The 137,764-nt window shown below is 41.1% G+C and overlaps 1 protein-coding gene across 2 annotated transcripts; it reads left to right on the forward strand.

The window, feature by feature from the left end:
* The first annotated feature begins 21,680 nt into the window (after window positions 1-21,680).
* Srpx (sushi repeat containing protein X-linked) lies at window positions 21,681-118,494 on the forward strand. 2 transcript variants are annotated; one of them, XM_005323960.3, is made up of 10 exons: window positions 21,681-21,901; window positions 86,757-86,816; window positions 91,281-91,472; window positions 92,867-93,043; window positions 101,231-101,357; window positions 105,188-105,309; window positions 106,030-106,209; window positions 109,695-109,828; window positions 112,736-112,857; window positions 117,948-118,494. In XM_005323960.3, the coding sequence occupies exons 1-10, from the start codon at window positions 21,808-21,810 to the stop codon at window positions 118,129-118,131; spliced, it is 1,392 nt and encodes a 463-aa protein (XP_005324017.1). In that variant the 5' UTR covers window positions 21,681-21,807; the 3' UTR covers window positions 118,132-118,494. The 2 variants fall into 2 exon arrangements, with proteins under 2 accessions (XP_005324017.1, XP_005324018.1); XM_005323961.3 differs by lacking the exon at window positions 86,757-86,816.
* Window positions 118,495-137,764: the final 19,270 nt, after the last annotated feature.

A 137,764-nucleotide genomic window follows, 5' to 3' on the forward strand; every position in this document is an offset into this window, starting at 1 on the left:
ACATAGTTTAGTGGTTAAGCAGACCTGGGTTTCAATCTATAGTGTTAGGTCGGTGGCAGCGACTTGGTGTCGACTTAGTGGCAACTTAGAACAAAGCAGCCGGCGCTGCTTTGAACATCAATCAGATGCCAGCGGAAACTCCTGTCAATCAGCCAGATCTCCTGACTAACGCCTGTCAATCAGCAGGACCCTCTGGCCAATCCTGGAGTTCAGCCAACTTCCCTGACCAACTCCAAGGGGGCAAGGGACCCTAGAGACACCTTTTCCTGTCCCAAGCCCTTCCCTTCCTGCTGTAAGCCCCATAAAAGTCCAGTCCGGTGGAGCTTCCACTCGGTTTCTCCTCAGACCCTTCCCCTGTTTCCTCTGTGGGTCTGATCAAGTTCCGCCCGGGAGTGATATCTCAATAAAGCCTGTTCAGCGGTCCTTTTAAATCTGCCAACTTTGGTTGCTGCCTGCCCAGCCTGATCTGACATCTAGTACCAAGAAAAAAAAGGGAGAGAGAAACACACACACACACACACACACACACACACACACACAGTGAGAGAGAGAGAGAGAAAGATACCATTTAACAGGTGGAAAAGAAAATTCTAATGAGATGTAGATACTAGAGTCAAGATTGTTCATATACCAACTAAGCAGCTACACCTTTAAGATTCAAATAAGTAGGCTGGAGCTGGGGCTCAGTGGTAGAGCACTTGCCTGGCATGTGTGAGGCACTGGGTTCGATTCTCAGCACCACATATAAATAAATAAATAAAATAAAGGTCCATCCACAACTAAAAAGTAAATAAATAAATAACCTTTAAAAAAATTCAAATAAGTGCTTCATTAATTTTTCACCAAAAATTAAACTTAGTTATCTTAGTCTATCCAGGCTGCTATTAAATTAACTAATGTATAAACAACAGAAATTTACCTCTCACAATTCTGGAGCCTGGAAAGTCCAGGATTAAGGTGCCCACAGATCTGGTGTCTAGTGAAGGCTTGCTTCATGGTTCCTAAGTGGGGCCTACTCACTGCATCCTCCCGTGGTCAAAGGGGTAACCAAGCTCCCTTGGGCCTCTTTTATAAGGCCACTCATCTCATTCTTGAAAGCTCTACTGTGATTATGTAAATTATCTCCCCAAGGCCTCATTTCTTAATATCAGTTTGTGAGGGGCTAGGATTCAACATATGAATAGTGGAGGAATACAAACATTCAGACCATAGCAACAGGGAATGTGGAATCCTTAAATGCCAATGTCTCTGGAAGTATTCTACATGTGAGCAACCAGCGCGCAGAAACACTGTGGTGTAATTTTTGATATTCCCAAAGTGCCTTTGTATATGGTCAACAAACATTTAATGAACTAATGTTAAATCATCATTTATTATTATTATTATTATTATTATTATTATTATTTGGTACCAGGGATTGAACTGAAGAGTGCTTAATCACTGAGCCATAGCCTCAACCCTTTTTATGTTTTATTATTGAGGCAGGGTCTTGCTAAGTTGCTTAGGACCTAGCTAAGTTGCTAAGGCTCACTTTGAACCTTATGGTTTCTTGCCTCAGCCTCCTTAGCTGCTGGGATTACAGGTATGTACTACCACACTCAGTATCATTTATTATTTTTTACTGTGAAATATCACCTCAAATAAGCATTAAGAGATTATACAATTATATAGTTTAAAGTGTTCATTCAAGCTTTCATGTGAAAAAGTTGGTTTCCTGTTTTTTTCTTTCCCTTTTTCTTTCTTTTCTTTTTTTCCCCCCTGTGTTGGGGATAGAACCCAGGGTCTCTCTCACACATGCTGGGCAAGTACTCTGCCACTGAGCCACATCTCCAACCCTGACATGAAAAAGGTTTTAAGACTTGCACAGACAATGGAATTCATTCATTTATTTTTTAATGCTCACAACTTCTTTTTTTCTTTATTTTTAATATTTATTTTTAGGTATAGATGGACACAATGCCTTTATTTTTTATGTGGTGCTGAGGATCGAACCCAGGTCCCACCCATGATAGGCGAGTGCTCTACTACTGAGCCACAATCCCAGTCCATCATTCATTTACTAATTTACTCCAAAAGTGTTTTGTGAGTAACTACCATGTGCTCATTGCTAATGCTACAATACAATAATGAGCAAGCAAATAGGACAGTGTCCCTACTTGCATCAAGGAGATTTTGGTCTATTAAGAAGTGCAGATATTATCCAAAAGCTTTATATAAATAAATAAATACTGTGATGAATCCAAACAGTTTAGACAAATAGAATCATGCTATTACTTAGCTATCTTTTGCTGCATAATGAATAAACTCAAAATTTATTGGCTTAAAAACCATACCTATCATTTATTATTATCTTTCACATCTCTGGGGGTTAATTTGGCTTAGCTGAGCAATTCTCACTCAGGGTTTCTCGTGCTGCTGCAGCTTACAGTGATGGGGTTAGAATAATCTTGAAGATTTTCCTAATCCCATGTCTCACAGTTGATTCTAGCTCTTAACTGGGATCTCAGTGACCCCTTTATTCCACTTCTTTATAACATGGTTCCTGGCTTCCAAGAATGAGTATCTTAAAAAGAGGTGGGGGAGCCTGCATGGTGGCGCACACCTGTAATCTCAGGGGCTCCAGAGGCTGAGGCAGGAGGATTGCAAGTTTCAAAGCCAGACTAGCAATGTAGTAAGGCCCTGAGTAACTTAGTGAGACCTTGTTTCTATATCAATATTTAAAAATGGGGGGCTGGGGATGCGGCTCAAGCAGTAGCGCGATCTCCTGGCATGGTTGCGGCCCGGGTTCGATCCTCAGCACCACATACAAAGATGTTGTGTCCGCCGAGAACTAAAATGTAAATAAAATATTTTTTAAAAAAAAGATTACAGATCAGGGCTGAGAATATAGCTTAGTCAGTAGAGTGCTTGTTAAGAAATAAATAAATAAATAATAAAAATGGGCTGGAGGATGTGACTTAGTGGTTCAATCCCAAGTACCAAAAAAAAAAAAAAAAAAAAAGGAAAGAAAAAAGATCAGTCAAAAGCGGTATTGTTATGCTCGAATTCGGGACCCCAAAAGACCACCAGGGACCCAAGATCCATGCAAGCAGCAAAGAGGTGTTTATTGCAAGCTAGCTCGGTCCTCCGCACGCACACACAGCAACTGGTGACGCTGAGAGGCCCCGAGCCCAGGGTTTGCAGCATTTTTATACATTCTTTGGAGAGGGCAGGGACTTCACATACATCATAGCAAATCATCACACACCGCGGGAAAATCAAATAACAACTCTAAAACATGATTAGCACATTCATTGGCGGGAACAAGTTGGGTAGGGGTGATTGGTCAGTACAAAAGGGGGATTCATTTGAACTGATTGGTTTAAGCCAAGAGGGGTATACGTGCTGAACTACATGGTTATCAACCACCATAAACCACTGGGGGGGGGAATTATCTGGCATCCCAGATATTTCCCTGTCTCATGCTGATTGGTGGCTGCTAGGGGGCTACTATGGATCCCCACCTAGCCTGACTGAGTCAGGGACACCTGGCACAGCAGATCTCTCCTGTTATTTGTAGATAAACAACTCAGCAGGGTGGGAATGTGCTTAGGTGTGCTCTGTGGGTTTTTCCAAGGACTAAGGTCATGTCCCTTCCTTGGACAGGCTTTGCTTTGAGGTAGAGGCTGGTTTTTCAGTATCACCTTTTGTGAGCTAGCCTTGGAAATCATATAGAATAAGTTCTGGCATAGTCACAAAATCACCTTGATTCAAGAGGAGCAAATATATTAGAGACTCTATGGCAGGAGTGACAATGTCATGTTGTAAGCAGAGCATAAGGACTGGGAAGTATTGTTACAGCCATCTTGGAAAATATGCAGTTCATAAGACAGGTAGGCAAAATCACCTATAACAGAATCAGGGAAAGCTACCCTGAAGAAGTGTCATTTAAGATAAGATCTGAAAATAAGATGTTGGGCTGGGAATGTAGCTCAGTGTTAGAGTAGTTACCTGGCATGTAGGAGGCCTTGGGTTCTGTCCCCATCACACACACATACACACACATACGGTTATCTAGAATAAAGACTAAGAAAAGCAAGCAGTCAGAAGAGTATTTGCAAATTATCAAGAATACAAGTAACAATAAATTTTGACAAAAACGTGAGGGAAAAGGTACACTCATACACTGCTGATGGGACTGCAAATTGGTGCAACCACTCTGGAAAGCAGTATGGAGATTCCTCAGAAAACCTGGAACCACCATTTGACCCAGTTATCCCACTCCTTGGTTTATACCCAAAGGACTTAAAATCAGCATACTACAGTGTGCAGACCCATGATCTAAATCATGGCCTATCTGACTCTTGTGGCTGCATTTGCACTAAGAGCTGCCTGTGCAAAGGTACAGATCAAGATGCCCCAGTTGCTGTGGTAATGCTGGCATGCGTATCAGTTGAGGTGACTACATGCGTATCAGTTGAGGCCTTGAGTTCAACCCCTTCTCCCAGGGATGGTGAATTTGGAGCAAAACAAGATGACCCTAATGTCTCACCAGTCCTGTGTCCTTCAAATTCCCTACTTTGTTGAAACTTTCCCACAATTAAGCTTTCAGTGGTGAAACCTATATAATAAACTTGTTGAGCTAGCTCCAAGTCAGTCAAGCCTCACCAGGGCTTGGCTATCCACCTGGCCCCAGCTTTCTCTCTACATGTGCCTGTTTGTTTTTTCTTTATCCCCCATCACCCATGCATGGCTGATATCTCCCTTAATTATTGGCCACAGCTCCAAGAAATGAAAGGGTCACAGCAAATGGTGCCCAAACAGAGACAGGAAAAGGCCATGGCACTACAGTGATGCAGCCACATCAATATTTATAGCAACTCAGTTCACAATAGTCAAGCTATGGAACCAACCTAGGTGCCCTTCAACAGATGAATGGATAAAAAAAATGTGGTCTATGTACACAATGGAATATTTCTCAGCCATAAGTGGCTCAGTGGCAGAGCGCTTGCCTAGCATGCATGAGGCACTGGGTTTGGTCCTCAGCACCACATAAAAATAAAATACAGATATTTTGTCCATCTAAAACTAAAAAATAAATATTTTTAAAAAGAGAGAAATGAAATTATGGCATTTGCTGGTAAATGGATGGAACTGGAGAATATCATGCTAAGTGAAATAAGTCAATCCCAAGAAAACAAAGGCCAAATGATCTTTCTAATATGCAGATGCTAATTCACAATGAGGGGTGGGATAGAAGCTCATTGGATTAGACAAAGGGGAATAAAAGGGAGGGAGGGGGATGGGAATAGGAAAGACAGTAGAATGAATCTGATATAACTTGCTATGTTCACATATGATTATATGACCAATGTAATTCTACATCCCATACAAACAGAAGAATGAGAATTTGTACTCCATATCTGTCTAATATGTCAAAATACATTCTACTGTCATGTTTAACACGAACAAATAAAAAATTAATACAATAAAAAAGAAAAGTATGTGCAAAGATCCTGAGACAGAAAGGAACAGAACACAGACTGAAGGAAGATCAGTGCAAATGAAGAACAGAGAGTGAAGGGGAAGGACAGCGCTGAAGAGGTAGACAGAGTCCAGATCAGATGGGCCTTTGCTGCCTATGTTCAGAGTCTTGTCCTTTATTCTACACATACCAGTAATACATCAAGGGGATTTGACCTGATGAGTGATAGTTTGCTCTGACTTTAGCAAGTGAAGACTATATTGAGGTTACAGTAGGGACCGGAGTAGATTTAGGGGACCACTTAGAAGGCCATTGATGGGAGCCCTGTTGAGAAATGATGGTATATAGCTTTGGCTAACTAGGTGGTAATGAATATTGAGAGATATGGCAGTCTTCAAGCACTATAGAGAGGAAAATCAACAGGACTTAGGGGTGGGTTAAATAAGGATGGGCTATAGTGGAAGGAAGGAATCAATGATTAATTGAGGTAACAGCCATAGAGACACAGAAGACAACTTGGTTTTCAGAGTAGAGGTCCTGAATTTATTTAGCATACATGGAGTTGGTGCATTCAAACAATCCATGAAAGAAAAATCAGTAGGACCAAGAACACAGATGAGAATGGGAAGATGCACATTTATAAAATCTCAGTGTTTAGCTAGTAATTAAAGCTGTAAGTCTGGATAAGATGACTGAAAGACAATATTCTCTTGGAATCCAAAATCTCATGTTTTCCCAGAGACTGATGGGTGGCCAGAGACTAAAAAGCATCCAGAGAGGTTACAGGTAGGATAATATGGCTTCCTGGAGGCTAAAGGGGGTCACTGTTACTGAGGTGGTGGAGGGGGAGGAGTTGGGGGACAGTCAGCATAGATAATGAATGATTGGGTCCATATCTCCCTTAATTAATGGCCACAGCTCCAAGAAATGAAAGGGTCACAGCAAATGGTGCCCAAAGGAGAAGAAATAAAATGCTAATGACCTCCAGAACAATTCCTCCTTCTCCAACCCGTTGCCAAGGTTACCTGCCTATAGGGAAGTGTTCCTCCCAAAAAGGAGTTGTTAATAAAGTACCTCCTGGTGGGGGGGCTCTCTTCTTGCCTGTACCCCTGGAAGGCTCCTTTCCCACCTTTTGCCCACTGGGGCAAGATAAGGGGAGGAGGGGGGCATGAGAACAAAGGAAATCTGAAATCTATAAAAGGAGCAGGACACCCTCACTCAGGCATGAATTTGAACCCCCTCCTCTGTGGAGAAGCCTCTGTCCCTCTCTATATATATTCTATACTTTAAATAAAATGTTTTGTGCTTCCCTTGGCATTTCTCAGGTTGAATCTCCAACACCAGGGGAACAGGACTCCAACCCAATTCTCAACACTGGTATCATTACTAGAAGTGATGTGCAGCTGTTAGTGGTGGGTACTCCTGCAAGGAATATAAAGAAGAAAATCACTACTGGGGTCAAAATCATGCAGGTTGTGAAAGCAAGAGCTATTTCATAGGAGTATGGTGATGAAAGCAGAGAGTTTAAACAATGTTTTGAAAGGGAAGAAGAGTTGGAGAAAAACTATTTAATATGATCATCATATAACAGAGCCCATTTTGAGAGTAAGATACCAAATATTGAATTTCACAGTACCATATCATATGCTGGAATAACACATTACTGTGTTTGTGCTCATTTTAAAAGAAGGGAGCATGTTGGGCATGGTGGCACATGCCTGTAATACCAGGGGCTTGGGAGGCTGAAGTAGGAGGACCACGAGTTCATAGCCAGCCTCAGCAAAAGCCAGGTGCTAAGCAACTCAGTGAGACCCTGTCTCTAAATAAAATACAAAATAAGGCTGGGGATGTGGCTCAGTGACTGAGTGTCCCTGAGCTCAATTCCTGGTACCAACAAAATAAATAAAAGAAGGGAGCATAATGCAAATGAGGAATCATGTGTTCTAGACAAACACAAATTGGACTCCACTAAGAGAGAGAGGGGGAGAGCAAGGAGGAGAGAGAGAGAGAGAGAGAGAGAGAGAGAGAGAGAGAGAGAGAGAGAGAGAGAGAGAGAGAGAGAGAGCCTAGCACAATGCAGGAAAACTTCAGGCAGAGCATTAAAAAATATTAATGTAGAATCCCGAGGCCAGGGCAAAAGACAGGTAGCTGATGATCAAAGAAAAGGAAATGGGTAAATAGCACTTCCCCATCAACCAGTTGCTAACAGCCTTCCAGGGGAGGAGAAGGATTGCACTTTCTTTCTATTTTTTTGGAGGGGGGGAGTACTGGAGATTCAACTCAGCAGCATTCAGCCACTGAGCCACATCCCTAGCCCTGTTTTGTATTTTATTTAGAGACAGAGTCTCCCTGAGTTGATCAGCACCTCACCGTTGCTGAGACTGGCTTTGAACTCTCAATACTCCTTGCCTCAGCCTCCCAAGCCCCTGGGATTACAGGTGTGTGCCAGTGTGCTCAGCTCAGGATCATACTTTCTAACATGAACAATCACCCTCTGGAAGGCTCTCTTCCTGCCTTCTGGTCATGTAGGCATGAGAAAAGAGGAAACCTAAAATCTATTGTAAGGGACCGGTGAATGACGGAGGAAGAGACCACCAAGAGACCGACTCATGCAACAGCAAAAGGGGGTTTATTGCAGATCCAACGCGCTGAGGCTCCGTGCTCACTCAAGAAGGGAGAGCGGCCCAGAGCCCCGAGCAGGGGTTAAGCAGTGCTTAAGTACACTTTTTGGGGAGGGCGGGGGCTTTGCATACAGCAGAGCAAATCATCATGAGGCACGGGAAAATCGAACAACAACTCTCAAACATGATTAGTACATTCATTGGCGGGAACATGTCGGGCGGGGGTGATAGGTCAGTCCTAAAGCGGGGTGTACATTCAAACTGATTGGTTTAGGCCCTGAGGTGCCTACATGTTGAGCTGCACTGGGTCCAAGTTGTTAAGCAACTAGGGGGGATTCCTACACATATCTAATGGGCAGTCCTGGGAACTGTCTTAACAGCTACAGGAATTTCAGGCTTTGAGTGTAGCTTAGAAACTTAACAATACCTGGTCCTTTACTTTTTAATTCTGGCTTTGCAGCTTAGAAACTTTACAATACCTGGTTCTTTACATTTTAACTTCAATTTCTTTTACCCTTTCACTATAAAGGGGCAAGCAAGACACCCCCACTCCCATGGGCATCAGTTCTGGGTCCCCATTCCTCTCAAGATCTCTCTCTCTTTCTCTCTCTCTCTCTCTCTCTCTCTCTCTCCTATCTCTTAAATAAAATGTACTTTCTGCTCTTGCCTCAGCATTTCTCAGGGGTTTAATCTTCAACGCTGGAAGAACAAGGACCTGATCCTAATTATTTTTTATAATTTATTTATTCTAATTAGGTATTTATGACAGCAGAATGCATTTTAATTCATTGCTGATTTTTCAAGACTGGTATCAACCCCAACATTGATAGCTCAGAATCTATTCAGCTTCAGTGTGTTCAACTCTTGTGGGTCTTTGTGCAACTCTTGTAACCTTTGCACACACATACTTTTCTTTAGCTAGTTTCTCACAAAGGTCAGAGAAACAGTGATCCTTGGAAAATCCTCGGAACAAAAAGTCCAACAGGATTTGACTAAATGAAGCATTTGATTACTTATCACTAACAGCATGATGCAAACCCAGGAAGTTCTATTAACTCATTGTTTCTGAACTTGGCCTGATTTTTGTACTTGGCTCCAGCTCTTAGAGCTCTGGCCAAATAGCAGGGTTTCTGCATGTCTTCTGGCCTCCCTGAGGACCTCCCAAAGAGCCAGAAATGCTCAACATCCAAGAGAGGTCTTTAGGAAAAAGAGGAGAGAGGCCATGGGCATAAGCACACGGAGAGGCAGCCTATGCTAAGTGCACCCATAGAGGAAGCAGGAAGGACAGAGAGAAACAGGAGATATGTGTTGGCTCCTCTTGCAGCTGGAAGCCCTACTGTAGCCTCCAGAGAAAATTTTCTAGTCTAAGTCATGGCAATGATAATGGCCTTTGGGTGGATTACAAATGAGTGTTTGAAAGCGTTCCCTCTCCTCCACACATTGTTCTTTGACTTGAAATATGTGACTAGGCTGATAACCTCCAGCAGATGCTATCTGGATGAGTCAGCACTCTAAAAGATCCAGCCCCAGATGTGCCAAAACATCAATACAATCAGCCAGGGGAGAGACAGTTGAATGGATGCAGGGGAGGGGAGACAGTTACACCATGTTCAAAGTTGGCAGCCCAAGACTCTTGTTGAGAATAAGGGGTGAAAGGATCAAAGCTACCTCAGTGGAACAGAGCGGATTCCACTGTGCCTAGGGCTGGGTTGCTTTTTTTGTTTGAGTTTTATATCCTAACACCTCTCCATTTTTTTCCCTTCCTTGGGGGATTGAACCAAGGGCCTGCAGCATGCTCAACAAGCTCTTTTCCTCTATGTTACATCCCCAGCCCCTAGTTCTCCCTGTGTTTCTTTTTCTCCAATATCCTCAAAGGTCCCATCCACTGCATTAACTTCTGCTTTTACGTCCAGGCAAGGATTTTAAATCTACACCCTCTCATGTCTTCTTCTAAATTTTAATTTGCATTTTTTTTTTGGTACTGGGGATTGAACTCAGAGGTACTTAACCACTGAGCCACATCCAGCCCTTTTACTTTTTGAGTCAAGGTCTCAGTAAAGTGCTCAGGGTCTCGCTAAGTTGCTGAGACTGGCCTTGAACTTAGGATCCTCCTGCCTCAGCCTCCTGAATCACTGAGATTACAGGTGTGCACCACTGCACCTGACTGCATTGCAATCTTGATATGTTCAAAACTAATCTGATTGCAATGCTCCTCAAATGTGTTAGTCCAAGATCAATCAGAGAAGCAGAATCAGGAGGGGATAGAGAGCATCAGACCAGCATGTATTTGTTACAGGCAATTGCCTGTATGTAACTGTGGGAGCTGGTTAAGCAGTCTGTATGTGGCTATTTTCTCAGAGTCTGTTGATTGAGTCTGAATCTCATAGGGCAGACAGTAAAGGAGGAAAGACAGATGCAAAGTGGGAAAGATTAAGAACAAACTGGAACCAACAAGCCTGAGCTAGAACTCCATACTATGAGGAAGGACTGGAACTCAGCATGTTATTTCTTCCTCTCTCTGACCCTGCAGAAGTCGGGCTTCTTGTCACAGAGCCAAATGCACACACCTGGCCTAGGACTCAGAGACACTCAAAGAAGATCAGTTGTAGGCGCTGTGGTTGCTTCACACCAACGAGGTGAGTCAGCAGAGCAGCAACATGTGTGAGTTCCAGAATGGCCAGTGTTTCCCTTCCAGCCTCCAAATCTCCCCCAAACCTCCCTGAAATTTCCCCTGTGGCTGATCCTAATTGGAAACAAACAAGAGTGAATTCTGGGAATGTAGCTCATCCTAAGCAAATTGATACATTACAAAGGCATCAAAACCCACCCCTGGTCAATTTGGCATCCATACACATCTCCTTAAAGTTGACTTACTCCTTGAATAATAATACCAAAGTCGTACTTCTGTTTAACTTTATGCAACTGAGAAAAACATCAACCCTTTCCCCAGAAAAGAATACAAAGCTTTCATTTTGTTTTTTGTTTCTTTGGTAGTGCAGATTAAATCCATTTGGCATTATACCACTGAACTACAGCCCTGGCTTTTTTATTTTTTTAATTTTGAGACAGGTTCTTGCTAAGTTGCTGAGGCTGAGTTTGAATTTGTGATTCTCCTTCCTCAGCCTCCTGAGGCACTGGAATTACAGATGTGCACTACCATGCCCAGCTACAAAGTTTCTTCTTTTTTTTTTTTTTTTTACCTAATATGTCAATGATTCTATTCCAAGCTGATTTACATACTTCCTTTAGAATCTCATAACTTCAATTTGCAAATACTGAGATACAAAGTAAACTCTTTTTAAGGCATCTTGTGTTAGATGATAAGATGATGAGAAAGGGAAGAAAATAAAAATATCTGGTTAGCATATATACAAACATGATTGTATTGAAATAAGGATGAAATACTCATAACTATTATAGTCCTCATTACTGCAATGGTCAATTTGTCATAGCTGATATAAACAACTACCTTCTTCACATATTCTACCCATTGCTCTTCATTTTGGTATCAGCAAGTACTTCACCTGGTCATATTTCTTTTCTTGGTGAAGTGACACAAAGCTTTATTCTTACAGACTATTGGCTATTAGCAGTCCTGCCTAAATTGGATTATTATAGTTTTCTATTGCTTTTAATCTAGGGCATAGGAGTATTAAGAGGCACATCTGAGGATTTCCTGTATTCAAATATGTTCCTTGTTAAACTCATTGTGCAATAGTTACAACACAATTTCTCTCTGATAGGACCAAACACCCTAGCCAGTTACCTCTCTTTCTGTCTGTTAAATGGAATCATTGTTGTGTTCCCTACTGGAAGGATATCTCCCCTTGGAACTAGGACCCACAGAGCCTATATCACAGGGAAGGAAGCAACATTTTGCTTCTAAATCACTAGAGTCAAGGTCATTGTACTGTCATGTATAATTAATTAAAACAAATAAGAAAAATTTAAAAAAATAATAAATGAATCACTAGAGTTAATAATCAATGGTGGTCCTCCCATTTTTTGCTCCTGGCCTCCTGGATCTAAGAATGCTGACTCTAGGAGAAATAATTCCACATGTTGGACTCTGACTTAAAGCATCTGGGAGGACATTGTCCAATCCCAAAAGGTGTTACTACCTAGCTGGTGCCATATCTGTCAGTGTCTTCAAAAGGCCACTCCATTTCTATCAATTCAGCTGCTTCTGGATGGTGAGGTTTTTAGTCAGCTTTTGACCAAAAGATCTGACAAGAACAATCTTAGAGGAGAAAAAGTATATTTGGTGCTCATGGGTTTCAGAGGACTAAGTCCATAGACAGATGATTCCATTGCTCTGGGCCTGAAATGAGGCATAACATCATGGCGGAAGGTGTGTGGAGGAGAAAAGCAGCTCAGCCCATGGCAATCAGGAAGCAGAGAGATCTCCACTCAACTGGGGCACAATATAAACCCCAAAGCCACACCCCAGTGGTCTGTCTTCTCCAGCTATACCATAACTGCCTAAAGTTACCACCCAGTTAATCCATTCCAGTGGCTTAATGTACTGATTAAATAACCCAATAATTTCACTTCTAAACTTCCTTACATTGCCTCATACATGAACTTTAGGGGGACATCTATCTCCTATCTAAACCATAACAATGAGGAATAGAGTAAAACTAGTAAATATCATGAACCTGGCTCTACTGCTGCACTTCATTTACTGTGAAATGAGTTCTTCATGTGGAGGTGATGCTCTGTGGAATACCATGATGGTATTCCAACTATCTATGGACCATGATAAAAGTCCATAGATAGTTGTTTTGGCAGGAGCATTGTGAACAGTGATGGCAAATCCATCTCCAATTTAAGTGTCCATTCAAGTAACCAGGTGGACAACTCGTGGTCCTGATCACTGTGAGGATTTCCACACACACTTGTCTTTCAAGGATGTCATAGAATAGAGCTGTAGATGCTGCTTGTGTCTGTCTTCCCTTAATTGCTGTGACACAATATACCTGAAAATAACAACCTGGACAGGAAAAGTTTATTCTAGGCTCATGGTTTCAAAAGTGCAGCCTATAGTAGAATGACACCATTGCTCTGTGCCCAAAGTCCATCATGGTGGAAGGGCATGGTAGAGGAAAACTGCTCAGCTCATGGCCACCAGGAAACAGAGAGAACAAGTAAGCCCCAGAGCCAGAGTCAAGATAGCCCCAAAGAAATGCTCCCGTGGACCTACATCCTCCAGCCACACCCCACCTGCTAACAGTTACCACCTGTATAGTACTCCTTTCAAATAATTCATCTATCAGATAGATTAATCCAGTGATTAGGTTAAGATCTCATAATCTAATCATTTCACCTCTGAATAGTGCTCCATTGCCTAATAGGAGCTGTTTGGGGAGCAACATCTCATATCCAAACCATACCACTGCTTTGCTATTTTCAGATGGGGAGTTTATGTCATGAAGAACCACCAGTTGGGCTGGGGATGTGGCTCAAGCAGTAACGCGCTCGCCTGGCATGTGCAGGGTGCTGGGTTCGATCCTCAGCACCACATAAAAAAATAAAATAACGATGTTATGTCCACCAAAAACTACAAAATAAATATTTTTAAAATTCTCTCTCTCTCTCTCTTAAAAAAAAAAAAAGAACTACCAGTAAAGAGTCCTTAGGTTTTCTTCCTCTGTGAGTTCATTATAGGGAACTGTCCATCAGGTCACTGGTGTGGCCTGGAAGAAGGCATTTGGGCTACCTTTTCATGCAATTTGCTTGTGTCTTCAGGGCCTGCTTGAGACTGATCACATATACACCTCTTCCATTTGATGATGGTGAGATTCTAGGCATACCCAATTCACAGATTGTCCAGTTGAGCTATGATGCTCAGATTACATGGTAACTTGGTGATTCATGGTGTAACACTCAGTGTCTCCTAAGGCCAAGAGACAAGTCAAAACTTGTTTTCGAAGAGTAGTTACCTGCAGAGGATGTCATTGTCCCACAAGGGCTTGCCATACACTTCAAAATGCACCTCTGTCTGTCCCTGGCACTTTAAACAGTATTGGATCTCCTGGGTTACATGGCCCAAGGAACAAAGCAGCTTACACAGTAGCCCAGATGAAAGCCTTCTCTTGTTCTGAGGCCCACGTGGAACTAGCATTTCCTTCATCACATTTATACAGTGTCTAACCAAAGAGGAAAGTAAGAGGGATTCTTTCAACCAGCTTCTGTTTTTAAAATTGCTCACCAGGACTTGCTTCTGACTAGCTTGACTGGGACTTGTGCTTACCCCTGTAATTACAGAGACCTGGGAGCAAAATTCTACTATTGATCCAGCCTAATTCATACAACCACACCTATGAGCAGGGTTGGCGGGCTCTTGTGATTGGAGGTGTTCCTCAAATGATGTTCAGTGCCTACTCCTGAGCTTTTGTGGGAAGGTGGGTACTGGAGATTGAACCCAAGGGTGCTCTACCACTGAGCTACATTCCCAGCCCTTTTTATTTCTTATTTTTAGACAGGGTCTCACTAAATTGCTCAGGCTGCTCTCCTATCTTTTGATCCTCCTATCTCAGCTTCCCTAGTCACCAGGATTACAGGCATTACAGGCATGCATTACCCCATCACCACGCCTGGGCTGGATTAAGTTGTTTTTTTGTTTGTTTGTTTGTTTTGTTTTTTAGTACCAGGAATTGAACCAAGAGGTGCTTAACCACTGAACCACATCCCCAGCCTTTCTTATTTCTTATTTTAAGACAGGTCTTGCTAAGTTTCTTAGAGCCTCGCTAAATTGAGGAGGCTGGCCTCAAACTTGTGATCCTCCTGCTTCAGCCTCCTGAGCCACTGGGGTTACAGGTGTATGCCATAGCACCTGGCTATCTGAGCATATTTCAAATGATGGATCTTCCTTTCCTCTTACAAGAGCAGGAAGGGACTTTCTTGGACCTTCATCATGAAAATTTGGGAGGATTTTTAAAGGTAAAGTGCACAGTAGTGTGTGGGTCCTGGCTATGCCTCTAGCCACCAGGAGTCTCTCATTCTCATATTATTCCACACTAAGCCTCCAGGAATTTTTCCAATTTGTCATTTAAGTTTATGGCTCCAGCATGTCTTCTGCTTCATATCCCAGCTATGACTCTCTTGGCTTGTCTTTCCAGATGGTGAAGGATGGCAATTTGCCCTGAAAACTCAGTTCTCTTTTGAGTTGGAGAAAAGTCATCAATTTTCAGTATGCCCAGCTTTTTCTTGTTGTAAGGACGAGAACAATGCTTCCAAGCTTGTGACAGCAGCAACTGAAAGTTGTTAATTTCATTTTTTAATCTTTGCACTCTTATAATTCTCCATCCACCTTATGACCACCTATTCCTAATTTATGAAAGTATTTTCCTTGAATCTTTACTGTAAACACCAAATATTTTCTGAAATTGCCTTTTTTTTGCAGTTTATTTTTTTATAATAGAGATCTGTTTTCCTTTTAATCTTTAGAGTAAAAATATTCCCTTTCCCTTGTGCTGCAGAATGTTTTTCAATCTGGAGATCTTGGGTTGTTTGATTCTGAATATTTATCCTAGAAATAAAAGAAATCTCTTTAAATCAGAGGATTGTAAACAGATACTATTGTTATTCAGTTCTTAGCTTCTTTGATCTTGACCTTGAGTGGTCTGATTTTAACTCAGAACTAGATTTTTAAAATATTTTTTAATTGTCAATGGAATATATATATATATATAATCTGAGAATTGAACCCAGTACCTCACACATGCTAGGCAAGCGTTCTACCACTGAGCCCCAGCCCCAGCCCGGTCAGAGATAGATTTTTTTAAAAACATTTTTAAGGCGGTATGGGGGATATTGGGGACTGAGCCCATGTCCTTGTGCATGCTAAATTAAACACAGGGGCTAGGGATGTGGCTCAGTGATAAAGTGCTTGCCTAGCATGTGTGAGGCTCTGGATTTAATCCCTAGCACACACAAACAAAAATGTTAAGCACAGCCTCTACCATTCACTAAGCTAGATTTTTACTAGACACCAGTAAGCACAAGTTCCAGCCCAACTCACATTACTCATCTGGCATTCATTTAGCATGGTTCCATTACATTTGCACCAAATCACCTTGTCCTTCTAGTCTTTAGTTCTTGGAAAGTCTGATATAGTCCTTGGTTTGTATGGGTACATTATGTGAAAGACTAAGCCCAGTGTGGTCCCAGGACTGATGTTGCTCTCTGAATTAATACTATCCACCTTAAGATAGGTACAGAAAAGTAGGGAAAGACTTTAGAAATTAAAATTTTTTTTTTTTTGTATCAGGGATTGAACCCAGGGGCGCTTAACCACTGAGCAATATCTGCAGCCCTTTTTGTATTTTCTTTAGAGACAGGGTCTCACTGAGTTGCTTAGGGCCTTACTAAATCGCTGAGACTGGCTTTGAACTTGCGATCTTCCTGCCTCAACCTCCCCAGCCACTGGGATTACAGGTATGCACCACTGTGCCTGGCAAGACTTTAGAAATTGTTACTGCAATTTGATAAAATAATTTGACATTTTCGGAATTGAATAATAAAATCTTGAGCTTTTATTTTGTATGTCATAGCACTGGGACAATTTATCTCTCCAATGTATTCACTTTTAAGAATTTTTCCCTGGATATTTATACTAAAACATCCTAAAACCAAAAGTCAAAATACCACATTAATTAACAGGAAACTGTTCTGATTATGGAATTAAAGGAAACATCATATTAGTTAACAGGAAATTATTTTGCTATATTCAGTGAAAGGGAATTGAAAGAACGATTTCCCAATCAATCGTGCCACATAAATTTGGCCAAATTCATGACAAACTTCTATATGGTATTGCACTTTGTTTTACATTTGCTTCAATAGGACCCACAGTTTTAGGTATGCATGTCAAGAGGTGACACAAAAGTTGGGATTATTGTGGTAAATCTGAGAATATCAGAAGGGCAGAAGCTGAATGTCATACAAAACTTATGAATTGGAGTAAATGGTAGATCGAGGTTGAATTATTTATTTCAAAAGAGACAGAAAATTTTGTGTAGCATGATCCTGATGAATAACCAATTACTGATTGAGGAGTAGTATCTACAAAAACAAAACCCTGTATTTCCCTTTCCGGAGCATGGCTTTGATATATTTGAATTTTGTGGCTAACATAGGACTCATCAATTTGTAAGTAATGAGCTGGCCCACCAAGTTGTACGAGATGTAGCTCAAAGTAATATTTTCGTATTTCATGACAAATGTTGTTCAATTGAAGAATCCCTGGAAGAATTTGACTCTTAGGGACAAATTGTTCAATTGATCATGTTTGAATTTTGATTTGTTTTGCATTGTATTTCTCTAGTAAGTCATATTTATTGATTTGACAAAAAGCAGGGATCCATGATGAATTGGAATTTGTGTGTGTGTGTTGAGGGTGTACCAGGGATTGAATCCAGGGGTGCATTACTACTGAGTCACATCCCCAGCCCTTTTAAATTTTTTTCTTTAAATTTTGAGACGGGTCCTCACTAAATTGCTGAGGCTGACCTTGAACTTAGACCCTCCTGCTTCAGCCTCTGGAGCCCCTGGGATTACAAGCATGTTCTAACTACACCCACCTTAGACTGGAAATTTTTAAAAATAGTTTTTCACTGCTGATGGTTTGAGAAGCACTGCCCTAAAATGCCTCACTCCTGAGTGTCTCCCTGGCTTTTACTGTACTGCAATCCATTTCCCAAGGCTGACCACCAAAATTCCCCTTAAACTTCCATCCCATTACTGTGAGAAAATATAGAAAGAAAAGAACTGAAGAACTGGTTTGATAGAGTGGGACAGTGGGGAATGTGGGAATAAGGGATGGCAGAGACAGGGGCTGTCCTTAGCTGGGTACAGTGGCTCATACCTATAATCCCAGCAACCCAAGAAACTGAGGCAGGAGGATGGAAAATTCAAGGCCAGCCTGGGCAATTTAGTGAGCCCTAAGCAATTTACAGAGGGCCTGTCTCATGTCCTGCTGTAAAGCTAATGTTCTCTTCCTCTGTATCTAAGTAGTTGTGTTTCTGTGTGCTTGTTTTGTCTTTTTTTTTTTTTTTTTTTTTTGAACTCTGGGCACTGTACCAATAAGCCACATCCCCAGCCCTTTTTATGTTATTTTATTTTTTACTTTGAGACAGAATCTTACTAAGTTGCTGAGGCTGGCCTCAAGCTTGTGATCCTCCTGCCTCAGCCGTCTGTGTTGCTGGAATAACAGGCGTGCGCCACAATGCCTGGATATAGTTCAGTGTTTTGAAAAGCTTTAATTTAATGATTTATTTATTTGTTTAACTTACAAAGGAAATATCATCACATGGTTAAGCATTTAAACAGCATGTAGGATTGTACAGTAATAAAAACCAATTCTTCCTCCTCTCCTTTCCCGATACTCTGGTATGGTATTCTGCTGTCCCCATACCACAAAGGTTAGCAAGATATATACATTATTTTGTTCCTTGTTATTTCATAAAAGTATATCTTGGAGTAAATTTTATACCAGTGCATATGATTTTGTTCATTCTTTTTAAAGGCTGCATGGTATTCCATCACACAGACACACATATTTAACAAAACAATTCCCCTATTAATGGATATTTATATTAAAGAAGCATCACCATCCTTTTGCTACTATGATACTCTTCAATGGAACCCTTCTATACATTTGTACTGATAAGCCTGATAGAGGGAGGAGACTACTAACCTAGGAATTCTTAGACTCTTTATGTGTGGTTGAGTTTTGAGATCTAACATATGGCATTATATTTTTTCCTTGCTGTTTTTGAGGTTTCAAGTCCATATATCATTCCTGCCTGTACAGGTATTTGGAACCTATTTCTTACCTTCCCATATTTATGTCTCAAGTCAAAAATGTTCTTTTTCTATTTCATTAATAGTAATATTAAGCAATCTAGGAATGAGGTCATGGCTAGTTGGCATTCATTTCTATCAACTCATTAACCCAATAGTTATTTGACAGATTATGAATCCATTTAACTATCCTATTGTTTACCAAAATATTTGGTAAACACCCTCCTTCTGTCCTCATCCCTTCTATCAGAGAAAGACCTGGGATGATGATGATGATTATCATCATCATCATCATCATCATCATCAGATTAGAATTTGCTTATTTGCTTGGGGTAGTAAAGATGACATTTAAGAGCTAGTTAAGAGTATTACTTTTTTTTTTTTTTTGTACCAGGGATTGAACCCAGGTGCACTTAACCACTGAGCCACATCCCCAGCCCTTTTTATTTTTTATTTAGAAACAGGGTCTCATTAAGTTGCTTAGGGCCTTGCTAAATTTCTGAGGCTGGCTTTGAAGTTGTGATCCTCCTGCCTCAGCCTTCCAAGTCACTCAGATTACAGGTGTGCCCCCCTGTACCTGACAGAGTACTGCTTCCTATAATTCAATCAGATTCAGGTGATAAGAGAGAGCCAGATGTTCTTTTTCAGCCCAATAGAATGTGTACTAGTATTTATGAGACCTTGCTTTAGGGATGACACAGGAAAGAAAGGCCATTGGACAGCTAACCTGGACCTGGAATTTGGGGTGCCCATTAACTCTTGTTCACAGACCTAGAAAAATAGTTCCCAACTGGAAGCAATAGTCCCCCTGGGGGATATGTGGCAATATCTGGAGACATTTTTTGGTTGCCACAACTAGGAAGTGAGGAGTTGCTACTGACATCCAGTGGGCATATGCTAGCAATGCTGCTAAACATCCCTCAATGCGCAGGGAAGCCCCTTCCCCAGCAAAGAATTCTATGGCCCCCAATGTCACTATTACCTAGGTGGAGAAACTCAAATTTATCCTCCTCAACACTGCACAATGTTTTACTACTGAACAAGGAGGAATAAAAATATGCATGTAGTCAAGGTCACATCCCTAAGGATTCTGATTTTATTGGTCTAGAGTAGAGTCCCAATATGGTATTTTCATAAAGGTCCCCTGGAGGCCTTTCCAGGATTGAAAACTACTCCCTAGAGAGTCTGGTCTGATAAAAGCCACAGAACAGCCTTGACCTCCCCCACTTTCGTGGGACTTAAAAAGGGCTGTTGGCTCCTTGAGGAGGTATCAGCAAGCAATAGAAAGAATTTCCCCCAGACACTAGTGTAAGATGAAAGTTCAAGCCCAGGGGCTTTTGTGAGAATTAGGAAAGGCATCCCTTCTGGATAAACACATTCAAAACCTTCTGAGTGAGTGCTTCCAAGGGCCTTGACCTAGCTAAGGACCCAGACAGCTGTTGCAAAGAGAAAGATGTATCTCTACAGTGGATGTGGTCCCTGTCAATGCACCCAAAGGCAGATGGATTTTGGCTCTCCTCTTGGAGCCTTTGGGCAGGGCCTGAACTGTATAACTTAATGTAGCAGCCCCCATTGGAATTTGCCTTATTTAAGGACTCTCTGGCTGGGAGTTGTGGTTTGACTGGGGGTGGGGGCTAAGGCAGGAGGATTGCAAATCCAAGGCCAGCCTCAGCAACTTACCTAGACCCTCAGCAACTTTGAGACTCTCTCAAAATATAAATAAATAAATAAATAAATAGAACTGGGGGTGTAGCTCAGTGGTAGAGTACCCCTGGGTTCAATCCCCAGTATGAAAAACAAACAAAAATCAAAACAAAAATTACTTCGCTGTGGCAGCAAAGAAGCACAGAACTGCCTTATGGGTTTACCAAAAGCATAACAAAAATCAAAACTGTGGAGAGGCTTTCTCAAATGCCTCAAAGAAACCAAATCCATCCTGGGGACAGCCTCGAAACCTTATCCTGACGCCAGGCCACAGGGTGGAGACTCTGGGCTGGTCCTGATGTCCTTGGGGTGGCTGAGAACAACCCAGGAAATATGGGGGATATGGCTTCGGGAAACTGCAGCTGGATCTCTGAGGATGAGACAGGGAACTTTCTGTGCTTTGTACTCTGTCCCATCAGCTGAGCCTGGAAGGAGAGCCTTAGATCCCATCCTAAACCTCAGCTCGGCGGGCGCAAACCTAGCCCCGCCTGAGTCATTCCTTTGCAAAAGAGAAGCAAAAAGCCCTGTAGCATCAACTTTGTCGCTGGCCTATCTGCACACCTGGGTTCTAATTCCCGCTCTGCCCATGACAGCAGGAACCTAAGCAAGTTTCTAAGCGGCATTTTCTTTTTGGTACGGTGGGCATAATGACAGCGAACTTGGGGCGTGGTCATTAGGGTTAATCAGCGACCTGGCTGTAGTATCCAGCCTCAGTGGGTCACTATGGACCTCTAGGTTGTTACTTCTCTCTGTGTGTGACTCAGGAAGATTTTTGCGCAGATGGCATCATTCTAGAGTCCCAGGATCTGCGAGGCTGTGGAGTCACCAGTATATATTGGGGGTAAGGGGGACGTGCGAGTGGAGTAAAGAAAGATACTCTTGGAATATTTTGTTGGTTTGCTGGGGGCACGTCCCTGGCGATCTCTGGCTCTGGGGGACAGCCTCCTTTCCAGAAGAATCGCTGACACAAAAGGAGCGGGTAGGTGGGTGGGTCGGAGCCCCAAACTGCGCTGTATTCCAGGGAGGCGGAGGAAGGAGGGCAGTCCCCAGGCAGGAGGGAGGGGAAAGAGGGAGGGAAAGAGGCGAGAGGAGGAGTTTTCCAGCCCGGCCTTGGCGGGCTAGCAGCGCAGCCCCCAGGTCTGCTCGGTCTCCTGCCGCCCCCTGGAAGCGCGCTGTGCTGCGCTGCTGAGCCCAGCGAAGTGCCCGCTGGCCATGGGGAGCCCGGGACTCCGGTCCGCGCTGCTGCTGCCGCCCGCGCTGCTCCTTCTGCTCCTGTTGCTTGTCCCGCCGAGCCGCTGCTTTCCAGGTAGGAGCCAGAGGTGGGGCTTTCTCCCCAGCTGGACACCACGGCCGCTGGAACCTTTTACTCCTGATCAGGGAGGTACGGGGGCCACCCTTTGTTTACTCCCAACTCGTCAGTCATAGCCCCAGGAACTGGGCGACGCGGAGCCGGGCTCGCGCCTGGGCACCTGGAAGGGAGAGCAGCCTCTCGCAACGCCAGACGCTGGGTGCCCTCGCAGCGCCCGGAGTCCGAGCCCGAGCTCCCTTTGCTTCCAGGGCTCCAAAGTTCAAATCACACCCGTGATCGCATACGAGGCTTCGAAGAGAAAGTTTGGCTGCAGGCTTGCTACTTTCTCATCACCCGGCATTTTGCCCCTCACACGGTTGCACACGGCCAGGGCTCCGGGCCTGGCTGCTTGCCTGGAAGAAGTCCCTACTCCCTCCCTCTGGAAGTCCCTGGTCTGGGCAGAGAAAGCGATTCCTGTGGACCTCACGGGCGGAGCCTCCCCCGCATCTCTTAACCCCCCCTGCTGGGGATTCCAAGAAAGTCTGCTCCTCTGAGGGAAAGGTGCCAGCTGAGAGTGGTGACATGTGGCATGCACTTGGTTAGCTCCAGGGAAAGAGGGAGAAGCGCGCAGCTCTACTGGGCAGGGGGTGCGGCTGCTTGTTGAGGGAGGGCGTGGCCTCCAGCATCTAAGGGAATCCTGGGGTTTACTGGGGGCTCTCGTGATGTAGGTAAAAATCTCTTTGGAAATGCCCTTTAAAAAGCTCCAGCTAACTTCTTCTACAGTGAGATTCAAGGGAACAGAGCAACATGCCATGTACCCCTGTGGCCTTGGAATGAAAAGGAAATCCATGCATGGGCTTTTAATTTAGTATTGATGGGAAAGTGGGTGACATGAACTATGAGGCATGTAAATATTTGGCTTTGCATTCATCAACACTATGAGGTCTGGATGGCACAGGCCTTAATCTCGGTAACTCAGGAGACTGAGGCAGAAGGATCACAAGTTTGGGACCAGCCTCAGCAATTTAGGGAGGCCCTAAGCAACTTAGCAAGACTGTCTCAAAAAATAAAATGAAAATGAGCTGGGGATGTAGCTCTGTGGTAAAGCACCTCTGAGTTCCCAGCACCAATAAATATTTTAAAAATAAAGTGGGGTCTGAGAAAGAACCTCTCAAATTCTGATAAAATGAGTAAGGGTTCCCAGGTAGATGCTTAGAAGATGTAGGGGATGGCTGCTGGAAATCCTCTGCGTATTCCAAATGAATGAATGTGTAAAACGAATGTGTAGATTAGTAAACAGGAACATTTGGGCTCTGAGCTGATGCTTCTAAGTTTTAAGCTTTTTTGTAGGAACTGACTCGACAAAGTAGAAAGGAGATCATCCTCAGTGCCAGGCAACTGCAATTCTCATGGTGTGTTGGTGTCCCCACTCCCACCTGCTTTGGCAGGAGTGAGGATAAAATGAACCTTTAGGGGAAGAGGAGGTCAGTAAGTGGACCAGGAGCAGCTTTGGGGGAGATGAGAAGGTGGAACCTTTCACACTGAATTGGGAGGTACCTGTGAGCCACCCTCAGAATCTCAGCTTCTGGCTGAGCCATTCTCAGGCAGGAGTCTCCTCTCCTTTTCAATCGGACCCTAACCCCCCTTGCTCTGCCCTCCCCATTCCTTTCTTTCAGCTTCTACCCTTATATAGTATAGCTTGCTGCCAAGACCCAGCACCCACAAGATCACACATTTGCCAGTTGGGACACTTACTATTCTTCATGTTTTGGGCCTTGCTCCTGGCTTCCCTGGTTCCCTCTGCCAGTCTGAAGGTCCCCTCCTCGAGGAGCCACTGTGTTCCTCTTTGTCACCACTTCCATTGATTCCTAACCTGCCCTCTGAGTCTACTCGGACAACAGATGAACTAAAGCCAGTTGGAGCAGCTTGAAATGCACTCCTCTGGGGTATGTTGGGAAATGAGCTCTGCTGGGGCTTTTGAATCCAAAGGAGCAGATTTCAGTTCAAGCCAGAGGTTTGGGAAGGCTGGGGAGGGAGAACTCTCCAGACCCATGGGTCCAGAGGTAGATCACATCCATTGAGTTTACCCTCAAGTGTGGGTGACAGATTTTAAAGATCACTTCAGAGTGTACATCATGTCTCTAGTAAGAGAGAAAGTAAGCAGTTTTGAATCTGGAACTTCTAAAAGAGAGAGGTAGTGATCCAGGGCCTCATCAGCACCCCAATTATGTAACCATCTGAGCTTTTATAGCAAATCTGTCAGAGTGAGAATAAATCATTCCCATTCCCACCCCTGGAAGGTCTCTGGAGTTCTTCCATCTTCGAATTTGATGCAGCTTTTCTGGCTCTCTGATTTTTTCTTTGCAGCCTAGCAAAGATGCAGTGTCCACCAAAAAAACACAGGAAGTCTACGGAGATTTACTAGTAAAATTGTGTGTGTTTGGGGGCTGGGGATGTGGCTCAAGGGGTAGCGTGCTTGCCTGGCAGGCGTGCAGCCCGGGTTCGATCATCAGCACCACATACAAACAAGAGTGTTGTGTCTGCCAATAACTAAAAATAAATATTAAAAAATTCTCTCTCAAAAAAAAATCTTAAAAAAAATTGTGTGTGTTTGATTGTGTTTGTATGCTTATGAGAGATGATGGAGGGTTGTTTTGTTTTGTTTTGTTTTTCTCATACTGGGGATTGAACCCAGGGTGCTCTATCACTGAGATACATCCTCAGCCCTTTTTATTTTTTATTTTTTAATTAATTAATTATTTTCACTTTTTGGTACCAAGGATTGAATCCAGGGAGTTGAACTTTGTCTTTCCCTCTCTTCCTCCCTTCCCCACTCCTCTTCCTCTACTCTACTGGTCTCCCTTCTAGTTGCACATGGCAGGCATCCCCCAGCCCCAGTCCCCTGCCACCTTTCTCTTCCTTTTTCCTCTCTAGCTCCCACATATGAGAGAAAACATGTGATCTTTGACTTTCTGGGTTTGACTTATGCCTTTAACATAATGGTCTCTAGTTCCATCCATTTTCTTGCAAATGACATAATTTAATTTTCCTTTATGGATGAGTAAAACTCCATTGTGTATATACACTACATTTCCTTTATCCACTCCTCTGTTGATGGACACCTAGGCTGGGTCCATAATTTGGCTCTTGTGAATATTGTTGCTATAAACATGGGTACGAATGTATCACTATAGTATGCTGACTTTTTAAATTCTTTAAGATAAATACCAAGGAGTGGTATAGCTGGGTCAATGGTGGTTCCGTTTGGAATCTCTTGGGGAACCTCCATCCTAATTTCCATAATGGTTGTACTAATTTACAATCCCACCAACAGTGTAAAAGTGTTCCTTTTACCCATATCGTAAGCATTTCTTATTGTGTGAATTATTATTTTTTATTTTAATTGGTACTAGGGATTGAACCCAGAGGCTCTTAACCACCGAGCCGTATCTCTAACCCTTTTTAAAATATTTTGAGACAGGGTCTCACTAAGTTGCTTAGGGCCTCACTAAGTTGCTGAAGCTGGCTTTGAATTCACAATTCTCCTGCCTTAGCCTCCCAAGCCACTGGGATTACAGGCATGTGCCACTGCATGTTGCTGAGATGGGAATTTTTTAGATTTTAATTTGTTATATATGACAGCAGAATGCATTATAATTCATATTACACAAAAAGAGCACAATTTTTCATATCTCTGGTTGTACACAAAGTAAAGTCACACCATCCATGTCTTCATATATGTACTTAGGAATGATGTCCATCTCATTCCACTGTCTTTCCTATCCCCATGCCTGCTCCCTTCCTCTCCCTCCCTATTGTCCTATCTAGAGTTCATCTAATCCTCCCATGCCCACCTCAACCACATATGAATCAGCATCCTTAAATCAAAGAAAACATTCAGCATTTGGTTTGAGGGGATTGGCTAACTTCATTTAGCACTGTATTCTTCAACTCCATCCATTTACCTGCAAATGGCATGATTTTATTCTCTTTTAATGTTGAATAATATTCTATTGTGTATATATACCACATTTTCTTTATCCATTCATCTACTGATGGGCATCTAGGTTGGTTCCACAGTTCATCTAATATGAATTGATCTGCTATAAACATTGATGTGGCTGTTTCCCTGTAGTATGCTGTTTTTAAGTCCTTTGGGTAAAGACTGAGGAGTGGGATAACTGGGTCAAAAGCTATCCCATGGTTCCATTCCCACTTTACCAAGGATTCTCCATACTGCTTTCCATATTGACTGCTTTCCATATTGGCTGCACCAATTTGCAGTTCCACCAGCAATGTATGAGTGTGCCTTTCCCCCATATCCTCACAAACACTTATTGTTGTTTGTGTTCTTTTTTAATATTTATTTTTTAGTTTTTAGGTGGACACAATATCTTTATTTTACATTTATGTGGTGCCGAGGATCAAACCCAGTGCCTCATGCATGCTAGGCGAGCACTCTACCACTGAGCCACAACACCAGCCCTGTTGTTTGTATTCTTAATAGCTGTCATTCTGACTGGAGTGAGATGAAATCTTAAGAGTAATTTTGATTTGCATTTCTCTAATTGCTAGAGATGTTGAACATTTTTTCATATATTTGTTGATTGATTGTGAGATGGGAATTTTGATTGATTCTATTCCTTACTTACATGTGAGATTTTGGAAATTCACTCCATCTCCATCTGCAGAGCCAAAGATAGGGAATGAGCACCGAAGTCACCTAAGAAAGGCTTTCAGAATATTCTTAGGTGGAGAAAACTGGTAAAGTAGCCTTGCTTCACCAGTGAGAAAAACTGAGCAAGATTTGCAAAACACCAAAGCAAATCGTATCAGCCAAGGCAGTCTTCTGAAATGTCACATTTCGAGATAAGTATTAGGAGCAAAACACCTGGCTCAAGCTATACAATTAAAGTCTCACCAGGAGCAGGCTAGAAATTTCTATTTGGGTTTAAACATGTAATCAGCTGACAAAATTACTCTGCAATAGAAAGGAGATGTGTTAGGGAGTGCAGGCCGTTTTTGTCTGACATTGTCTTCACTGATGACACTTTTGGTACAGTACATTGTTGTTACTACTTCTCATTTCACAGATTTGTGAGCTGAATAAGACTCTAGAAACCATCATTAAAGTGCCAACTTGAAACCTTCCCACCTCATCAGTCCTCACACCATAATCAAGGCACAGCCCTTCTCTTTTATATTATTGCTGTAATATTTTCCTTTTGAGTCTTTCACTTGAACTCATTTTTTTCTTCCTTTAGCCAGATACTGGTCTTTTAAGAACATTGACTTAGCGCCTTTTTTGTTATACATAATATTAAGGTTCATCTGGAAATAATTATACAAGCACGAAATATAATTTGCTCTGATTTAGTCCTCAGTACTTCTTACCCTTTCCTCCTCCCTCCCTCTGTTCCCCTTCATCTGAATCCATTAATCTTGTTAATGGGCACCTAGGTTGCTTATAAGCTTGACATTTGTGGATTGAGCTGCCTTGAACATTGATCCCTATAGTATGCTGATTTGGGAACTTTTGGATAAATACCAAGGAGTGGGATAGTCGGGTCATATGGTGGTTCCATTCCTACCTTTTGAGGAACCTCCATACTGCTGTCTAGAGTGGTTGCGCTAATTTTCAGTCACACCAACAATGTACAAGTGTACCTTGTCCCCCACATTCTTGCCAACACTTATTATTATTTGTATTCTTGATAATTGTAGCACTATTTGGAAACTCAGAGCAGCAGATCCCTGTCCTCTCTCTGTGTGGTTATCTTCAGGTACATAGTTTGCTTCCAGCCTAATTTTTGAGCCCCTCTCCCCTAATTTCCTATAACCCAGCAAAAATAGACTACCTGGTCCTTGCAGAACTTGAGTTACATCTCCTTCTTCTTGTCAACAGAGTCGTTTCCTATACCTGGAATGCTTCCCCCGACTTGCCACTTGTCTGCCCAAATTCTTCCCATTATCCAGCACCCCACCACACACACACACATTCTGATGGAACCTTTCCTCTTTCTGTGATTCTGGGGATCAAACCTTGATCTTGGTACATGCTAAGCATGTGCTATACAACTGAGTCACACCCCCCAGTCCCTTGAAACCTTTCTTTTTCTTTTTTTTTTTTTTTTTTTTTTGAGAGAGAGAGAGAGAGAGAGAGAGAGAGAGAGAGAGAGAGAGAGAGAGAGAGAGAATTTTATTATTTATTTTTTAGTTACACAACATCTTTGTTTGTATGTGGTGCTGAGGATCGAACCCAGGCCGCACGCATGCCAGGCTAGCGCGCTACTGCTTGAGCCACATCCCCAGCCCCTGAAACCTTTCTTTTTCTAAATATTTTTTATTAATTATTGATGTTCCTTTATTTATTTATTTGTTTATGTGTGGTGCTGAGAGTCTAACCCAGTGCCTCACACATGCTAAGCAAGCACTCTACCACTGAGCTACCATCCCAGCCCCCCAAACCTTTCTTTGATCCCTGAAATGAGAAACCTTCTGCTTTTCTTTAAACACCTACAGCTCTTCATGGCTCTCTGGTGGTATTTATCACATATGCCATGCATTATCATAATCTTTGCACTTCTCTTGCTTCTCATAGATTCTGAGCTCTTAAAAGCAGGGCTGTGGTATGTCTTGCCCTTATTTGTATTTCCCACGATGTCTAGAAGTGCTATATAGTGCCAAGTGGATATTTGTGCTTATTGAATTAACTATACCCTGCAACTCCAGTGTTGGGCTATTAGATGGGAACGAACCTGAAAGAAATGTGTGCAGGTAAACAGGGCCTTGTGCCACCATGAATCTACATAGACACTATGGCTTGCTGTCTACAGAGGTTCCTTTTAAATCCATGAACACTCTCTGTTTAAGCAATAACTTTCCCTGTTGGGGGCTGTAAGTTGAGAGACTGAGAGCAGCCACAAGCTGGAGTTTGCATTTATTATTTTTGTTGGACGCTTTGCTCTAGGCCTTTCCAAAGTAGTTGAATGGTTTCCTTAGTAAATGCAAATATGTGTGCTACATCAATTCCCCTTTCAGTGAACACAACTGAAATTGGCAATTGAAAGTGAAGAGAGAGTTTAAACAGAAGAAGGTTTACTTTTGCCAGGCTATAGCATCGGATGAAATTTGTAGCAGCCAAATGATGATTAATATTCAGGCTAAAGATTCACTTCCAAACTAGCAGCGTGAATAATCACCTCTCCCAAGTTCCAGTTTGTAGAGAGATTCTCAAGCTAGCCCCTTAATTCTCAACTGTGTGATTTCTTGACTGCTATTTTTTTTTCCTGGTACTGAGGATTGAACCCAGGGGTACTTTACCACTGACCTATATTCTCAAATCATTTTATTTTTATTTTGAGGCAGGGTTTTACTAAGTTGCGTAAGGGCCTCACTAAATTGCTGAAGCTGGCCTTGAACTTGTGATCAACCTATGCCAGCCTCCTGATTAGCTGATATTACAGGTGTGGATCACCACACCTGGCTTGACTGCTAATTTCTGTGGGCCATTTTTGGGGGGAGGAAAATGTGGTCTTTTAATCCTGCTCCTTCTCTGGGTAACAAGTTTTGAAATAGAATCAATTTCTGCCTTCTCTCATGAAACTTGGGCTCTAGTCAGAGATTAAAAGTGGACATAAATGATGAGATAGTTAATATGGTTGCGATTTGAGGATGAAGAAGGTATATAATTCCTTCTCTTTGATATTTACCTGTCTTATGGGAAAATAGACACAGAGTTATCTCAGTTGGCAAATGTTATAATACAAATGAGTCAGTTGGCCTTAGGGGTACAAAGAAGAGACACACAGGCATACTGGACCTGGATACTGAAGTTGATGCCAAGAGATGCTGATGCCCAGATGGCAATGCTTAAAGGTTCAAGGAAGGTTAAATCATCTGTGGGCTTCCCTAAGAACGCTTTCAAATTGAAATGAAAATCTGTATGGCTGTCCTTTTTCTAGAGAGAAGGATCTTCCCCAATTGAGAAGCACTTATCACTAGATCCTCTTCATGAATTCTATGAAAAAACATGTGCATTTCATGGACACAGAAGTCAACAAAGTTTCAGATGAAATTACCAGAGTAGGAAAATGTTCAATCAATGAGCAGGTGGCCCTTCCAGTTATAGCCAGCTGTACAGTTTCCAGTTCTCATTTAAAAAGCAGCACCAGCTGAGTAATCCCAGCAGCTCAGGAGGCTGAGTCAGGAGGATTTTGAGTTCAAAGCCAGCCTCAGCAATTGTGAGACCCTGTCTTTAAATAAAATACAAAATAGGGCTGGGGATGTGGCTCAGTGGTTGAGTGTTTCTGAGTTCAATCCCCAGTACCCCCAAATTAAAAAAAAAAAAGAAAGAAAGAAAGAAAAACCAGCACCAAATTGGGAGTGTAGCTCAATGATAGAGTGCATACTTAGCATGTATGAGGCCCTGAGTTCAATCACCAACACCTTAAAAAAAAAGGTAAAAAATAAACAAATAAATAGCAAAACCCAACAAGACAGATATAATTAGTGATTCTAATTGCTTTCAGGTGTGATCTGGCAACTTATTATACTTCCCACTCAGGACAATGTCTGGGAGCTGGGGAAAGATCTTGAATCAATATTTGTGGGTTGATTAATTGAAGTAATTGTGAATGGAACCATTCTATTTCAAATATCCCTGCAGAATTTAATGAGAATTTCCAAGATGATACTTTCCAAAGGAAAAGAAATACAAGATAGCAAAATGTCAGTGGAAATTAACAGTACCCTGAACCAAAGAATCCAACTGGACAGGCAACAAGGCAGGGCAGAGTCAATTGCTGAGACTCTTGGATATCATATCACCCAGGACATTATTCTAAGACATTTAGAAACACCAGGGAATTCTGGGGGTAGGCTTTCCAGACAAAAATTTCAGGGAAAAGCTTGCGCAAGACAAAAGTCATTGGTAGCACTGTTAAACGCCCAAGGTTTCCAGATGATAATTGATTGCACCTGGCTCTTACGGGGAGCATGGCGCACTCTGGCCTCAGAAACCTCTGGAGCACTCATTCCTCAGCTGAATGATTCACTCACCCGTAATCCTTAGCTCATATTGGATGCCTTGTTATGCATTGTTCTCCAGGGAGAAGATAAATGGGTTTGGATATAATGGTTTAGATTATCCCAGAGACTTGAGGTTGTAAATTGCGTATATTGGTTTTAAAAATTTTTTTTATGAGTAATAGACAGATCCAAACATAGAAATTGAGGGTAGACTTTCTGCCTTGGCTTTGAAATATCATTGCAATACTTTTTCTGTCCTGCTCTTTTACTGACCTGTAGTATCATCTTCACGAACCAGTGACTTGTTTTTCCAGCTGTCACTGACTATTTGCAACATCCATCCAGTTGTGCTTAATGAGCACTTTTTCCATGCTAGTTACTCCCCCAGATCCTCTAATGGTTAACCCTGGCCTGTCACTTATGGTGTGTGTGGCTGAGCTGAATGGATCTGCCATTCCAGACATCCAAGAATGTTCGAAACACCAATTAAATTAGGGCCACAGGATTATCATTATCATTGAACCAAGGGTTTGCAGGCATATTGTGGAATGGTGAGGAAGTGGTGGTGTGGCCATGTCCCCCACCTTCAGAAACTGTTCCCAGAGTGGCCATTCCTTATAGGGACTCTGACAGACATGTTGCCAATGACTCAGCATTTGTCAGGCCAAAGTTACATTTCCTTTCTCTGTCTTCCTTCCTTCCTTCCTTCCTTCCTTCCTTCCTTCCTTCCTTCCTTCCTTCCTTCCTTCCTCCCTCCCTCCCTCCCTCCCTCTCTCTCTTTCTTTCTTTCTTTCTTTCTTTCTGAACCCAGGGTGCTTTACCACTATGCTATACCCCCCAACCCTTTTTATTTTAATTCGAGATGGGATCTCACTAAGTTGCTCAGACTGTCCTCCAATTTACAGTCCTCCTGCCTCAGCCTCCTGAGTTGTTGGGATTACAGGCGTGCACCACTGGGCCCAGTTTCCAATGTTTTTGATAGCAAACATTGAAATTCTGTTTATACTTAGAGTTTAATTAATCTTTTCAAGGGGAAAAATTACAGTGTTTCAGTATCAACCACTCATAAATCTGATGCCATATGGGCAGGTTGTAAAGTCTTGTTCCTTTTTTTATTCTCATGACCTAACAGGGAACCTGGTTCCTGGGAGACTCTCCATGGGTATGGGTGGCTTCTGTTGGGGATCATGCCCCTGGCTAGTTCTGAGCCCCTGGGTGGGTGTGTCAGGTCCTGCGTAGATTCCTGTAAAAGTTTCTCTCATCCATACCCAGGCTCTGCTACATGGGTTCCCTAATTCATGGAACTGTGCAGTGTTAGATTAAGAGGATGTCCAAGACAGTAAGATCCTCTGGCCTCAGTGTTTTAGTGAGAAGCCTCTGGTCTCAGTCACTTGAAGGTTACTCAGAGAGTTAGAAGCAGACTGAGCTGTACAGATAGTAGGATCTTCTTGCAGTTCTAGGGGGAAGGCAAAAGGGCGCAATCTAGTACTTCCTGGAAAAGTATCTGTTGGAGCTAGATTTTACAAGAATAAATCACAGTGCAGCATTAACTGAGCCCCCTGACCAGGGGTCAGCCCAGCATTGTTATTTATGTGGACACTTGGCTGCACTCTCAGGTCTTATATCTGAGGCTGCTTGAATGTTTCTCAACAGTTCTGAGAAGTTGCTGCTCCAAAGCCAGATCTTGCTCCCTTTTGAGGACATCAGGGTCCACAAAGCTTTGTTTCTATACTACTTGTTTTGAGTTCCTCACCTGATTTGTGATGACATCTTAACAGCTTTATTGGGACATAATTCACATACTACACAATTCACTCATTTAAACTGTATGGTTCAGTGGTTTTAGTATATCCTTGAATTGTATATCCATTACCACAGTCGATTCTAGAACATTTTCATTACCTTGAAAACAAGCACTGTGTCTCTTAGCCTTCACTGCCTATCCCTCATCACCCCTATCTCTAGGCAACCAATAGTCTATTTTCTGTCTCTATAGATTTGTCTGATTTTGACATTCCAAGTAAGTGGAATCATTCAATGCTTGTCCTTTCTTTCACTTAGCATAATGTTTTCAAGGTTTATCCACATTGTAACATGCATCAATACTTGATTCCTTCTTATGGTCAAGTATTCCATTCTAAGCCAGGCATGGAGGTGCATATCTGAATTTTCAGCAGCTCAGGAGGCTAAGAAAGGAGGATTGCAAGCTTGAGGCCAGCCTCAGCAAGTTAGTGAGGGGCTTGTCTTTAAATAAATAAATAAATAAGGGTTGGGAATGTGACTCCATGATAAAGCACCCCTGAGTTAAAGCACCAGCACTGAGAGAGAGAGAGAGAGAGAGAGAGAGAGAGAGAGAGAGAGAGAGAGAGAGAGAACAAACTCCATTCTATGAATATACCACATTTGATTCATATGTTCAGTTAATGGGCATTTGGATTATTTCTACTTTAAGTCTAACAGGAATAACACTTCAATGAAAATTTGTGTACAGGTTTTTATGTGGATAGATGTTTTTGTTTTTCTTGGGTATGAACCTAAGAATGGAACTGCTGGGGTTTATGGTAGCTCTAGGTTGACCCGTTTGAGAAACTATTCGACTGTTTTCTAAGAAGTATTAGTCTGCACCCTTTTACCTTCCCCCTAGAACTGCAAGATGATCCTACTATCTATACATTCTCTCCAACCCTTATATTTTCTGTCTTTTTTAAAAATTAAATGAGATCATTTTATCCCAGCTCACTAATAGCTTCCACTCAAGGTTTGAAGATACTTGTATCTTCTCCACCAACCATGGTGGGATACTAGCAAGAGTCAGCCAGTGGCAATTGCCCCTTCTCACTGCTGAGTTCAGGGACCCTGCTAGCCTATAATGCACCTTTGAGTGAATTAGAAAAGGATTCCCAAGTAGTTCTATGGACACAGGGCTTGGTCAGGAGACAGATTTGGGGCTAGTTAGGAAAATTATGATAGAGGCAGGCCCGGAACTCAAGATTTGGAGAGTGGGAGGGCAAATTAGAGTTGAAACCCTGCTTGCTGTTTTGGCGGGTGTGACAGTGGCTTTTGTGGTGCAGGGACCTCCCTAGACAACCATATTTGCAGTCCTGAATGTCAGTGGTTTGGCCCCAGGCTTTTTGAAGCCTGTGACTATTTATTTATTTATTTGGTTTTGGTACTGGGGATTGAACCCAGGGCTCTTAACCCACTGAGCCACATCTCCAGCACTTTTTAGTTTTTTATTTTGAGATGGGGTCTCACTAAGCTGCTTAGGGGCTTGCTAAATTGCTGAGGCTGGCTTTGAACTCATGATCCTCTGGCCTCAGTCTCCTGAGCTGCTGGGATGATAGGCATGTGCCACCACACTCAGCCACCTTTTGACTATTTAAAAGAAAAAACAGAATGAAAAGGTGTGCTTGCATGTCAGCAGGATCCTTGTAGCCTTGGATCACCTGGTACCAAGTCAGAAATGCAGAAGCTCGGGCCCCACCCAAGACCTACTGAATCAGCATCTTCACTTTAACAAGATCCTGCTGATGATTCCTAGACACAGTGAAATGTAAGCAGTACTAGTCTGATGAAGTGAGTTCAACCCTTTGCCAAGACAGGGTGGCTGGCCTGTTTGTAACTGCCACACATTGTCTCACTTCCCTTTCTCTCCCTTTTCCTGTTGGCTTGCCTTCATCATTGAATCTGCTAGACTTCCTTTCCTAAGTTCCCCCACATTCCTGAGATAAGCACATACAGCCTTTAGGTTTCTTCTCCCTTCCCTAACTCAAAAACAAAAACAAACCCTTCAGGGGACCTTGACTTCATTCCTTCTAAGTCCTCATGCCAGAGTGCAGCCCTGCCTGGCCTACCCTTCAGCTGTCTCTGTAACAGGGCCCTTTGCAGGGATTTTCCCTGCAGCTAAGATGTTCCTTGTTAACCTCTGCCTATTAAGAAAACTAGGCGAGTGTGATCAGGGTTCCTCTGCCTTTCTAACTAGACCCTGTCCCAGAGCTGAGCATTGCTGGAACTGAACAACCGCCAGAGACAGAAGGACTACATATCTTCATATCAGAAGTCAATGCCAAGGGAGTTAAGGAGGAAGCAGGTCCTTGGAGAATGGGTGACAGTGAAACTAGTGGGGAGGTTGGGAGCACATCCAGCCCTTCACATTAAGCCCCCCAGACTCCACAAATTGGCAAATCAGAAAGAGTGAGCTGCTACCAACATTTAAAGGAGATCTGTTGCCTTTTGGGGGGTATGGGAAGAACTAGGGTCACCTGGGGAGTCTAACAAAATGAGGTTTCCAGGGCCCCACTTCTGGATTTTTTTTGATTTGATAGATCTGGGATAGGGAACAGTAATCTGGGGGGATAGTAATCTGGGGTGGGCGGGGAGTCTACAAATTATTCCAGGCAGACCAGATTTGTCCTCCATTTGTTTTTCAATTTTGTTGTTGTTTTTTTCTTTTTGGTGGAGAGGGTGGGTTCCAGGGACTGAAGCCAGGGGTACTTAACCACTGAACCACATATCCAACCCCACCCCCCACCTTTTTTTTTTTTAAATTTTGAGACAGGATCTCGCTAAATTGGCCTTGGTAAATTGATGAGGCTGGCCTCGATCATGCAATCCTCCTGCCTCACCCTCCCTACTCTCTGAGATACTGGCATGTGTCACCACACCCAGCTCCTCCTTCTGTTTTTATATGATCAGTTGAGCTAAGAATGGTTTTAAAAATTTTTAAGTGGTTGAAAAACTGGAGGGAAGAATACTAGTTTGTGGCACATGAAAATTATATAAAATTCAAATTTCCTTGTCATGGGAACACAGCTGTGTTTATTCATTTCAGTATTTGCCTATGGCTACTTGGTGATATAATAGAATTGAGTAGTTTTGACAGAGACCATATGGCCTATAAAGCTACAAAAAAAAAAAAAATCCCTCTTCTTTACAGAAAAATTCTGCCAACCCCTAACCTGAGGCCTTGTTACTGAAAGTGTGATCCCAGAACTGGCTTCACCTGAAAGCTTTAAAGAAATGTAGAATTTTGAACACCAACTCAGACCTATGAAATCAGAACCTACCTTTTAACAGAAGGCTTAAGTGTTTGGAATTGCTTCTTCCCCAACATGCAGCTCAGCTCAGGATTCACGTTGGAGGTTGAGGCCAGCATGTTGTAACTCACTTATATAATGTACTGTTAATTTATGGGGCACAGAGCTGGGTGTCTCATTCTTCAGGTTTGAGGCTTTTACCATCTGGAGATCTTAAACCCTCTAGAAACTAGGTCCTTGTTTTATTCTTGCCGATTGTTGGCCAAGACCCAGTGTCCTAATCCAAGCTGCAAAGGGACTGGCTTTTGCTGCCTGCTGACAGATTTCCTTAATGCTGCCTGGATTTCTGGAAACAGGCTCTGGTCCCTCCACATCTGCTTCCTCTGATACGTGGTATGACCCACAGCCCTCCACTGCCTTCTACCCACTTCCATGAAGCACTGCTTCTCAAAGACAATCATAGATATTCTATGGACAGCACGATGCATTATATAAAATTCAAATTTGGGGAGGTTGGGAAATGTTGGATGCTATCAGTATTGTCTCCTTCAAAACCCTTGTTGAATTTCTTTCTTCTTTTTTCTTTATCTTTCTTTCTTTTCCTTTTTCTTTCTCTTTCTTTTTTTTCTTTCTTTCTTTTACATTTTCTTTTTCTTTTTTTAAGTGGTACTGAGGATTGAACTCAGAGTCACTTGATCATTGAGCTACATCCCAGCCCCTCCTTTATTCTTTATTTTGAGAGAGGGTCTCACAAAGTTGCTGAGGCTGGCCTTTTGCCTGTGATCCTCCAGCCTCAGTCTCCTGAGTTGCTGGGATTACAGGCATGTGACACTACGCCCAGCTCATGTTGAAATTTGATTGCCTATGTGGTGATGTTGGGAGGTGAGACCTTCAAGAGGTGATTAGGTTATTAGGATGGTTTAGTGCCTTTCTCATGAGAGTGAGTTCTTGTTCTCACAAGATTGATTAGTCCCTGTTAATAATGGGTTATTATAAAGTGAGGCTACTGTTTGTTTTTTTTTGGTGTGTGTGTGTGTGTGTCTGAACACATCCACCCGCTTGTCCTTCCTCTCTCCTCACCCTGAGTTATAGCATCATGAGGCCCTTACCAGATATGGCTGCCCAGTCTTGAACTTCCCAGGCTCCAGAACCATGAGCCAAAATAAGCCACTTTCCTTTATAAATTGCTATGTCTCAGATGTACAGTTGTAGCAAGACAAAATGGCTAAAGACACTGGATTAAGTAGGTTTTTTTAATTGTACAATACAACTGCTCATATGCTAATGTATATTGTTACTCTCTGAGACAGGACAGAGAGAAATAACGAAGACCACAATCTCTCTCTCTCTCTCTCTCTCTCTCTCTCTCTCTCTCTCTCTCTCTCTCTCTCTCTCTCTCTCTCTCTCTCTCTTCATACCTGGGGATTGAGTGCAGGGGTGCTTAGCCATTGAGCCACATCTCCAGCCTTTTTTAAAAAATATTTTTTTAGTTATTGATAGACCTTTATTTACTTATACACAGTACTAAGAATCAAACCCAGTGCCTCACATATGCCAGGCAAGTGTGCTACTGCTGAGCCCCAGCCCCAGCCCTCCAGTCTTTTTTATTTTTTATTCTGAGACAAGATCTTGCTAAGTTGCTTAGGGTCTCACTTTTGCTGAAGCTGACTTTGAACTTCTGATCCTCCAGCTTCAGCCTCCTGAGCTGCTGGGATTATAGATCTGCACTACTGCATCTGGCTGAAAACTACAGAACTCAAAGTACAGTCCCCAGACCAGTAGCAACATGGGAACATATTAGATATAAAAATTTCCAGGCCTCACCCCAGAGTTACTGAACCAGAAGTAGGGCATGGGGGAACTTGGACCCAGAAATCTGTGTTTTAATCAATCCCCTAAATGATTCTGATGTACACTCCAGTATGAGAACCATTGGTGTAGATATTTCCACATCATTTTCTCAGAGTATCTCATTAGACTAATGTTTTGTGTTTATTGTTTTTAATGAGAACTGTGTTTTTAATCTCAGAAGAGAACATTTGGGAACATGACATTGAATTTATCAAAGTATTTAGTGGTGGCAATGACTACTGTGTGTTCAAAGGGGGGCAATCTTGGGGTAGAATCATCTGTCCTACATCTGTCCCTCCAAGCAGTTTCTGTGCATACTTGCTGAAGAAAAGTTTCCTCAAGTTGAAAGCCACCAGCCTTTGACTGTTGCAAACATATGTTCTTTAAAATGTGTTTTTGTGTATTAAAATATGAAGAAAGCTGGGGAAGAGCCCTTAGGATATTTCCCTCTTCTCCTCTGCACATTTCTTCCTTTCAGAATACTCTCCTCTCCTCTGAAAATTTCCTCACCCAAATCCCAGACTCATCTTTCTAGGCCAGCCAAGTCCAAATGGCTTTTTGCTTCTATCTTAGCTCACAGTGAGTAACCTTTTTTCTGTGGGAAAGCCCCTGGAAGTATTTATTTATTACTTATTTATTGGTACCAGGGATTGAACCCAGGGGCATTTAACCACTGAGCCACATCCCCAGCCCTTTTAGTTTTTATTTAGAGGCAGAGTCTCACTGAGTTACTGAGGGCCTTGCTAAGTTGTGAGGCTGGCCTCAAACTTGTGTTCCTCCTGCCTCAGCCTCCCAAGCTGCTGAGATTACAGTCCTGAGCCACTGCACCCAGCTTCTGGAAGCATTTAGATTAGAGGTTATGGCTCTCAGATCAGGGGAACTGCTCTTTAATTCTCAGACTTCATCTCACTACCTCTCATTCCAGAACTTGTCCTTTGCCATTTTTCTCAGGGCTACAGTTGACACAACCTTGGGCCTGCACGTGAACACTTTTCCTTGTTTGCTCTCAGGTTTGTAACTGCTGTGTTGTCACTTAGTTTGAAAGTCTTGGTGACGCTGAGTGTTGCAGGTGAGGTAGGAGGAACCACTAAGTTATTCTACCTCCATTATGAGTTGGTGGCTGAGGGCCACAGAGGGGAGTGAGGGATGAGAAAACCACCCAGACCTAGAATTCAACAGAAATAGATGAGGCAACTCACAGCCTCCATTTTAACATTTCATTTGGGGAAGAAAACAGAACTCTTATGTTATAGTTTACTTTTCTTGGCCCTGTGATCTGAATAGTTCTGCTTATCTTTAAAATGGTTCATTTGAGTTGGGTGCAGCAGCACATACTTCTAATCCCAGTGAGTTGGGAGATTGAGACAGGAGGATTTCAAGTTCAAGGCCAGTTGGGCAATTTAGTGAGACCTTGTCTTAAAATAAATAAAAAGGGCTGGGGATGGAGCTTAGTGATAGAGCAAAGCTGGGTTCAGTCCCCAGTACTTCAAAAATAGAATAAAATAGCCCTTTTGATGTTTCAGGCAAGCTGCAACTCCCTTTGATGAATGTGCTTTAGTAGTGCTTTTAAAAAATTATAAAAATAGAACATGCTCAGTGTGAAAATATTCAGAGGCATAAAAAATTAATGTGATGCATTCAAACTAAAAAGTTTCTTCTGAGCAAAAGAAACAATCTGTGAGGTGATTAGAGAGCCTACATCTTAGGAGCAAATTTTTACCCTTCACACATCAGATAGACCACTAATCTCTCGGGTATATAAAGAACTCAAAAAGCTAAACACCAAAAAACCCAAATAACCCAATCAATAAATGGGCCAAGGACCTGAACAGACACTTCTCAGAAGATGATATACAATCAATTAACAAATATATGAAAAACTTCTCATCATCTCTAGCAATTAGAGAAATGCAAATCAAAACTACTCTAAGATAAATCTCACTTCAATCAGAATGGCAGCTATTATGCATACAAACAACAATAAGTGTTGGCCGAGGATGGTGGGACTGCAAATTGGTGCAGCCAATATGGAAAGCAGTATGGAGATTCCTTGGAAATCTGGGAATGGAACCACCATTTGACCCAGCTATTTCTCTCCTTGGTCTATACCCAAAGGACTTAAAAATAGCATACTGCAGGGACACAGCCATGTCAGTGTTTATAGCAGCACAATTCACAATAGCTAAACTGTGGAACCAACCTAGATGCCCTATAGTAGATGAATGTTTAAAGAAAATGTGGTATATATACACAATGGACTATTACTCAGCAACAAAAGAGAATAAAATCATAGCATTTGCAGGTAAAGGGATGGCATTGGAGAAGATAATACTAAATGAAGTTAGCCAATCCCTCCCCAAAAAATGCTGAATGTTTTCTCTAATAAAGAGACAGATGCATAGTTGGGTAGGGAGGGGAAGCATGGGAGGAATAGATGAACTCTAGATAGGGCAGAGGGGTTAAAAATGATGGTGGAATGAGATGATCATTATTATCCAAAGTACAGGTATGAAGACAGGAAATGGTGTGAATATACTTTGTATACAACCAGAGATATGAAAATTGTGCTCTATATGTGTAATATGAATTGTAATGCATTCTGCTGTCATATATTAAATAAATCAATTTAAAAAATTATAGGAAAAAAGTTAAAGGCAGGCCCACCCCTCATTTTCCTCCTGACTCCATTCTCTTTTTTGGAAGTTGCCACTATTAGTCATTTGATATAAATGTCAAGATATTTTTCTATATGTGTGATTTTAATTTTAATTTAATTTATTTATTTGGTACTGGGAACTGAACCCAAGGTGCTTAACCCCAGCTCTTTTTATTTATTTATTTTTTATTTTGAGACAGGATCTCATTTAGTTGCTTAGAGCTTCAGTATCTTGCTGAGGCTAGCCTCCAACTAGCGATCCTCCCTTCTCAGTCTCCCAAATTGCTGGGATTACAGCCATGTCCTACCATGCCTGGTGATGTGTATGATTTTTAAAGAAATAACAAGTGGAAAGGAATGTGTTTCCACATGCAGCAACAATGATGAATCTCACACACATATAGTTCAGTGGAAGAATCCAGACATAAAAAAATACACATGACACTTCCATTTAGTTGAAGTTCAAGACCAATATGCAAAACTAGTTCATAGTGTTAGAAGTCAAAATAGCAGTTGTCTTGGGGGGAGGGGCCACAAGGAGAACTTCTAGAGTGCTGGAAGAGTCCTATATCTTTTTTTTTTTTTTTAATACCAGGGATTGAACTCAGGGGCACTTGACCACTGAGCCCCATCCCCAGCCCTTTTTTTGTATTTTATTTAGAGACAGGATCTCTCTGAGTTGCTTAGGGCCTCGCTGTTGCTAAGGCTGGCTTTGAACTCATGATCCTCCTGCCTCAGCCTCCCCAGCCACTGGGATTACAGGCATGTGCCACGGCATCCTGCTAGAAGTTTCCTATATAAAAACACATTGAGGGCTGGGGTTGTGGCTCACCGGTAGAGCGCTCAGCTAGCACACACGAGGCCCTGGGTTCGATCCTCAGCACCACATAAAAATAAATAAATAAAGGTATTGTGTCCAACTACAACTAAAAAATAAATAAATACTTAAAAAAAAACACACATTGAGCTATATACACTTAAGATGTTTGCACTGAACTGTATATGTTTAACTATACTATAGAGAAAAAAGATGAGCAGGAGATGTAGCTCAGTGGTAGAGAACTTGCCTAGCATGCATGAGGCCCAGGGGTCCCTCCCCAGAAACACACACACATACACACATGCCCAAAAATATTTGCAAAGATATGCATGGACAGGGCATAAATGGGCTTAAGAAAGTTCTGCAACTTTCATGCCATCACCAGTCTTCCAGGGGACATTTGGAAATATGTGGTGGTGATTTTGGTTACCACAATGATGGGAGAAGGGCCCTCCTGGCATTTAGTGGGCACAGGCTAAGGGTGCTGAACACATTAAAATGTGTGAGAAAGACCTGCACAATGAAGACCTGGCCCCCTCAAAATGCCCTTAGCACACATTGATTTTTAATATTCAGAGTGTTCTGCTGTACAGATGTTCATAATAGAGGTATACCTTTCAAGTAGTTTTGTCTAGATCTTTGCTCTGTCGTTGTTTAAATGGAGATGAAGCCTCAAGAGCTCATGTAGATGAGTGGATTCTTGATTTGCTTTTGCTTTCTGAATAGAAATGTGAAAAAGTGAAATCACCTCATTTGCCGGGAAAGAGAGGCAATTCGACAGTCCTCAAATGTGAAGATGGTGCAAAAGAGAGCTCTTTTCCAGTTCATCATCTCCCTCCCATGTCTTGGCTCTCAGGGGCCACACATCCTCCACTTTGGCCTGAGGTCCTCCTGCTGAAGGCCTTGCGGCAAATTCCCTTCCTTTCTGGAATTTTCAGTACACCCCAGGTGATCTCTGTGGAGGACAGTTTGGACTTTTGAGGACCATATGCCACATCACAAAATTGCTTTTGTTCCGCTATCTAGATTTATTTTAAAGGCAAATCCTCTTTTTTGTCTGTGTTGAATGAGGACAGTCAAACTCCAGGTCTTTGGAGATGCCCCAGAGTGGGAACAGGAATTAGCATTTATTGGGGACCCCTGCTTTGAACTGACCTCCTCAGATTGAGATGACTTTTTAAGTGTGTGTAGTCCTGGGGATTGAACCTCAGAGGCACCCACCACTGAGCTATGTCCCCAACCATTTTATTTATTTTATTTTACTTTGGGACAGGGTCTCAGTAAGTTGCTGAGGCTAACCTTCAATTTGTGATCCTCCTGCCTCAGCCTCCTGAGTAACTGGGATTAGAGTCATGAGCCCCCACATCCAGCTAGGTACCTGTCTTTTTCCTGTTTTCTCAGCTCTAGCCAATGAGTAGGGACATACTTTAGCCCTTCATAATATTAAAGGATAGAAGGAGACTAAATTGGAAAAATATTCTTTTTCCTTTGGACCAGAATAATGCTTTCATTTATTAAGTTAGCCTTTTAACTTTTTTTTGTTAGCTCTGTAAAATATGGCCACAATTAAAATTTCACAAGCTACATGCTGCCTTCATTTTCTTTGCTAATTAAAGACAGAGTGCCTGTGGACTGTGGGTGCCATCCACTCTGCCTAGAATCTTCCTTTTAAGCTCTTGTGCAGAAGAGTTGGGGTAGAGGGTTGTCTTAGATGAAGCAGCTATGGAGGCAAGCTGACCCTGAGAGCTCATGTCTGACAGGAATCAACAGCCCACTCTACTGCCATATTTCTCTGGTGGAAATCAAGTTAAAAATAGAGGGCTGGGGATGTGGCTCAAGCGGTAGCGCGCTCGCCTGGCATGCGTGCGTCCCGGGTTCGATCCTCAGCACCACATACCAACAAAGATGTTGTGTCCGCCGAGAACTGAAAAATAAATATTAAAAAAAATTTTAAAAAAATAGATATTTAAGAGTATCCTTAATGGAGAAAGAAGTTACATAAGGGTAGTGGTTGGCTATAAGAGAGGAAAGAGGAGTCTCCAGTAAGGTGACCCACAGCAATGGCACAGTAAGCAGTGACCACATTGTCTTTCCTTCCTTCTCTATTTCTCTTCTCCAATCCATCACTGTGTTCCTGGGCTCACCTCCCAAATGAACTACTGTACCTTATCTTAGGGCCTGCTTTGGGGGGAGCTCACATAGATGATGACTAAACTGGAACTTAACTCAAAAATTTGGTTTCCCATTTGAAGTTCTTTCTACTGATAAATTGGTTCCTGCTGAGTAGAGCTATCTGGGTTGGTCAGTGAACTATAAGAGGAGCTTCTATGATGTAAACTTGGAAATTGTTTTACTTATGTAGTGTTTTACTTATGTATTGTAAGAAACCACCCGAAAATTTTGTGATTTAAATAAGCAATTACATATTTGCTCATGATTCCATAGTTTGGGCAGGGCTCTGTGGCAACAGCTCATTTCTGATCCACATGATATCCTTGGTGAGGGTGGCTCATTTGCGGCTACAAGATCCAAGATGGCTCCACTCACATGTTTGGCATTTCATCTGCAATGACTGAATGGCTGAGATGGCCAGGCCTCTCTCTCCAAGTTTTTGTAGTCTCCATTGTCTATATTTTCTATATCTGTCCATGTTGTCTTTCTGTCCATTAGGGTAAATGGGCATCTTTCCATGAAGCTACTTTCCCAGTGGATGAAAGCTAAAGCTGCCCAAATGCTTAAGGCATAAACCCAGAACTGTCACAGCATTACTCCTCTCAAATCTATTATTTAAAGCAAATCATAAGGTAGGCCCAGATTTGGGCTGGGAGTGGTAATGCAGATTCTACTCTTTGTGGGAGGAGTGGTTTGCATGTGCAAAGTAGCAGGAAATGATGATGGTCAACTCTGCAGGTCATCCACTCCAGGGATGATTTGGGAAGCCATATTAGACATAGGAGTTTAATTTCCTAGAATGTTTTCTGGATGCATTCTGATTAAATGTTGGACCCCTAGCTAGCTATTCAAGTGTATTAGGCAATTTATCTATGGAATGTGGCATGCCCATGTTCGTTGAAAGTCCATAGAATTGAGGCAATCTACAGCCTTGGAAATGTCTGAGGTTCATTTCCCATTGTTTTCTGGTACTGGTGCCTACTCTCTTCCCCACTCCCTGACTTCTCTGTCATCCTTAATCAAAAGCAAATACTCTATTAAATGAAAATTAACTCAAAATTGATCATAGACCTAAATATAAAACCTGTAAGTATAAAACTTCGTGAGGATAACATGGGAGAAACTTTTGTGAGCTTAAGATAGGCAGAGATTTCTTAGATATGACATCAAAAACTCGGTCTGTGAAATGTATGATTGATAAATTGTACTTTATCCAAATTTAAAACGTTTGCTCTTTAAAATATACTCTTAAGGGGCTGGGGTGGTGGCTTAGTGGTAGCACACTTGCCTGGCATGTGTGAGACACTGGGTTCAATTCTCAGCACTTCGTATAAATAAATAAAATAAAGGTCTATCAATAACTAAAATTTTTTAAAAGAAATATACTGTTAAGAGAATGAAAAGACAAACCACAGACTGGAGAAAATATTTGCAAATGAAATATCTGTTAAAGGACTTTTTCCAGAATATATAAAGAACTCTCTAAAGTCAATAACAAGAAAATAAGTAATCCAATTTTTAAGGCAGGCAAAAATGGTTAGACAGACATTTAAACCAAAGAAGACACATGGCAAGATGCTCACCATTGTTATCCACCTGCTAGCTGGATGAACTTGGCCAACTTTTCTTTTCATCTACCAAATATGAACAAAGCCACCTGCTCTCCTAGAGAGGTGATTTGTAATGTACAGTGCAAATATAAGTTATGGCTATTACTCCCCTCTCCAAAGCAAGTTACACACATTTATGATCCTCTGAGAGGGCTGACTAGCCATTTTCTCTGTTTCTCTTACTGGACTTTATGTGACACACATCCACAAATTGCTAGCCATGACCACTGGCCACTAGCAATTTGAGGCAGATCATTTACGGTAAATTCAAGTGAACGTGGGTGTCTCCCATCATGCTTTTCCAAGCTAGTCTGGTTGTTAGAGCTCCCTTAAAAATCTCCCACTGCCTACTTTCTGCCCTCAAGTATCCTAATGTCCTTTCATTTCAAGGAACTTGCATCATTTGGGTTCCATAACAAAGGGCTTTAGTGTTCTTGGTACTACTGATACATAAGAGATTTGCTTTGACCTTGATTTTTTCTTTGAATTCATTTGTAATCAGTGGCAAAGCCTGAAATATTTTATATTGTCATGTTATTTTTCTTTAGGACTTAATGTTAAATTCAATGTTGAATGTTTAATAAGAATACTGAATATGTGAAGAGTAAGTAACAGAATATTTTTCATCTAGTTTCTAAATTTGGAACCAGAAACTTGGATGAACATCTGCAATGTCCCAAATAATTTTCCATTTCTGTGAATCCTAAAGGCTCCTCTTCATGTATTTAACATTCCTGAAATTATTGGAATCAAAAAATGTGAGGAGAACCCACAGGGGTTTTTAAAAACAGCTTTATACTTGAGGTATACTTGGCATGTAATAAACTCCATGAAATTATCTTTATAACTTTTTCAAAAATTAATTGGCAGTCTTTTGGGTAGATCTGTTTCTTGTTCTTTATTCTGATCCATTGATCCATGTACCCAGCCTCTTGCCAACACCAATAATGTCGTGATCATTGTAGCTTTGTAATAAGTCTTAAAACTAGACAGTGTGATTCTTCCAACTTTATTTTTTTCCAAAATTGTTTTAGTTATAAATTCCATATAAATTTTAGAGTTGGGTTTGTCTATATCTTCAAACTATTCCTGCTTAAATTCTTTTTTTAAAATAAAAGCCATTTACATGCTTAAGTACTTTTAAAAAAAAAACCTTTGTTTTATTTATTTATTTTTTTGTGGTGCAGAGGATTGAACCCAGTGCCTCACATGTGCTAGGAAAGGGTTTTACTGCTAAGCCACAATCCCAGCGCTCCCCCAGCCCCACTCAGTTTCTGATTGTAATTATTTTAAATCTATTGGTAAATGTGGAGAAAATTAATGCTTTTACTATTTAAATCTTCCAACCCATGAACACAGTATAGCTCTCCATTTCTTTAGGTCTTATTTGATTTCTTTTATCAACATTTTGTAGTTTTTGGTGTACATACCCAGTACATGTTTTATTAGATTTATGACTATTATGTTTTCTGGCACTATTAGAAGTGCGTGTGTGTGTGTGTGTGTGTGTGTGTGTGTGTGTGTGCGCGCGCGCGCGCACATGCAAAATCCACTCTACTGGTTCATTGCTAGCATATAGAAATTAGTTGATTTTCATGGTTTGACTTCTTAACTTTTCATTCCAGTTGTTATTTTGTACATTCTTTAGGATTTTCTGCATAGACAATCATGTCTTGCTAAGTAAGGACAGGATTATTTATTCCTTTGCAATCTTTATGTCTTTTTTTTTTCTTATGTTATCATGCTGGCTGGGACTACTAGTATAATGCTAAATAGGAGTAGGGAAAGTAGTTGGCATTGTGTTATTCCCATTCTTAGGGGGAAAGCACCTTAGTCTTTCACCATAAAGTATTATACCAATTTTAGGTTTTCTATAGATCCCTTTCATCAGGTGAGAAGTCCTCTATGTTTTTATCATTTTGACTGGATATTACATTTTATAAAATGCTTTTCCTGTACCAATTGATATGGTCATGTGAATTTGCTTGTTCAGACCATTAATATTGTAGATTACTTTGAATTAATGAGTTTTGAATATTAAGCCAGCCTTACATCTTCAGGGTATATAGCATTTGGTACTTGTATGCTCTTATTTTTATATATTCCTGGGTTTTATTGGTGGTGTTTTGTGAAAGGCTTTTGCACATGTGCTCTTGATAGATATTTTTCCATAGTTCTATTTTCATGAAATGTCTTTGTGTAATTTTGGCATCAGAGTAATGCTGGACTCATAGAATAACTTGGGACATGTGTCTCCACTTCTATTTTGTGAAAGCAATTCTATAGAACTGATGTTATTTCTTCTTTAAAGATTTGGTAGAATTAGAAAAAAAAAAGACTTGGTAGAATTCACCAGTGAAGTCATCTGAGCCTGGAGTTTTTTGTTTGTTTGTTTTGGTATTCATTATATCTGTATTTATAACAAATAAAAGTGGAAACAATAAGCAAATGAGGTAACGGTTAAATAAATATCACATCAGGTTGATAAAATATTATGTAACCATTAGCATAAACTAAAAAGAACAGATAACATGGGGAAATTTTATAATACATTAATATTTTTTCAAGATAATCTTGTATTATACTTATTTGTCAAAAAGTGTAATACATGGAAATTCCTTTTTTGGGGGAAGGATTTATTTTTTTTTAATTTTTATTTTGAGACAGGGTCTTTCTAAGTTGCTAGGCCCTCACTAAGTGCTAAGGCTGGCTTTGAACTCACTATCCTCCTGCCTCAGCCTCTTGAGCCACGGGATTACAAGCATGTGCCACCACACCAGGATCTTATGATTTTTATTATTTATTTATTTGTTTAGCAGTGCTGGGGATGGAACCCAGGGCCTCATACATGCTTAGGCAAGGGCTCTATCACTGAACCATATCCCCAGGACACTTTTTCTTAACTATGGTAACATGTATACTGTTAGACTTTGATAAATAACTTTTGGCTTGATTATGTTTTAGATGGTAAAAAAGTCTGTTTTTTGTTTATGATATTAGGATTGGAACCCAGGACCTTGCATGTGCTAGGCAAGCACTCTACTAGTGAGGTGTATTTGCAGAACCTGATGAAAAGTTGTTTGCATGAGGTTTTATAATATTAAAATTTAGAGAAATGTTTGGGATGCTTATCATTAGAAAACTCTGCTATTCAAAGATATAACTACTAGAATGAGGGAAGGAAAAATTCACAATCTAAAAAGTGAGGAATAAGATGGATGTGGTGGCACACACCTGTAATCCCAGCAACTCAGGAGGCTGAAGCTGGAGGATCCCAAGTTCAAAGCCAGCTTGGGCAACTTAGAGAGGCCCTAAGCAACTTAGCAATACCCTTTCTCAAAATAAAATGAATAAATAAATAAATAAATAAATAAATAGAAAGGATTAGCGATGTAACTCAGTGGAAAAGTACCCTTGGGTTAAATCCTGAGTTCCACTCTCCCCCACAAAAAAGTCAGGAATAATGATTTATGGAGTCGCCCTGAAAGTTCGGGAGGGTGATATATTTGTACCCAGCACAGATTCAAGTTACCTCTGTTCTTTGAAGTAAACCCAGTCCCACCCAAAGTCCTTTATTTATGAGGAAATGTCAATAAATACATGTTAATAATGAAAGGAACGTAACCATGTACACAACTATGCATCAAATGCTATATGTCCATCTTATTTATTGGCTTACCTGCCCAAGTAATGATGAGCAATACCGCCTTGTAGCCTGAGAAATGGAAATCATGAAATCAGAAGAGATTCAGTAAAAGATGCTCTTCTGTTCTATGCACAGAGGAATTGTGAGTCGCTTCCTTCCTGGGCTTCTTTCCTGGTACAGTCACGAGATACTACTTCCTGCAGCAGACCCATGAGCCATGTGGATCATGTGATAAATGGCCCTAATTCAGGTGTTTGGCTTGATTTCCTGCTCCACCCAAGCCATTTCTTTCCTTCCTTTTGGTGGCTCTGGGAATTGAACCCAAGGCCTCAAGCATGCTAGGCAAATATTCTACCACTGGACTTCCATCTCCCATCCAAGCTATTTCTACTCACAGATGAACTAGCCATACCTCCTTATTTTGAGCAGACATCTGAACTTGACTTCTGCTTAATTCCAGTGACAGCTGAGATTTGGAAAACAACTTTTGTGTTAACATCCAAGTTCTAGTCAAATCATCAATATAAGTTAAATCCCCCAATTTAATAGGCTCCTTTGAAGTCTTCTCTTTTGAAACAACATAGCTGACATGTAATTCATCATAAGCTCATAAAAACACTTCGGGAATATGAACCAGCACTGAGGTTTAAAATGGAGTCCTCCTGCTGTAAGTAGAGCATCTAACCTTGGCATCTGAGACCTTCTGTCCTTTTCTCCAGCTGCTCTGTCATTTCATCAATTTCAGCTCCATCCTCATGTAATCCTGCTCATACTCTTGGTATCCAGTCTTTCCCTCTGATACAATGCCTTTTTCTCAGTTTAAAAATCTTTAATAGAATACACCAATTTTGTATTTAAACAGGCAGAAACTAAGCTTCCTGAGAGATGGTAGGGCTGGCTAAAGCAACAAGACCAACTAGTAGGTGAGCTAGATAAGAATTCCTAGCATTCCACTACATTGTTTTACTTCTAGAAAGACTCTGCTGGTTCCAGATTCTCACTTTTTTAAAAAAACTTTTTATGGACTTTATTATTTATATGTGGTGCTGAGAATTGAACCCCGTGCCTCACACATACTAGGCAAGTGCTCTATCACTGAGCCACAACCCCAGTCCCCCCAGATTCTCACTTTTGAAGATAGCACAGAGCTTTTAATCCACTCACAATATTTTTTTCCCCAATACATTAAAGGTATATGAAAAAAAGCCAACTTGCCATGTTAGAAATAAAGATGGTAGCAGGGTTCTGGTCATGTTCTGTTTCTTGACCTGAGTGCTGTTACACTGTGTGTTTAGTATGTGGCAATTCGTTGAACTGTGTTTTGGGAAACAGTCAAGTGTTTATTCAAAGTACAGAAAAGAGAAATAACTTCAGCAGAGGATAGATTGGGAAATGTTGGGAAGAGAGGAGACAAATAGTTTATGGCATATCCCTGTTTTTTGCTTGGCCTCCACAACTTAATATTCTACTGATGCCCTTCATTGTGTAACAAGTCACCTCTCTCCTCCATCTTAACAATGCATTTTCCTCTTAAAACCCTTTTATTCTGCTCTCCAGGGTGCTTTTGCTTCCTGGCGCTTGCATAATGTTTGTATCATCCGTTGTGCAGAATCCTACTTAAAAACAGGCATTTGCCACAGCCCAGATCCGAGATGATAATCATGCAGTGATCTTGGCCCCCACCCCAGGGTGCTTCTTGTTTAATATTTGCCACGAGTTATTCTAACAAGCCAGGGCACATCTGTATCCATAGTTTCCCTGCATGTCTGTGCTCTGATCCTCCAACAAGATGTGTGATAAAGTCTGCAGCTTATTTTCTAAATGACAGCACTGAAACCACTTGTTTTTTCTTTCTTTCTGTCGAACCTGAGACACATGAAATCAGACATATGAAATTTCTGAGGCTTCTCTTTTTACCCTCTCCATCTTTCTTTTATAGTAGGGGAAGGGCAGGAGCCCAAGTGTGTAACCAATAGTGGATTGGGAGAGCCTTCCCTCCTCCCTGGAGGCGAGGAAATGACCTTTGGGGGGCATCCATCCCTCTGCCTTTTTATTATTTCTCTCTCTTAAAGACTTTTAGAATCTTGTTTCATCCCTATCTCCATCTTTCTGTCTGCCACTTCCTTCCCAAAAGTTGAAGACTGTATAGTTTAGTGTGGGAAAAAAAATACAAGACTTCCTGTTTATAGTCTCAAGTAAATTCTTTCTTATATGTTTCAAACCAATTACCACCTATAAGGATTTGTTCATCTGTTATTTTCGCCCATCTGTAGTGAACACTGTTGACACCCTGCACAATCTTCCCTCAGCCCACCTCTTGTGAGTAGATATTTCCCCCACATACTGACTGCCCCTCACCCCAGATGTCTGCATGTCTCAGAAGCTTTGCCTCCAGGCTTTCTCCAGTGTTGTGGGAGCTTGCTCAGCAGAAAGTTCTGGAAGATGTGTGATTTACCACCCAGGGGCCAAACTTCAGTCAATAAGGGGCAGGAATCAGTGGATAAAATCCTCAGCTTCCATGTCCCTGGATTACATTTCTCCAGAGTTTTCCCAGTGGGAATAAGTCCAGGTTGTCCCCAGAAATAATCTGCTCATGAGCACAATTTTATGGACTTTTTCCATTCTCACTTTCTGTACCCCTTACTTCTGGGGATCACCTCACAAATGAACTATGTCCTTGTCTCAGGAAGGGTATGTTTTGAGAGAATCCAAACTAAGATTCTGTCCACCTTCAGCTTTGTTCTGCAGATTTATTCTTAATTCTTTCACTCATGGAACTACACAGAGACCTACACTTTTCAAGAGGACATTTCCTGTTAATGGATTGTGAAAGTCATTTAATGGATCATGAAAAACACTTTATTCAAAATGAAAATGGGAGAGAATAGGAAATATGGAAAGGCATCACACTTTCAGTGTTGTTCTGTGAAACTTATATTTCATTTTTTCATATAATATGTTTTTTAACACAATGCCTTTATTTTTTTACGTGGTGGTGAGAATCGAACCCAGGTCCTGCCCGTGCTAGGCGAGCACTCTACTGCTGAGTCACAATCCCAGCCCAGAAACTTATATTTCAGTTGTACAAATGTATGTGTGTACCAAGTCACGAGATAAAACTTTTTTCTTATTGTAGGTTGTGACCAAGAAAGTTGAGAAATCACCGATCTCCATAAATCAGCACTTTTTAAAAATCACTGTGGCTTTATGCACACTAAATGTGCTAGAATGTAAGAGTCATTCTCTTGAGTAAACGCAGGAAACGAGGTTAATTTGCTCTGATTTGTTCTTTGTTTGAACCAATGCTGATTCCAAATTATATCACCACTCTAAAAATATCTTTCTATTTTTGCTGGTTAATAATATGTTCTAAAATTAAAGCTGAGAGTAGAATTGAGAATAGAATTGAAAATTTTCATGTCTATAGTTTCCATACTTTGTGTTTTTATAGGTTTGAAAATTGCCCATTTATAGACTTTGACACTTCCTTTGTTTCTTTTGGGATCTGGAATGTCCCTCAAAGGTCCATGTGTTAAAGGCTTGGTCCCAGCTGAAGTTGGGCCTATTTGGAAGAAGTAGGCCACTGGGGATGTGCCCTTCAAGGGCATATTAGGACCCCTGCCCCTTCCTGCCTGCCCTTTCTTTCCCTTCTTCCCTTCCTCCCTCTGTCTGCCATAATGTGAGCCACATTAATCTTCCACCTACTCCCCACCATAACATTCTATCTTACCATGGGCCCTGAAGCATTGGAGCTAGGTGACCATGGACTGAAACCTCTGAAATTGTGGGCCAAAATAGTTTTCTTGTTTAAGTTTTTTGCCTCAGGTATTTTGTCACAGTGATAAAAAGCTGACTCACACAATTTCCCTGAATTTTTCAGTGGATATGACGAGTAATTGCACTATCTGCCCTCTATATTCTTTTAGATCCTGAGATATGGTTTCCTTGGATCTGGAAGATTTGACCTCAGGTAAAGCAGCCAGCTGCTCTTGAGTTTCAAGCCACTCTTCCTTATTAGTGACATTTCCTACCATGCATATTAAAGCAAGAAAGATTTTAGGTAGAACTTAAGGAAGAACTTTTGTCTGTCTTGGAGGTATAATGTTGAGAATAGCTTGAGAGTAGGCTGGGATGGCTGTTATTTCCAAACTGTGGGTTTTCACTGGGACACTCTCAGTCCTTGAAACTTGTGCCTGCATCAGATGATCTTCCAAAAGCAATTCCAGACCTAAGGCTCTCTAATTTTATTGGCAAAACATGCCTTTTAGTTGGAGTCCCAAATGGTTCTTCTTAAGAACTTCTAGAATAAACAAGTTCTGATAATTGCAAACAAATGAGAGACAAACCTAACAAACAAACTCTTTATATCAAAGACAAATTAATTGCTGTGGCTTAATTTTTAAAAATTAAACATTGAATAGAGCAGAACAATATTTATATGATATGGATCAAGTAGAAAATACAACAAATTCTACTGAGCTTACCTGCCAGTTTAATAAGAACATTGTACAAAAAGAACACATATATTACCCTGAGGACCTTGCTATTCCCCTCCTGCATTATATCTTTTTCCCTGTTTCCTCAGAGGTAACTAATACCCTAAATTCTCTGCTTACCATTCTTCTGATTTTTGTTTTGGTACTATTGAATATGTTCTTATTTCTAATAACACATTACTTACTTTTCCATGCTTTTGACCTTGGTATAAGCGGGCTTGTACTGAATGTATTCCTCTACAACTTGCTTCTTTTCATTCAACATTAGATTCTTGAGATTCATTCATATTGTTGCATGGGGTTGTTGCTTAAACAAACTACATATACATTATTTCTAGGATTCTATGGTGTAAATATATCATAGTTCACCCATTCAACTCTTGATGCTGGGTTGTTGCTAGTTTTATATTCTTAAAAACAGTGCTGTTGGTAAGATTCTTGTCCATTTCCTTGGAACAACATGCAGGAGTTTCTCTAGAATAAGCCTGTGAGTGGATTTGCTGGATCATAGTGTATACATATCTTTGACTTTGTTTAGATTTATTTTTTTTTTTATTTTTGAGGAGAGTCTTGCTAAGTTGCTGAGGCTGGCCTAGAACTTGTGACTTTCCTGCTTCATCCTCCTGAGTTGCTGGTATTACAGGCATGCACCACTGCACCTGACTTTGACTTTGTTTAGTAATGCCAAATTGTTTACTAAAGAGGTTACAAAAATTTGAAATTGGATTACCAATATGTGTTTCTCTTGCTCAATAACACTTGATCCTGTTAGATTTTTTAATCTTTGTTTGTTTGTTTGTTTGTTTGTTTACGTTTATGTAGTGCTGGGGATAGAACCTGGTGCCTCACACGTGATAGGTAGGCAAGTACTCTACAGTTGAGCTACAAGCCTAGTCTCTCTTGTTAGATTTTTAGACTTTTTTCAAACTAATAGGTGTGAAACAGTGATACCATTAGGGTTTTAGTTTATTATTAATGAGATTTTTGTATTAATGCAATTGAATAATAATATGGTTATGAATTCCTGGGGAGGGTTTTATCATTTTCTGCTTGGTGCCAGGGTACAAGATAAGAACTTTTCTTTGTAACTCCCATACAAGGGGTGGATTTATTTCTAGTTCACCATACACTGAAAGTGTATGGTAGGAGTGTATCATTTTTATGGTTGGGGGTGAGAAGAGGGGGGAAGCCTTTTCTAAAACTGCTGATCTTGAGTGGTCCCTGGAGTTTGTCTTCTATAATCCAGACCTAACCAGTATGTGGAAATCAAAGCGCAGTTTTGGCAGCTGTCCTCAGAATGAAAGGCAAGCCTCAATATCTGCTTACCTGGCCAGCATCCTGCTTTTGCAGAGGTTTTGGCTCTGAACATTCTGAACATTGCTTTTCTGCAAGCTCACAGTAAATTTTGAAATCTTTAAAAACATGTTTCATCCAGAACTTTTGAGTTGATTTTCATGTGAGCACAGTCAGGCCAAATGGCTTACCATACTGCCTAAAATAGAACCCTAATTGCTTGATTTTGAAAGTGATTCCCTTTCAACTTATCGTTACTTTTCAGTGCATTTTGGGGAACTGGACTGGAGCAATCTAGTAATTTGATGAGTCGAAGTGATACTGGTCTTGGAAATCTTGTTCCCTTGGTGTTGAAGATTAAACATCTGAGAAATGCTGAGGCAAGCATAGAAAGCACGTTTTATTTAAGAAAGAGAACTGAGATAGCAGACTTCTCCAGAGAGAAGTCAGGGCCCAGAGTTGGGTGCCCATGAGCGGGAGGTATGTCTTGCCCTTTTATAAATCTCAGATTTTCTCTCCTTCCCTACTTCTTTTTTCCTAAGGGCAGGAAGGAGCAGCCCAGGGGATAATATTAGCAGCAGCTTGTGTTAGGAAGTTCTCCAGAGGTGTTAGCAACCTATTTTCTTTTCTTTGATAATCAGCCCTGTCTTTCCAACCCAATCATTTACTATTAAAGCTGACTACCTATCTGCTCCTTCGCCCCTGTCTCAGAGGGTCACAGGAACCTCCTCAGACTGCCCTCCTTAGATTCACAAATCAGAAAATTCTTGGGGGGGGGGGCTGGGATAGTGGCTCAGCAGTAGAGCGCTCGCCTAGCGTGCACAGGGCCCTGGGTTCGATCCTCAGCACCACATAAAAATAAATGAATGGGGGGCTGGGGATGTGGCTCAAGCGGTAGCGCGCTCGCCTGGCATGCATGCGGCCCGGGTTCGATCCTCAGCACCACATACAAAGATGTTGTGTCCACCAAGAACTGAAAAATAAATATTGAAATTCTCTTTCTCTAAAAAGATAAAAATTAAAAAAATAAATGAATGGAATAAAGATATTGTGCTAAAAAAATAAATATAAAAAAAAAAGAAAATTCTCAGGGGACATAGCTAACCCAGAACTTCTTTGAGATTTTACAATAAAACAAAAAATTGATATTTGCTAATACTTGAGAGTTTTGTGTGTATGTTCACCAAGGGAAGAGAAAAGAAGCCTGCTTAGGATGTTTCCCATTTACTGCCTGCATTAATTTTTCATTTACAACTACTTGCTCAGCATTTCATTGAAGAGGGGTAGTTGTAAGGCACATCAGCATTCAAGCTCTGAAAATGCCCAGTCTTTATTTTCCTGATGCATCCTTAACAAAGAAGAAACTCCCACACCCTATTGGATTGCAGCTGTGTCAATTTGAGTGTGACCTGACTAGATACATCCAAAACAACATTCAGAGACCCATACCAACAAAAAGTCACTGACAATTCTTGTAAGGGGTGCAAAACAGCTTGTATGCATGTCCTCTTTTTTTTTAGATAGGTTTTGCATGAATACACTGATTAATTTACCTAATTTATGTAAATCATCCAAGGCACTGCCTGGAGTAGTGTATGTTACTGAATAGTAGGTCCTTCTTCTTTCTCCCTTGCAAGTTACAAACACCTGTGTTGGGACTCACTGGTGTCGATTTTGGCCAACAAGGCCTTAATAAGGTGGTTTTGCACAAAGCTGCTCCTGGGTGGTGACAGGCTGAAGAAATAGCTGTCACTTCATTTCATTTGCCCACTCTTCCTTTCCTTTCCTTTGCTTTCTTTTTCTTCCTCTGCTTCTCTCTCTCTCTCTCTCTCTCTCTCTCTCTCTCTCTCTCTCTCTCTCTCTCTCTCTCTCTCTCTCTCTCTCCCATTTCAGCAAATGAAAGAGAACAGAAAAAGAAAAGAAAGGGAGACAGACCTCAACAGATCAGCACTACTTTATTAACCAGTGAAGGGGCACATTCTCAAGAGGAAAATAGCAGCTGGCTACAATAAAGATCTGAGTTTTATAGGGTTTAGCAGGGCCACATCATGGAAGGAGTTGAGGCAATGTCATCATATCTAGATACTTCCTGTTGGAGAGGGGTGGAGTAGGGAATTCCTTATCAGAGATATGGAAGGGGATAAGGACATGGAAGGTATTTTAGGCTCCTATACAGTCCTGGATGTTGTGGTTTGAGTGGAGTGTAAAGGGAAGGAACTTTGATGTCCTTGTGGGTGATTCATTCCTTATGGAGCTCAGGAGAGTCAGATTGTGAGTGAAGGAAATGAATGGCTTTTGCATGTTCTTGGGAGGTGGTCTAGGTTAGACGGGTCACCTTGTCAAGAAGTTGCTTCTGTATAAATTAAGAAAACAGAGAAGAAAGGTTGTTACAAGAAACACGAGTATTAGAGGGGGTTAAAAGAGGGAGAAGCCAGGAAGTCCATCATTTTAGGTCTCCCAATGAGGCCTACCAGGCCCACCACCAATTGGCTTGTTCTTGTCTCTGTTGTTCCAATCAGTTCTGTAGTTGCTTAACCTGTCCCTTACCAGTCTTGACTGATTGACATAGAAGTGACATTCTTCCCTGAGAAAGAGGCAGAGGCCACTTTTGTTTGGCAGTAAAGAGATCTAGGCCCTGATGATTTTGCAAGACAACAGATGCCAGGAATCCAATTGATTTTGTAAAGTCAGCATCGAATCAGTGACCTGTTGGATATCTTCAATAACCTGTTCTGACAACTTTTTAGAGTAATGAATAGAGGTTCCTAATCCTACTGCTCCTGGGCCAATCCTGGTTGATATTTCTAGCCCTATTAGTAAGGGAAGAACTTGTCCCTTTTTGTAGATAGATCTCCACAGGTAGTAGACAATACTACCATATACATATACATTATGGCTTAAATATATGGCAGGCCTGTACAGTTGGAAATATTAGGTGTAAAGTCCAACAGTCATGGTGGACACTGAAATCAAAGGGTTCAGATGGCTACTTATCCTCAATGGCTATCAGATTTATCCCGAACACCACCATGTCTATATCCTTCTTAGGATTTTGTAAAAGGAGATTTTCTAATGTATTTGAGAGTTAATCCTTGAAAATTGGCTTCTGAACAAAGACAGAGTGTAAAAATCTCTATAGTTCGATAATATAAGACAGATCAGAAAAAGGTATTAATTTAGGTGTACAGGATCAAATGTGACTTCACCATAAAATTATGAGCTCAAAAATATAGAAAAAAGTGGGGGGGGGGGCTCTAAAAAAAAAAAGAAAAGAAACAGTCATAATTACTCTAGTAAAGGAGCATGCAGAACATCTTTATCATCTCAGAGTGCACTTTTGGGTCAGATTAGAGTCACATTTAAAGAATGTGAGAGTCCTGAAATCCTCAGGTAAAGAGTCTCAAGGTAGGGGCTGGAGATGTGGCTCAAGTGGTAGCGCGGTCGCCTGGTATGCGTGCGACCCGGGTTCGATCCTCAGCACCATATACCAACAAAGATGTTGTGTCCGCCGAGAACTGAAAAATAAATATTAAAAATTCTCTCTCTCTCTCTCTCTCGCTCTCTCTCACACTCTCTCTTTAAAAAAAAAAAAAGAGTCTCAAGGTAAAGAAGACGTGTACATTCGAGTTCATCCCACTTTTCCTTTCCTGGACTGTACTATTTATGGAGGAACGTGTTAAGAAAGCAGAGGGGTAGAGTGCAAGAGCAGATAAGATACCCAGCCATTTGGGTCTCACAGCAGCTTTAAAAGTGACACAGGTTTTTTGATAGGCAGGGGAACTTTGGTAGATAAGGGAAATTGATTTACATAAATTAGGTAAATTAATCAGTGTATTCATATGAATCCTATTTAAAAAGTCACTTTAAAAGTGACAGTTTTTTTTTTGTTTTAAAGTCTTAAACCAGTTTTGGGCAATTGCCTGTGCAAGACTTGTAAGTCTTGCAAGCTCTACAAGCTCTGTAAGCTTTGGAGAGAGAGATCTGGCAGAAGCTAGATAAAGGAAGCTGCTGTTTTGAGCAAAACATCATGCATAGAGCATTTTAACCATTTTTCATTTCCCCAGTTGGTAATCAGGCCAGGTTTGGATACAGAAAATTATTAGACATCTCCTTTAGCTCAACTGTGATTAGGTCATCCCCAACTATTATTTTTGAGGACAAGGCTCCCCTCTGAACAACAATTTTTGAAAAATTAAAGAGAACAGAACATGGGGGCCTGTACCAAGAAAACTGTCTCTTTGGCTAGGCAACATCTCCCTGATCCCAGAGCCTCTAGCAGTCAGCATTTTCTGCCTTTCCTTCCATGACCTCTGGTTCGGGCCTCACCTAGGCTTAAGGATAACTAACTTCTTGATGGCTAGTTGTGCCCTTAAAATTTCTTTCATGTGCCCTTTGTCCTTTTGGGTCCTCATACTCACAGGACCATGACTTCATTTTATGTTCTTCAATGTGAAGTGGGAAGCAAGCCTGTTAGTGCTCTGAGTGATGTCTGCACTAGAAAAATAAATAATTTGGATTCTTAAACTAGAACAGATAAGGAGTAGTTTTACTCTAATTAAATGAGACAGATTTTCTGGTCTTTTTCCTACCAGAAGAGGGGAGTACAGAAAAAAAAAAAAGTGTCTTTTGAGAGTCTAGAGAAGGTAGTCTAATTTTAAGGCTAGAGGAGCTCTATCCTGAGAATCTCTCATAATGAGTCCATGTTTAAGAAGCAGTAGGGGACAGTATAGACAGAATTGGGGTAGAAGCATTGCTGAAAAGGGAGAGAATTCTTGGCTCATGCTTTGGGAATTAATGGAAATGTATGGAGCTGGAGCCTTCCAAGAAACTGAGGCACCATGAAGACACTCTCTTCAAACCCCTATTCTTGTGATCAAGTCAGAAAGATTTCAGACCTGTCACTCAGAGTAACAGGGATGAGTTTATTGAAGGGACAGGGAAAAGGGAAAGGGGACATTCTCAAGGGAGAGAGTGGGTATTCTCAGAGAGGAGAGGGACAACGTGCCTCTCCTGCACTTCAGTTTTATTGGGGATCCTAGAGAAGTTTCCAGAGAGTCCAGCCCAGGTCCAAGATCTCTTGACTTTTGACTGAAAGCAGAGTGACATCAGTCTTTCAAGTCCCCACTGTCATGGCAACTCTAGGTCACCTTGGCCCATGCTGACTGGTTCTAATTGGATTCCTAACTATACATTCTTACAGATTTTATGGCTAGGAGGAATAATCTTTATCTTCCAAAGTTTCAGGATCTGGTCACAAAAGTCTCCTCCTTCAGGGTAACTTGTGTTCCTCTTATCAACATTATTTTGGGCCTGAGTTTCTCCTGCAGGGAACAGGTAGTTTGCTAAGGAATGTGACATATCCTGTCCACAGAGACCAGGCAGGGCTGCAGGTAAATTTCTTCTTGGAAAAGAAAGCATGTGGAAGTCAGCACAGTAAGCCTATTTGATAGAATTATTATACTCAACATTTAGCTTTTTTAATGTCACAGATGTCCTCATAAGCTGGAGTTAAGATGTCTAATGCCATTTAATTTTTGCAAAATAAGTTTCTTTTGGCATTATCTTTGTTTTTAGTAGAGATCCCTTTGTCTGTGTCAGTTAGGGCTTTCTGGGTCCACAGTACATCTTTTAGAACAATGAGGTAAATACTGGGGCTAGATAATCATACTAACAACCACAGAATCAGAGATCAAGCCTACCTATGTGGGAGGTTAGGAAGATTTGTAGGTCTTAATTTGACTCAGAAAGAAGCTTGTGACTCTGACAGTCTCTTTTGATAGTTATCAGGCACTCCTGTGTATAAAACTTTCCTTTATAGCCTCCAGCTTTACTTACTTGTGGTGAGGATTCATCTGCTATTTGGAGGGCAGGAAATGAAAAAGAGGGTTGAGAGTCAGAACATGATCTAGGGAGCTTATGGAGTGGGGAGCCAGTGAGAATTAATTATAGATCAGACCAAAGTTGGCATAATGGGAGCCTTGAGTGAAGGTAAAAGAAAACTTGGAGGTAAGGAACCTCAGATCATTTTCCATTTTATTGGAGGAAATCTTGGAGGATTTGGGGGCCAAAGATCCCAAATTTCGAATTTGGGCTATTAACCTAGGTTGTCTAATTTATATTGAGCCATTTGAGTACTCAGCCTAATAATGTGTTTACTTTTGAGATTGGATTGGAAGTGGAGGATATTAAAATTTTTTGATGAGACAGCATAAGGGCAAGTCCGTGGGATGGACTGGTTAACTCCCATACTGGAGAGGTTTGACCAGGGTGGTGGTCAAGATCAAAATGTCCCTGGATGTCTTTTGTCAGCAGATAGAATAGTTTCACTGAGATGAGAGGGTGTCCCCTTCTACAATCCCTATGGTGGAGAAGCCCTAGGTTCCAGACAAGCCAAATGGTAGAAGGTCTAGGGCAGGGTGCCTTTGTGAGAGACTAGAAGAGATCTTACTTCTCAGAAGATTGAGGAGATTAGTGTTGCATGCAGGAACAAAATGGCAGAAAGTGGCCCCTGATCTAGAGGTCTCAGTTTATAGGAAAGGAAAATAATTGAACGAGGTAAGGTTAGAAGGAGTTTAGCATCAAAACCAATAAAGGATCTGATACAGGTTTTTGCTCCATCCACATAAAAGTGAGGCACCAAAACTCCAGCCCAGAAATGGGGTCGATTTCAGGTCACATACTGGCCAACCTTTAGTGGACTCTGGAGGGTTTTGAGGGTCTCCCTCTATTATGAGGAAAGAAGGAAAGAAGAAAAGGTGCCTCCCTTTTAAGAGAGGAGAACTAAAAGATGACAGAGGTTTGTTAGGACAGGAAGGGTGGGAAGCCCCAAACCCTGTTCTGGGTTTCAGCACCAATTGAAAGAGAATACAAAAAGAAAAGAAATGGAAACAGACCTCAATGAATCAGCACTGCTTTATTAAGCAGCGGTGGGGCACATTTTCAAGAGGAAAATGGCAGCTAGGATCTGAGTTTTATAGGGTTTAGCAGGGCCACATCATGGGAGGAGTTTGTCACATACTTTTGGTGGGCTGACTTTTGGCAGGCAGGAGAACTTTGGCAGAAGTTGCAAAAGGGAAATTGCAAAAAGTCAGAGTCCTCAGTTTCCTTTTTTTCCCCAAGGTTTATAGATTTCTACCTTCTCCACTTTCTTCCTTTTGAAAGGAAAGCGAGGAACTAGGAGACAGTCAAGTGAGAAATGAAAGATGGAGACCAGGCAGAGCTATACACAAGAGCTTATTTGTCAGAACTGACAAATAAAGGCACATCTCTCCATAGTTGGAGAGAGGCAAAACAGACTTGGGGTTCAGGACTTTTATGGGGCAGGCTCAGGGATTAGAGCTGGGCAGGTCCTAATAAGGGCTGTGAAGGGTTGGGTTGGTATGAGTTAGTGGTGAGCCTTTCTCAGAAAGGCCCTTGGGTGGGAAAGAGAAACTTTTTCCTTAAAATGTTGGCTGTCACTTAAGATGGCCATCCAGATGCTAAGCAAGGACCTTATATTCCCCCCATTTTTGTTTGTTATTGGACCTCTTAAGGGACAAGGGTGTAGATCAGTCTTCTGTAGCTTCTTCCTGCTGGGAAGGGGTAGCATCTGGACCCTTGTTAGGGGCGCAGGGTGTCATTGAGGCAATGGTGATATCCAGGAGGTGCTGGGCAATGCTGACTCCGGATGACCCAATTTTGGTGAAGGGTTGGAAGTTCTATAACAGAAGCTGGTTCATGGTTTGGTTAGAGATCCTTTGAATTTGGTCTTGAATAAATCTAATGACATGGGGACAAGCATTAGCAAAAGGCCTATGACAGGGAGAGAGGTCAGGAAAAGAAGTGCCCACTGGAGAAGGGGGTTACTGCTGCCATCTTTCAGTTCCAATGGTAGAGGGAAGGCTTTGAGGCCTGAAGGAGATCAGAGATAAAGGGGGCATTTGTAATTAAAGGTCCCATGGTGGTAAGGAATCCGCGCTCCTTCCAAATAGCAGAGTGGGAGAGAAATATGTAGAAAGCTTGTTTAGAGTCAGTGTAGACATTGAGGGAGGCTCCCTTTGCCAAAGTGGAGGCTCCAATGAGGGCAACAAGTTCAGCCTGCTGATTGGATTTACTATTGTGGAGGGGAACCACTTCCACAACTGAGGTTAGAGAGACAGCATACCCTGCCCGACCAATTCCCTCCTGAAGGAAGGAGGAGCCATCTGTGAACCCTGTGTATGTTGCCTGGAGCAAGGGCCTTCCTGGATGTGGGAGGGATGTGGAAGAAGCTCCTCCAGAGTTTCAGTGCATGAATGGGTAAGAGGAGAAGAGGTGGAAGAGTCCTGAGGAGTAGGGAGGAGAGTAGCAGGGTTTAAAGGTGAGCTCATGTGGAAAGTAAGATGGGATTTTCCACCAGAGAAACCTGTGGAGATAAAAGGTGACGGGGGTTAAGGAATGGAAGCCCGTGTAGGTGAGGAGTTCCTTTAGGGGATGGGGAGCTAGGATGGTGAGTGGAGCCCCAAAGATGAGTTTCTTTGACTCATTAATGAGAGGCTGTGGCCAATGTTTGTAGGCAAGGGGCCCATCCCTGAACAGTGGAGTCAAGATCCTTTTATAGATAAGCCACAGGGGCAAAGGTTAGCCCCAACATGTGTCTGACGACCCGTAGAGCAAATCCCTGCTTTTCACCCACATAAAGGTGAAATAGGAGGGCATGTGAGATCAGGGAGATAGAAAGTTTTGAGTCATTTTTCTGTGTAGCCAAGGGAAAAGGTAAATTGACACTTTTTTTTTCCTTAGGCCTTTTATCAAGCCTGCTGAGTCTGTCCTTTGTATTTCAATGTTAGCTTCAGTGTGGCCTTGGCCAGGGAGATTGCTGCCTAGAGCTTCACAATGTATGAGAGTTCTGAGTCTCTTGTTTGTCTAGAAGTAGGGTCTCTGGAGGAATCCAGAGCTATAGTGGCAAGTAGAAGCTGGGGCGGGGAGCAAGAGGAGCAAAGGGAAGGCTTAGAATGGAGAAAGGAGAAAGCCTGCACATAAGGCATTTTCTTCCATTTTCCTGAGTGTTCACAAAAGTTATGAAGATTGGAAGGTTGAATTGGTCAATGGGCCTTTAGATCAGGAGCCAAATGGAGTGGGACAAGGGGGCAACCAAGAGGTGAGTCAGATGGGATTTGGGAGTTCCTTATGCTGAATTGGAGTCTGGGACTAAGAGAAGGGAGTCACCTGCTACTTTCCTAGTCCTGGGTTTTGCCCTTAGAGAGTCCTGGTTGCCTGGCCAGGGCTTTCAAGAGCTCTGCTGAGGAGCGAAGAACCAAGACTTGAGAGTGAACTCACCAAGAGGAAGGGATTGGGAGTTTCCCATAGCGAGTTGGAGTGAACTCGCCAAGGGGAAGCTATGGGCAAGAATCTTGGTGCTGGGCCAAGATCTAAGTTCTAGAGAGAAGAATAGTCACTGCCATCTCTCAAGTGTAGACTTGTGAGGAGGAGGGGAGAGGAAGGGTGAAGTCACTTGCCCAAATGAGGCCTGAGTGTGGATGAAGAAGAAGAGTGCTAGGTGAATGGAAGATGGTGTGTGGTTATTGTCCTGAGTCCTCAGATCAGGATCCCAAGGCAGCTCAAATCTCCAGAGGGGAGAGCAAAGCTGATGGGAGAATGTGATCGAGTCTCTGGCATCAATGGAAGAAAAGTGGCGCAGGACTAATCACACACTCCTGGGAGAAGAAGCAGGTTTCTTGTCAGGAGCCTGACAAGGCTACTCTGCAAAAAGACAGGGACAGCAGCAGCAAGGAGGGAGAGCAGGTATTGTGATTGGGCCAGAAAATGGAGGGGGTCTTTGAGATGGATATGAATGGCCTTGTAGTGTGAGGCCATAGAAGGACTGGAAACATCCCAGACAGTAGGGTCCACCTCAGAAGGGGGCAATGGGAAGGCACTGGCAGACGGAATAGGGGATGGTGCTAAGGTAAGGGTGAGGATTAGGGCAGCGGCAGGGGAGTGTGGATGGAAGCGTATATGAGGGGAGAAGGAAAGCGTAGCCCCCAACTTTGTGAGGATTTCCCTTCCCATAAGGGGAACAGGGAACTATGGAATGACCAAAAAGGAGTGAGTAAAAGTTAGAAAGGCAAAAGCTCAAACAAGGCTAGGTGTCTAAGGGCTGGTAGGGTTTACCCTCTACCCTGACAATAAAGGTCATAGAATGAGCAGTAGGCCCCCAGAACTCCTTGAGGACTGAGCATGTAGCCCCGGTGTCTAGGAGGAGGGAATCAGGCCTACCTGAAATACGCAGAGTTATCCTGGGTCCCCGTGGAGTGATGGTAGTGGTCAGGTGAAGGGGACCTGGGCCTCGTCAGTCCTCTTTAGCCAGTCCTAAGAGTTAGAAAAGGGAACCAGAAGGGCTGGATGGCTGGGGGCCACTATGGGCTTGGGGACAGTCAATGGCCCAGTGTCCCTTCTGATGCCATTTAGGACAAGGGTCTGGAGGCTTGTGAGGCTAAGGACATATACAAACCCAGTGACCCATCTGACCACATTTAAAATGGTCCAGGAGATCCTGAGGGACCCTTCCGTGGGCCAGTGGGACCAGAGACAGATGCTAAGGCCAGATGGACAGCTTGAGTGAGCATCTGATATTTCTGCTTCCAGGCCTTCTGGTCTCTCTTGTTATACACCTTAAAGGCCACTTCCAGAACCTCAGCTTGGAGAAATAGGGGCCCCCTCTCAAGGTGCCTTAGTTTGGACTTAATGTCAGGGAAACTCTGGGAGAAAAAGTAGGTCATTAGTAGCTGTCTCCCATCTGGAGTGTCAGGGTCCAGATTAGTATATTGTAATAAGCCTTGGTCAGGTGGTCTAGAAATGTTGAAGGGTTTTCATTCTTATCTTGGAAGATTTCCTGGAGCCTTTCATAATTGATAGACTTATGGGCTGCCTTTCTAAGTCCTGCCATGGGGAAAGTAATGAATTGGTTTCTACTAGTTACTCCTCTAGGCAAATTATAATCCCAATTGGGGTACCTATCAGGGACTGCTTCAGTGCCAATCAGATGGGCAGGGATGGCTGATGTACCTCATCAGCATAATTTCTGGCTTGCTCCCAAACTTACCTATGCTCCTCAGACAGGAGGGTGTTATACAAGACCATATGGACATCATGGAAAGTCAAATCATATGATTGTGTCAGATATTGAAACTCTTGATATATGTGGTGGGGCTTGAAGTATAGGACCCAAACTGATTTTTCAACTGTGAAAGAGCTGACAAAGAGAAAGGCACATGAACCCGGCCATCTACCCCAGCCACCTCACGTAGAGGACACAGCAGCAGCAGCCCATGTGTGTGTGGCAGGAGGAGAGAAGGGTGAAGAGGCCAAGGGGACAGTTGCTGTGGAGGCTTCATTAGAAAGAGAATTGTGCTATGGCGGGGGCTCATCCACTGGGTGGGTAGGATCTTCTGTGCCTCCCCATAGGGGAGGTGAGAGCTAAGAGGACTTGTGTGGGAGAGCAAAAGTTGCAGAGATAGGGCTTAGAACAGAGAGAGGAGAAGGCCTGAACATATGATATCTCTTTTCATTTTCCCAAACTCTCAAAATAGTTGAAAAGATCCCTGATACTATTGGGATCTAGAGTGCTGTTAAACAGCTATTTCAAGTCGTTATCCAAACTATATTGAGGCCAGATCTGATTGCACAAGCAGATAAATTTGGGGGGGGGGTTAGGTTTGGGGTGAGAGAGACAACCTAGGTGAGCCAGGAGGCAGCCTAGGGGACTATGGGAGGGAATGGATGAGGAGCTGCCCATGGTGAGACATGAGGTGAGTTTAGAGGTGGTATCACCCAGTCAAGAGGACGATTATGCTCAGGGGGTCGTCACCACCTCTTGGTAAGCATAAGGGCAGAAGCCTGTAGAGACACTTGGGCATCTGGCCAGGACTATGTAGTAGGGGCAGAAGCTCATAGATGAGGCAGAAGCCCATAGAGATTATCTCACGGCCAAGAGGTAGTGTCACAAGGAACAACTCCCAATCATCCTGGGTGGTTTTTCTCAAAACCCAGGATCCAAATAAAAGACCACCTATAGACCAAGTGGACAGTAGGAATCAGCCGTAGCTGTGAAAGCCGTGGTTGCAGGTACCCCTGGCCACACGGTAACCCTGGGAGTGCTGGACGATCCACAGTCACTTCCTGGAAACCATAGGTCATTTAGGTCAACCGGAGACAGAGGTCTTATCTGGAATGCCCAGTGGTGGGTGCAGAGAGGGCATTTGGCAGAATGGAGGACCTGGTCCCACAATGGAATTCGGATTGGGACCCGGGGATGCTCAGTGACCCTCAAAAAGGGGAGCAGGCACATTGGGGAACCCAATCCCCGGTTTTGGCACCAATGAAAGGAAAGCAAGAAACCATGTGATGGCCGAGTGAGAAATGAAAGATGGAGACCAGGCAGAGTTACACAGAGTTTATTTTTCAGAGCTGACAGATAAAGGCCATCTCTCCATAGATGGAGAGAGGCAACACAGGCTTGGGGTTCAGGACTTTTATGGGGCAGCCTCAGGGATTAGAGCCAGTCGGGTCCTAATGCAGGTGGTTAAGGGTGGGGTTGGTATGAGGCAGTGGTCAGAAAGGCTCTTGGGTGGGAAAGTGAAATTTTTCATAAAATGGCTGCTGTTGGGCTGGGGCTAGGGCTCAGAGATAGTGCACTTGCCTGATATGTGTGAGGCACTGGGTTCAATTCTCAGCACCACATATAAATAAATGAAATAAAGGTCTATCAACAACTAAAAAAATTATTAAAAAATGGCAGCTGTCACTTAAAATGACCGTCCAGATGGCAAGGACCTTATACCTTTGTTTTCTTTCCTAGTACTAGGGATTAAACCCAGGGGAACTCTACTAGTTAGCTACCTCCCCAGTCCTTTTTATTTTCTTGTTTTGAGACAGGGTCTCCCTAAATTGCCCAGGCTGGCCACAAACTTTCGATCTTCCTGCGTAGCTAGATTATCAGCATGCACCACTGTGCCAGGCTTTCTTTCTTTTTTCTTTTTCTTTTTGCCTTTTCCTTTATACCTTCCACTTTTATCTGCTCACCGAGATGCTAGAAAATTGCTCACAAAGACTTGACTTTGGCAAAGTTCCCTTAAAAGCATATACTTCCTTCTTCACTGGCCCATAGTTTAAGAATGGGCCTCATCTCTGCAAATGGGCACGTCACTAGCCCCACCAATCCTCTCCATGCAAGCACTCTTGTCTTGGCCTTGAGGATTACCAATGAATTGCTGGAGAAAAGACAAAGGGAGCTTGTCATGGAGGGCCCTTCTCCAGTGAGGGGGCTGGGAGAGGTGATCATGCCTGTAGACTCCTATATTAACAAGTTGTAGAGCATCCTTTTTTGGGGGGGGGTGGTACTCGGGTGCTCAACCACTGAGCCACATCCCCAGCCCTTTTTTATTTAGAGACAGGGTTTCACTAAGTTGCTTAGGGCCTAGCTAAGTTGCTGAGGCTTTGAACTTGCAATCCATCCTCTTGCCTCAGCCTCTTGAGCCATTGGGATTACAGGCATGTACCATCACACCCAGGGTGTTTTTCTTTGTTTTTTTTTTTTTATATAGATTTATGGTTGTACATAGTAGTTGGGTAGTTGGGTTCATCTCAAGAAATTCATACATGCTGAGGCTGGCTTTGAACTCAGGATCCTCTTGCTTCAGCCTCCCAAGCTGCTGGGATTACAGGCATGTGCCATTGTGACTGGCAAGTTGCAGCATCCATTTTTCACTTGAGAGCAATGGATTTTTTTTTAAAGGTAAATTTGTTTCTGCATCATTTCTGAGCTTCAAAATCTTGGCTCACAGCACTCTCAATAGGAAAAACCATGACACACACATAAGAACCCATATCCATATTACACTCTTTGTCAGACTCTAGGTCAGTAGATCAAGACTGATAACTAGTAGGATGATTGTACTGGAAATAGTATGTACCCTATTGCTGTGTCCTGGGGCAGGGGGCAGCAGGCATGGGAGGGAGGAGAAAGTCCTCTCTTTTTAGTGCACACAGAACCACCCCAAGGCATTATCTAGAGTTCAGCTACTTTATGGCTTGTAACAACTTTAGTGAATTCTCCAGAGTACCTGATCACCACTGATAATATGGTTTTTAAGTTGTGTCAGTTAGCTTTCTACCATTGTGACAGATACTCTAGATAAATCAACTTAAAATAAGAATTTATTTTGGATCACAGTTTCTGAAGTTTCAGTCCATGGTCACTTGGTCCTGCTGTTTTGGGTCTCTTATGGCACAGTGCATCATAACAAGAGCATGTGGCAGAGGAAGCTCTTAACTCATAGTGGCAAAGAGAGAGAAAGGGACCTGGGACCCAGTATCCTCTTCAAGGACACACTTCCAATGACCTAACTTCCTTCTACTAAACCCCACCTCTTAAAGGCTCTACTACCTCCCAAATGTACCACAGGCTGATGACGAAGCCCTTAACAGCCTTTGAAAGATACTTCCAAACCATAGCACAAGGAAAAGTGCATTTCAGGTTACAAGCAACAGATTGGAAGTACACAAAGACACTGCCATCTGTAACTGGGAGGCTACCTGACACCCCTGTCATCATCGTCCTGATATCCTAGCAGGATTGCCAACAATCCTTTACTTCCTGTGGGCCTCTCTTTGGCTAGGCAAAGGGTCACGTGTAAATAATGTCAGAAGCCTATAGATCTAACATGAGGATTCCCCATAAAATTCAAGAGGTTTCCATAATGAGATGGAAGCCATTTTGGGGACCCTGTATATTTAGTTGTGTTAAGGTGATGTAGGGACAGATGAAGCTGGACACCTGAGAAATTTTCAGGAATCAGGTTTAATTTAGCTGCAGTGGTCCAGAGGGGCTAATGCTTAAAAATCTGGAAATTCTTTAAATTTTATATCAGTGGGGTGGTTACATGTCAGTGCATGGGCATATAACAGTCTTTGTCCCATATTCTTAGGCTAGACAGAGGTTTTACAAGTTTTTGCCAAGAAAACAGCGATAGTATCTTTTGCATAGCAACAAGCTCTCTTTGAGACAGACTGTATCACACCTATTGTCTGAAAATCTGGCACTTACAAGAAAGAGAAAGCTTCAAACCACAATGCCCTCTTCAGACATCCTGCTGATAGGCTTTGTAAAAATCTTTCTTGACAAGAGGAGAAGCTTAATTATGGCAAGAGTCTTTTGGTTGGATGGGGGGTCCCCTGGAGAAGCTTATATGTTACAAATGTGGTGGGGGGTCTCTTTGGTGGGGGTACCTGGTCTACTTCAAAGCATTATATAAAATATGAGAGTGGATAAATGCCTTACTTGATATGTAATAGTCTATGGAATAGACTACTCTGATTATCAAGTTGAGATCCCTAGATCAGTTATGCAATACATTTGTTTTCAAACTCATTGCTAGCTACCTGCAGCAAAAAATCTTTTACATTACAATCCAGAACACACACATCCAGACACACAGTATGTCAGTAAATTAAGACTCCCATCAGTGGTGATTTGTTAGAGTTTTACTATTATTTTAGGTATCATTAACAAAGTGTAGTGCCAATTAAATTATGCTATTCCATTGATTATAGAGCTCATCCTGAGTACAGAGAAATTAAAATGTAAAAAGGGTATTTTTATGGTCAATAAATATGATGTGTGTGTACATTTATAAATGAAACAAGAGTTCATGAAACAACATGATCATTGTTTTACTGTATAAAAGGTCAGTGTGTGAACTTGACTATGTACAGTGTGTTATAAGTATTTACTGTGTTTTTCCAATTCAAATTGAATGCATTCTCTTATTAATAAAACTGATCTCACTAAATCTATGAAATAGCTCTCTAATGTGTTTTAAATCTGAGCTACAGTGTGGCTTTAAAATATAGAGAATTGAAGGTGATACACCAAGACTTATTTCTTATCTCAAGCCAGATGCCATGCTATATATTTTAGTCATTCATTTCATTCAAATGTGAATTGAGAGTCTGCTGTTTGAGACAGAACTCTTGATGGCACATGACAGGAACTGATCTTAAACTAGCTCCGGAAAATTTGGGGGAAGATTTTATTGTTTTATGGCAGAGGTATGCTAGTGGGGCCAAAGAATACTGGAACCAAGAGCTCAAATATTATGGGATATCTTTTTCACTTTTTCTGTTTTGTCTTTGCTTTTATTTGATGGTTTCATTTTTTCAAATTAGCATCATCTCTGAGATATGACCTTTGTCACTGACAACTTTAGGTCTCATATCTTCCTTGATTTACCACCACAGAAAATCCTCTGAAGGATCTGATTGTCCCAGCTTGGTTCACATGATCATCCTTGTGGTCAAGGGACAAGATAAACTCATCTCCATAGGAACCACATAGGTGACATGAGGAGTAATGCAGTTCTCCCAAAGTAGGAGAAAGAAGGAAAACAACTTCATTTACAATAGCCTCAAAAAAAATAAAATGCCTAGGAATAAATCAAACCAAGGCATTGAAAGACCTCTATAATGGAAATTATAGGACACTGAAGAAAAAAATTTAAAAAGACCTTAGAAGATGGAAGGACCTCGTATGTTCATGAATGAGCAGAATTAATGTTTTTAAAATGGTCATACTACCAAAAGGATCAACAGGTTTAGCACAGTCCCAATCAAAATACCAATGACATTCTGTACAGAACTAGAAAAGCTAGTCTTAAAATTCATTTGGAAGAATAAAAGACTCAGAACAGCCAAAACAATTCTAACCCCTCCACACACACACAAAAAAAAGCAATGCTGGAGACAACACAATACCTCACTTTAAATTTCACTGTAGAGCTACAGTAACCAAAGCTGCAGGATACTAGCATAAAAACAGACACATAGACCAATGGTATAGAATAGAAGTGTTACGGTTTAAATATTAGGTGTCTCCCGAAAGCTCATGTGTGAGACAATGCAAGAAAGTTTAGAGGTGAAATGATTGGGTTGTGAGAGCTTTAACCTAATCATTGTGTTGATCCCCTGATAGGGATTAATTGAGTGGTGACTGTAGCCTGGTAGACTGTGACTGGAGGAGGTGGGTCATTAGGGTATACATTTGGTGAGCTGATCTTACTCTCTGCTTCCTGGTGCCATGTTAGCAGTTGCTTTCCTTCACCACACCCTTCTGTCATAATGTTCTACCTCCCCTCCAGCCCAGAGAAACAGATTTGGCCATTTATGGACTGAGACCTGAAATCATGAGCTCCCAAAATAAACTCTCTATCCTCTAAAATTGTTCTTGTCAGGTCTTTTGGTGACAGCAGTGAAAAAGCTAACTAAAACAAGACACAAAGATAAACCCAAACAGATACAGTCATCTGATCCTTGACAACGGTATGAAAAACATATGTTGGAGAAAAGACAGCCATTTTAATAAATGGTGCTGGAAAACCATATATCCATATATAGAAGAATGAAACTAGACCCTTATCTCTCCTTTATCCCTTCATAAAAGGCAACTCAAAATGGATCAAAGACCTAGGAATTAGACTAGAAATTTTGCAACTACATAAAGAAAATATAGGGGCGACACTGTGACTTTCTCAGTAGAATCTCTAAAGCTCAGGAAATAATGCCAAAAGTTAATAAATGAGAGGGCATCAAATTTTAAAACTTCTGTATAGCAAAGGAAACAAGAATGTGAAAAGAGAATCTACAGAATAGGAGAAAATCTTTGATAGCTGCTTTTCTAACACAAGATTAATATTCAGAATATATAAAGAACTCAAAAAACTTTAAAAACCAAATAACCCAATTAATGGACAAATGAATGAAACAAACACTTTTCAAAAGAAGAAATTCAAATAGTCAACAAATATATGAAAATATCTTCAACATTGTTAGCAGATAAAATGCAGATAAAACCTACACTGAGATTTCCTCTCACTCCAGCCAGAATGACAGCCATCAAGAATTCATACAATAAAACTGGGCATAGTGGCACATGCCTGTAATCCCAGTGGCTGGGGAGGCTGAGGCAGGAGGGCTACAAGTTCAAAGCCAGCCTCAGCAACTTAGCGAGGCCCTAAGCAACTTTGTGAGACCCTGTCTCAAATAAAATATATATTTTTAAAAGGTCTGGAGATGTGGCTTAATGATTAAGAGCCCCTGTGTTCAATCCCTGCTACCAAAAAGTTCATACAATAAATGCTGGAGAAGACATGGGTAAAAGGGTAAAAGGAACACTTTTACACTGTTGGTGGAATTGTAAATTAGTATAACCATTATGGAAATTAGGATGGAGGTTCCCCAAGAGATTCCAAATGGAACCACCATATGACCCAGCTGTACCACTCCTTGGTATTTATCTTAAAGAATTAAAAAGTGGATAAAGGAAATGTAGTATATATACATAATGGAGTTTTACTCATCCATAAAGGAAAATTAAATTATGTCATTCACAAGAAATTGGATGGAACTAGAGACCATTATGTTAAAGGCATAAGTCAAACCCAGAAAGTCAAAGATCACATGTTTTCTCTCATATGTGGGAGCTAGAGAGGAAAAAGGAAGAGAAACGTGGCAGGGGCCTGGGGCTGGGGGATGCCTGCCATGTACAACTAGAAGGGAGACCAGTAGAGTAGAGGAAGAGGAGTGGGGAAGGAAGGAAGAGAGGGAAAGAGGAGATACTGAGGAATGAAATGACCAAATTATACTGTTATATAATGTGCATGTATGAATATGTAATAATGGATCCCACTGTTACCTGTAATTATAATATACCAATAAACACGAAAAAAAGAAAAGAAAAAACATATGAGTCATTTTCCCCTGAAAACACAATAGATGCCCATCACACTTAGAAAGTGGTGGCACCAGGCATTGTGTACTTCCTCAACAGGTATTGTACAAGGCCTGCAGATTATCATTTTGAAAACCAGAATTGCCATCAGTTCAGTTCCACCATCGTCTTCCCCCAGAACTTGAGCTTCCCAGTGAAGATCATAACTGACAGCAGCCAATGTGTGACTGTCAGTTTGAGAGCACTGAATGGAAAATGGATGCTTCCAAACAGTGAGGCTGGGGGCTGTGGCTCAGTGGTAGAGCACTTGCCTAGCATTAGTGTGAGGCACTGGGTTCGATCCCTGGCACCACATAAAAATTAAAATAAATAAAATAAAGGTATTGCATCCATCTACAACTAAAAAAATCTTAAAAAAAGAGTGAAGCTACACAAATTGGTGTGAATATATTTTGTATACAACCAGAGATATGAAAAATTGTGCTTTATATGTGTAGTAGGAATTGTAATGCATTCCACTGTCGAAAGAAAGAAAGAAAGAAAGAAAGAAAGAAAGAAAGAAAGAAAGAAAGAAAGAAAGAAAGAAAGAAAGAAAGAAAGAAAGAAAGAAGAGAAAGAAAGAAGAGTGGAGCAACCCAGCAAAGAAACCATTCTACTCTCTTGCCACAGGCAAAGTCAACAAGACAAAAACAAAAACAAACCAACAAACAACAAAGAAAATTAAACCTCTGTGGAAGACTTTAAGCAAACTTTAAATTTTTGTCCTTGGATGCTGGTGTTCTGTCCTCTATTGGGGAATCAGAGAATGTTCCAGAAGGCAGAAACTCTAGGTTTCAGCTAAACAGGCTGCAACCTGTCACTCATGAAACCTGACATTTCATGATGTTCATTTCAGGGCTATTTTCTGTAAGTATTCTTTCCTTACAATCTCTTCTTATTCTCTGTCATTTAATCTACTGTATTAAAATATTCTGTAGGTGGCAATTAAAGATTTGCTGCCTACCATCTCAGTACACTGTGTGATGATTTTCTTTTCTTTGTACCTCTCTTTTTTTGAATCCAGTTATTCTCAGTTTTGCTATGATGTGCCAGAATTTTGTAAATTATACCACTGGTTGACTGCCAAGAACTATGTATCCATCACCATTTTATTTGGGCAGTTTTTTTTTGAAACTTAAATACAGTATCTGTTTCTGTAAGTACAGCCTTCACAAGGAGGGAGAGGTATGTCCCATTTTGACACTGGTGAAACAGCTTGAGCAGATGAGCAGATTAAAGTCTCAAGGAGAGAAGAATCCTTGTGAAGGCTTCTTAGGGAGAGAGAGACACTTTGTTGGTTTCAGCAGGGCCATAAGAGGAAACAAACCCCCATCGTATTCCCAGAAGAGTTTGCTAAGGCAGAACTGCCAAGGCAGAACCTACACACATTTGAAACGACTTCTGAAAATCCAAAACAACATAAGATGAGTACTAATGCAAAAAATCTAAATAGAGCACATCAAAGTGAATGGAATTTAAAATGACTAGAAAAGAGACTAAAGGATCTGGGCTTTGAAATACCTTTTAAAACAGGAACAGAACTGCAAAAGCTTAAAGATAGAAATAAGTACATACAATAGGGTTATGTTCAGATAAGCCCATTGTAAGTTGAAAATATCGTAAGTTTAAAATGCATTTAATCCTCCTAACCTACCAACCACCCCAGCTTAGCAACACAGCATAACATAGAATGTCTGTTATTTCCCCCTTGTGACTGTATGGCTGAGCAGGAGCTGTGTGGTCTCTGCTGCCCAGCATCCAGAGACAGGATTTGACTGCATATTGCTAGCCCAGGAGAAGATCCAAATTCGACATCTGGATTTCCATTTCTACCAAATGTATGCATATCACTTAAAAAATATATAAATATATATATAATTCTTAGTTGTAGATGGGCACAATACCTTTATTTTATTTATTTATTTTTATGTGGTGCTGAGGATCAAATCCAATGCCTCACACGTGCTAGGTAAGCACTCTACCACTGAGCCACAATGCCAGTCCCACATGCATATTACTTTTGCACCATGATAAAGTTAAAAAATGGTAAATAGAACCATCATTAGTCAGGAACCATTTGTAGCTGTGAAATTGCATGAGATTTAGGGTCAGAAGAGTTCAATTCTTGTTTCCTCTGTGATTGCTATTTTATTCTCTGAACTGAGAGTAAAGTCACAAACATAGTAGCAAACTGCTCTTCTCTGGTTTACTTGCATCTAGTTACTGAATGATACCTATAATGAATGCAGTTAAAGAGGACTTAAAGAGGCAATGGAAATTAAAGAACCTGATGGATTTAAAAGTCATCACCATGCTAATTGTTTATTGCTAATTGGAGAAGGAGGAGGGCCAGTTGATTTGCCTGAGTACCATTATCACAACTAGAGTTTGGAGATTAGAGTGTTCTGGGCTGGGGCTGTAGCTCAGTGACAGGAAAATAGTTTCTTCAGTCAGAATCATACACTTAATGGTGGAGCAGAAACTTAATGAGTCCAAGGGCTCATAGAATTGCATCCTACCAGAGGGGACTGCCGCAGTCTGGCTGGGCACAAAATGAGGAGCCACTCAAACAGGAACGAACTTTATTTTTGAAACTCCCGCCAATGCCCTGTATGCTCCCCGGAAATATGCCGACCCACACATGCTGTGTTCTCCTGGACACCCACACCAACAGGAAATCCTTCCTCTGTAATTCCCTCCTACAGCACTTCCCCAACCAATGGGAACTCTCCAGGAGTCCCGTAGCAGGCCGAGGTGGACAGCAGGGGTCTAATATCCATTTGAATGCAGATCTTAACATAATCATATCATCTCAATGGCTTGCTGGCGTCACCTTTCAACCAAAAATGCCATGCATTATTACTACTTGGCTATGGCTCTTAGCAGGGGACAACCAGGAGTGGTTGAGAAAATTCTGTACCTGCTTGGCATTTCATGGGATTTGACATCTATGTCCTGAACAAATCAGGGGAAAAGGAAAACTTCCACCTTCAAGCACCACCCCCAAGGCCTTTCTCCGATCCTCAGATTTCCTTCATGTTGAGGGAAGAAGCAAAACATTAACTAGACAAATCTATAGGTTTCAAAGAGTTCTAAGTTACTCTGCTTCTCTAATTTTTTTTTTGTTGTTGTTGTTGTTTGATTTTGTACCAGGGATTAAACCCAGGGTGCTTAACCCCTGAGCCACATCCCCAGTCCTTTTTGTATTTTATTTAGAGACAGGGTCTCACTGAGTTGCTTAGGGCCTCACTAAGTTCCTGAGACTGGCTTTGAACTTGTGTTTCTCCTGCCTCAGTCTCCCTAGCTCCTGGCTCTAGTTCTTTTGACTAAGACTCACATGGAGAAATACACACCACTGTGAACTGTTATTATAGCGAATATATTATTTATTATCCATATCAGGAAAAATTTTGAGTGGGAAAGTACTCATAGTCATAATGGTGAATAACAACCATGTGACATAATGGACATGCTAATTAGCTTGATTGTGGTGATTATTTTACAGTGTGTACTGTACGTGTATCAAAACACTACTTTGCACATCATAAATATTTACAGTTTTTGTTTATACCTTGGTAAAACTGGGAAAAGATAATAATTCTGGGACAATAGGCATAAGGTTATACTGTGCTGTGAAAATTGGGACCCTCCTGCACACAACAATACACCTATAGAATTGAAACAAAAACTACACCAAGTAGTATTTATCCCTACTAGGTGCAGTGCACCCTGACATTTTCAAATCCCATTCAAAACACTCTTCATGATCCACTAAATTGGGCTTATAGTTTGAAATGTTGATTGTTGACTCATGTAAGGGCTTTGGGATGGTGGCAGAGAAGAAGAGGCATCTAAACTTGTCCCATCAGAAGATTCTGAATCTTCTCTCCTAAATAAAACATTGGTAGTAAACATTTTCTTTAATCTCTTCCACATGATTAACAGAAGACTTAGATCAGTCTTCCTGGCTCTTTTTATTCCACTTGAAATAGGGGGTCTTTCTTACCTTAGGTCATCATCTGTTACTCTGCCACTAATTTTGAAAAGTGTCTCATTAATAGTTTCTGCTTTTCTGCATACCTGTTCTGGGCCTACATCTTCAAGTTGAAGACATAGTTCCCACCACTGAGTGATTTATACACATGATTTATCTCCCTATAGGATATCTTTTTTGTTTGTTTATTTGTTTTGGATACTAGGGATTGAACCCAGGGACGCTTTGCCATTGAGTCCCCCCAGCCCCCCTACATCCCCAGCCTCCCCCCTTTTCTCTTTAAATTTTGAGACAGAGTCTTGCTAAGTTGTTGAAGGTCTTGCTAATCGCTGAGACTGGTCTTGAAATTACAATCCTCCTGCCTCAGCCTCCCAAGTAGCTGGGATTACAGGCATGTGCCATTGCACCCAGAATGAACCTGAGTTTCTGCTTTCTTAGCCAAAGTATAAATTGTATTTGTGTGGAGAAACCATTAAAGCGTTCTCTCCAAAGAGTGGTAATGTGAACCATATGCAGGCTGATTAATAGTTATATCATAATAAAACCTCAATTAACAGAATCCTAAAGGAATGATGGTTTTTTGTAAATAGAGCTATACTAGGAAACTTCTCTTTCTCCCTCTCCCACCTCTCTATTTTTCTTCCTTTTTAATTTTAATCCTCTGGAAAATCTTTTGGTAACATACATGAATCCCTTTGCTCCTTTAGTGAGTGCAACCTATTGAACATAGTAAGTCTGTCTGATCTTATTGTATCCTTCAGGATGTCTATTTTTTAGATCAGTCATATTTTTTTAGAAATGACGTATACATAAACTGGAAATTTCCTGGGAGTGGCAACTAATAACCGTTTATTTTCTTTCTGCTTTAAAAAAAAATCTCCTATTCATAATAAGCAGGAAAGTTTCCGTTCATTTGTATATCCCTTTGGATGCATTCATTTGGAAGTAACAACCAGTACTATTCACAGTGGTTAAAACTGAAAGGATACTTAGTGTTGACCTAACAACTATGGAGGTGAGAAGTCTAAAGTTGACCTAGTAGCCAAAGACTCCAGATTATTTTTATCCATGCACTCTACCATCCTCACCCAAAAATATTTAGTCCTGAGACCTCTTACCTCATGCTTGCAAAATGGCTACTACAGTTTCAAGCGTTCCTCTTTACACCATAGTCTCCAAAGCAGGAAGAGAGGGAAGAGAGAAGAGTCTTCTCCTTTTACAGTTCTCTCTTTTGTCAGGGAGAAAAATCCTTCTGGTGAGACCCCCCCTTCTCCAAAGCAACTTATTTTCATTTGTCCAATTCTGGATGATATGCCTATTCCTGATACAATTATTGGAAAGGGGGGATTAAGTTTTGACTTAGTGCCATTATGGTTCATCTCCTGGAAAGGGCAGATTGTAGCTGAACCTAATCTGACATATTTTATTAAGAAGAGAGAGGGCTGGGGTTGTGGCTCAGTGATAGAGTGCTTGCCTAGCATGTGTGAGGCCCTGGGTTCAATTCTCAGCTCTGCATATGAAAAAAAAATAAAGGTCCGTTGACAATTGCAAAAATTAAAAAAAAAAAGAAGAAGAAGAAAGGAGAGAATGGCAGCTGGATAGGCAATCAGCAGCTTCTGCCACACAGATTCTTCCTTTTGCTTTGGTGAGGCCCACTTTGGCATACCTACTGAAAAGGCCATTTGCTGTTTGCTTATCAATAAACCCAAAGCCTATTATCTCATTTGTGTGAAAATGCAGAAAGAGAAGGCAGTAAGTCCTAGGGGAAAGAACATGATAGATTTGGAGGTCAGGCAGACTGGATTTGAATCCCTGATTTACCACTTAACCATTTACCAAGTGACATAACCTTGGACAAGTAGTTTAAAACCTTTTAGACTTGTTTTCCCTACTACTAAATCCAAATAATGACATTAACCTGCCAGGGTTATTATATAGGTAACAGGAGATAATGCATAGAAGTTGTCTAGTGTAGTGTATATCATAGGTACTCAGTGTGTGTTATTTCCTATCCAGGTGGATTCCATTGCTCAGAAATCAACATGCTATTAAGTGAGGAAATAGACTAATTAGGAAAAAGACATTTGACTGGCAGTTTTTCTTTTCCTTATTCTTCCATATGCATGCACAATGCTTTCTCCCATCTTCAAAAGACTTACAGATAGATAACAGTGTGGTCTGTGTTAGGGTAGTGTCCAGCTAGTAAGAGAAAGTTGCTGTGTTAGATTTCTGTCCCTGTGACAAAGTACCTAAGAAAAATAAACTTAAAAGAGAAAATGTTCAATTTGGATCATGATTTCAGGAGTTTCTATTCATGGCTCCATTGCTTTTGGGGCCTGTGACAAGGCAAAACATCATAGTGGGGAAGACATGGCAGAGGAGGCTGCTCGCCTGGGGGCAGCCAAAAACCAGAGAGATAGAGAGAGAGACAGAGACAGAGAGACAGAGGGACAGAGGAAGAAAGAGGGGCCAGGGTCTCAGTATCCCCTTCAAGGGCACATGCTAAAAGACCTAACTTCCTTCCACTAGGCTTCACCACCTCCCAGTAACACCACCACCACCCTGGGGACCAAGCCTTCAACACAAGAGCCTTGGGACAATATTTCAGATTCAAACTATAGCAGCTGCTAAAATCATATACTAGTTTATTAATTGATTTGCTTAAGTATCTGTTCAGGTTTAATATAAGAAACAGAATTCTCTCTAGGTATTTTAGGGTAAAGGGTGTGTGTGTGTGTGTGTGTGTGTGTGTGTGTGTGTGTGTGTGTGGTGGGGATTGAACCCAGGGCCTTGTGCATACAAGTCAAGCACTGTACCAACTGAGCTATATTCTCAGCCCAGTAAAAAGGGATTTAATGCAGGAAATAAGGCACTTACAAACACAAAATCAGAAGGGCTGGAGCAATGAAAGATCAACACAGTTTCAATTCAGATTCTAGAAATTACTTCTGTCACTTAGAGGTTAGGAAACTGTTCCTGCTGTGACTTACTGACACTGACAGTGCCACATCCTTTCTACCCAACAAAGCTGGTGAGGGGACATTGGGCTTGGCTTCCCACTGCGCCAACACACTCAATAAAACGTATAAGACTATGAGACTCTTTCATCTTCCAAATCTTTAATGAATCTTCCACAAGCTAGGGATAAGGGAGTTCTAGGAACTATACTTTTCAACCTTCCAGCCTCCAAAATAAAGAAACAAGGATACAGAAGATACTGGAAATAGGTGCCTACAGATAACATTTAGAATAGCTCATTTATTCATAGATACTTAAATATACGATCCTTTTCCACAAACAATCTTTGGTTGAAAGCTGTCTACTATATTGTTTGACATGCCTGTTTGTGTGGGTGGTGTTCTTTGTTTTTGTTTTTGTTTCAGGAACCAGGGATTGAACTTGGGGTGCTTAACCACTGAGTCACATCCCCAGCCTTTTTATTTTATTTTTTTAAATTTTGAGACAAGGTCTCACAAGGTTGCTAGGTTGCTCACTAGGAGGCTAGCTTTGAACCTGCGATCCTCCTGCCTCACCCTCCTGATCCACTGGGATTACAGGCGTGCACCACTGCAACAAGTCGGACAATCAATCTTAAGTGTCGTGGACAGTGATGCTATAATGCTCAGGGAAAGATGAGATTGCTAGGGAACTAAGGCTGCACTCATAAGACAGCACTCATAGACAGCCTGACAATTGAGAATCTTGGCACATTGGTTACTTTGTTTCATTATAGAAAAGTTGGCACTGCAGGCCCACTCTGACCATAGACTTCCAAGATTGCCCAAGACAGCTGCCACTTCCATACTGTGCATCTACCCTTCTGCAGAGTATGTGCAAAGACTTCAGTTGTGGGGAACTCTGGGTCCTAGGGGGAGGAATAGTCCATTGTAAGTACCTTGGGATTTATGCTTTCATTTCTGTTTACTTCAAGTGCATTAAAACACTGCCATTGTTTTTATAGTGCCTCAGAGCCACTTTATTTCTACTAAAATTAATTTAGAAATAGATGACACTTGGAACAATGAACACATGTATTTCTAATCTTTTCTGGAGGTTTCCTGCCTATCAGCTGTAAGTAAAGACAATGCCTTAGAGGCAATACAATACGAGACAATGACAATAAGAGGCATCCTACCAACCAAAGGTTGGAGGAGTGCATCCTGAGTCTAATGTCCCTAAGTGCTACTGATTTAGTGAACCAGTAAGTTCTATAGAATTTCAGAGGAGGAATGAGTGTCAGAGTTTTAATATTTCTTGCTCTCCAACTTTGGAGAAATTTGTATAGAGATTTTTTTAAATCAACTTTTATCTTTAGTTTTAGATTTATATAACAGCTGAGAATATAGTGGAGAGAGTTCTCATATTTTTATTATTAATATCTTACATTAGCATGGCACATTTGTCACAATTAATGCACCAATGCATTATTATTATTATTATTATTATTATTATTATTATTAATGCATTATTATTAACCAAAATCCATGCTTTATTTAGAATTCCTTTTCCTTTTGCAGGATATTGCAAGGAAATTCAGTGATCATGTCTCTTTATTCTCTTCTTGACCGTTGACAGTTTCTCATAATTTCCTCTTTTTTTCTTTTTTTTGGTACCAGGGATTGAACCAGGGGTGCTTAACCACTGATCCATATCCTCAGTCCTTTTTGTTTTTTATTTGGAGACAGGGTCTTGTTAAGTTGCATGAGGTCACACTACGTTGCTGAGGTTGGCCTCGAACTTGCCATCCTCCTACTTCAGCTGTTCAAATCACTGCAATTACAGTCCTGCACCATTGCATCCAGCCTATTTTCCTTGTTTTTGATGAGCTTGACAGTTTTGAGGAACACTGGTCATATATTTTGTAGAATGGCCCTCAGTTGGAATTTGTCTAATTTTTTTTTCATTAGACTGGGGTTATATGTCTTGGGGAGGAAGACCACAGAAATAGTGTCATTCTTATTATTACATACAGTCAGCATGACCAATCACTATTGATGTTGATTTTGATTACCTGGCTGAGGTGTTTGTCAGGTTTAAGTTACTCTCCGCTGCCCCAGTCCAGCTGCAGCAAAATAACTGGGGGTGTATCAATCTACACAAATAACTTGTGTAGATTGATACAGCAGGAGTGGGAGCCGTTTATTGTAGGACAGGAGCGGTATTTATACATTCCACACAGCTTATCTTAGTTAGCATAAACTAGATACATCAGTCAACCAATAAGGAATCTCCACACTTAATGGCTCGCTTTTGTTATTTCACAAACCACTCCCTCTGGCATTTTGCCAGGCGCCATCCTGACTTGTTTACAGACTCTAACACTCAGCCACTGCTCCCATTTCCATATTCTACTATACGGAAGGAAGTCACTATGTGCAACCCAACTTAATGGGTAGGGAGTTAAGCTCCTCCCCCTTGAAGATGGAGTATCTACATAAATTATTTGGAAGTCTTCTGCATGGAAGATTTGTCTGTTCTCTACTTGCTTATTCACTTGAGTATGGATTCATGGACACTTATTTTATATTTGGGGTTATAGTCCAATACTACTTCATTTTGTGGCTCAAATGTTTAGGTTTTGGCCAGTAGGTTTCTTTGTCCTTTTGACATATCCCCATCATCATGTGTATATTTTGTGTGTATTTAATACAGTACTTCTTTATTTTATGTTTTATAATTCTTATTTAGGCTATAAACTCCAGGAAATAACTGAGTTAAAGGCCTTCATATTTAAAAGAATTTGTTGCTTGGCTATAAGTTCTTTTATATAGAATGAATCTATCAATTCATATACACTTAAATATAAGAGTACTTATTTTAGCCGGGCATGGTGGTGCATGCCTGTAATCCTAGTGGCTTGGGAGGCTGAGGCAGGAGGATCGTGAGTTCAAAGCCAGCCTCAGCAAAAGCGAGGTGCTAAGCAACTCAGTGAGACCCTGTCTGTAAATAAAATACAAAATAGGGCTGGGGATGTAGCTCAGTCAGTGGTCAAGTGCCCCTGACTTCAATCCCCAGTACTAGAAAAAAAAAGTGCTTATTTTACCAACCATTCAACAGCAGCAATGTTCTAATTTTATTTTTAATTTGATAGCATGATAAGTTTACATGATTGTGTTTCAATGATTTTAATTTACACTTTATTTTTGAGTTTGAACATTTTGTCATTTGGAACTTGATCTTTTTTTGCCATTTGTTGATTTTAAATTTTGATAAGCTTTAATGTTTGGGATCAGGAAAGTTATCATTAAATGAGACTTGAAAGACAGATTTGGAAAGCAAAGGAAAGGTCATTCTGAGGGAAGAACATGGTGCAATGACCCAGAAACACCATCAGAAACAATATCATATCATGGCATATTTGGAGAGCAAGTTGGCTGGATTGGGGCCGGACTGAGTGTACTTTAACTGTGATTTGGGTTTTAAAAACTAACTCCCAAGGTAATGTAATTTCAAGGATATCGTGTGTGTGTGTGTGTGTGTGTGTGTGTGTGTGTGTGTGTGTGTGTGTTTGGAAGGAAGTGGTATTAGGAGTGTGAACAGAGACTAATAGTGAGAGATTGAGTAGGAGGCTATTGCAAAAGTCTTATCGAAACTGCTAACCTGCAATGGGTAGAAAGTTGGAATTAGGGGTTAGGTTGTGGCTCAGTGGTAGGGCACTTGCCTAGCACGTGTGAGGCACTGGGTTCAATTATCAGCACCACATATAAATAAATTAAATAAAGATCCATGGATAACTAAAAAATATTATAAAAGATAAAGTTGGAGTTAGATAAGAGGAATAAGTTCCAGTGTTCTATCAACAGTAGAGTGATTATAGTTAACAATAATGTATATTTCAAAGTCCCTATAAGAGAGGATTTTTGAATGTGTTCACCACAAAGAGATGATGAATGTTTGAAGCGATAGATATGCTAATTTCCCTGATTTGATCATTACACAATGTGTACTTTTATGAAAACAGCATGTTGTATTCTAAATATATATAATTATTATGTATCCATTAAAAAATAAAACAAAACAAAGAAAAAGACTATTGACTTGAAGTAAGATAGTGGCATTTAAAATGGAGAGCTGGAAGTGAATTTGCCTGGGGTAGATTTGAAAGGTTTAGGCCATGTAGAATATAATATATGAAGAAGATAGGAGAATAAAAGGCTGGGATTTTTACATGTGGCAGATGAGCTTGAAGGTGATGTTAACTGATGTAATAAATGGGAAACAGTTTGGGGATGCACAGATTATTGGTGAAAAAAGGAATCTGGTTTTGAACAGGTTGAGTATGAGTATGGAAATAGCCAGAAAACAGTTGAAAATTCTAGGCTGACTTTTAGGGGAAAAAAAGTTCAAGGCTAGAAATAATGACTCTGTCCTCAGTACAAGGAGTGTATTTGAGTCAACTATATGGGTAGGATAGCCCAGGAAAATAGTCTTGAGATATGTAAAGGACCAAGACTGGACCTCTGAGAAATATTTATATAAAAATACCAGACTGATGAAGAGGTGCTATGCAGGGCTGGGTGGGGTGCCTCACACCTGTAATCCCAGCAGCTCAGGAGGCTGAGGCAGGAGGATTGAGAGTTCAAACCAGCCTCAGCAAGTTAGTGAGGCCCTAAGTAACTCAGTGAGACCCTAAATAAAAAATAAAAAGGGCTGGGGATGTGACTCAGGGGTTAAGTGCCCCCCAAAAGAGGTGCTGGGTTGAGAGTTTGTTTAGAAAAAAGGAAGAGAATAAGGAAGGCGTTGTTGTTTGGAATCCAGTGCAGAAGAAAGCTTCATGGAATAGACGGATGGTTACTCATACTAAATGCTGTAGACAGGTTAACCAGGATGATAACTGACGGAAAGTGTGTGGGTGTATCTGTGTGAGAGAGTGAGTTTGGTGCTCATGCATCTGATTTGTGTGTGTGTGTATGGGGGGGGCACACACACATGCACATGCACCCATGCATGCTTAATTTGGATAACTGAAGATTCACATGCAGTTCTATTGTTTCCTTGGGATAGATTCCCAGCAGTGGAGTGACTTGGATCAAGGGGTTTGAGCACAGGCTTTTGATTCACATTTCTGGGTTTTATGTTCACTTTTTTAAAAATATGGGACAATGAATAGTCTGTAATTTTGTACATGCTTGGGTGGCCAGAGACTAGGTGAGGAAATCTGCAACAATGCAAAATGCAGAACAGGGTTTCTCTAGTTGGGGAGTCTTTTCCAAATGGACATGGTCCAGCTGTCATCACCTCTTCACTTTCAATTTCCACACTCTATATCTCTCATCCAGAATACCAGTGGAATGGGGACCATTGCTTATTAGTTCATCCTGCCTGGGGATTTGAATAACTTCATAGAAGAGAGTTTTTCTCTTACAATTTTCTTTTTCTGTTACAATTGCTGGTACCTGTAGGCAAATGTGTGGTCAATACGGTGTTAACTTGAGGGTTGGTGATCAGACTGAAGTTTAGAGGGAGGTTCTCTAAAGTTCAGATTGCTGTTTTGAAATTTAGAAATTGCTACCACCTCAAGGATTAAAGATCCACTGATCCCTGGAATTCAATACTTGTTTTTTCTTTTTTGGAGTGGGGTACCGGGGATTGAACTCAGGGGAACTTGACCACTGAGTCAAATCCCCAGCCCTATTCTGTATTTTATTTAGAGACAGGGTCTCACTGAGTTGCTTAGCACCTTGCTTTTGCTGAGGCTGGTTTTGAACTCACAAAAGCCTCTTGAGCCTCTGGGATTATAGGCGTGCGCCACCTCGCCCGCCTGAAATTCAATACTTAATATTGCAAAAACAATTCAGGTTCGACTTCCAAGTGAGTTCATTTCAAAATAATACACAGACTTTCTCCCTGGGACTTTGGTTATTTGGAGAAGTAGAAAGACTCATTATAATGTTTTTTTTATTTTATCCATGGCTGGGTGAGAGGTTCTGAATAAACATCTAGATTATCTGCTTCAGACCTTATTTCCTACAAATATACCAAAGAAGATTTGCATTATTTTTTCAACATTTAGATAAGACATTTGACTTCTCACCTTATCACTCACCCAAATTCATTTCACAAGAACCAGTTTTCAGATGCCAAAAACACGTGATCCTATTGGGTTTCCTTTTCTCCTGGAGAAACTGTGGGTTGTATCTGAGTCACACATTTTACTGCGTCTTCCTTGGCATGAGATTCATATACACTGGCATCTTCTCAGAGTGAAGTTGACTCCCTCTCATTCCTTATTCCAGAATTTCAGTTGGCGTATGGTGATTCCAAAATGGTTCAAGGCTCATTTTAAATGGCTTTGGCAATCTCCGCCTAGCCAGGTTCACTCTGAGAGGTCCCCTATCCCTTCATGAATGGCAGCAGAAACTTTTGCTCTCTGCTCTGCGTTCTAATAGCACCTCTTGCATGGACTAAGCCCAGGCAATGCTTTGAAATATGTGTCCATACCTTGTGGCTTTTCTTGCTGCAGTTTCTGTTCTTTTTTTTTATTGTAGGATCGGGAGACTCACCGCTAGAAGACGATGAAGTCGGGTATTCACACGCTAGATATAAAGGTGAATGCTTTGCTTATGTGCTAATGAGCTAATGACGATCCGCTGATGCCAGGAGAACTTTCCATTTTGCCCTGTGGAGTAGACTGTAATAAAGTGACCAGACAATGTGTTTAAGTTCTAATTCACCGTCCAAGGGGAAAAAAAAATTAAAAATAAGCGCACATGTGCTCCAATTAAAAAAGAAAAAAATGCCAAATAAAGAGAACAAAAAAGCGCATTTGGAAATCTCCTATGTGTTACCCATCAGTACCTAATGGTCATTTTATTCTCCTAAGTTTCTTTACTGTCCTCACTCTGCAAAGGCAAGCTATAGCTGACAAAAGTGAAAATCAAGCCCTGAGTTCTGCCTGATTCATACATTACAGCCAGAATCATCCAGAGTAAACCCTCCAAGGTCAAGTCTGGACCCAGTGCTGCTAATGTACTGAGCTGAATGGGGAATGAGAAAACTTGATTTTCATAAGCTCCTTTCATCATGCTCTTTCTGAGCCCAGCATGGCTCCTAAAATGATAAGTAAAGTGTGTCACTCAAATGAGTCTTAATGATAAAGGCCTCCATCTCTATATGTTTCCAACAATCCACCCCCAGCAGGTATAAAAAGCCTAATCAAGACCCTTCTATGCAGGCTCAGGTAAGTATGTCCACAAATATTTCTACTGATGAAACATTGCTCTTAGACCTGGAGAGCCCTGGGGAAAATAAAGGTAAATTTAGATTCTCTCTCTCTCTCTCTCTCTCTCTCTCTCTCTGAAACTGGTTCCTCTTACCTCTTACAGTGGAGGGAAAATTTGAAGAAAATTGGTTAATAAAGTTCTATTGTGGCATATTGTGGCATTTTGCCCAGGAAATTTCTCCCCATTTTTGCAAGAGGACCCTGCCCTTCTCTGTTGTGATATATCTGAGACATAGGAGAGTCAGGGCAGTATGGTCAGCCTAAAGAGCATCCTTCAGGAAAACAACTTCTGTTATTTTCCACAGAAGTGAGCAATCTTTCTAAATAGTGCCTATGAGCAGGAATGCTGCCCACTGTAACCATGTTTCCTTAGACTTCTGAATGCAGAAGTTGATCCTATTTGTAGTTCCTATCTTCATAGCTTCTGGAATTAACCAGTCAAGTACAAATATGTCAATCAGATATGTGGGGTAAGGAGATTCTCTGCTTCATACAACTTTTTAAAAATTCAGGGTTTTTAAAATAAATTTTTTTTGAATTGCTTGTTGAAAAATCTTCCTACAATACACACAGTGAACCTTCACATATACAAAATAGGTTAACTATGACCTCAGATCATTGTTCCCAGTATCCACCCTAACTTTATAGCATTGCAAAGTGGAAGGTAGACCACATAGCTAGCATATGTCCCTGTCCTAGAGCCTGCCCTCTGTGTGTTAGGAATAAATCCTTTTTGGGAAACTGTTTCCATTTTCAGTAAAATTGTTTATCTGTAGTGAACATTTCACTATGTATATGTACATCAAAAAATCATGTTGTATACTTTAAATTTATACAATAAAATCTTTACATTTTTTTTTTCAGTGCTGGGAATGGAACCCTGGGTCTCATGAATGCTAAGCAAACACTCTACTACTGAGCTACACCCCCAACCCTTAAAGTCTTCTAATTTTAAAAGTTAGAGATGGTGTGGCGGAAGGCACATGCCTAAAATTCCAGCACTTGAGAGCCTGCAGTAAGAGAATTGCAAGTTCAAGGCCTGTTTGGGCATATTAGCAAAATAAGAAAATCAAAAGGGCTGGGATGTAGCTCAGTAGTAGTGCACCCTGGGTTCAATCCCCAGAACTGTTAAAAAAAAAAAAAAAAAAAGATGTGAACCTTTATTAAACAAGGATTTAGCTCTAGACTCTCAGGTCCCTGCACAGTGCCTGGCACCGAGTATATGCTCAGTAAGTGTTTTCAAGTTAAATTAAAGTAAAAGAAGAAAGAAAGAGAAATGTAACTGCCACTTATTGGGTTCCCAGCATGTGGCAAGCATCACTTTTGATTCTTTTTAAAAAATATATTTATTTTTTAGTTTTAGGTGGACAAATATCTTTATTTTACATTTATGTGGTGCTGGGGATCAAACCAAGTGCCCTGTGCATGCTAGGCAAGAGCTCTACCACTGAGCCACAACCCCAGCCCACTTTTGATTCTTTTACTTGAAATCTTATCATATATTCATACTAATTGAGGGAAGGGGGAGGCATGTAGATATGTCAGTATTATCCCATTTACAGATGAAGAACCAAGGACATAGAGAGTGGGTGACTTGTCAGAGTCACACAGCTAGCCAACATTACACTTGGGTCTGAAAAGGTGTTTTGGTTCACAGCCAGAGTCGGCTAGTAGCTCATTAGTCTGCTACATGATGTTGCCTACCTCCTGAACTCCATTTAGCTAGAGTGCTTTCTTTTCACATTGGCCCAGGGGGTTGAAAAGGCTTTCTAGAATAATTGATTTAGATTCTACTTAGTAAACCCCATCTTAACTAAAGCAGCACAAGAGCTTTCTTTTTCTAAACCTCTGTGTTGAACATTTTGTTAATTCCCATTAATTCATGGTGCTTGCAGGCACTTTGAATTCAAGTCATTCACTGACATTTTAATTACTATCACTGCAGAGCTGTTGAACTGTCAAAATATCTTCCAAAGATTTGTCTTGGAAAGTAACCCAAAAGAAATTTCTTTTGCAAATAAATGAAAACAAGATTCCCTGCCCGGCCCCCACCATGTTGACATCACTACAGCTTTCTTGGCCAGCGCTGCTAGGAGAATTTGAAGACTCAGAATAGGAGGCAAAATTGGCTAATTTGTGATGTGTGTATATGCTGCTTATATTTGCATGTATCACAGATATATGTAGTACATATACAGACTATATGCATAAAACCCTTAGAGGAAGGAAACTGTTTAAGGAAGTCTGCAGAACTGGTGTGAGCTTCCTCGAGTTTATATCCACATGAATTTAATCAGCTCTCAGGGCAAGCTGACAGAATATCACTTTAAATCAGAAAATCCAGGGAATATTACTCAAGTCCTGAGCTTAGGACCCTCTTGAAAACTGTCTGCAAAACATTATATGATAAAAGTATTAGTCAAAGGAAATATGAAAGCACAAACGTTAAAAAGTGATGCATGCCTAAGACCTAGACAGGACCTTTTTTTTTAAATATTTATTTTTAGGTGTAGATGGATACAACACAATGCCTTTATTTCTTTTGTTCATTTTTTTGTAGTTGTACACAATAACGTTATTTTTTATTTATTTATTTTTATGTGGTGCTGAGGATCAAATCCCAGGCCTTGCATGTGCAAGGCGAGCACTCTAGCGCTGAGCCACAACCCCAGCCCCAACAATGGCTTTATTTCTATATGGTGCTGAAGTCCTGCCCGTGCTAGGCAAGCGATCTAACGCTGAGCATAATCCCAGCCCTAGACAAGACCTTTGTTTTTTGTGGCTGACAAGCGGTGACAAGCTCAGTAAAATCCTGGGAAGGTGAACCGCGGCCTGTCCTCCTTCCTGGCCACACGATGGCAGACTTACCCCACTCGTTGACAGCTCAGGTGCTGTGGCAGTGGGACAAGACAAGCGTTGTACGGTAGGGGCTCTTGTTCACATTCAATGTGTCTGGCAGAGTTAAGGGAGATTGTCACAGGCCCCCATGGATTGTGGTAACTTCTGCACCAAGAAGCTAGTCTTGCCCTTGTGTTTAATGGCTTTCAAAGAGCCAAGGGACAAGTTCTGATTTATTAGTGTCATTCTAGGTGTGCTCTGAGCAACAATAAGGCTGAAATCAAAACACCCTGCAACTTTGCCATCTGGAAAAGTGTCACTGACTTACCTAAATGGGGCATAATTAGGGACATCTGAAAAGGGAAGTTTCTTCCCTATGAGGAGCAATTGTTCTGTGGCTTGAAGCCAAAATTATATGCTGTTGCAAACACTTGGAAATTGTAACTTAAATCAAATTAACAAAAAACATTGTATATGATTTTTTTATAGTGATATGTATATTACTGACCCCCTCACATACACTAGGGCTAGGGTTAGAGTTCACAATCGTATCAATGGACCCTGAAGAGATTTATGTTTCCAGTTAAGGGAAATACTAGAAAGACAAAGCATTTATTGAACATTTACTATGTGCTAGGCACTGTGGTCGGCAATGAACAGACATTTTTTAAATTTAGTCCTTCTAACAGCCCTATTGGCATAGGCATAGGTTAGAGAGGTAGGGTAACTTGTCCAAGATCATACAGCTAGGTTTTAAGGAACCTGGAATCACATTCAGCTCTGTCTGACTCCTAGATCATACTCTCCTTGTCCAGAGACATCCACAGTAACTGGGTGCTACTGGAGGTCCAACATCTGGAATGTAAACAGGTTGGGACTGCAGGAGTGAGAGGATGCGTTTTCTGAATATGTTACTTCCTATTTTCCCCTCCTTTGTTTCTGCTACCTGTAGACACTCCTTGGTGCTCCCCCATCAAGGTGAAGTACGGGGATGTGTACTGCAGAGCCCCTCAAGGAGGATACTACAAAACGGCCCTGGGAACCAGGTGTGACATTCGCTGCCAGAAGGGATATGAGCTACATGGCTCTTCCCAGCTCATCTGCCAGTCAAACAAGCGGTGGTCCGACAAGGTCATCTGCAAACGTGAGTAGCCCAGTGCCTGATCCTCAGGAACAATCAGAGTCAGAATTTTTTTTTTTTTTTTGCTCTGAGATAAGGGCTTTTTAATGAATGTTGATTAGCAAAGCTCCCCTTGTGAGTGGCAGCCAGTGGGTTTCTAAGACATGCTGGACTTGACAGGGCTCCTTTCAGAAAGGGTGCGATCAGCTGTCTGGGGAAAGGACAGAAGAGAGTGTGGCAAATAGTTGATGTTTGTTCAGTAAATTCTGGGTCCTAAAGAAATTTTGGGATTGAGAAAAAAAAAATGACACACAGAGGCTAAGAAAGCTGTTTGTGATATAGCATTGTTGAAGCACATTTTAGATGCTCTGGTTACTCAAAGCAGCCACCACTTACTGAACACGTAGTGTTTGCCTAGCATTTCACAAACATTCAAATTTTGCAATGATTCCTAGAAACAAGGGTGCCAGTCATTGTTGGGGAAACTGATACTCAGGGCTGCAGCCAGTTGATCCAGGCCATGCAGATTATGCAACTGGATGACTGCAGTGGACACTTATCAGTGTTTCACCCAAATCTATTCAGTGCGTTTTTACCAGGCTGGTTAACCTGTTCCCCAGCTTCTGAGCACCTTGTCCTTAAAAATTTGCTCAGAGTCGAGAGCAGTGGTGCACGCCTATAATCCCAGCAGTTTGGGAGGCTGAGGCAGGAGGATCATGAGTTCAAAGCCTGGCTTAGCAAAAACGAGGTGCTAAGCAACTCAATGAGACCCTGTCTCTAAATAAAATACATAATAGGGCTGGGGATATGGCTCAGTGGTTGAGTGCCCCTGAGTTCGATCCCTGGTACCCCCACTCCCTGCAAAAAAATAAAGATTTGCTCAGTCCACCTTGTTGCTCTTTCAGAGGACTCCTCTCTATTTTTTTCTTACAAGGGAAAGCATCCCCCACAGGCAGCCCAGAGCTGTGCAATGTCTGAGTGGTAAAGGATTAACAAAGGCCAGCCTCCTTGCCTGGAGTCAGACAGGCTCAGAGCTGTCATTCACCCTGCAGGCTGATATTGACTATGCTGGAGATCACCCTCTGCTTGGCTCCCTCCCCTTCCCTGTCCTGCTTTCCCCTTCTCTTCACCGGTCTCCCCTGGGAGCACTTTCTTACTAAGCCACTCACAGTCAAATCCTCATCTGAGACTCTTCTGGGAAATAGCCTCTGACAGTGGCTTGGCTGAGATGCCAACCTAAGCCAGTCTGGCCTGAAATTTTGTATCTCTTCCGTGTGACATATAGCCAGCCATTGCTTCTCTACTTCCATCTGTTCCATTTCAATGAACTTTTCACTGTATGCTTAGAGAAGTTTCTGGATTCTGAAACACTATGGACAAAAATGAAGAAATACTGAAGATCTGATTTTCCTTTTCAGAAAAGCGATGTCCTACCCTTGCTATGCCAGCAAATGGAGGGTTTAAGTGTGTTGATGGTGCCTACTTTAACTCCCGGTGTGAGTACTATTGTTCACCAGGATACACATTGAAAGGGGAACGGACAGTCACATGTATGGACAACAAGGCCTGGAGCGGCCGGCCAGCCTCTTGTGTGGGTAAGAAAATTCCACAGTCCCCGGGAAACACATGCTTGGGGAGGAGCAGCGGGTGTTCAGATAGTGGATTTTAAAGGCAGCATCAATATTCCATGAGTGAAGTGTAAGCACCAACTTTGCTTAGTAGCTTTCTTTATCCCTGGCTTGCTGGCCTGGCCTTAGACTTAACCCTAGTCTCTGTCTTAAGACTGACTTCAAGACTGATGGCTTCCATGTGACTTTGTCTCTTTTCTGGCTGGCTATTCAGGCAGCTACTGGCGAGCAGAGGTGGCACATTCCTACCAAGGTAGTCCAGGGTCCTATAGCATTGAGTAGAGTTTCCAGGGATAGTTGCAGATATTTGCAGAGACAGTTGAGAACCACTGTTCCAGGGGATGATTTACAGAGATGAAATGATTAGCTTATGAGAGTTTCAACCTAATCAGTGGATTAATCCACTGATATGGATTAACTGGGCAGTAACTATAGGCAGATAAGGTGTGGCTGGAGGAAGTAGGTCACTGGGGGTGTGCCTTTTGGGGTTATGTTTTGTTCTTGGTGTTCTTGGTGAGTGAAGCTTTCTTTCTGCTTACTGGTTGCCATGTCCTAAGCTACATTCCTCCACCAGACTTTCTGCCATGATGTTCTGTGTCATCTCAGGCATAGAGCTATGGAGTTCACTGATCATGGACTGAACATCTGAAACCATGAGCCAAAATAAACTTTTCCTCCTCTGCATTTTTCTTGCTGAGTCTTTTGGTCACAGCTTCGAAAAAGCTAACTAAAACAAACCCTGAGAGCTGCCAGGACCTTCCTTAGAGAACATTCTCGTTCCATTCCCCATTCTACAGATGAGGCCTGAGAGATGGATTGACTTGTTTGAGGTCACACAAATCCCAGCCTTAGACTACATCTCCAGGCTCTCAGGCCTAAAGTCCCTGAATCCAGAGATAGCTCAGGTCCTAAGACCAGATAGATCTGACCCAAAGGATCAGAGTGAGGGAGGAGGGGTGGGCAAATCAGCTGGCCTTAGAAGCCTGGATCCTGGGTACTTTGTGTTTGCTTGTTGTCCAAAGAACAGTTTAGTTCAGTCTGCTAATGTGCTTTACCCCCAAAGACTCCTTCCTGACTACTCAGTGTCTGGGGCAGTTACTGCAACAGTAAGACCAAAAATCTGATGTTATCCTCTAGGGGCCAGCATGAGACAACTTCCCTGGCCTGGCTTGGGTTGGCATCAACCATTCTCACTCTGAAATTATGTGCAACCAAACCCTTCTATATCCAAGTCACAGCCTAGACTGTGTCTTGAATTCATTTGACAAAAGCAATGAGTCCAAATAAAATATCTAATAAAAATAGAAGGGAGATCATTAGGGTAAAGGAAGAGGATTAGGGCAAGCAAGGTATTCGGAAATGAATTGATCAAATTATGTTATATACATGTACAGCTATGCGACAATGGAACCTCCCATTCTGTGTAATTAATATATATAATATATATATATAATATATATATTTTTAATTCAGGAAACTGACTCAGATTTATTCTAGGCTTCTCTTCTGGCATTTAAGTAGGCACTTGAATTGGTCAGTAATCAGGGCAACAGAAACCACTTTAGTTATTTCAAACAGAGGAATTTTATATAGGGATGGAGCAAAATTGCACAAATCCTGTTATCAGCATTTAGTTAGATCAGGAAGCCACTACTGACCACAGCTGAAGGAGCCAAAGTAGTATCATAGTGTCACCCAAAAGTCCATAAGCCTACCTTGATGCTGACATTTCTGTAACTGACATCATTACTGATGAAAAGGAAGTCAGGAGCCCAGGAAACACTCACTGAATCTACTACTCCTGGAAACACTGTGGCTCCTATCTCTTTCCCACTTCTAATCCCATGAGAGTGTCTCCTACTAGCAAGCCTACCTGGTACCCAGCTGGCAAAGAACTCTGCAGGAGCCGGGTATGGTGGCACATGCCTGTAATCCAAGTGGCTCAGGAGGCTGAGGCAGGAGGATCACGAGTCCAAAGCCAGCCTCAGCAATTTAGAGAGGCCCTAGCAATTCCAGGAGACCCTGTCTCTAAATAAAATACAAAAAAGTGCTGGGAATGTGGCTCAGTGGTTAAGCACCCTTGGGTTCAATTCCCAGTATCAAAAAAAGAAAAAGAAAAAGAAAAAGAAAGAAATCTGCAGCAATGTCATTGTGATACTCTCAGTGCGCTGTCAGTACAGAGACATTAAAGCAAAACTAAGTACCAACAGAATGTTTGGCCTGGTCACCCTCCTCTGAGGATTTCAATTTTTCTTCCTGAGTCTCGCAATGCTCAGTGAAAATAAAACTACAGAGCAGTCCTGCTCAAGGGGTACAGGTGGAGTGTGCTGCAGGGGTGCGCTTTGGACATGCGCTTCTTAGGAGACATAGCCTAAGGCTAGATGTTCAGATCATAAGGACACCTGTCAGACGTTGCTTTTAGTATCTCCCTGAGCTTTGTTACGTGCAAGTTAATTCTCGAAAACAAACCAAAAGGGGAAACATGAATCTCTGTTCCCTCCTTTTGAAAGGGGCAAATGTCATGGTGGGAGGAGAGGAGAAACTCAAAAATCTTTGGGTTAAGCAAGCTTTGGCAGAGCCTGCTAGGGACCAAGCTTTTCAGATTTCCAGATTGTGTGCAACAATGGAAAGAAAATGCTGGTTGTTCTCAAAAAGCAACAAGCATGTCTAAAGCTGGACCAGATGGTCCTGGAACTTTCCCAGAGGGAGAAAGAAGAAACTAAGAAATGAACCCCAATTTCAGGAGATTTATTGTACAATTTGCCAGTATAAGGTTCAGGCATATTTGGGGAAAGAGCATTGTGCATGCAATTAGATGGCCAACGCGGGCACAGGGAGCCACAGGAAAGCTTGGAGCTCCCAGGAAAAAGAAAAATAGGGAAAGCAAACCGGCAGTGCTTTCTTTGATTTGAGTACCAGACATGTTGGAGCTTGTCCCCAGCGAATTTTACCCCAAAGGTATCATTTACTTGTCTGGCTTTAAATGTATTAAATTAGCTTAATAAGTTTGTTTGTGTGTTGGCAGGGACAGGGGTTCGTTGAGCATAACTTAGAGCCTCAGCCTGTTTTAGGAGCTGACCCATGGGGGCTGAGTAGTTCCCAGGTTTCCACACAACCTTGAACCAGAATATCTTGGCCAGAACTGTGCTGAGTGCTGAGAAAGTTGCTCCAATTCTCTTCCAGAACAGTCTGGAAGAGGGAAGTCTGGGCTTTCTTTGACTCTGAGGTGGTCAGTCCTGTGGTCTGGCTAATTTGAAAGTGCCACAAGTTAAAATTAATTCTCTTATTCAGACTCTACTCTGGCAGTGGACTCAAATTCGTGGTTATTACAGAAATAGATATAGATAATTCAATGTAGGAGAAAAAAATATATTGTAAATTGCAGGATCTCCACAACCTCCACTGATATATTTTTAAAAACCATTTAGAATGTAACCACTATTGTTTTGGGTTTGTTTTTTTTTTCTGTCTCTTTCTATTTTCAGTTAGTTTTGGTTACATAGAACAATGGATCGTTGGAATTACATCAAGTCCTCATTTAGAGACCAGATTTTCAGTAGACACATGATCTCTCTTTTAGACTAACACATCTTCCAAGGCCAAAACAGGAGAAAAAAAATTGATAGATTTAAAATCATGGACAAAGAAAACCCAGCACATGTCTTTCAACATGTAGAAGGCACCTGTTTAATTGCTTTACTAAAGGACAGGGTAAAAGTCAACATGGCTTTTGGAATTGCTCACTTATTGTTTTATGCTTCTTATAGAGTAGAACATATAGATATTCATTAACACAAAGGAAATTCTGGAAGGAAAAAAAACTCTAACACTTAAGATATGCAAATTGATAGCACATTTTTCTCACTTCCCGACTGTCTGACAGCTCGATTTACCCAATGACCCATAGGAATATTTTCTGGGCTGAATTGATAAAAACATCAGTGGACTAAGAACAAATGTGTCAGTACATTGTTGCAGGGCCCTTCAATGATGCTAATTTTTTCATGGGTTGACAAATACATATTCTTTCCAAATTTTCAGGAATCCAATTTCAGTTTTAAAACCATTTGATCAATTGAGGTATTGATCTAGTTTTTACTTCTGTGGCTTGCCAGTGCAAACTGAATAGGTACACTTTGAGGGGCCCAGTCTAATTTCAAGGTATGACCAATGAAATTTTAGCTGGGCATCTCTCAGGTAAAGATGGTGACTATTACTTGCAGACTTCATTGCTCCCCTTCATTGTTTCTGGAATGTTCTCTGAAGTCTTAGAATGCCAAAGAAATGGAACAATTCCCAGAGCCATCTACAAGGACTGTGCTCTGGTTAGGGGAAGCAAACAATTGAGAGAATCATCAATGGGCAGGTTCTGCTGTGCCTTGTACAGTCACTGACTTCCTATGCCTCCACAAAATGAACTCTTCTTTCTTCCATCACCAACCACAAACTGATATTTGTATCAGTGATCTATTCCTCTACAATAGACCACCCAAAACTTAGTGATTTCAAACAACTATGTTATTGCTTAACATAGTTGAGCAAAGGTTGGAAATTTGGGCAGAGTTTCATTGGGATAGCTCATGTCTACTGTTCATGGTAATAGTTGAGATGACTAGGGATAGAAGATCCAAAATGGCTTCCCTCACATTTCTTGTATCCCAGCTAGGGGAAGCTATACAGGCTGAGGTCTGACTGAATTAGCCCCCCCCCCACACACACACACATACACACACCTTCTCTACATGGTCTTTCTAGTCCGTCACTTTAGATGGCTTCCAAGCCAGTGAAAGCAGAAGGTGCCAGACTTATGAAGAGCTTAGGTCTGTAATTGGCATAGGGTTACTTTTTTTGCGTTTTATTTTTAGTTGGTGAACAAGTGATTGTCCTTTTGAAACTCTTCCTTATTTCCGCCACCTACAAGGTTGGACATGTTAAGGATTTTCCAAGTAAATAGTTAAGCTGCAGTAGTTGAAACACTGTAATATATTACTTCTTCTCTTTTATATTTTTTAGTTGTACATTTTTCAGGCAAAGATAGTGACTTTTAATTGTGGATTTCATTGCTCCACTTCTTGGCTTTTTTCATTCTTTCTGGAGAGTTCTCTGAAAACTTATGGTGCCAAAGAAACTGGAACACAAAGAAGGGAGATGGTTTGTCAGATGTCTCCAATGAATGAAACAGAGAGTAGAGGACAGGATTTTTACTAAGGCTTCAGGGTTTCCACACAATAACTGGCTCTTCAGGCATCCTGACTCAACAAGGAATAGTAATTATGTTTCTATAGTAACTTTGTTCATTTCATTCATGGAAATTTATCATAACTTATAAGAAGCTATGGTGACCCAGGGCTGGGGAATAACAGGCTTAGGTCTTTAGAGCATCGGCTGAATGGCAGGCCAGCTGGTCTCATCAGCTGAGAGGGATGGCTGCTGTTTGAGGATGAATTAGAATTGAGTCCTGCTGTTGCTCTTCAAGGTTTTATAAGGAGACGGTGGCAGGCAATCCCAAAAGAATATGTATGCAAAGGTTGGAAGAAAACACCAGGCCAACAGCCAACAAACTCACAGAAGTGTTTGGCTTATTAAAATAAATTTAAAATATTTAATGGTGCCTTAAGATCCCGGACCACAAAGAAATCCTCCAAGAGAAGAAATGCTTCCCAGTCTATAAATGGGAATGTTATTAGCACTGCTTAGTCTAATGAGTGGTTGTTGGAATTCAATGAAATAATGCAGGGGGAGTACTTAGCATGTGGTGGGCATATAGGAAGGGTTCAGGAAATATTAGCTATTATTTGTAGTGACTTATTTATTCTTTTTCTGGTTTGGAAGAGTGCTACTTCTGAAAAACTAGGCCAGTTTCCATTGGTCATTGTTAATGGGACATAAGCTGGCTGTGGGAGGCTCTGACACTCTACTTAGATGACCTACTTTGGAGTGTGTTTGCTCACACTGTCACTACATAGAGTTGTCATAGGACAAAACCCCAGTGTATCGTCCAAAGGTTTAGTTTACCTGGCACAGACTAAGAGTCTGTCTTCCTTCTGACAATTATCTCTCCAAGAAAATATGGTAACATGATATGATTCTATATGGAAATCTATATCCTCTCCTTGCTCCTCTTGTTTTGCTTTACATTTTTTTCATAAATAGATTTCCTATACAGCAAGTGCTGGCTCTCTCTGACCAGCAGGTGGCAGACATTGTATACTTGTCTTTCTGATCACCCACAGCTGTGAAATATTCATGTCTTCTATCACCTATCATGGTAAAAAAAAAAAAAAAAAAAAAGATTTTTTTAAGCTTAGAAAATAGACTCCTCAAATGCATTTAAATCATCTTTCATATAACATTTATATACTTTATAAGTGCTAAGAGGCATTTTTTTTTACATTTTAATATCCCTGAAGTTGGAATGCATGGCACAATAAGTAGTGACTTAGATTCAATAAAATATGGTAGTTGTTCAATTTAGGATTAATATATTAAAGCTGTAAATGCATGCTCCATTGAAGCATGACATAGAATGAAAATGAATCCAGATAGCTAAAGGTAAAATTGTTTAACAAACTATTCATAGTTTCTTACCCCAAATAAAATGAGCAGTTATAAGACACAGAGGAAATATAGGAAGAATTTTACTTGATGCATGTAATTTTCAAGGACCTTTGCAACTCAGGATCAAAAGGACATTTAATTTTCTTTCAGATTGAAATAGTATTTAGATAATTATTGATTGATATGTAAAGCAATTCAAAGCTGAATGTCCTGTGCTCTCTTTAAATACATTCTCTACCTGCTCAGAATCATCAAGTAGAACTTGCAAAAGTTCAAACTGCCTCTTGTGATTTCACTTCAGCTATCAAATGAAATATAACCCAGTGCAGAATTGGCATCTCCTTTATTTCTTGACTTCATTATCAAACCATCTGGAAAGTAAGGGGACAAAACTTCTATAGCCAGGTAGAGAGACTGGTTTGGGGAAATTGGGGAGGCCTTTAGAAGCTATAGCAAAGGTAAAACTGCTGTCCCAGAACACAAAACCACAGGTATGATGTAGTGGAAGTTGGAGGGAAGAGTGGGCCCAGACAGACCATTGCCTGTTTTAAGATACTGAATGCTGCCGGGCTCAGTGGCACACACCTGTAAATCCCAGCAGCTCCAGAGGCTGAGGCGGGAGGATGACAAGTTCAAAGCCAGCCTCAGTAACTTAACAAGGCCCTGAACAACTCATTGCTGAACTCGGTCTCTATATTAAAAAAAAAAAAAAAAAAAAGAGCTGGGATGTGGCTCAGTGGTTAAGTGCCTCTAGGTTTGATCTCTGGTCCAAAAAAAAAAGAAAGAAAGAAAAGAAAAAGATACGAATGTTATGTTGGGACTAGACATACCAGCAAGAGAGGGAGCTTGCTCTAGTGATAAGTGCATCTTGCAATGTCATTCACACTGCCATTATTTCTATGCATGGTCTTAAATAAATCACCCAAGCTCTCTGAGCCTCAGTTTGCACATCTAAAAAATGAAAGACTTGGGTGGCTCCTTTGCACCTCCATAGTATTCACTTTTACCCTGGCTGGGTTAGTGCCATTTTCCACCTTGTGTTATATTTCATGCATGGTGACATAATCCCCCTAGAACACTTTAAACTGACAAGTCAGGAGCACTGATTCTCACACCTCCTACCACAGTTGGAACGAAGCCTTGGGTAAGTTAGGCACTCATGAAAGATCTGTTGCCTTGAATTGAATCATATTAGATGATAGGTAGGGTACCTTTGCTAGTATTTTCTATCATTGCCTTTAAAGGAGGAGGGGCTCTCTAAAGCCAAATGACTTTTAGCTTTAGCTTGGTAATTGCGATGTTGCCAAGTCAGTTGGCAGAGTTTAGAAGCGTGGAGAGGAGCTGGAGTTAATGCATTGCCTCATGGGACACTTAGCAAGGCCAGATGATTGCAGGTTTAGTTCTGTGCGTTTGATTACCCACACAATCTCCAAAACTCAGCAGGAGAGAAAGAGTAATGAAAAGAGGGAAGAGAAATACAGGGAGTGAAGAAACTCTTCAAAAATATGTGTAGAAGTCTTGGTACATCAAGTGAGTGTCGAGCCTCAATTTGACAAGATATTTCTTGATGACGGTGAGAATGGGTTGTATTTTCAGATATAGAACCTCCTAGAATCAAGTGCCCAAGTGTGAAGGAACGCATTGCTGAACCCAATAAGCTAACGGTACGTGTGTCCTGGGAGACACCAGAAGGAAGAGATACAGCAGATGGCATTCTTACCGAGTAAGTGAAACTTGGCATCTGAAATGAGGTTGTCTTTCTTGCTCTTTTCTTTTCTTGTTGAGGTACTAAAGATGGAACCCAGGGCCTCACGCATGCTCTGTGAATGCTCTACCACTGAGCTACGTCCCCAGCCCAGGTTATCTCTTTTCTGTGAGACATTTACAACTCAGAGTGGGAGACTGTGTCTATAATGGGCTACTTGTACTTTCAGGTGTGGCCTGCCACTGGGGCCACCATCTAACATACTATATGTTTTAGTACTATGTTTGTTTATTGCCTATCTCCAGTACAGTATGTTCACAGCTATATCCCCAATGGCCACAATTGTGTCTGGCACACACAGTTAGTACTCAGTAGCTATTTGTAAGAAGGAGTGGAGGAAAGAAAGGAAGAGGAAGAACAGAAGGAGAAAGAGGAAGCCAATTGGTTAATTCTAGGATAGAATCCGCCTCATTGCCTGCCCAGAAGGCTTCCATTCGTGTGTGCAGGCCTTACCAGGCCTCCAGCTACACTAGAAAGTCCCCCTAAGTCTCCCAGGACCAGCTAGGTGCTATCCTCCTGTGTTCTGTGGGTATAGTTTAGCACAAAACTCTTCCACCCCTTGGTTTGGAGGCTGCATCCACTTCTTTCCAAACATTTGATTTTTAATTTATTTTGTTTTAAACTTTTGACCACACCCACACACTTACAGAAGCTTATAAATAAAGCAAAAGTGTCCTCTGCCTTCTTGCCACCTTGACCCTATTCTGTAGGACCCGTTCATTCATTGCATTAGTAGTTTGATGTTCCTCTGAGATGCTTTTAAAAATGAGTGGTTCTCTTTGGTGAAGTTCAGCACGTGTTGTTCTAATCTCTCATTTGGGCCTGTACCCAGGCAGCATGTTCCCTGGAGGCCATTACTTCACTTGAGCATACTCACATCTGTGCCTTAATGTATGTGACCCAATTAGGCCACTCCAGAGAATTTTCATCTGTGGATTAAAAGGTTGCCTCCAACGTATCCCCTGGTGAACCATGAAGCGGGAAACACTTTCTAGAATCCTATCAATTCTAGCAAGATAGAACATTTTTACACAATTATTAGCAATAACAGAACATTTCCCAGTAAGAAGAGGTTGAGTCTCTCACCCCTAAAGGATATTTTATTTATATATCCAGATAATCTCCCTCCAGTGCCTCATCTAGTTTAAGTAGTACTAGTTGTGTTTCCCATTGTAACTTCACAAAGATAAAGTCTGACTCTGTTGGACATGGTGTCACTGCTTGTAATCCCATCTATTTAGGAGGCTAAGGCAGGAGGATCTAGAGTTGGAGGCCATCCTGGTGACTTCGAGAGAACTTGCCTCAAAATAAATGTATTTGCTGTCACATATACATGTACATAAAGCCCTTAGGAGAAACTTTACGGGATTGGGATTGAAATGTAAGTCGAGAGAGAGAGAGAGAAAGAGAGAGAGAGAGAGAGAGAGAGAGAGAGAAAGAGAGAGAGAGAGAGAGAGAGAGAGAGAGAGAGAGAGAGAGAGAGAGAGAGAATAGAAAAAAAGTCACAGTTGACATAATTGGGGATTGGCTTTTATTTATCTTTGACTCTTCAGGGTCTAGAACAATGCCTGGTTCAGCCCCTAGCATATAGTAATTTCTTAGATTTCTGCAACTATAATTGCTGTTGAAATCCTTTATAATAAACGTACAATATTAAATCACCAGATGCACCCCCTGCTTTGTCTAAAAGCTTTGCCTTGGGATTTTTATGGGTAACCTGTGTATTATGGTTATAAATGTGACATTTATTTATTTATTTATTTTTGGTACTGGGGGCACTTTACCACTGAGCAACATTCCCAGCCCTTTTTATTTTGAGATAGGGTCTTGATAAGTTGCTGAGTCTGGCTTTGAACTCGTGATCTTCCTGTCTCAGCCTCAAAAGCCTCTGGGCATGTGCCATCTACCTGGTGAAATGTGACTTTTTTTGTGGGGGGAGGGGGCTGGGGATCGAACCCAGGGCCTTGTGCATGCAAGGCAAGCACTCCACCAACTAAGCTATAGCCTCAGCCAGAAATGTGACATTTTAAAAGAGCATCTTAGTAGCCCCCTGGCCCTCTGTCCAGCATAGCTGTCTGCTTCCAGAGTTCTCCAGCCCCAGGCTCACACAGGCTTGGAGCAGGATGCTGTGGGGAAGGCGCTCCAGCAGGATGAACAGTGAGAGAAGGCCATCCTGTCCCCGTTTCAGCTCTTGCTTGGCTCCTTGCTTCCCTGACATTTCTCCCGTGACCCCCTCCTCCCATGTCCTTTCCAAGACACCATTACATAGTTTGCTTCTAAGAGGGAAGGTTGTAGTGTCAAGTTCTGAGACAAATGTTTCCTTTGAGTTTCTCTTTTGACTCCTGCTATTTGCATGTCACAGATGAAATGGAGTCTCAGAGAAGTTAGCAGCCCCTCGTATTCAATAGATCACTCCCTTTAGATTTATGTGAATTTTTAACCTGCTTCCTAAGGATCTTAAAGCATCTAAAGCCAAAACTGACAGATCTCTAAATGGTGGTATTTGTGACACTTTGCGAGGAGGTCTCACTTCATACCTTGTGAACAGCTACTTCACCCACCTATGTGTAAGGCTTTCCTCAATGGTGACAGTGATAATTCCACATATCTATTATTAGCAAATATCATTTTCCCCAAGAACTACAGAGAGCAGGGGAATTATCTGTATATTGCAAAATAAAGAAAAGCTGGCATTTGATTATGTTGTGGTTATTGGTGCTCTCATCAGATAGCTAAGAACAAATATGCTGCAGTCACCCTAGCTGTGTGCTCTTGGGCACAACTTCAGTCCTCAACTTCCTCATCTGTAAAATGGAGAGTATTACCTACCTGATAGGGTTTTGTAAGATTAAAGAAACTAATATGTAAAAAGCCTAGAACTGTGTCTTGTGTGTGTAAGATTTATGTAAGTAAGTGCAGAGAGAAATTATTGTTATTATCATTATTGTTATTATGATTATATTACAATAACAAAGGACTCACAGAGAATTTGCCTTTTTGTTCAGGAAAGTTCTCTACTGATCCAGAGTCTGAGGCAGGAGGATCATGAGTTCAAAGCCAGTCTCAGCAATTTAGTGAAGCCCTAAGTAACTCAGTGAGACCCTGTCTCTAAGTAAAATAGAAAAAAGGGCTGGGCATGTGGCTCAGTGGTTAAGCACCCCTGCATTCAATCCCTGGTACAAAAAAAAAAAAAAGAAGAAGAAGAAAAAGTAAATAAATTTCTTGTGCTCCCTGCATGGCCAAATGGCCAAATTGTCAATGACTCCTTGGACTATACTTTTAAATGATTTTCCTCACAAAATATTCCCTAGGCCTCCCAATAGGGAGGCCATTCAGGTCCACTCCAGAACAAGGGTAAGACTGGAGAGTCTCCACCCTCTGTTCTATCCTTCAGCATGAAAATATAATCTAAACTTTCTAGTCTTAGGGGCCTTGTTTTCAGATCTCAAACTGCTCTTCCAAAGCAGAGCAAAGCTCAGAAGATCCTATTCTTCAAGAAACTTTTGTTCTGATCAAAGTGGTTCAGTGATGACCCTTCAGTCTCCCTAAATCCTGGGCAGAGTAGGAGCTCAACAACTGCCTTTTAGGTCTATAAGAATCACCTTTGGGGGCTGGGGTTGTGGCTCAGTGGTAGAGTGCTTGCCTAGCATGTGGGAGGTGCTGGGTTCCATCCCCAGCACCAGATAAAAATAAATAAATAAATAAAATGTATTGTGTCCAACTATAACTAAATATTTTTTTAAAAATCATCTTTGGTGTTTTTGTTTTCTTTTTTTTTTTCTCCAAAGTGTTATTCTAAAAGGACTTCCCCCAGGCTCGCATTTTCCAGAAGGAGACCACAAGATCCAGTATACAGTTTATGACAGAGCTGAGAATAAGGGAACATGCAAATTTCGAGTTAAAGTAAGAGGTAAGAATACTGTTCAGGGGCTCTCCCCACCCCACCCTATAGGAAAGCAAATGGGAAAGAGAAAGAGGCCTTTAAACAAGACTTCTCTGAGTTCCCATGTGGAAGGGAGGCGTGCCAGCTTTGGAGTAGCCTCTGATGAGTCTGGGTGAAGTGTCCCATTTTAATGTCTGGATTTCAGTGATGGAGTTCAGTGCTGGCAGCTTATTTAAGATTCCACAGATCTTGTGTCACAGGGCTCCACAGCTGGCTGTCTGAGTAGAATATTACTTGATAACTTTTCCATCCCTGTGAGTGGGTAACCAGCTAAAACCTACAAGTCCTTGTATAACCAGAGTGGTTAGGAGCCCCTAGTTTGGGCCACTGGGAAACCACGTTCTTGGTGTTTTAGACCTTTTATCAACCTGAAAAAAAAATGTTTTTAAGGATTATTTTGTGCCTCATGGTTTGGGCAGCTAATAACTAACCATCTTTACCCTTTACTCTTCTGGGCTCAACCTCTTGTAACACTAGGGGCTGAAACAGTTGATCTCAGTGGTATCAAGGGTATGGACGGTCACCATTCCAAGGCCACTGATCAAATAGTCATCCTTGTCCCCTCACCCATGCCACAAACTGCAGAAGCCTCTTTGCAAATGTGGGGCCTCTGAGTCCTCACTGTCCCCGGTTATTATGTGGAAAGGATCTCAGCACTGACACCCCTCTGGTTCTGTGTCCTTACAGTCAGACGCTGCGGCAAACTCAATGCCCCAGAGAATGGTTACATGAAGTGCTCCAGTGATGGTGACAATTATGGAGCCACGTGTGAGTTCTCCTGCATCGGTGGCTACGAGCTCCAGGGTAGCCCTGCCCGAGTATGTCAATCCAACCTGGCTTGGTCTGGCACCGAGCCCACCTGTACAGGTATGTGTACAGCCCTCTCTTTGCTCGGCAGCAGAACCTGAAGAGACCTTGGTTCTAGATTCCAGTACAGAGAAAGAAGGTTTCATTTCATATATTTTGTAAAGTGCATCACTGTCCCTTATCATCTGAGTGGGTGAACATAGTCCCTAAGTCCCTGCTCCTACTCACCTTACCTGCCCTCCTCCTTTTGCCTCTAGTGTCCATTTTATGACTTTTAAGAAAGAAGCCGAGGTGGAAACCCAGGGCCAGTCTTTGGTGATGATACGAATCAGCAAAGTCTGTTCTAGTTACTCTAGTTCCTCTCTTCTATAAATGTAGGATCCTGCTTATAAAGTCACTGTGCTGTCACACATAAGCATTGCAGTACTTCCTTTGCAGTAGTGGCTTGAACTTGCAGAACTTGAGCATTGGGAATCTTCCCTCATAAAATGATAAAAATAACACCTCACCTACTTCTTGAGTTATTGTAAGGATTAAATGAGGTCATTCATCAAAAAGTGGAATAGGGTAGTACCTGGCACAAGGTAAGTCCTCAATACATGCCTGCTATTCTTACTGGCTGGGTAGCAACAATAATGCAAAATCTGGACTACCTGAAAAATTCTGGACCTATCTTATATTTATAGACTTCTCTTTTTTTCCTCTCATTTCCTGGTATCTTTTCATCTTTATCCTTTCCCTGTAATCCCAACCATCCAGAGGCAGGTGACAAAGAGTGACATAAATACCATCACCTAAATGTTTGAGGATATTTAATCTCATGCAGGGCAGTAGAAAAAAACATATCTGTCCCCAAACTCCCCAGCTAAGGACTTCATGCCCATCCTGCTGCACTAAGGTCTAGTACGGTGTCAATGATCTCCTAGGCTTGCGTCATCCAATATGGTAGCCATTAGCTACACATGGCTATGGAGCACATGAAATGAGACTAGCCTGAATTGAGAGATGCTATAAGTGTAAAATATATACTGATTTCAAAATCTTTTTTAATGGAACTTGATGATTATTTATTCATTGAAAAACAATCACAGGAATACCAGTAGCACTTGTTTTTCAACCTAGAGGTGGTGCTACAAATATTCTCAGAAACTGGTTGGAAAGAGATATAAACCACTAGGCAATAAACTGGTAACTAGCTATGAGCTTGTGGGACACATCATGCTGAACAAGGTCTTTACTTGACCTAAACTGATTTCAAAATCTTAGTACAGAAACGAAGAGCTTTCTACTGTCATGTATAACTGATTAAAACTAATAAATAACTAATAAAGATAAAAGAAAAAGCAGATATTTTCAAATAAAAAATCTTAGTACAAATCAAATATAAAGAATCTCTACCTTTTATGTTGATAACATGTTGAGATGAAATATTTGGGATATATTGGGTTAAATCAATTCATTAAAATTATTTTCATTTATTTCTTCGTACTTTTTCAAGGAGGCTACTAGAAAATTTAAGATTATGCAATACCTTCCATTATATTTCTATTGGCCAGGGCTGTCCTAGACTCAGCCTTTGAGGTATGGAGAGGGGCAAGAACTCTGCATTACTCAGTATGATATCCCAGCGCCTGGCATAGAGGTTGGCACATAACAGGCACTCACTGTATGATGCATGAATGAATGAATATGCAAATGAACAAATACCTCAATGCAAATCTCCAGCTTGAAACACAAGCACCAAGATTGTAAACCATACATGGAATTTCCTCGTTTTTTTTTCATATTTTTTCTTTTCTAGGGCCAGACCTGTTTGCTGACCTATGTATTGAGCATCCTTCATTGATCTTGAGCAGCCAATCATCTGCGATTTGTTGTCATTTATTTGTAAATTGGCAGACCTGTTGTTAATCTTCCTCATCCCATGTCCTCCGTGTTGCTTGTTCTGTGGCTCTCTGTGCCATACATTCCTCTGTCCCTTCTGCACCAAAGAGGCAGACTTCTGAGGTTCTGAGCCACTCTAAAGCCAGCCCGTCCGTTGCCTACTTTTCTCACCCTTCTGCTTCCTCCTGCAGATACTGTGGTGCTTGGCCCATGTGCCTTTGACATTCCCATCTATAATCAGAAGGCTGCCTACTGCAAATACCCAGATCTCTCTGTCTGAGGGTTTTTTCCTGGCTATGAGGGTGTTATGTGTCCATGCACAAGACTAGCTGCAAGTGGCAAAGAATTAGTCTCCCCACAAAGTGGCCATCAACCAATGATAGAGCAGTTGGTGTATAAATTATCCAGTTATTTCATTCCTCCAGTAGGATAACTCTGAAGTCTGTGGTGTACTGTCTCCCAGAGTTACCTAGTAGAATTTAGCTCCAGAGTCCACAGCAGTAAGTGGCTTGATAACCCACTCTGTATGTCTTTCTTTCCTTCCCTGACTCATTTTCCAAGGCAGGCAGAATAATGGTCCCCAAAGATGCCCACATCCTAATCTCCTAAACCTGTGAATATATTACCTTACATGGAGAAGGGACATTGCAACATTGCAGGTGTGATTAAGTTAAGGATTTTGAGATGGGGAGAGTACCCTGGGTTATCCAATGAGCCCCAATGTTACCACAGGGGTCCTTATATAAGGCAGACAGAACTGCTAAAATAGTTACTGTGTTAATTTTTTCCTTTTTGTGACTAAAATACCTGACCAGAACAACCAAGGAGTTAACCTTATTTTGAGTTCACGATTTCAGAGATTCAGTCCATGATCAGCCAACTCCATCACTCAAGGCCTGAAGTGAGCTGGAGCATCATGGCAGAAGGGCATGGTGCAGAAAGCCAGGAAGCAGAGAGAAAGCAGGAGGAACCAGGGACAAAATATATCATCCTTAAGACATGTCCCCAGTGACCCACTTTCTCCAGCCACACCCCACCAGTTTATAGTTACTCCCCAGTAATCCATTCAAATTATCAATTTATCAAATGGCTTAAATCACCAATTAGGTTACAGCTCTCGTAATCTGATCATTTCATCTCCTGTGTTAGCACAGGAGCTTTTAGGGGCCACTCATCCAAACTGTAACTGTTACAAAGAGATGGTGGAAGGAGAGGGCAGAGAGAAGACAGATTTGAAGAAGCTACACTGCTCTTTGGAGATGGAGGAAGAACCCAATAGCCAAGGAGTGAAGGTGCCCTCTAGATCCTGAAAAGGACAAGGAAACAGATTCCCGCCCCCATACATCAAAGCCTGCTGATACCTTTATTTTGGCCCAGTGAAACTCATTTTGAATTTCTGATTTCAAGGAACAAATAGAATAGATTTGTGTTTTATTAGGCCACTAAGTTTAAGGCGATTTGTTATAGCAGCAGGAAGAAACTAATACACTTTCCCACTCCTCTACCAGTGCTTTTTTGCACCATCTCCCAAATAAACTACTTATACTCAAATCCTTATCTCAGGGTCTGCTTCTTATATATATGGTTCTGTATCATTACAGGCTATGTCAAGCATAGAGCACACAGGATTATGGGCTTATGTGGCTATTTTCTATTTACAGCCATGAATGTCAACGTGGGTGTCAGAACAGCAGCTGCACTTCTGGATCAGTTTTATGAGAAAAGGAGACTCCTTATTGTGTCCACACCCACAGCCCGAAACCTCCTCTACAGGCTACAACTGGGAATGTTACAGGTGAGACTTTGAGGCAGGGTCAAACTGGGGAAGGGAGACCTCTAACAGGAAGGGCCTAGGCAGTTCACTAAAAGCAAAGGCTAGATTCACTGCCTAATCCATTTAGGGTCAGTTTCAGGAACCAGCACTTTAAAGTTACCCATTCATTTCTGGTGCTGAAGCATAACCTGATTAACATTGACTCCCCAGAGCTAACCCAATCGTTTTCTAACTAATGAGGTTTGTCTGTCTTCACTAATAAGCCTAATTGACGTACTGTCCGGGCCCTGGAACAATTGTCTTTGCTGAGCCTGCCCAGGATCTGCTTGAGCTGAAAGCAATCAATCCATCACTTTGCTCAAAAGGCTGGCCCAGGAGATGATGGGAGTCCAGGACCCCTTAGGCTCCCTCCCCAGAGAATTTCAATGACACTCTTGGAGCTCCTCAGAGAGTGTCTCAGAATAGTAGTTCACAAAATGTGATCAGTGGACCAGCAGTATTAGCATCCTCTGGAACTTATTAGAAATGTAAATTCTCAGGCCCCACCCCAGACGTGCTTTATTAGAAGCAGGGTCAAAGCAGGTGTTTTAACAATGTACCCTGGTGATTTCTAAGTACTTTAAACTTTGAGTAGCACTTCTCTAGGAACTCCTCCCTTCTTGGCTATGTAAAAGAGAGGTGTAAGCTTGCATTTTCTGAAGATCAAGTCCCTGAGACAAGGGGATACAGAGGGAGATAAGGTGGCTAATAAATGAGGTAACCAGCATCTTGGGCCCTGGTGGGGGGGTTGGGGGGTGGGGGGGGCTAGAAACTATAAGGATCATACTAGAAATTCCTTGTTTTGTTTTTTGTTGTTGTTTCTGTTTTGTACCAGAGATTGAACCCAGGGGTGCTTAACCATGAACCACAGCCCCTTTTATTTTTTTATAGCTTTATTTTATTTTATGTGGTGCTATGGATCGATCCCAGTGCCTCAGGCATGCTAGGCGAGCGCTCTACATCTGAGTCACAACCCCAGCCCCCGCCTTTAATTTTTTTATTTTTGAAACAAGGTCTCGCTGAGTTGCTGAGGCTGACTTTGAACACACGATCCTCCTGCCTCAGTCTCACAGTGGCTGGGATTACAGGCCTGCGATACCTTGCCCAGCCAAGTTGCTTGATTTTTGTCCTGAAGTTGATTTACAATAAGAATGACCAACCTGGAGCTGGGATTGTAGCTCAGTGGCAGAGCCCTTGCCTAGCATGTGTGAGGCACTGTTTTGATCCTCAGCACCACATAAAAATAAACAAATAAAATAAAGGTATTGTGAACATCTACACCTAAGAAAAATGAATGACCAATCTGACTGAACACTAAAGAGACAGTATATGTGCTATGTCATGGGCACAGTGGTGCTTCACATATTTTTTGAGAATATTTTATTCATTCATTACTGTGATTAGGACTAAGTGTTTAGAATAATCTTGGTTTAATCAAAAGCTACAATTTACCACTCATGGCACACTAATACAATGAATAATAAATCTTCTTCACTATTCCCATATACTTGACCAACTGCCTCTAAAGAGCTGTATGAAAAAATTTTTAAGCTTCCTTGATAAGAGCCAAATTTATATATCTGTACCCCCCAGTCCCTGCCACCTTATCTCCCATTGCATCCCGTTGTCTCAGGGACTTGATCTTCAGAAAATGCAAGCTTACACCTCTTTTTTGTGAGAAATTGGCATGCAGCCTATATTCTATGGCCAGACATTCCCTGGCCTCTTCTTAATCCATAGAAAGATGAAGAAGCCAAACAACTTGCTTTTCCTCTATATGAGCAAACTAATGGCATGCTGGACCAGATTTGGGCCCTTGCTGGGTTTTGTAATTAAATTTTATTTGACGCAGCCACATTCATTCATTTGTGTTTTGTTTCTGGCTGCTTTTGCACTCTAATGGCAGAGTTGAACACTTAGGCTAGAGGCCTTCCAACCTCTGGAAGCCCAAGATATTTACTATCCGGCTCTTTGCAGAAAACATTTGCTGTCATCTGCCTTCACCTACCTCTGTTCCTTCAGATGCTCACTAAATTACTAATCAACTTGTTGCAGACCATATTTTGGATCAAGATGTTTTTGTATGTGATCTCTCTTCCCACCAACATACTTAACATTTGCATTTTAACCAGAGCCTTTGAAAAAGGTTTGATTGACTTAGGCATTTCAGTTAGAATAATAAAAAAGTCTATTTCTATTTTTGCTAACTTCTCTACCAATTCTATCACTTCATATAATGTTTTAGTGGAATTTTGGCAAAAATCATTAGGCATTCTAATAATTCAAGACTTGAAATATTCTTTGGCCATTAGGCAGATTAGACTTATGTTAATTTTTGTCCCTTATTGCCACTGCTGTTCCTGGTGAGACCTCCTGGTACATGGAGGTCTGAGCCACATTCTCAAGGCTCTTGTTAAGGGCTAGCTCAGAGATCTGGAACCTTTCGTCCTTGTTTCCTCCTGGGTTTGGGTTTGGGGGGCATAGAACAGGGGGATGTGAGGGGTGGAAACAAGGACTAAGAAGGGAACTCTGGAAATATTCTTCTCTCCCTGCAAAGTTAGAATCCTCTGGGGTGGTCTTGGACACTTTTTAGGAAATTTGACTCATGTAAGGTCTCACCCTGTCTGGAAATACCATAGAGTGCCATTTTGCTTAGGTTTTCAAAATCCCATTGCCAAGCCATTTCTTAATGATGCCACTAGGAAGGTATTTAGATTTTACAGCCATCCGTTTACTCCAGTTTCTCACCATTTTCAGGATAGTTTGGAGTGGACAGATAAATTCCCCCAAATAGACCATTGCTGTTTCTGTCAGTCTGCAGTTTTGACATGGAGATCTCTTTCCTTAGCCATACTCACCCCCCCACCCCATTGGTTCCCCCTTCCCCAGCAAGCACAGTGTGGCCTGGATCTTCGACACATCACCGTGGTGGAGCTGGTGGGCGTGTTCCCAACCCTGATCGGCAGAATAGGAACCAAGATTATGCCTCCCCACCTGGCTCTGCAGCTAAGGTAGGGGAAAATTTGGTCTTTCAATTTGATCCCCTGTGAATGCACTTGTATCTGATTAGGTTTCCTGATTTCTTTCTATTCAGTATTGAGTTCAGGCAAACTTCAACGGTTAATTGCTTTTTATTCGAGGAGTATTATGACTGTGCTAATTGGCATGTTGCTACTTGTCCAAGTAAATTATGCAGTGGGTAATTACCAGTGTTCTTTTCTTTCCCCCTACATCCAAGTGTTTTTGCTGTGTGTGTGTGTGTGTGTGTGTGTGTGTGTGTGTGTACACGTGTGTGTTGGGTTGGCAGGGGAAGAGGATCTGAATAAAAGGACCTAAGCAATCCTTGCTTTATTAGTGAGCAGGCATCCAATTAGTATTTCCAACCTTGACCTCTTTTTTTCTCCATGCTTCCAGAGTACTTGTCCATACTTTTTTTTTTAACAATTATATTTTATTTTGGTCAAACTTATAAAGCTAGAGCTATGGTGTTCAGACTCTGAGTAATAACGGATTAAAGAACAGGATTCAACAGCCTCAAGGCAGTTTCAGAATAATCCAAATTTTTACTTGAATCTCCTGACCACTGTGAAATAGATAATTAAACTACAGTAATACTCTTTTAAAAGTCCTTCTTTCTTGCCTAGCTTTTTTTTTTTTTTTTTTTTTTTTTTTTGTCACACACTGCAGGGCAAAGTGCAGATCTCTCTTCTCAGGGTCCCAGGTGGCTCCCTAGCTTTCAGGGTCCCAGGTGGCTATATCATCCTGTACATCAACATCCAGAACATATGCTTCCAGGTTTTTACAAAAGGGGAAGAAGGAGAGTAAAATTAAACTATACTATATTAGTCAGCATTTTGTTACTGTTAGAAAATGCCAGAGGTAATTAACTTATAAAGAGAAAAGTTTCATTTAGCTCATGTTTCTGAAGTTTGCAATCCAAGATCAAGCAACCCCATTGCTTTGGGTCACTGGTGAGGGTGATACATCAAAGAGGGAAGACATGACAGAGCAAACTGCTATATCAGGAAGCAGAGAGAGACTGGGAGACCAGTTTCTTTATAGTGTATACCCCCAAATAACCTAAGGACCTCACACTAGGCCCCACCTCTAAAAGGGTCTGCCACCTCCCAATAGTGCCATCCCAGAAACCAAGCCTTTAATTCATAGGCCTTTGGAAGACGTTCAACATCCAATCCATAGCAGACATCCACTCTTATATGGTTCACCTAGGAAGTATCATACATTGATCCTTCTTCTAGTCTATTGGCCAGGACTGGTCACATGATTGCAATTGAATTTCAAAGGAGGCTGGAAAATGCAGTTTTTCTGTATTCTCAGGAAGAAAATGAAATGTTATTTAGTGAACCCTATCACAGGTATTCAGAGAGGTTCATAGAAATTCTTTGAGAGGCCATACAATAGAAACATAATCTTAATAAATGATATTATAGGTAGAGATAGTAGCTTCTTTCTCTAATTTTCCTATTGTACAGCTGCATTTGACTCCTTCTGTGTTTGATTTATACTTCTCTCCAGCCAAAAAGAGTTTGCCCCCTTCCTACCAAGGACAAAAATTCAGCCTACTAGGGAAAAAATAAGAAGAGTTGTGAGTTCTCTTAGACAGTTGGCTGATGACAAAAGAAAGCTGGGCAGACTCCTAAACATTTGTATTTTTTCTATGCTACTGCATTTGCACCAAGTACCACCCAGAGTGTAACCCTTGAGGTCAGTGCCATATTTTTTCCCCAAATATTTGCTACTCAGTACCTAACACAGTGCCTGGCCCCACATTGGTGTTAAGTAAGTGGAGTAGATGATACCAAATTTCATGGAAATAGCTTACTTATCTCCAGGGGTGATAGTAGTCTTGAAAAGTGTATTTGTAATATTAATACCTTGAGTTAAAGTCTGTAAAAGTCAAGATAGATGAATGTGTTGATATCTAAAAATCTATAATGAGCATTCTCAAAGTAGGAGAATGAAGCTGTTGCTTATTTAGAATTACCTGCTCAAACCATGTTGATGATTAAAAAAAAAACTGTTGCAAAATTTGCTAACTGGTCTGCTTTGGATAGCAAATATGTATACATCTATATCATATATTATATATATATATATATATGTGATCATATGTATCAGATGTATGTATATATATATATATACATGATCACTTATATATACATGTATATATATTTAAACATATATATGTCTTCATAAAATCTTGATGTGATTGTAAACTCATCTAGCTTGAGGAACAGCAAAATCTGACTTAAGAAACAAAACCTCTATCATTCAGGTTGTATATGTTTGGGTAACTATAGGACCTCTGTAGGCTGAGAATGATTTGAATAACCAATAAAGTTGCTTAAATGAATTTTGCAGTGGTTCTCAAATTCTAGCCTGCATCAGAATTCCCTGGGGGAAGCTTGTTGAAACACATTTCTGGGTTCTACCTCCATAGTTTTCAGTTTGAGGAGTTTTAGGGTGGGGTCTGAAAATCTGTATTTCTAGCAAGTTCCCAGGGGATCACACTATGAGAACAACTGACCTAGTGTTTTATCAAGGGTGTCGAAGTTTTAAAGCAGAAATTTTTCCAAGTAGCTTTTAAAAAAGAGGATCAGTCTTTATTGTATAGCTAGAACATGGTCCAGGAAAAGTCACTCCAAGACAATCGCTTAGGCCCATCAGCTGCTAAGGGATCCCATGTCAGGCCACTTATCTGACATATAAGTAAGGGACAAACAGGTAGATGTTGTCTTCTTTTTCCTTTTAAATTCCAGCCCAGGGTCTAGTGTGGGATGAAGGCAATGATTTAGGTAGAACATGGAACACAGGAGAAAAGAGAAGGTGAAGCAGATTGCCTAGATAATCCAAAAATGCTCTTGTCTGGTTCGAAAGCTATTTTCAAATAGCTGAGACTATTGATGAAACTGCTGAAGGGAATCAGTAGAAAGGGGAAGCTGGGTGCCTGTATTACAGGGTTGCCACCTGCCTTCTTTCTGTTCCTTATTTCTTTTTCTTTTTTTTATAGAAGAGCATAAAGGGTTTGCTTAATAATGAAGTGGAAGTAAAGTTCCAAAGTCTATGGAGCCAACTGCCTCCAAGAGAGGAAATTACCTGGGGCTTCACACCTGGAGAGATTTTCTATTTGGTCTGGGAACCTCTCTTCTCTTGCATTATGGATTTGGTGCCATTACTATAGTTTCCTGCCATGGTTTAGGGCGCCAGTACCCATTTTGCCACAATGAAAAAATTTCCAACATAGATCTGGCCCTCATTTCTTTTAGATCTGGATGTCTGAGCTAATGAATGCTCCTTAGGGTGATTTTTTCCACCAGTCCCAAAGATGAAAGGGGCAAAGAAAGCCACAATTTTAATCCTCACATTATTCTTTGAGTCCACAGGTTTGCCTGGAAGATTCTCCAGGAAAAAAACTCCTTCCAATCAGGTGACAGGCAATTGTGTAACTCAGACGTACTGCTGGCCCCACTCCTCATCCTTCTGAGGTGTTGAGTCATTTCTGAGCTTTCATGGCCTCAGTGCTAGTGGTTCCATCCTGGCCTCTTAAGCACTGTAAAACCAAATGCTTCAATGTCTCATGGGTCACCTTTCCACAGGCTCCACATTGTTTGGCCCTTTTCTCCCTCCTTCCATTCCTGCCCCTCTATTTTCCTGAAACCCCCCTGTGTTAGGATTTCTCCTCAGAAATTTGGTACACTCCTCTTAACGATATAGAGCAATTTAGTTCTCCATTCCCACCTTACCTACGCCTACATTGAGGTGTTCAGACTCAATAATGCACTTGGCTAAGACATCTGCTCCCAAGCTCTTCTCTTAGTGCCATAGGACTGAGTAATTTTATCTTTCTTTCATTTCTAGTCCCTAAAAGTGAATTAGCAATTTAGCTTCCCACTGCAATAAAATATAAGTTATCCTTTTCTTCCCTGAAACTCCACACAAAAAAAGTGCAGTCAGTTTGTATTTTATGTAATGGGTTTTTTAAAACCTTAGATCCATTTGTATGAGAAAAAAAAATGCTTCACTTTAAATCCAGATGGCAGTTTACTTTGTGTCTCACACAATCTCAAGATATCTCAACTGAAAAAGACAAAAAACAGAGGAGACAGAGTGGGGTCATTATTTTATTGGACTTAATTTATCTGTTTGTTTGATTTCTCTGGCTTTTCATATCTAAACATGTTGGTATTGATATAAAACATCAAAAAGGATGAAATTCTAATGTAGTAGAGTGGAAAAAACATCAGACACGTGAAATCATGTCAAATCCCTGTTTGGAATTACTTGGGGTACAAATTATAATTAACAAAGTCAGAATATGTAGGGTGCACACCAATATCATTCCCTTCCATTGATGCAGTTCTGAGTTGGCCACTGAACAGGACACAGTTATATTTGGAAAGTTATTTCAATTAGGTTTACCTCGTCCAGGGTTTCTCAGCCTTGGCCCTTTGGACAGTTGAGGGATGTATTTATTTGGCAGGGAAGCGGTGTTGTGCATTGTACGATGTTTAGCAGCATCCTTGATATCTACCCACTAGATAGTAGCATCTTTACTCCCCATTGTGATGACCAAAAATGTGTTTAGACATGGCTAAATGCCCCCAGAGGGATAAAAATCACCCCCACTGATAACCACCCATGTAATTCTAGCATGTATAGGGTCATGCAAAACCAGTCTTCAAACTCCAATGTCCCAAAAGTCTCTTAGCCTTGTCAAACATGCCTCTTAGCAACTATTGGTGCATAGCCCCATTGCAGGTCTGAAGTCCTCCTGACCATACTCCAAAGCAGAGCTGCTTAACCTTTCATGGCCATATCTATCATCTGGGAATCTCATTAATAATGCAGATTCTAATTTGGTAGGTTTTGAGTGAGATGTGAGTCTTCTTTTCAAACAAATTCTCATGTGATGCTGCTGGTCCAAGGACCACACTTTGAGTAGCAAAGGTCTAAAGGATGATTCAGGTCCATCATGATATCAAGCCTTTCTCAGTATACAGTGTCTATGGTTCTGGTTGGCCCACTATAACCATTGGAAGTTGAGGTTTAATCCAGTTTCTCTTTTCTTTGTCTGCCCCAGGCTGTTGCTACGAATCCCACTCTACTCCTTCAGTATGGTGCTAGTGGATAAGCATGGCATGGACAAAGAACGCTATGTTTCCCTGGTAACACCTGTGGCCCTCTTCAACCTGATTGACACTTTCCCCTTGAGAAAAGAGGAGATGGTCCTGCAAGCGGAAATGGGCCAGACCTGTAACACCTGATGTGATGTTCCTTTCTTTCTGGTCCCTCTTCTCTTTCTACACAGTGCCGTGCACATGAGAAGGCCTTAAAAATATCCTTGATGTACAGATTTTTATTTGTAATTTTTAAAGTCTATTTTATTATGAACTTTCTTTCCCTTAAAAATTGGCACAATGCTTTTTTTTTTTTACTTCAAAATAGTTCAAAAAACTATATGAACATATATATTTACTCTCTTTTATTCCATCATGGCTGGTTAATTTTGTAGAGAAATTAGAAACCACAACCATAAACATGATTTCAATGTGTTATTCAGTGTGACACATCACTGTCTTCTATTTTGTCTATATGAAACTTTTATTAATAAAATATTTTGGAGCAAATTTATTAAAATTCATTTTGTTTATCAAGCACCAGCTATACTTGCTCAGTAAGGCCAATGGTTTTAGTGCTGTAATTCTTTGTGGTATTTTGGGAATCAAAAAATGCAGTCTTCCCAGGAGCTCACCTGAGCTGGGAGACAGCAGAGCTCTCAGGTGGCATAGTAGGCAATTAAAGCAATAAGCCAAAAATGAAAGTTAAGCCTTTAATTATGTTCTGTTGTTCTATTAGGTTCACCTATAAATACTTAAAATGGAACAATTGTAAAGGTCTTTATAGGTGTCCTATATATAGGATGATGGGAATATAAGAGTCTTAAAACTAGAGAAAGCACCAACTCTCCCTGTTCCATTTTTTCCCATGAAATAGTGCACTGGTGTGTCAAGAGTCAGGTGGAAAATGCAGATTTGGAGCCATCTCACTCCACAAACAAAAGGTTCTGGTGGTCTCATAGACTCTGGATTTGGGCAGATAGCTAGGCATGGAAAAGTGTTGAATACTGAGTATTCCGAGTGGGGAAAAATGTCTTCCAAGTTTCCCTTCCCTCTCCCAACCACACAAAAAGATCTCAGCAGAGGCACCTGAAGAAAACTTCTGCCGAAGGCCTCAAATAGATAAGACTAGAAATGAAGACACCAGATCCCAGAATGCAAATACAGTCACCCCTCCTTATCTATGGGTTCTGTACCTGTAGATTCAACCAACCTGGGATTGAAAATATTCAGAACAAAAAGATGGCAGCAGTACTGAACATACACAGACTTCTTTTTCTTGTTGTTCCCCAAACAATGCAGAAAACAACTATTTACATAGCCCTTACCTTATATTAGGTACTATAAGATATCCACAGATGTTTTAACATATATAAGAAGATGTGTATAGGTTTATAGGCAAATACTATACCATTTTATAATAAGGAACTTGAGTAGCCAGATTTTGATATCCTCAGGGGTTCTAGAACCAATCATCCATGGAGAATGTGGATGAAAGAGCATGATTGGCCAAGGAACCTTAAATCCTTGACTGTAACTCCACACAGATAGTTCAATTCACTGGCTGTGCTTCTCTGTGGGAGGGCAACTTTTCCTGTGAGGCCTGCCTCTGCAATTGCTAGTGATGGGGCCTGAAAAATCATACATTGGTTTTTAACCAGGAGCTGGACTTTTCAACTCTCCCAGACAAACCTTTTCCTCCATTTTCAGAATATCAGTTTGTCCCATAATCTATTCCTAAACAAACCAAATAACAAAACAAGTAGGTTTTGAGTGAGATGTGAGTCTCACTCAAAACAAGTGGTGGAAAGGCCAAATTCCAATATCTAAGATTTAAATCAGGAAACTCTGCCAGGCGTGGTGGTGCACACCTATAATCCCAGTTGCTCAGGAGGCTGAAGGAGGAGGATCTTGAGTTCACAGCCAGCCTCAGCAAAAGCGAAGTTGAGTGCCCCTGAGTTCAATCCCCAGTGCCAAAATATATAAATGAATGAATAAATAAAAAGTAGATTTGACACTATTTTGATATTATTCTTTTGAAGATCAGGCAGTGATTTCTCAACTGCAAATAGATTTATGCTCCATTTATAAATATGATTTTGTTCACCAAGCATACTAGAAACCACTATGACTTCTGTCTCCTTCAGACGTATCAGATAAAGGTCAATGGCATGGCCAGAAGAGGAATGTCAAATGGTGACTAGCTTGACAAGCCAGCTAGAGCCCTTTGCCCCATAGCCTGAGAGTTCCAAGCCTTGAAGATAAGCTGACATTTAAGGAACTGCTCTGACTCCTACAAACCAGTCTTACTGATAAACTTAAAATATTACAGTCACTTTACCTAACAAGATACACAGATTACTTGAATATAAATGAATGAATATGCTGTGGTATTTTTTTAAAAAAAGATACCCTAAGCTAGGTGCAGTGGCACACACTTGTAATTCCAGTGGCTTGGGAGGCTGAGACAGGAGGATCGCGAGTTCTAAAGCTAGCCTCAGCAACTCAGTGAGGCCCTAAGCAACTCAGTGAGACCCTGTCTCTAAATAAAGTATAAAATAGGGCTGAGGGTGTGGCTCAGTGGTCAAGTGCCCCTGAGTTCAATCCCTAGTACACGTACACACACACACACACACACACACACACACACACGACACCCTATAACAAAACTTGGGAGGCATTTTTATAGTCTTATTAGTAGGTTGTCTTTACAAAGCTGATTTCTCACTGGAAATCTCTCAGGACTTTTCTACGTAGATTTTGGACCCTATGGGGGGGGGGGGAATCTCCAGTTTGGCTTGTTCACACTGATACAGCAGATCTCTCTCTCTCTCTCTCTCTCTCTCTCTCTCTCTCTCTCTCTCTCTCTCTCTCTCCTCCCCCCACCTGTCTGTCTGTCTCTCTCTTTATCTCTTTCTCTCTTCCCCTCTCTCCCTCTTTCTCCTGCTCCCCACCCCCTGTATGTGTTGGAAGGAGTAGGCACTTTTTAATGGGTCAAACTCAAATGGAAAACCATCTCCACTTCAGCTGAACTCTCAGTGCAGTTCTTTTAACCTTAGCTGGACTGCTTGGAATCTGCCCCAATTCCCAGCCTGCAAAAGCATGGTTCAGTGACCTGTCACAAACTTAGGCAGCTTCTGTACAGAATCTGAGACTCCTCCTGTCTTGCTATCTCTTTTCTGAGATGTCCCTCCTCACTTTTCAGTTACTGTGTTTGTCCCTATTCTCTCCTCTGCTTCTTCCAAGTAATAAAGATGCAGTTTCCCAGCTTCATTAAGCCTTCTTTCATCCCCACCCCGAGGGTGGTATATATTGTAACCTGCCCTTAGACAACACTCTCCCCCCACACTGATGACTCATCAAGTTTATTTGCTTCAAGTGATGGCTGTCTTCCAGTACCTGCCTGCCTTTTGGGTTTTCTCCAAAGTTTTCAGGTAGCTTTTGAAAATATGGCATGATATTTTATCCAGATATAGTTGTTTTCTGTGGTTGAATGGTCCAGTGGAGCTTCTTGGCCTTTCTCAGAAAGCTAATGAAGAGTGAACCAGGCAGTAAAGAGATCCAGGTCATTCCTATAGAATTGCAAATGGGACCTCTACAAGCCTTAACTCTTGAGTTTGAGCTTAGATCATTGGGGTGGGTGATGAAGAAGCAGAAAGGCAGTATGATCATTCAAAGCACATTGAAGGAAGGTCTGCGATGTTGATACTTGCATTAGTTCTCTTTCCTGCAATAAGATTACCCCAAAATGTAGTGGTTTAAAACAACAACAAACACTAGATTATCTCTCACGATTGCTGGGGGTCAGGGATTTGGAAGCAGTTTCGCTGGCCAATTCTGTCTTAAAGTCTGTCATGAAGTTGCAATCATAATGCCAGCTGGGACTACATTCATCTGAAGGCTTCTCTCAGGCTAAAGAATCTACTCTCGTGGTGGCTCACTCACATGACTGGCAAGTTGGTGCTGGCTGTTGGGAGAGGCTTCTATTCTTCCCCACATGGACTTCTCCACAGAGTATTGCATCAGTGTTCTCAGAACATGGAAGTTGGCTCCTTCTTGTGGAAATAATCCAAAAGAGAACAAAATGGAAGTAACAGTAAATTTTATGACAGTTTCAGAATATACTCAATGTTACTTCTAAAGTATCCCTCTGGCCATACAGGTTAGTGCTTTTCAATGTAGAAGGGGACTACACTAGGGCATGGCTACAAAGAGGTAAGTATCACTTTAGGAGGCCATTTTGAAGGACAACTTCCATTGGGCGCCATACCTGGTAGCAACTTCTTAATAAGGGCCCTAGCTTCTTATGGTAGCAAACATGGAATGGCTTTGGAACAAACAAATATAATTGTGGCTTTCCAATTTGATAGGCCAATTTTCGATTTTACAGCTTCTTGGCAGTTTCCTTGGTAGTTCCAGGTGTTTTAGGAAGTTCTTGAAAATTCACTATGAAGTCTATTTCTTCAGCCTTCCATCACCAGATCGGAAGAAAATCCTTCCTAAAAAAAAAAAAAAGGTGGAGTCAATTCTGTGCACAGTCATTAATTCCAGAATGATTCAGACAGCAAAATTGAAATCTGTCTTCAAACACAGATTTCTTAGATTTTTCTTCCTTGTAATTCTATAGTTAACAGATATTCAAATACCTCTTGGAGAAATATAACCTGCGTGACAAAAATGGTCAGTCATGAAATCAATCAGCACAACTGACCATTTTTGTCATGCAGGTTGAGGAAGAAAGAAGGCATATTGAAGGACTAATCCAAGGGTGGATGGTTATAGTAAAGGTGTGATAGCAGAACAAATCTGAGGGAGCTGATTATAGCATTGAGAAAATGGATCATGTGATGACCACAGGACCAGGGTCAGTCTGAAAGGAAATTAGGACAGTAGTGAGTGGGCTGGTATACTTCAAGAATATGGGGAAGGGCTAGTGATCCTAATATGGTTGAAGAGTGAGTAAAATGAATATAAAGATAGGAGGTATTTGGAAGAGAAGAAGAAGACATCATGGTGACAGGGAGTTGATGAGGTTGTCCACATGGATGATGAGACTTCCCAAGGTACTGGCAAGACTTGAGGCAGAAGAGATAAATGAGTCAAAGTTCAAAGGCATTTATCAGAGTGGAAGAGAGAACTGAGTATAAATAGGTATCTGTAAGGGGGAATGGTAGCCAGTGATATGGTAGGTGGAAGGAATCTCAGAAAGGGTCTTTGGCATAGACTAGGAAAGAATGGTCAATAGAAGGGGCAGTGGGGAATCGGGAGGATGTGGCCACTACCTCTCAACCAAGAGATTGTGGAAATAAGGAAACCTTCTGGAAGGAAAGTGCAATTCTCCTCAGAGTATAGTCTTCCTTCTGGCTGCTGGTCACTAGAACATTTATTAATGTAAATCAACAATGTCAATAAATACATTATTTAGTTCAGTGGGGTTTCTTTGTTATTTGTTTTTCTGTTTTTTGATACTGGAGATTGAACCCAGGGGCACTTAACCACTGAGCAACATCCCAGCCCTTTTTATTTGAGACAGAGTCTCACAAAGTCGCTCAGGGCCTTGCTAAGATGCTGAGGCTGGCCTCAAACTTTTGATCCTCTTGCCTCAGCCTCCTGAGTCACTGGGATTACAGGTATGTACCACCATGTCTGGCTCAGCTGTTACATTTGGATAGCAAAACTTTCTCAGTGAAGGAAAGAGCACATTTTTTTTTTTTTTTTTTTTTTTACATTCTGATGTGAAATTGATGACGAAGGCCAGAGGTAAGATACTTATCTCTCTGTCTCTATCAGGATAATTAGGGAATAAGAAATTAGGAAAGAAAATGCTTTCAAGTTTTTCAAAGTCACAGCAGCTCTTGTTCTATGTTGAGTAGAGGCCCTTGCTGGTGTTCTGTTATATGACAGCCCATACAATTCTGATGAGTGGTATTGCTGGAGTGTTGGTAAATTCTAGACAGGCAACTTAGACTAAAAAATGTTTTACAAAAAATGGGGTAGGGAGGGAGAGCATGGGAGGAAGATTACCTCTAGATAAAGAAGAGGGGTGAGAAGGAAAGAGAGGGAGAAGGGGAATTGCATGGATGGTGGAAGGAGACCCTCATCATATATAAAATACATGTATGATGATGTGAATTTGGTGTCAACATACCTTACATACAAACAGAGATATGATAAATTGTGGTATAAAGGTGTATTAAGCATTGTAATGCAAAAAAATAATAAGAGAGCTCATGTAAAAAAAAAATTTAAAAATAAGGGCAGTAAGGAAGACCGTGTCTGTTAAAATAGGCTTGCCCATAATATATACCAGCTCTCTCATGGCACAGTGAATGTGACTTAACTGCCACCCCTGAAGAATCTGGAATGTTCCCACAGCGGTGGGCTATTTTCTTCTTGCAAAAATACTGGAACTCAGTTTATGAAGAATCACAAAGTACGGTAATTTGTGCTGCCTCATAAAAAGCAAAACTGTACCCATGTTTACCAACATTTGCTATGGAATTATCTCACCTCATTAAAAATGCAATAATTAAATAGCATTTTAATGTTTTGACTTCTGGTGTAACACTAAAGGTCTTGGGTAAGACCTTTATGCTACTTATCAGAAGCAAGCCTGAGAAAGAGCATCTAAGTTCTCAGGGAGAAACAGTATCAATTCTGATTTTTGAAGTTCATTCTGAACAACACAATCTATCATACCACTACATACTAATGTTATAGTTTTTTGTTGTTGTTTTGTTTGTTTTGTGGTACTGGAGATTAAATTCAGGATCTTGTGCATGGAAGGCAAGCACTCCACCAACTGAGCTATATCCCCAGCCCTGTTTGGTTTTTGAGCTGTACTGTGAATGCTAATCATTCATTGATTCATTCATTCATTAGGACTATATAGCAATGATGCTAAGGTACACGTTTTGTTCACATTTTAACATCTCTGAAGAGAAGACTATTTTAAAATTAATGACATCTTTCTCAGTCAAGATCCTCATGAGAAAAAAATGACAGACAAAAACGGATATTGAAGAAGGCTTAATGAAAGATCTATTTATAATGATATGGACATGATAAAAGGAACTCAATAAGAAGTATTGAAGTACTCCAAAGCTAGTAGCATCAGGGGGACATTTACCCTAGACCTGAAGGCCAGGGGAGGGAGTAATTATTGGAATCCACAAAGAATTGCAGGTATAGTTAGAGCCAGTCATGGTGGTACACAGCTGTAATCCCAGTGACTCAGGAGGCTGAGGTAGGAGGATTGTAAGTTTGAGGCCAGCCTCAGCAACTTAGTGAGGACTTGTCTTAAAATAAAAAGGTCTGGGATGTAGTTCAGTGGTAAAGTGCCCCTGGGTTCAACCCCCTGGGAAAACAGAAGAAAAGGAAGGAAGAAGGAAGAGAGGGAGAGAGAGAAGAAGGAAAAGAAAGAAAAATTCATAGCTACAGAATTAGGAAAGACCACCCGATAGGATCTGTGGCAGAGGAAAACAGCCTTTAACAAACTTCAGCCCAGCAGGAAGGGAGCATGGGAAATAACACATGACCTTCCTCTCCTCCTGTCCTCTGATTTCCCACTATTGGCTACAATTGGTCAAGACCAACTGAAAGCCAGAGGGCAAAGGAATAAAACAAATTTTAGTCAACTTTTTAGCTACTGTGACTAAAAGACCCGACTAAAACAATTTTGGGGGAGGAAAAATTTATTTGAGGGCTCACAGTTTCAGAGGTCTCATGGATAAGTCTTGTCTCCACGGACAAGACTCCATTCCTCAGGCCTCAAGGTGAAGTAGAACATCATGGAGGAAGAGTGTGGCACAGGGAAGCGGCTCACATGGTGATCAGGAAGCAGAGAGAGACTCCACTTTCCAGGTACAAATATAGACCCCAAAGCCACGCCCCCAGTGCGTCCTCCTCCACCACACCCACCAGCCTCCAGTCACCACTCAGTGAATCCCATCAGGGATCAATTCACTGATTAGTTTAAGGATATAGCCCAATCATTTCTCCTCCAAACCTTCTTGCATTGTTTCACATGTGAATTTTGGGGGACATCTCATATCCAAACCTTAACAAAGCAGTAAGAAGTCTGGAAAGTTGGAGAGAGTAGGTATGGCGGGTCAAACTGAAATGATCCAGCATGTTTCATTGCCTTTACCCTCAACATCCACTCTATTCTTCTTCTTTCTTTCTTCCTTCCTTTCTTTTCTCCTCCTCCTCTCCCTCCTCCTGTACTTCACTTCCTCCTCCTCCTCCATTTTCTTCGTGTGTGTGTGTGTGTGTGTGTGTGTGTGTGTGTATACTGGGGATTGAACCCAGGTGCACTCTACCACCGAGCCACTTCCCCAGCCCAATTTATTTATTTATTGAGAGTCATGGTCTTGCTAAAATGCTGAGCCTGGCCTCAAATTTGCAGTCCTCCTGCCTCAGTCTTCCTGGTTGCTGAAATTACAGATGAGCATCATGACACCTAGCAATATTTATAACTTTATCTACTTATCAGTTAGATAGGAGAAAGAAGTTCCCATGTACTATTGCACATGCGCTGACTCTATAGAACAATAATGAACTGTACATTTCAAAACACTAGAAGTTTATTGAAGGTTTTCAGCATTTACTCTTTTTTTGTTGATGATATTGTCTGAATAAAAAAAAAAAAAAAACTCATGTGGCGCACCCCTGTAACCCAGCATCTTGGGAAGCTGAGGCAGGAGGATCACGAGTTCAAAGCTAGCCTCAGCAATGGTGAGGCACTAAGTAACTTAGCAAGAGTCTCTAAGGGCTGGGAGTGTGGCTCAGTGGTTAAGTGCCCCTGAGTTTAATCCTCAGTAACCACCCCCCCCCAAATAAAAAGAAAGAAACATTCATTCCTCAGTTCAGGGATCACAGAAGTTAGCAATCCACAGCCTACAGACGAGCCATCTGGTTTTGTTAGTAAAGTTTTCATTGGGACACAGCCACACACATTCTTTTATGTATTGTTTATGGCTGTTTTTATGCTCCAACAGCAGAGATGAGTGGTTGTGACAAAGACCATATGGCCCACAAAGGCTGATTTATTATGTAGTGCTTTCAGAAAATGTTCTGACCCGTGACTACTGTATCCTTGCAGGGTGACAGAAGTTCTGCCACACTCCCACATGAAATCGAAAACTTTAGCTACCACCTTTTCTCTTCATGCAGGGCAGCTGGGAAGAATGAGGTTGGAAGGAAGAGTTAACGGAAAACACGGGTGCTTCAGTCTCTGTGGCCAAGCACAAGATCTGAGTTATCATCTTTCAAATTCTCCTTTACTCTGTCAGTACTTCAGCTAAATGGATTTCTTTCTTTTCTTTCTTTCTCCCTCCCTCTTCCTGCCTTCCTTCCTTCCTTTGTTCATTTCTCTCTCTCTCTCTCTCTCTCTCTCTCTCTCTCTCTCTCTCTCTCTCTCTCTCTCTCTCTCTCTTCCCCCACCCCCCTTGGTACTAGGAATTGAACCTAGGGGCACTATGGCCACCAAGTCACATCCCCAGCCCTTTTTATATTTTATTTAGAGACAGGGTCTGGTTGAGTTGCTTAGGGCCTCACTGAGTTGCTTAGGAACTCACTAAGTTGCTGAGGCTGGCTTTGAATTTGTGATCCTCCTGCCTCAGCCTCCTGAGCTGCTGGAATTACAGGTGTGCACCACCATGCCTGGCTAGATGGATTTCTTTATTTGAGGGATTGACCAAAACCTTCCATTCTGGCCAGATATTTTCTCTTAGTGGCCCTATTTCATTGGTTGTTGCAGTTTCCCACAGGTTAGGATTATTGATCAAAGGACTGGTATGAGTTCTCTCAGCAAATCCCTTCACCTCTAGACCTAGTTCTCCCTGCAATCATTGGACCTGAGTGACCCAATTTCCTTTTGATGATAATCCCCGTGAACACAGGTACCTCCTTCTCCATCTGAGGTTCTGTGGCATGAGGAACCTGATATAGTTAAGAGGCATTTTCAGTTTCCAGTGTAATAAAACCATGTCTTCAATGTACACATCCCTTCCTTGGCCATCAGAATACTTAGACTCATCCAACCCAAGTTCATGGAAACATACAGGGAAAATTCCTTAAGTAGGCTATTAGGTGTAAGAATAAGAGGGGCCATTCCCAGTTCATCATCCTGGTTCCTGCACCCCTACCTTGGCTATGAGAGAGACAGCACTTTATATTGGCTGCATATATTTACATGACTATGTCATGCAAATTATCACCTCAGTGTCACTAAGTATTATCTGATAGCTGATTCTGTAACTGAACTTTGAGGGAGCCATCTCATTGTACTCTGGAATGATGAGGCACATAATACCAGTGCATGCTATAGCATGAGCCCACATATATATTTTCTTCAGTGTACAATGAGTTTCTTGGTCAGACACATGTAAAGTGTTCTTTGAGTCTAAGTATGGTGGTGCATTCACATGGTAGGGAAAACAGTATCTTTACCCTCCAATCTAAGAGATAGATCATCTCCCTCATTTTTTGTTAGGATCTTAATTTTCTTTTCTTTTCCTTTTTTGAATCCAGGAGTGCTTAACCACTAAGCCACATCCCCAACCCGTTTTAATTTTTTATTTAGAGACAGGGTCTCTCTGAGTTGCTGAGGGCCTCACTAAGTTGCTGAGACTGGCTTTAAATTTTCGATCCTCCTGCCTCCACCTCCCGAGCCACTGGGATTATACGCATATGCCACCATGCCCAGCACTAACTGTTTATATACAGAATACCATGCTGATCCTTGTCATTATCCATGATTTATTGGGTAATGACATCAGAGTTAACACTTGTAGGAAAATAAGTGAGCAAAAATTGAAACAAGGGAAGATTTAATAGCTGAGCCCTAATAGCTGTTTGACATGGTTATTGCCTTAAAAACAGAAGCTGGATGCTCATTCAATCTGTGTGTGTCAATTCAGAAAGTGTGCTTTTCTCCACCAAAGATGAATAAGTATAAAACACAGGAGGAAAAGGTGACATATAATCAATATTCAAAGGACATATAATCAATCTCCAAGAAGTCAGGAATAACTCATAGTAGAACATGCTAGAGCTATTAGAAAAGTGAACTTAGTGAACAAGACATTAGAATTTGAAGCATGAGTTAGAGTAGCTTCTATTTTTTGTTTTATTGTTGATTTCTAATTTTATTCCATTATGATCTGATAGAATGCAAAGTATTATCTCTATTTTTTTTTATTTGCTAAGAGTTGTTTATGGCCTAAGATATGATCTGTTTTAGAGAAGTATCCATGTGCTGCTGAGAAGAAAGATGGATTCCATTTTATCCATCAGTCTTTGATGGATGAAATATTCTATATGTCTGTTAAGTCTAAATTATTAATTGTATTTTTTTGTTTTATAGCATCTTTATTTAGTTTGGTTTTTTTTGGAGGATCTATTCAGTGATGAGATAGGTATGTTAAAGTCACCCAGTATTATTGTGTTGTGGTCTATTCGATTCTCAAAATTAAGAAGGGTTTGTTTGATGTATGTAGACACTGCATTGTTTGGGACATAAATATTTATAGTTGTTGTGTCTTATTGATGTTTAATTCCCTTAAGCAGTATAAAATGACCTTCTTTGTCCCTTCTGATTAACTTTGGCTTGAAGTCCACTTTATCCAATATGAGAATAGAAACCATTGCTTGTTTACGAGATCCATGTGAATGATATGTTCTTTCCCATCCTTTTACCTTCAGTCTGTGGATGTCTTTGCCTATGAGATAAGTCTCTTGGAGACAACAACAATATTGTTGGGTCTTCTTTTTTAATCCAATCTCCTAGTCTTTGTCTTTTGATTGATGAGTTTAGGCCATTTACATTCAGCCTCAGCAACTTCCTAAGGCTCTAAGCAACATAGTGAGATCCTATATCAAAATAAAAAAGAGCTGTGGATGCAGCTCAGTGGTTAAGCACGGTTCGATTCAATTCCTGGTACCAAAAAAAGTGGGGGTAGAATTAGAAGCATGTAAAATATGGACAGGGTGGCACAAAGCTTTGGTCTAGGATACATATTCCACACAGAAGGTAGAAGTCAGCATGTTAAGCTACTTTGGAAGAAATAAGAGGGGTAATTTTCCAACTCTGTCATAGACCAAGTCTACACATATGCTCATTTCTGCTTTGTCCCTACCACCTATCTATATCAGTAGCCAATTTACTCTCCTAAACTTCCTGTTCTTGCAGGAAGTTGGGCTTGTTAGTTTGTTTTTAATTAATAGGCTGTATTTCTAAGAGCAGTATAAGTTTACAGGAAAAAAAATAAGCAGAAAACTTCTGCTAATTTTGCACTAAAATTATTGCATTAAAGTTGCTACTAATTTTGCACTAAACATGATTAGATAAATAAACAAGACCACTGTTTGTAGCTGATAACAGCAATAATAACTCTAACAAAACAAATGCAGACTTCCCATCATCTGATGGGATTTGGGGGGCAGATACTAGGGATTGAACCCAGGAGAACTTTACTACTGAGCCATATCACCAACCCTTTCTATATTTTATTTAGAGACAGGGTCTTGCCAGATATCTTAGGGTCCAACTAAATTGTTGAGGCTGGCTTTGAGCTTACAATCCTCCTGCCTCGCCTATAGAGCAGCTGGGATTACAGATATGTGCCACATGCCCAGCATCTGATGGGATTTTTTAAAATTGTTATTGTTTCCTCAGAGTTCCATTATTTTCTCTTTCTCACTCTACTTAAAAAAACAGCACAACAAGAACAAATACTGTATTGCACATTTAAAAATGTGTTGAAACAAGGCATGTCGGCGCACACTTCTAATCCCAGCAACTAGGGAGGCTGAGATAGGAGAATCACAAGTTTGAGGACAGCTTCAGCAACTTAGTGAGACCCTGTCTCAAAATAAAAAATAAAAAGGACTAGGGGTGTAGCTCAGTGGTCAAGTGCCTCTGGGTCCAATCCCTAGTGCCTATTTCCCTCGAAGGGTGTTTGTATTGTAGATGGTAGATCTCATGTTAAGTATTCTTACCACAGTTTTTAAATTTTTAAAATATTTATGTTGATACCAGGGATTGAACCCAGAGGTGCTTTACCACTGAGCCACATCCTTAGCCCTTTTTTATTTTTTATTTTGAGACAGGTTCATGCTGAGTTGCTTAGTGCCTCACTAAGTTGCTGAAGTTAACTTGAACTTGTGATCCTCCTGCCTCAGCCTCCTGAGCAGCTGGGATTAAAGGTTTTCATCACCATGCCCAGCCAACCATGGTGTTTTGGTTGTTTTTTGTTTGTTTGGTTGTTTTTTGGTACCAGGGATTGGACTCAGGGCCATTTAGCCACTGAACCACATCCCCACCCCTTTTTTGTATTTTATTTAGAGACAGGGTCTCACTGAGTTGCTTAGAGCCTCACTAAATTGCTGAGGCTAACTTTGAACTTGTGATCTTCTTGCCTCAGCCTCCTGAACCACTGGGACAAAGGTATGCACCACTGTGCACAGTCCATCATAGTTTTTTTAAAAAATAAATTATAAAGTCACAAAAGATGTGGAGAAACCCAAATGCCTATTGATATGCAAAAGAAGCAAATCTGAAAAGTCTGCTTACCATGATTTTAAGTATATGGCATTCTGAAAAAAAGACCATAAACTTTTACTGAAGATAGTAAAAAGTTAGTGGTTGCTAAGGTTTGGAGCACAGGAAATTTTGAGGACAGTGAAGCTATTCTGCATGAAAATGTAATTGTATATATCTTATATTATGCACTTATCAAAACCAATAAAACTGTAAAACACAAAGAATGAACTCCAGTAGAAACTATGATCTTTAGTTAAAAATAACATATTAATATTGGCTCATCAATTCTAACAAATGTACCACATTGATACAAGATGTTAATAATAAGAGAAACTGGGATGGGGATAGCATATTGGAACTCTGTACTTTCTGCTTGATTTTTCTGTAAACCTAATACTGCTCCTAGAAATAAAGCCTATTAATTAGAAGCAAACCAAAGAGCCCAAAATCCCATCAGAACAGGATGTTTAGGAGAGTGCATTGTTAGCTGATATAGGTAGACGACAGGGAGAAAGCAGAAATGAACATATGTGCAGATCATGGCAGAGTTTGGCAAATTACCCTCTTATTTCTTCCCCCCCCCCAAAAAAAAACACCGCATTCCAGAGTCCCAGTGGTGCCTCCCTGAAGCAGGAGGATCACGAGTTCAAAGCCAGCTTCAGCAACTTAGCAAGGACTTAAGCAACTCAGTGAGACCCTGTCTCTAAATAAAACACAAAATAGGGCTGGGGATGTGGCTCAGTGGTCGAGTGCCCCTGAGTTCAATCCCCAGTATCTGCCCCCTGCCACAAGAAAAAAAAAGAAAGAAAATGTATTTTCCTTCTCTAGCCCTTTAGACCCCAGTCTCATCTTCAAGTCCCAGAGAAAAACACCCCACTTATTCAGGACTACTGTGTTCAATCCAGGAATGGAGATCTGGTGCCTTCACAGAGCTGAGCCAATACCTGAGCTGATATACCACATGGTACACTTTTCAGATGCTTTTTCAATATTTGTACACGATTTATTTTGAGTCACACCTACCTGGTGGAAAGGGTACAGAGGAAATCCTCAGTGAAGGCAAACTCCTCTTTTCCCTGTGTTCTTTGTTGTTGTTGTTTGGAACCAGGGATTAAATCCAAGGGCACTTAATCACTGAGCCACATTCCTAGCCCTTTTTTATATTTTATTTAGAGACAGGATTTTGCTGTCCCTGTGTTTTTAGCAATTCAAATCTGACCAGAATTTGTATGCTCCATTCTGCAAAACAAAACCCCCACATCTAACCAGACCTGTTCTTATTAGAAGGCAATTTATCAACCATGAATATCTCTTCAGGTATGGGGTCCCCACCTCCTCTGTCTACTCAAGTAGATATTATTCCTTCCTGCTCATACCGTATTCTTCCTGAGAGTAGTTCTCCACCTCATTACATTTCCAGGGATGTTTAGTGCCCCTTATAATTGGCACCCTGAGTAGCTGCCAGCCAGCCCACCTCTTCACTTGACTCAGAGCATTCAGATGCTTTGCAAGCAAACAACTCTAATAGAGCCAGGTTCTGCAGCAACAGGAAGGAATTGAAAAGAAATAACAATATTTCCATAAACCCATGCATACAAAAGCATGAAGGGGACCTCCCATGGTTCAGGTGTGCACCTCATGAGTTAGAAAGACATCAGAAAAGATTCCAGAAAAGTCCAAATATCTCTTTCTTTATATTCACTGAAAGCCAAGAATCTCTTTTTTTTAAAAAAAAAAGTTCATTTATAAATAATGAATATAGGAAAAGATGGAAAAGAAAATATATTCAAAACCCCCAATCACTCGAACTACAGTTTAACCATGAGTGATTGACATGATCGCTTTGTGATAGAATGATTTCCTTCCTTGTTTCCAAATGAGAAAGATTTAAACATTAGTATTACTACCAGGACTCATTAATCCCCACAGATTTGCACAAATAAGTTTCAACTTTCTGAAGACAAAATGAGTCACTGGCTATATAGAAAAGTGCAATCAGTTTCCTCCCCCAAATTAAGTATATCTAACAATAAAGAGGATAAAAAATAAAATATTTTGATTTAAACACATATCTAGTTCTCTGCACTCTTATAAGGAGACATCTTTCCCTCAGCAAATTCCAGTGATTTAAACTTTATATGAGTGTTTTGCCATTCATGCACAATTCTAATTATATATTGTATTTTCCTTTTTCAAGTATGAAAAGATCCCCCCCAAAAAATTGTCTGATGAATTCTAGTGAGGTACAATTGATAATCTTTGAAACAGTATGAATTACTCATAGTGACAATAGTAGTTTGTGTTTCTATGGAATTTGTTTTGACAGAATAGTAATTTTGTTTCTGTAGATAAAAAGCATGATTTTGAACAACATTCCTGTGAGAAAAGCAGGTTTCATCTCTCTGCTGTGGGGGAGAGGGGATGGGTCATAGAAAGAGATAGTCATTCCTCTAGAAGAGGATTTTAGGAAAGAGCAGAGAAGATGGTTTGCTTGCAAATTCTGCAACCTGTTGACAAAAAGCCGACCACAGCTTTGTTTTGATGGGAAGAACCTTTTAATGTTAATATTGCCATTTACTTTGTATTTTTTCATAAGTGCATTATAATTAGTGGAATTTATTGTTACATATTTATACAGTTTTGGTCTCCATCAAATTAAACATCTTCTGTAATACTCACTAGCTAATCTGTTGAAGTATGAAATTCTAGCCTAAAAATAAATACTTATCACCTATGTTAGCTTTTTATTACGATAACAAATATTTGTAATAAATCAACTTACAAAGAGAAAAAACTTGTTTGGGCTCACAGTTTTGGAGGTTTAAGTCCATGGTCAGTTGCCCTGTTGCTTTTGGGCTTCTAGTAGAGTGGGGGTGACACATCATGGCAGGAGTGTGTGGCAAAAGTGTTCACCTCATGGCTGGGATAGGAATGAGAGAAAGGAAGGGGCCAAGGTCCCAATATCTCCTTCAAGGGCAAATCCCCAGTGACATACCTGTTTTAGTTTCCACCACCTCCTGATAGTGTCAACCTGGGGCCTAAACCTTTAACACATGGGTTTTTGGAGGTCATTTAAGATACAAACTAGAGCATCAGCCACAATGGGTAAAGCTGTGTGTGTGTGTGTGTGTGTGTGTGATTCTGGAGTATTCTATATACTTCATTGTAATTTTGTTTCTGTAGATAAAAAGCATGATTTTGAACAACATTCCCATGAGAAAGGCAGGTTTCATCTCCCTGATATGGGGGAGAGGGGATGGGTCATAGAAAGAGTCATTGTGAGATATACCATGAAATATATAGAATGTTTAAGCCCTAACCAACCTATCAGGTAAAACAGGTCCCTAAACAGATTATGAACCACGTAGCACTACAGATAATTCAATTTTTAAAAAGTGGTTAAAATTTACAAAGCATATTTACACATATTATCTCATTTGATATCTTCAATTACTCCAAGATAGCCTTATAATTCCTATTTTCTAATCAAATAGGCCAAGGCCTAGATTGGATAATTAACTTGCTGAGTTCACATGGTTGATAAATAGTTGAGATTTGAGCTAATGTCTTCTGAGACTAAGGTTAGGTTCTTTCCACCTCATTGTAATTGCCTTGCAGTTGATAATCTTTGGATTATTTAAAAGGGAGATTATTCCAAGGCCAAATCCAAGCAACCATCATGACATAGAGATGGTCCAAATTATATAGTTGAGATCATTTGTCCTCTAATACAGTGTTTCTTAAAGTGTAATCCACTTGTATTAGAACCACAGAAGTTTGATAAAAATTATTGGAATTTCTGAAGATTTTGTCTAATAAGTTTGGAGCAGTGCTCTGGAATCGATATGTTAAATTCATACTTCAGGTGATTCACACAATCTTTTGGAATTTTTGATATGGCACAATTTTCCTAGCTATTGTTCAAACCTTGTCAGATCTAATTTTGGTTATAACGTTGCCAGTGTAGACTTTTTTTACTGTTGCTTTTCTTTAATTTCAAAAGACACTACTATAGGAGGAAAATTCTCCTGCTAATTTCTAGAAGCAATATTCAGTTTAATGTGAAATATGTACATGGGGAAAAAAAAACACTGATCACACCCAACACATTACAGGTTCTCACTCTCCGGGCCTTCTAAAACTTGACATTTCTCTCCACTTTGCTTTAAAAGAAAGGGTTTCCCCTTATTTCTCACATGGCCTTCTCCTTCTCCTCTACTGACTGTTAAACCTTGGCATGTGATAATGAGATTAATATTACTGTGAATCTGGGCTCAATTCATTCTAATGATTATTACTTACGTATTTGTGTTCCTTTCTTGTTTTTATTTTTAGTTGTAGTTGGACACAATACCTTTATTTTATTTATTTATTTTTATGTGATACTAAGGCTCGAACCCAGGGCCTCACACATGCTAGACAAGTGCTCTACCACTGAGCCACTGTTAGCCCCCAAACACCTGGAAGAATGCAAACTTCACAAATCAGCTCAGCACTTTATTCAGGAACAAGTTTCACTTAGAAGCAGGGGATGCAGGGATGAAATGATGCTGTGGTGGGACCCACTTTCCTGGTGGGAAATGAGCCCACGAACAAAGGAAGGGCCTGGGCTTATATAGGTTATCCTGAGAGGTGGTCTAGTGAGCACATCAGTTTTCTTGGGCACCCAGGAATTTGAGGTTTGTTCTATCAATCTGTGAAGGGGTGAGTTTGAGTGCTGAGGAATTTGAGCTCTTGGGTCAGGGTCTATGATCCACATCTGGAGAGGATTTACTCAAAGGAAGGTCAATACCCGTGAGAGGCTATAACCTTAGTGTGATGAGACACCTCCTTCCTGCCTGTAATTAACATCAGGGAAACATTTGTCTTGGGAAATGAAAGCTGTCAGTGCTTGGCTTTCTTTTTACTCCTTTTTTCTCAGGCTACATTATTTTGGAGATTCTTCATTTTCCATATCTATTAGCTACAACCCCAGCCCCTTGTGTTCCTTTCTTAAGGAAAGGGAAGTATATGAAGTTCCATCAAAATATCTTTGTTTTTATGATCTAGAAAATCTACATCCTGATGAGTAAGTCCAATGACAGCAGCAATATAAGTGAAACGAGCTGATTACCCAAATCCTCTGTGTCTTGCAGGTGTTATTTATATACTGGGTGGATACAGTCAGGCTTTTCTGTTTACCTATGACTCTACAACTTGTTTGATTCATCTGAGGGAAAAAATGAGACTCAATATCTCCAAATAAGGAATGGAATATTCCAGGCAGGGCCATGATCTCTTCTTCCAATAAGTGGAATGCTGGAACCAACAGTCTAGGGTTGTAATTACAGTCCTTGAAGAAAGTTTGCCTTTATTTTGTTTTTAATTGACAAATAATAATTGTATACATTTTGGGAGGTACAGTCTGATGGTTTTTTTATGTGTACACATTGCAGAACAATCGAATCAGGCTATGTTGCATATCTATGACCTTGAATGGTTATCATTTCTTTGTGGTGACAACAATTTAAAATCTCTTTTAACTGTTTTGAAATGTACATTATTATTAACTTACAAAGGTTACTTTGAAAATACCAATCAGTTAGCATATTCAGAGATTTTTCTTGATCTGTGTGACTCCTGTCAACTAGAAGTTAGAAATGATGGTCTTGGACTAGGGGTGTGGTTCAGGGGTAAAGTAGGCTTGCTTGTGTGGCCTTGTTTGATCCCCAGCAAGGGAGGGTGGGCTGAGTAGGTGGTCTTTAAAGATGCCTATTGTTCTAACATTCTCCGATGTTATATCATGCTTTCTTTTCAAAATTTATTTCACAAAATTTTTTTTGATTTCCTACTCTGAGACAAGTGTTGGGGATGTAGCTACGAAAAAAATAGTGTTTCTACCCTTATGAATCTTACATGGTGGGGAGGGAATAGATACAGACATTAAAGGACTCATTACATGAATAATTTATTATAATTGCCATGTGTGCAGTGAAGGGGAAATAGAGGCAGACTGCTGTGACCTAGTTCAGCGGAGGATCAGGGGAGGTTTTTCGGAGGATGTAACATTTAAGACCCGGATGATTAATGGGAAGCAGGCTGGTGAGGAGAAGGACTAAGAGGATGCCTAGCAAAGACCGTGAAGTGGGCTGCAGCCTGGCACTGTAGACAAGCAGGTCAAGCACTGTGTGTCCAAGGAGAAAGGGAGGGAAGACAGCCAGAATGAGGCAGTGGCCTTTTTTTTTTTTTTTTTTT

This window comes from Ictidomys tridecemlineatus, chromosome X, assembly GCF_052094955.1.
Source record: "Ictidomys tridecemlineatus isolate mIctTri1 chromosome X, mIctTri1.hap1, whole genome shotgun sequence".
Classification (NCBI taxonomy): domain Eukaryota; kingdom Metazoa; phylum Chordata; class Mammalia; order Rodentia; family Sciuridae; genus Ictidomys; species Ictidomys tridecemlineatus.

Coding starts and splice junctions, on each gene's coding strand:
- Srpx (XM_005323960.3), top strand. CDS start 21,808: ATGGGGAGCCCGGGACTCCGGTCCGCGCTGCTGCTGCCGCCCGCGCTG. Junction 93,044..101,230: donor CCGGCCAGCCTCTTGTGTGG/GTAAGAAAATTC, acceptor TTGTATTTTCAG/ATATAGAACCTCCTAGAATC. Junction 109,829..112,735: donor TACAACTGGGAATGTTACAG/GTGAGACTTTGA, acceptor CCCCTTCCCCAG/CAAGCACAGTGTGGCCTGGA.